Here is a 144,179-nt window from a genome sequence, read left to right as displayed (position 1 = left end):
TCCTCTCAGCTGCTCAGAGAAATACATCTGACTTTCTGTCATGAAGGAATTGCAGAACAGGACATCTAGAAGACTGCTATACAGAAAGCCGACAAAACCAAAAACGTGTTACAAAGGAACTTTGGCAGCCATGAGACAAGCAAGTAGATCAGACATTGATGAAATCACCACAGTCCCTGAGCTGTTCAGATGTGATTTATCTCAGTTGCTTGTTAATTTTTAACAGGCATTTCCCCTGTCCCTTGCCAAGCAGTTGGCAAGCTCACTGCAGAAGAGCTGTGTGTGCTCCAACAACAAACACCCAAGCAGCGTTTCAAAGCAGATGCAGTAAATGGAGTTCTTACTCCAAGTAAGAACTCTTGTTTAAAATCCTGTTTCTCCTGTACCAGAAAATGAACAAACTCTTTTCCCTACATCAAAGAAATTATATGCAACATCTCTCCCTTTCCCACCATATTCTGGTTGGTGCTACAGCTGTTTTTCTTCCTACCTAGGTACAACATGTCATTCTTATCTCCTACGCAGAGCGCTTTACAAGGCTCCAAAGTAGATTCTTTAATTAAACAACAGCTACCGACATTCAAAGTCTTTTACAAAGTGCATTTGCACCAGCACTAAGCCAGGGCAGCATTAGGGCAAGACAAAGGGAGGGCTCTTGCTCCCACTTCAGCACAGTACAGTTTTGGCTGCAGAGCCTTCAGTCAGTCACCAAAAAGCTCTTCAACAGACCTACCAGCCATTTTACAAGTGCTGTACTTGAAATACTGTCACTTACACCTGCAAAACGGCAAACCCTCAAGCTGCCTGCTCTGGTTCCAGCCATTGCAGCCCTCAGGGGTTGTGGAGAGGCTGTGCTCCTCGCAACTAGCCCCAGCTGAGGGCTCTGCTCCCTGGGCAGGGTGCAAAGGCAACGCCTGCTGCCCAGCAGGACCTGAACCAGAGGACCCAGTTCCAAGACAACACCACCCTGGATAGGCCCTAGATGTGCTGTTTTCCCCCCAGTGGGAGCAGAGCTCTCCTGTGGGATAAACCAGCATGGGCACAGATTGTGTTAACGCAGCTGTGCTGCCCCATGCACACGTGCTGGCTCCCTCACAGCATGACGGCAGGCAGCCACGCGCATCACAACGCCCGCACACCCTGTCACAGCGGGGTTTCTAACTCCTGGCAGGACCCAATCCTGCCGCCACTGACCCTGGCTTCAGTTCGGGCTGGAATGAGCTCCTGGTGTGAACAGGTTCAAACCAAGTCTTTCCAAATCAAACTGGAAAAAGCCCCATTTGCCTCTGAGCCTTCATGGTTGGGCAATCCACAAAGAACAACCACCTGAAGTTGTACGGCCTACCACGCCTGCCCTGCCCACCCTACGGTGCGATGGCAGCCCTAGCAGATCCTGACGGGTACCCTCAACCGACAGCAGGAGAGCAGGCACTGGGGTTACTTCTAAGGATAACCAAACCTTCGATGAAGCAGCAAGCGGCTAAAGACTGTGAATTCAGAACCACATATTGTCCACCGTAAGTGCATGTGCTTTGGAGCTGGAAGCGCTCACTGCAGCACACCACATGGGGGTACAGCTCCCCATCCTCTGCACAGGTTGCTTCCTCTCCCCTCCTGCCTTTTCCTCTTTTTCCTCCTCCTCACACAGTTCTCCAAGCTTCCCAATCCGTCTTTTTCTCTTACCCTCTAGCTTGTTCCAGGAGCCCAACTTCTTTCTCTCCATCTTCCAGCTCTGTGTTGCTGCTATGGTCTTGAGCTTTTGATGAAAAACAGGCTATCAAAGTCTTTATCCTCAGCTGCATACTTTTAAGCTTAGGCCCCCATCTACCAGGAAGATTCACATTAGGTATAAAGCATTGCACTTGGCACTGTTTGCCAGATCCTGCCCAAACAATAATAAAGTTTCTTTGCCTCAGGACCTGCTGAACCCAAAGATTGTTTTCTCTGGCATGAGAGGCCAATTTACTCCTCGAGATAAATATTAAACAAACAGGAATTTTTTGACTTTAGGAACTAAGAAGCCAGAAGTTTTTCCTGCAGCCACAGTCACATCCCTTGTGCCTGAAACACTGAGCTATTTAAAAAAATCAATTCCTGTGGTATTTTCCTAATAGCCATAAAGCAGTGGGGCATTCTGTCAGACACACGTTGCTATTATTACTCCATCTACGCCTCATGACTGTGACCTTCCAAATTAAGAAAGATTAGCCAGCTGTCAAAAGAAAAAAAAAAAATTAAATTAAATTCTTCTCTTTGTAACCCTTCCTCTATTGCTTGTTTTCCCAGCTCAGACCTGGCAGGGAACCACCTTTTAGTTCCTGCCCTAAAGACTTCATCATGTCTTGGAAACCTCTCAGTCCTAAGTGTTGCAACTTGGTCCTTCTGCATACTAAAAAAAGAAAAGAAAAACTTGTACCTCTTGCCAATGTCAAGCAAAAACAGTGAACTGAAACCCAAGTGAAGTACTGTTGCCCATTCATGTAATAATGACACTTTCTATGCCTGAAAAAAATAACATTAGTAACTTAAAATGACCAAGGGGCACCAACACCAGCCATTCCAAAAATGATACTGTTCCCTTCATCTCAGGAAATGATGGGTAAATTGATTTTGTGACTTTGCTAGTAATCCTAGTAAAAGCATGAAGTCCACAGCAAATTATGATACAGACCCCTATCAGCTTGGGGACCTCTTGTTAAAATAGCATTCAGAGACACAGAGCAGTTAGCTGTTCTCTCTCCTCTGCGCTTGTTCCCTGGTTTAAAATACAGAACATTTTTTCTAAGACTATGTAAAGATAAATTAAGATTAAAATTTGGGCAAATATCTCCCTCCCTTGATTTCATTGTCTGAACCCTCATTAAACTCCTCACAAGCAGGGTCAGACCCCATCTGTTTTCTATCCATACGCACAATTTATTTCTGCTTGCCCACGGTCCGTGCCTGGGAAGAGCACTCCCAAGCTATCAACCTTTCACTCCCAGCTCCTGACCCCATTTCTTTTCTCCCATCCTTTCACATTTTCCAGCCTTCTGGCCGTCTCCTAATGGTGAAATCAGCTTTATGTTGCCTGAGTCAAGAGAAGAGGCAGTGGCAGAATGCCCTTATGAAGAAATTGCCTCTTGCCATGTTTTCTACCTGCCAGAGCAAGTCTGCAGCCGTCTGTTCTCCTCACCCCAACCTGCTCTGTTGCCACTGCCCTCAGCAACGCTTGTAAGGCCCCAAGACACGGCAAGCTCTGGAGCAACCCCTCATGGCTCTGGTTTGCATCTTGTCATACTTGCCCTGCTACTGGAAATGCAGCCTGAGACAAAAGCCTCTTGCAACTCAAAACCTGACTTACTGACATACAATGAGTCCAGCAACTGGTAACAGGGGATTTTGTAACTTTAAAAATTTCCCTTGCATGTTAATGCTCTTTTCCCTTTTCTTGATGAATCCATCTTCAAACTCTGTCCTAAAGAGGTGTTGAAAATAAGGTACTGTGAGATCCATGCAGTCAGAGCTTCACCCATTGGCACAGCCCATCTGCACCTCCCTCCTGGAGCTCAGCTACTGACTTCAGAAATGGCAAGACTAAGCCTAGTGTTCTTGCTGTGCTAGGAAAGTAAATTTACCTAAATTCAGCTAATAGCAAAGTTATAATACAGGTTTTAGTTCAAAACGTGCCATGCTGTTTTTTCATCAGCTTATTTGCTGGCCCCTGAATTCCAGCATCATTCATTTACTCAGAAAAAAGATTTAATTCTCATGTATGTCAGAATCACAAAATTTACTTTGATTCTTCCACAGTAAACTTAAGGAAAAAAATAGGTGATGGGTTGCAGATGTCTCCAAAGGTGAATACTAATAATTGCTGGATGAGAAAACATCAAGGAAAAAGTCATCAACAACTTCTGGCTAATTTCAGAGGGCAAAAGGGAAGGACTTCATTCAACAAAAACCCCAGCAAAATCCCATGAGAAAAAAAGTAAGCATTTTTTCATCCAGTCAATATTGCTTACAATAATTCCAGTAGTTTATCTACATTTCTAGACTCTTTATTTGTTCTCCCGGACATTGGAAATAAAAAAATAAAATCAACTTTCGCCTCACCTCTGAACAAGCTACAGTGAAGTGCAACAGATGACAAGCTGAACGTGCCTCTAGCAGGCAGCCAATTCCAATATTGCACCTTCATTTATATAGGAGGAACAGCACATATATACATATATATATTTATATATATCACATCTATCTATCTATGCCTATTTATGCATTTAGGTAAAATATGTAACAAGGGTGGCTTGAGAAGTGCTGCCAAGGCTGGTCAGCGCTGGGAAGGCAGGACCCCCCCCCCCGAACCCTTCCCTGGGGCTTGCTGGGGGAGTGGGTGCTACCCAAGAATGAACAACCTCCTCTAGTGCCAGTTTTTCCCCATTTCACAGGTGAAAATCCTCAGCAGTTTGTCAGGCTCTGCTTGTTATAACAAAAGCTTTCAGCCTCCTGACATTTTAAAAGGGTTCAAAGAAACATAACATGAGCTATTTAAAAATACCACATGGAGTGTGTATACACGCCCACTCCACTCTAAGTCAAAAATCACAGAAAGCAAAGTTTGTACAGCCTAATAGCTCATCCTGCCTATCCCCCCCTCTCCTGCAGGACACCTCCAAAACAATACCTGCTCTGTTGCCTTGCCTGGTGTGCTTTGAAAGCCCCAGGTGACCCCCTCTTCACGGCAGGCAATGTACATTGTGTCCCTGTGTACGCCCACACTGTGCCTGGCACAAAGAGGCTCTGAGCCCAGCTGGGCACCTCCAGGCTGTACCTGATGTAAACAGACACCAGAGAGCTCACGCTGCAGTACTCTCCTGACTTTCAGCCAGAATTTTTGCTTCAGCTAATTTGAAACTCCTCCTCTTGGGAGACCACCCAAAACGTCTTTGTACAGTTCAGGTTGTGCCTTCATCACCTGGCCAAACCTAAGTCCTGCAGCTCTCTTAAGTCCTGGTTCATTAAATTTCTTGGTCACTTTGCCATTTTTGATGCTCCTCTCAGGACCCCTCTCCCATACAGTGATCTCCTCCTGTTTCAGACAGCTGCAGAGAGCTGGGCACCATGATAACTGCATTCCCAGAGCTGACACTAGTAAGACCAGAGCAATGCTCAGACAGGGCTCACCAGTGGAGCACAGAGCCTGTGCTGAGCTCCCTCTTGTTATTGCTAAACTGCTTCTGAAATAGCAGTAAGGTAAGGTCTGTCTGTGCTGTGTTGCAGCGTGGTAGCAACATTTTATTATCCAGTCCATTCCCAAACATCAGTTCACAGTCACGTGCCTGCTCTGTTCATGGCACAGACAACGCCCCCCCCGCAACTGCTTTTATGGCAACTTTAAAGGTCAGAGGGCCTAAGCGCACTCAAAGACGGCTGCCAAGCCATTCAGTTACAGCCCTTGCTCCCCTTTCAGTCCATGGTCAATCTATTTCCCATGGCCTGGAGGAATCAGAGGCAGGGACTGCTACACTGAGATGAAAAAATGATCAAGAAGCAAAGGGCAAATAACAACATCCAGGTAGTGCAGGTAATCCATCACCACCAGTATTCTGGCTCTTTGGTGTGCAAATTCCACATGTCCCAAATTTCCCCTAATGCTGAACAGTTACACAGTGGCATTTTATATTAAAAAATAATGTAAACTATATCACTGCATAAAATAACAGGAGGTTACAGACTGTGCAGTGAGCAGGCAGGCAATGAGGCTTCCTGCATGACAGTTTTGCGCTATTTTGACACTGTGCCAAAGCCTGACAGCAGCTCTGGATTACTGCCTCTTAGCAATGCCTCTAGGCTTCTCTTCCTACCTCACAACTCATCACTGTCCTACTGTTAGCATCAGCATGCTCTGAATGCCAAACGCCAAGTTTTGGGTCAGGCTGTGTTTCACGCTGCCTTTGTGTCGAAGCAAAAGTGATACCAAAAGCAGCGGGTGAGGAGGCATTGGGCTCTCAGACTAGAAAAACATCTAAAGAGTTCATGGAGAAAATCCTGTGCCACTGCAATAGAAAGATTGCTTTTGGAAAGCCAATAGTGCCCATACAGGTGATGAGATAACAACTGATAAATTTTATACTGTATCACAGTGATCGATGAGAGATCTTACACCCGATGCTATACAAACAGAGAGAATTCTATTCAAGGGAATCCCAACTCTAATTTGCTTAAACCAACAAAACCCCCAAAACGGTGTTTTCATCTCTTCTTCAGGATATTTTTAATCTGAACAAACTCCCTTCAGAGAAACAGTGTTCTATAAAAAAAAACAGCTTAACCCTTGCAATACCCTCCTGACAGTGGTACCGTGCACTCATCCAACAGAAACTTGCCTCTCAGCATAGCCTGCTGATGGCACTTAAGGCATTGCTCTTTTCATTCAGCATTTTAAAATTGTTTGTCCCCTGAGTGTAAGAGTTTCACTGCAGGTCCTGCCAAGGCTGATATGCAGGATAAATACTCTCCTCACTCACGGCCTAGTGGGAGCTCTCCTAAGCACCTCAAGTTTGCTCTGTAATACCTAGGAAAACATGGCAATCAACATCTTAAAAGCTAAATTATGTCAGACCTCAGAATGCAAGTAGGACTTTACTTCAGCTACTCTGTTCTTAACCTCCTCTGATACTGATCCTCTGTAAATCTGAGATGCTGGAAAAAAGAAATCCATATTTCTTATGGGGATTGCTGTGAGCAGAGCTTTTAGCTGAACGAGAGCTGTCACACCAACCTCCTCTATGAAAAGTTAAGTGCCAGGAACTCAGGAGAAGGAGAACACCACCACTCAAATAAAATACATTTTATTTGTCAAAAAAGGTAGAATCTCCTTCTAGAAATTGTTTATAAATCAGAATTCTACATATTCCTCACAACGTCTTGCTTACTCAATTAAGTTCACAATGAGAGAAGCCATTTATAGAAATAAGCCCAGAGCTGAAAATTCACACCTGAGGACACACACCAACACGTGCACGAAAAGACAACGTGAGTCTAGCTCGGTTGGACCCTATCTGTAGAGCTTGTATCAATCTGCAGAGTTTCACTGTCAGTGCAGCTACTGCTGTCTGCACTACCAAGCTAGAACAGACTAATTAAGTCTAGTTAACTCTGAATCCTGCCCCCAATGTGTCCAACAAACCTCCAGACAGTTAAGGAAAAACTTGCCCATTTTCTTTTTCAGCAACAGTATGTGCTATTGAGACTTGTCAGAATGCTGACATCTAAATATGTTTCATGAACCTCTGAGTTTTGACTGCTTCCCTGTATTTCCTGAATGCATTATGCCTGCAATTTCCCCCCTCTGAATCACCCAGCTCATCCATGTCAAAATAAATTTATCACCTATTAATTTCCATTATTCTGCTCCAACAGTTATTCCACATCTCCAGCAGACAAGGGCAATGCAATGGCAGGGCATCAGGCTGCTAATCGAACATCACCGAGGAGGTTACAGCATTTCCCCCCTCTGCAGTGTGTGCACTTGGCACTCTCTTCTGACTGTAGGTTTGAGGCAAAATATAAACAAGATACCTTTTTTCAGTTTGGAGAGAGCTCTTTTCTGAGTTGACGGACTTGGGTGTCCACTTTACCTCTTTCAATTTAAAGAGAGATGAGGTTTTTCTTGTTCTGCTGTAATTGATGAAGGCTTTTCCCCAAAAAACATTTCACGGGGAAGTTAAACGCTACATAGAAAACATTTCAGAAATGCTGAAGAGCTGTCACCTTTGATAATTCCTTTTTCAAGAGCAAACAACAAAACAGAAAACAAGCATGTTTTAAAGGAGCAAGAGATGATTCTTAAAGGAAACTAAATCCATGGATCTGACACAGCAGTGGTACAGCTGGCTAGAGCTCCACTTCTTGACCATCCACGTAAAAACCAAAAAAAATCAGTCAAGATGTTTTCATGTGTGGGGTAGCTTAATCTCTCACAGGAAAGCTCTCCATTTGATTAAAACCACTGCATCCTGTCTCTCAGCCAAATTAAACTCAGTTTTGCTTTAACAGTAATTCTGCTTTATGATGCCTCCTTGTTATAATCAGAGCAGGTGTATTTTTCCACACGAAAGCAATGGCACAACCACAAAAGAAATGTACTTATCATCACGCTCCCACCCTAATGCCTGATTAAAGCAAAAGCTGAATAAATGAGTGGGTTTCGTGTTTGGGAAATTAGGTGGTCAGCACCAGCTCTCTCCCATTCAAACATCATTTGACAGTGCTGCCGCTTGCCAGAGGCAAGAACGGTTGCTTGCTGAATGCTGCTGTCAGCACAGCACTGCAGTCTCTCATTCAGAAGACGTTAATTTAATTAAGAATATTTAAAACCAGACAAAAGGCAACTAAAAAGCTTGTTGGTCATTGTATACAGTTTCACAGCTTCTGTTCTTTGAATATATGAGCTCATCACAGACCTGTCACTGATATAACATGCGAGCTATCAGTCCTCTTGACGGTACAATGCCTGTTGTGCACAATAAACAAACCTCTCCACCTCAGACATTTACTCAGCTCAGTGGCAGCATCTTCTCATCCCCAAACTACTTTAAAAAGGTGGTTGCTTTTTTGAAAGTACCTTATAATGATCTCAGATTACCAAAACCTGTCGAACAGACTTGAGACATGGTTCTTTTTAAAAATACACCTACAGGATTCCTTCTATAGCATGAAAATGAAAGAGGGTTAAAACCTTGGACACCTGGTAAATGCAATTAAAATCCTCCTCCCAGAAATCCAGGTTAGCAGGGGTTAACACTGTTAAGATGAAGAGCTATGCTTTGTCTACACCTTTCATCCCTGAGCCTTGATGGAAGGCACTCCAAGGGAACCACTGGTGTGGAAGATAATGGTTACCAGTACCAGCAAACCTGCATGTAAACATCTGAGTGTTGAGAACCACTCCTTAAGCCAGATGGGCCAAACGTCACGCCAGAACCAGTGATCTGCAGCAAAGTCTAGTGTCACTTTGGAAGCCCCACCTCAGGAAACTCTCCAGGCTACTGCGTACGAGCCCTTTAGGCTGATGTTAGTCACACACAGAAGATCTAATGCTGTGACCATTACAATGGCAGCTACTGTATTTATATTTTTAAGTATTGTAACAAACAGGTAAATGTTTAGTCCTGGTTCCCTGTACAAACCACAGGATGATTTAATTAGCAATACTCTATTTCTCTGCATATAAACCACAACACTGATGCAGTACTAAGGCAGACAGTCCTCATAGTCTCAATTTGCTAGAGATACTAGGTACAGGTTTATCCCAGAAAAAGTAATTCAATGAAGGCTTTTCAAATACTGGTATTAAATACCTTGAAACTGTAATATATTCATCATTTGAACTACAACAGCATCCAGAAAACCAACTGCAGTTGGACCTCACATAAGAGTATAGGAAAACATATCTGTCTCCCAAATGGCATACGCTCTAAAGAGTCAGTCAAATCAGGCAGACACTGGAAAAAGAAACAAAGTTCTAATGAAGTTAATTGAGCAGCCTCAGTGGCAGAGGCAGGAATAAACTTTCAGTCTCCTCCAACTCATCTTGTATCCACGTGTTCATGTTGTCTTGCTGGTGGTTAAAAGAAATGGCGGTGAAGCACATCATCCCTGGCTCAGCACAGCTTGAGAAATAGGGTTCTTACAGCTCACACAAACATCTGTTCATAGCACATGAGGAAACCAACACTGCCTCAACGCTCAGTCTATTAGTGTTTTATGCTGAGACAGCTCTGCCAAAATCATGGTATCAAACAACAAACGGTCGTACCACCCCATTGACTGACACTGGAATACACTCCCTGAAGCGCATTCAAGAAATGTCATAAATGCACGCACCCAGAAGTTGCAAAAATAATAACTCCAGGAAACAAAAATGGAGGTAACAGTAGCAGAATTCATTGCAGGAGTATCAGCCTATCAGAGCAATGACAGAAGATCAAATCCTAACAATGCACAGAAGTCATGCAGAACAAACATGATGCTATGGTTGTATCAAAAAGCGGGACAGACAGACAAATCAAACACTGGAGCACATAGTCTAGTTTCTTCCTACAGTTCCGTATGGAAGTTTTTGGCCAAACAATGTTATTTACTACCAGCTCCAGTATCTCACCTCAGTGTTCATTCAGGGGCAGATTAGATTCGAATGGTTTTCTTTCTAATTGATGATTTTTTACTCACCATGAATCCTAATAAGAGACACATGGAATGAGACACATCCAGAAAAAAAACCTAGTCTGAATTACTTCATTTTACTTTTCTCCTTCTGGGTCCAAACCTGCATTGCTGCTCTTGGCAGATGTATTTACTGACAGGAGACAGTGACCAGCTTGGTTCCCAGTTGAAAATGCATAATGATCTTCACTGGGTAGGACTATCAGATTTTCTCCACTGTTTGAACAGCAGACTGAGCTACTAGTGTAGAATAGCTACTAGCTGTTCACTGTCAAGCTTACTGTGTTAATGTCAGATGATTTCCTGTGCTCAGTTTTAATCGTAAAGAAATCATCAGGCCTGAGTGATTCACACTCACAGGCTGACTGAGAATAACATTTATGTCCTCAGAGATGGTAAGAGGAAAGAGAAGAGAGACAATAACTGCAATGAAACAGAATCTGTGTCGCAGGGGAAAACTGGAGACTTGCATCCCCCAGGCTTCTAGTTAGCACCCTGCCTTTCACCTCCAAGCTGAATGCACTGACACTGGAAGATACTGAAGTCTTGCTCAGCAGTTGTACACGAATCCCAAAGACAGCAAGGGAAATGGTAGGATATGAAAGCTGGCTAAAACCAAAAACCCTAGGCACAAAATGCACAACACAACGCTGCCATCACTGATACTTCTGATAAACAATAACTGAAGTAACCAATGGCTGCAAAAAGGGGGGCAAAGAAATTGGAAGAGAGCGCCTCCTATATTATATCAAATAAATTGCTCATTTCTCAGGATATCCATATGCCGTGTGTTACAGTACACTTGCCACATGAAATGTCTGTCCACAGGCATAAGTGTATATCTGATAATCTTTTCTTTTGCGTGAAATGTTCTGCACGTTATGTTTTGAATGTCTTCCGAGAAGCTGAGCTTGCTGGCTCCCTGAATGAGAAGTGCACCTCATTCACGCATGACTGTGCCTGAGATTTCACAAAGAGGCCAGACCTACCTGTGGGTCTCTGCAAAGCAAACACCAACTTCGGTCAAGGCAGTAAACACGTGAATACCTCTTAAACAAATAATTACACTAGCGCAATACTGGGAGAACAGATGCATTCCAGACTTGCACTCAGTTGAGAGTTTCTGGATAACAAATTTATTCAGCCACAACTTGACATTAATCCCTTTGTTCTCTGTACATAGTAAGTTGCTCCCATGTATTTTCCATAGTTAACAGACTATGGGGACCTGCCTGTTACCTACAAGTAGTTGAATACTGAAGAAAGAGCATAATTTCTACTTTTTTAATGGTAAAAACCCTTCTGTGCTGACTGTACATTCTGAATGCCTACACAAACATTTTATTTGACTTTGCAGGTCTCCCAGGTTTCCCATAGCCCTTCTTTCCCCTCTGAATGGGTCTGAAGTTCAAATTCTTCCAGTAATACCCATCTGCACTGCCAATATTCTCCAGCCCTACTGATATCTCAAGAGGCCCGCTGGGAGCCTGAAGACTCTGGATCTTTTGGATTAAGATACAGTAAAAATTCCTTTTAATTAAGCATAATTTTGTATAATTAATCTGCACAGAAAGCATTAATTTACCTTGCTATCTCAGATGTCCCCAGAGAAAGTTTACAGTCCAGATGATCCCCACATCTATCGTTACAAATCATCATTCCTTAATAAGGCAGCCTGCACATACAAAGATCTTCCCACACACTCATTCTAATCAAAACAGAAACGCTGCCATGTACAGCATGCAAACGAATTCCAGCCTTCAGCAAAAGCAAATCTTGCCACAAGACGCTCCATGGAGCCAATCTGTCAGCATCACTGAGGCTCTCTCCATTCACAGCTTTGGTGTTTCACATGTGTCAGCAACCCAGGAATCATCAGTATGAGCCAAGTCAACCATAACCCTAGTGACTAGGCAGTCTAGTTTCCCAGACTTGCTCCCATTGGAAAACCATTCCTTAAAGTTCTGTTCTTATCCATTAAAATCAGAGCTGTCTTTCGCTTTTACTAAGACTGTGATCTTAAGTACACAGGATTTTGCCTGGTGTACTTAGAGATGTGCAGCGCAGTGTGTGCAGAGATGCCCACTCGGAGCACCAGCCTTGTTATTTGCCTTGGAGGAAGGAAGAAGTACTCCACCGTGATAGCAACTTGGGGAATCATTTCATGCTGCATCAACAGCCCTTACCAGCTCTCCCAGTCCTGTGCTGTGTTGAGAACAATTGCACCAGACAGAAGCGACCATTCAGAAATACTTAAAATTGAAAGGAAGAAGACATCTCGGGCTTTAAGCCCATGCTGGGCACCACACATTTGTGCATTTTTAGGTTGTCTCTACTCTGCAGTCAAAGCTGGGCACACACGCACACAAGACACGGTCACAGGTTTGCACAGTATCACAAGCAATGTTTCCCCAGCACTAATCTGTATGAGCTGTGGACTGGACAGAACCCTCCAGAAAGACAGTTTGTTTTGGATAAGCGGAAATGAACTTTGGTCTGTGCTAAATTGCTTCTTTGTGCTTGCCTCTTGACTAATCAGTCATGAGTTCTCAGTAACCCTATACCATCTTCCCACAAAATTATTCCATTCTATCTTACAGGGCACAGCAGCATAATGCAATAACTATTCCCTGTAGCAATTTGTGCTCCAAAAAAGCATAGGGATTGCTGACTGTTTGGTCAGTATTTACTCTTACTGGCTGCCATTTGCACAGGTGAGAGCAGCAGGGCTGTGTGTCCTGCCAAAAGATGCTGCTCTCTAAAAGCAGCTCTTTGCTTTCAGAGAAGGGCAACGGCCTGTCACCCACAACTGCGCTGCTGTAACACAGGGGCAGCTGCATTAGGAAAGGTACAGAAATAGTCTTACACATCGTTACCTGGTTCGGCAAGGACACCAGCGTATCAGAGATCAGCAGGTTCACTCTCTTCAGTTCCTCCAGGAAACCGAGTTCCAGCATTGAGGAGACAATCCTGACGAAATGCAGGGAATATAAAGTTTGGATTCTCACCCTCTCCTTCTCCTACATAAGTTTCAAATTGTCCTTTGATTCCAGAGAATTTGCCATTTATAGTTAATTGATATGTCATTACATCTGGAGGTATCAACTTAAAAAAGAATAAATAATATCCAGTTGGAATAACACCACAACGTACTATGCAGACTCTTTAAAAGCACCATCTCTGCTTTCAGGAACATACGTGCATCTTGGAAGTGCGGCAGGGGAAGCAGGCAGGAAAAGACAACCTATATTCATATACAAGGAGGAGACTGGGAGCAAGCACAAGAGGCCTGAGAAGGAGCCAGGGTTAGAGGCTGAGCACTTGGTGAATGAGAATTCTTTCCAAGTCCCAAGATTTTGACAGACCAATTGACAAATCTGGGTAGAACATCTATTATACTCAATATCTCTGTCTTCTGCACATTCATTTGTTTTCACTGACATGAGCTTTCCAAACTTTGAATCACCTTGATGAAAACAACATAATTTCAACTTCTATAATATTTCACTTTTTAAAAAAAGCTTTTGGTCCAAATACTGTTTTCTTCTAGATATTCCAAAATGTGCTGGGGTAATTGCTACTGCTTGACTGCAAGCAAGAACAACCCTATACTGGATGTACCTATGTATGAGAAATCTCACGGTTTCCCAAAAGCTCCAGTTATCATTAAAAAAACCCCAAATAATCCAGCCACTCAACTAGGTGGTAAAAAAAATAAAAGAAAGAGGGAAGGAAAAAGCACTTCTGAAATGAATTAAGTACATGTGGACTCACACACAAAACTTACCTACACTATGATCCTTCAGGAATTTAATTTATAGTTTTGAAGAGGTTACGAACCTCTCTTGCAGCAAGACTTGCCTTGCCTCTGCTGTGGAGCTCACACTGAACTAGAGTGGTGGGGAGGATGATTACTTACTGTTTTGCACTCTAGGTGGGGACTGACAGGCAGGCTTTCAACATCAGCCAAAAAGTAATCAGCAATTACAAATTGTATTGTGTGACAAAGACCATGCTGTGCACATGTGGAGCGTTCTGGCTTCACATCGTCTCCTCGCCAAGAGTTAATGAGATAATTTTTCTCCTTGGAGGGCACGCCACTGCTAAATCCATGAGTAAAGGCAGCCTTTGCACAAGCAGTACCTCCCATAGAGCAGGCCCCTGAAACAAAACATTACCTAATTGTAGCCTGCAACTCAACAGCTACAGCCAAGAAACAGCTCATCCTCTCTCTGACAGCAACTGCTCGCAAGTGGGATGTGTTATTTGAACGTGAGAAGCTCCAGGATCTGTGTGCATACTCTCAAGGATGTTTACATCCCTTCAGCGCATCTTTGGTGGGTGGCCTTTCTCCGTTTTGTTTTTGATTGTTTCTACCCCCTCCTCTTTCTCTCAAAGTACTGTCATTATTATTATTCTAACTACTATTCCTTAGCTTGATTAAGGCTCTCTGGCTATAGGAGGTATTTTTAGTTTTAGTTTAATAAAACAAAACAACATCACAGCAGAGAACCCCCAGGTCTTTGAGCGGATTCAGACAAAGCTTGATGTTTTGATCATCCCTGCTAATTGTTTCTAGCCAGATGAGAATAAAGTATTTAAGGTATTTAAGCCTACGCCTAACTTAAAGCTAGGATTCACAACATTATCTTCACCTTGATGGTGCCTCTGATCATCTGCATAAGCATCTTGCTGAATCAGTAAAACTGCAGGAAAACAGCCCTCATGTCTGCTAATACTTGAACTTCCCATTAAAAAGCACTCTCCTGAAAATGAAAGCTGAAACACGGTCAGCAGAGACTTTAAGAGGATTTTATAGTCAGCCTAATATTTCATGAGGAACACAGATGCAGGAAACAAATTTTATTTATTTAATTTTTTTTAAATCAACTAAATGAAATCAGTAAGGACGAATCTTGGCAACGAATGTCCCATTGAGGCTTGTTCTATTGCACAGGCAAAATAGGTGGTCTGCAAACCAGGTTAACAACTAACACTAGAGGGATGGCTCTGCCAGGATTTCCCACTGAAACCATTTACAGAGTGTATGTAAATCCTGACCCTTATGAGGACAAATTTTCCAAGCCCAAACTTTTAAGTGTTTCGCAGCAAGTGCGGAGGTCAGATTTTCGGGAACTTGGGTCCCATTTAGACATTTAACAAAGGTTTCAGATTTTTGCAGGACCTTTGTGTAAGCAACTGAAGACTATGTGTCAGAGCAAGCAGTTTCTGATGCACAAAATAATCTTTACATAACCTGGTTCATACCTAGTAGCACAGACAGTCTGATAAGTTTCTGCACAAAACTGCAAGAGTTCAAATGCTGTAAAATTCTATCAAGATGTTACACATCATGAACAAGTGAGGCTTTGCAACAGGACAACGCAACATTACAGTAAGTGAACAGGCATACAGTGGAGATTACCATAACCCTTAATGTAGCGGAACAATGAAGTAAACACACAATCATGCCCACCAACTGGCTGGGGCAAGCATTCAGTCCTTTTCATCTGCTCCCTGCCTCAGCCAGCTATGCAAAAATTTACAGTAAGGCGAAGTCCTCCATGCACCTCAAGCAAATATAGGCTTAAACCTAGCTCAGCGTAAGAGCCTGGGAATCGTTACTTTCTGATCCCTGGGACAGTCTGCTTGACTCAAGTTTTAGATGTGAATTTACACAGAGAATAAAACACACCTTGAACTTCCTCACACCAAGTCAAAACTCCCAGTCCTTCCTGCCCAGCTTCACATTCAAATTGGTGACCCATCCACTGCTGCACTTCCATCTAAGTTGCTTGCTATGGATGACCAACCACCCTAGAAAGCTGTATAGGATATAATATTTAGGGGCTTCTCCAGCATAATTTTGTTTTCACAATACATGTTTGCCCATGCTAAAAAGCCCAAATCCTGAAAACACCAAAGCCAAAATCTGAGAAAAATTGCTGGGCACCTTCTTTTATGATTTGTAACTCAGAACTATTAAATGCTTTTACTACTTCAACTACAGTAGTAGATGAAGGTCATAGAAAGAAATTAGGACCCCATGTGCTAGCGGCAAAGGGTCAGGGAGGGTGTATGTTAGCAGCGTTATTTGTAGGTAAGAGCTTCTTAGCAGTCTATCATCCCCCCATTGTGGTTTAGCAGCAACCTTTCTAAGCTCCTGACTGAAGTTAACAATAGTTCTGAGAAGTTCAGAAACTCTTACCTCTTACAGCATGTTTAACAATGGATTTAAGCTCCAGTTCCTGCATTTATTCTGGTTTCAGCCATCAGTTCCTTATAAACACTTAAAACAAAACAAACAAATGGTTAAAGGGCTGCAGTCTAAAGGACTAATGCCTCTTCCCATGTTCTCAGACTGACCTCACCTCATTTTTAGGGACTTCCCTTTGACTACGTGCATACACATAATATTATTTATAGAGAAAGAGATAGATACATGCACTGCAGTACATGTACCAGCTAAAGGTTTCTCAGTGCTCTTGGCAAGTTTCAGCCTGTCACCTCAGAGGATGAAAAGCCTGGTTGGGAGCCTCTTGTCATGGAAATTGGAGAAGAAGGGTTGGAGCTGCAATGGCAAGCTGGCTTCACAAAGGCTTCGGGATAGCCAGGCCTGCCCTCCCCACCTCCTCAGGGGACCAGAGATACCCAGTGCTGCTTCTAGGACCACCTCTCCATCCCTGGGAGAAAGGGAGGTCCTGGCTTTCCAAGACTGGCAGAGGGGATGTGGTGAGTTTTCCTGGACAGTTCCATCTCCTTCTGCACTTCAGCAAGCCCTCTCCCTCCTTGGACACACACGCATATATGCAGGTAAGGTATAAAAATGAGGAGTACTCAGTTTGCATACCTATTCGTATTTGCACAAGACCCAAAGGCAAAAACTTTTAGGGCTCTGTAACTGACAAAATTTCCATTTGTCAAAATGCTAAAATTCCATTTTGTAACATGGCATCATGGTGACCAGTCTGTCACAGCCAGGGTATGGTACTTATTGAGCTTTAAGTACTTCGAATTCTCAGCAAGTTTGCTGAGCATACAAGGTCTGTCCTGCTGCAAGCTTAAGAGCATTCATCCAGATCTGGATTCATATGGAGGGACAGAGAAGAGATAAGACAAAATAAGAAGAATCATAGAATGGTTTAGGTTGGAAGTGGCCTCAAAGGTCATCTAGTTCCAACACACCCGCCATGGGCAGGGACACACTAGACAAGGTTGCTCAAAGCCCCATCCAATCTAGCCTTTGAACACTGCCAGGGAGGGGGCAGCCACAGCTTCTCTGGGCAACCTGTTCCAGTGCCTCACCACCCTCACAGTGAAGAATTGCTTCCTTATATCTAATCTAACTCTACTCTCTTTCAGATTAAAGCCATGACCCCTTGACCTATCACTAGCTGCCCTGGTAAAAAGTCCCTCCCCACCTTTCCTGCAGGCCCCCTTTAAGTACTGGAAGGTCGCTAGAAGGTCTCCCCAGAGCCTTCTTCAGGCTGAACAACCCCAACTCTCTCAGCCTGTCGTCATAGGGGAGGTGCTCCAGCCCCCTGATCATCTTTGTGGCCCTCCTCTGGACCTGCTCGAGCAGGTCCATGTCTTTCTTACGCTAGGGCCCCAGCGCTGGACACAGCACTGCAGGTGGGGTCTCACCAGAATGGAGCAGAGGGGCAGAATCCTCTCCCTCGACCTGCTGGCCACACTTCCTTTGGTGCAGACCAGGTTGCGACTGGCTTTCCGGGCTACCAAGTGCACATTGCTGGGTCATATTCAGAAGAAGCAGCTTGCATAAAGGGGAAAGGGAAGGAAGGCTGAGGTTCTTTTTTTCTTTTGGCATTCACTAGATGACTACCAGAAACACAGGATATCTTCAAGTTCAGAGTAATAAATTCCTAATACTCATATGTTTAGATTACTTGCTACTGTGACTGTTTATTGCACAACTTTAATGTGCAGCACACGCAGTAGGGCTGCTTGACTTTTTTCACTGCCTGTTTCTTTCCCCGCTACTTTACAAAAAAAAAAAAAAAAAGAAGAAGAAAAAAAAAAAAAAAAGGCAGCCACCTTGTCTTTACCACAACGGGAGGTGACAGTTCATGCCACTCTCTCAGTATGTGATAACCCAAGAACAGCCCCAGTCCATGAGGGATGTTGGTGCTCCTGTAACATGCATTAAGCAAGAGGCAGGAGTTTGAAGCACAGCCCTAGGTGTCAGTTACTCTACCTAGTCAGGAAAGAGTAATTAGAGAATAACTCCTTGTTGCCTTCAACTCTCTCCTGCCACTCCCACTGGTCCTTATCCATCATCATGAAGACTTCTCTTGCTGATTCATTATGAGAGGGCTGCCTTTCCAAGAGAGGCACTGAGAGGAATTTTCCACTTCTCCCTCCCCCCTCTCTGCACGGCAGCAATCCCATTTCATTACAAGCCCGGGATCCTAATGTCAGTGGCTTCGGGCATCTGCTAATAAGGAACAAGCAGTTTCCAGGAACAGGAGACACGAGTGTATTAAAAAGCTCTTGTGAGAAAGAAAACCCATGATGTGTTTCTGTTAGGGAAGGTGAGCAAAAGGTAAGGGCCTGTGAAAAGCTGAATGAAATCCTGGAGGGAAGTAGGGCCTGTAAAATACACAGTAAAAGCACTATCTATCGGGCAGGATGAAAGACAGCAAAGAACCCTGGCAAATACTGGTTTACCTACATGACTTTAAGAAGAAACACAGGGCAAATATATATTTGTACATATAGTACCAAGAGGCACAAAGCATTTCAAAAGCAGTGAGAATGTTTGGAACAACTGAGCTTAGATACATTGCAACGGCACTGGGTTCTAACTCTGCCCATTTTGCTGCTTTCTCCTTCAAAAGTAATTGCGAAATTTCTCTCTGCATGAAATGGCAGGACTTCTTACCTGTTTTAGTAAAGCACTCAGATTCATGTGTATGTGCACGCACTACACATCTACACAAATATTACAAAGGAGGAATTTTCATTACTCCAGTTCCTTTCAGCTATTCTAGCTAGGTTCAGAGGATCCTCCAAAAGGAGCTGGAAGTTTTTACCAGCCTTGTCAGTTTAAAGAAAGCTCTTTGCTAACTATATTGTTATAGATATACATATGTTATGCATATATATAGCATATAGTTACATGGTAAACTACACGTTCATTCTTCCAGAAATGTATGTAAATGGCGATTCTTTCCAGACCTGTGGTAGGAGTGTCCCAGTTACAGAAGAGCTGCCATCAGCGAGCACTAAACTGGTCCTACACGAAGGATATATGATACTTGAGACAGCCATTAAGGCTCTTGAGGACATCATCCTACATCTGATGTCACCTATTTCTTTGAGGCTGGGAAACAACACCACTTGAGAAAACAGCTTTACTTGAAATAAATCTTTAAAATCTGAGATATCAGCTCATTCAAGTTTTGAAGGGTTTGAGAAAAATTGCACTTAGGGTAGGAACTAAAACGAGGCAAATGAAATTAATTGATGTAATGGCAAGAAAGTTAACCCTTTTATGGAAGCTGAATGTTGAGTGCTCACTAAAAGTATGTTTCTAAAACTCCAATTTGTACAATACTTTTAAAGTATTAATTATAAGTACACAGCAGAAGACAGACTGCACTACTTTTGGGCTCACTGGTGCCAGAATTATGCACTAAGCTCCCAAACAAGATAAAGTTCTCTCTATGGATGCGATTGAGAAAAAAAGTACAGCTCTGACTTGTTCTGAGTCAGCTTGCTGTAAGAATGCCAAGTGAGAAAAGACTAAGGCTAAAAACCTGTCTTTCAACAGCTGTTAGAACACGTCAGGAATACCCAGAGGATAAACGTTTTCCATTTGTGTAAGAACACTGACAGTCTGAAACTATGGAAAACTGTGTAATAGCAGGATATCACATGCCAATTTATCCAATACAATGACTACTTGCAAAGGCTAAATATCACATGATAGATTCCATGAGATTTAGTTCCAAAATTCTGGCCTAGATTTATCTCTGTTAACACAAATGATCTGTTCCTTATTGAGTCCTTTAATAGAGATCTGAAGGGGAGAAAAGGTGGATTGGATAAGAAGAGAGACATGCATCCAAAAAGTATGCCATTTCCTAGCTTGTGGTATTCTAGTGGACCATATAAACACATCAGTGAGATTAAACCTCCCTGTTATCCCTCCATGTAGGCCTCAGTGCCTGCATTTCCTTGTTGAGAAGCTGTGAGAAAACTGTTAGCAAAAAGAATTTGGCGTTTTACTACTGCTGAAACAGGTGGAGTTTTTATGCCTTAACAAGTCACAGCAGGACTAAAAAGTGCTATGCAAACGGATCTGCTTCTCTTCTACATATAACTTCTGTGCACACAACACAAACTCACTTGAGTCGCTAAAAGAGAAAAAAGAACTGAAAATCAAAACCAAAAATACTTTCTTACTATGCTCTGAACTCTGCTTTGCAAGGGAGGCTATCATTTTATTTCCAGTATTCTGGAGTTGCAAACCCTGGTATTTGGTTAATTTTACAGAAGGTGTCAATCTTGATCAACATTAAATAAAACTCTAAGTATTGCAGTCATCAAAAAGACATCGTATTTTATTATGGCCTAACTGCACAAGAGTGTTTATTATACACTAGTAACATGTTTGCTGGATGTAGCTAACTAAAATATATAACAAGCTTTGTAATTCGAGGGCTTCCTCATCACTAATACTATATTCTTAATAGATGCTGTGAATTGTTTGTGGGAATGCTAAAATTAATTTATTAACAGTACTTACTGACTGTTTACAAAATTAGTGATGGTGAACTCGTATTGTCATTTATCTTTGACTTCCCAAGGAATATGCTTGTTCCTAGGAAAGAAGTATTGAGTCTTTCTTGTCTGCATTGTCCCCATACTCACACATTTTAAGTCACACTACTCATTGTATTTCTTTTTTCTACACTGATTAAAATTAGGAAGAGTTATTAGGCTCATTTTAGTGAGGGGAACTGAGCCACCCTGATTATGCAAGACATACCAAAAAGTTTGCAGCAAGGCAGGCACTAATAGCCCAATAACTCAAGCTACTGCCATAATCACTGGATCTCTTAAAACCCCGCAATTATTCCATGTACCTGTTCTGTACTCACAGGACTTTTACTCCTTTGGCCAGTTCAGCTGGCAAGAGCTGATACCATCAGAAGCTATGACTCTCTAAAATGATGTAACGCCAGACAACCCTACACAGACAAAGAGACAAATTTAATGCTGCTTCAATTAGGAAATACTAATCAAAACAATGATCTACAACTCTGGATTGCTCACACTGAATATAAAGATCATACTGATCTCTGAGTCGCTCTAATGTATCTGTTCTTTACACAGATAACTGTGTCTGGAAACCCATTTGGTGTCTGTGCATTATAGTTTATAGCTCCTAAAGCACATAAGGACCTATCACTGGGGAAGTAAAATATGCAAATTACAACACTGGGGTCACTCTACCATCATGTGCAAGATTACGACCAGAGGTTAATCTGAACATGGGTTTGCATTACAGTTAAACGTGTTTTGGGAAAAAGCTTTACAAGAAATACTTACAAATTGATTCAGTGGTAATAATACCTTACTGATCCTATTTTTGGAACAGTTTCTTTAAACTCTGCGTAACGTTGGTTTATTAAACACTGATAAGACAGCCACACTGCAATATTGAATTATGTTCAACCACATGCTTATGGTAGTGCATGATGAGTTTGTCAACCTAAATTGATAGAATATAGACTCTGTTGTCTCAGAACACACACTGTTGTCCAACAGGTATTTTAGTGTTACTATTTAAAAGGCACCACCAGCAACAAACTCAAAGCCTCACGGTTACTTGAAAGGCAAACGAAACGCTATTTCTGAAACAGAATGCAGTTTTTGGCATCAGCTCTCTACTAAGTGTGGAAATCTAAAAGAATGACAGTAATGGCATTATAGCTTGGGATTCAAAGAAAAAGGAAAATCCCTAGTTTTGCTTATCAAATATACAAATCTGATGTTAGCTCAGTCAGCACAGATCAAATTTCACTACTTGCACTGGAAAGAAACACTCTTTGGGGAGGAATAATAATTCTTTCAAGCAATGTTCACAAGTTGGGCCCAGAAGAAGGATTAAAAATAGCAAGATAAAACTGATGACAGTAGTTAAGTTTCTCACATAACAGTGGGAGAGGCCAGTCTGACTCATCAGCAAAGAAAAGATAACTGGAAACTGGAGATTAAAAGGCCACACTCTTTCCCACACAATTCCCAGACCTCCTAGTAACTCATTCTGAACAGCATGGAAGTTAAATAAAGATATAGCTATTTTTTATCTTAAGAGAAGAAGCTGAATAAGCTACCCAAACTGAAAATGTAAATTAAAACTCTGGAATAGATATTCTGGACAACATTCACGCCCTGCAAATGGGAACACTGAATATGTTTCAGGCCACAAAACTAACAGGCTCTCACAGTACCTCTCTGAATAACAACATGAGTGATGCAGCTGCTGAAACTCATGTGATTTTGGGTTTTTTTTTGTTTTGTTGAGTTGCGTGTGATGCAGCTCCAAAGTCCAGATAAGAGATACTCCAATGAGCATCTTCCTTAGCTGGCTAGAATAGCAAGGGAGGTCTAGATACTGATATCCAGAGGTCACAGAAATAACAGTGCACCACCGTATTATACCTATGGAAATTATGTGTACACAAAGGGCTGGCAAAAAATTGAAGTATAGTGGTCTTGTCAGTTAGCCTAAGGATAGGTCAAATCCTAGAAAAAGAAATAAGGAAAGGATGGTATTGAAATTTAATCCCTTACCCACTCTGACAAATTACTTAGCCCTTCATACTTCTGGATATTATTCGGGAGATCAGAAAAACAAATCACCCAAGTAAAAGAATACACACCTGTCTCTGCTGAGCTACTATAGTTACTGTTTCTACTTCAGAAATATCAGAAAGACTGTCTACCAAATACTCTAGACTAACAGTGAGGAGAACATAAACCTAAAAGGAAAACTCACACTAAATTTAAAAAAAAACCAACAAAACAGAAGTACCTGAAGTGAACCAGATTAATGAAAGCTAAAGTGAAGTAAAGACCACAACTTCCCTACTTTCTGCTACATAAGCTGAGATGTTCCCATTGTGAACTGGGAAGTACCATGACCTAGACTTAGAGAAACCAGGATGTCAAAGGGAGACAAGATGGGTCCAGGAAGGGAGGTTCCTAGAGTAAGCACAGAATGGTGGGGGTTGGAAGGGACCTCTGGAGATCATCCAGTCCAACCCCCCTGCTGAAGCAGGTTCACCTACAGCAGGTCACACAGGATTGCGTCCAGGCAGGTTTTGAGTATCTCCAGAGAAGGAGACTCCACAGCCTCCCTGGGCAGCCTGTTCCAGTGCTCTGTTGCCTTTAAAGTAAAGAAGTTTTTCCTCATATTCAGATGGAACTATTTGTGTCCCCATTTGTACCTGTTGCCCCTTGTCCTGTTGTTGAGCACCACTGAAAAGAGTCTGGCCCTATCCTCTTGACACCTGCCCTTTAGATACGTTCCCCTCTTAGTCTTCTCTTCTGCAGGCTAAACAAGTCTCTCGGCCTTCCTTCACAAGAGAGATGCTTCAGTCCCTTAATCATCTTCATAGCCCTCTGCTGGACTCTCTCCAGTAGTTCCTTATCTCTCTTGAACTGGGGGCCCCAGAACTGGACACAGTACTCCAGATGTGGACTCACCAGGGCAAAGTAGAGGGGGAGGAGAACCACTCTCAACCTGCTGGTCACACTCTTCTTAATGCACCCCAGGATACCATTGGCCTTATTGGCCACAAGGGCACGTTGCTGGCTCATGGATAACTTGCTGTGCACCAGGACTCTCAGGTCCTTCTCCGCAGAGCTGTTCTCCAGCAGGTCGACCCCCAGCCTGTACTGGTGCATGGGGTTATTCCTCCCCAGGTGCAGGCCCCTACACTTGCCCTTGTTAAACCTCATTAGGTTCCTCTCTGCCCAGCTCTCCAGCCTGTCCAGATCTCGCTGAATGGCAGCACAGCCTTCTGGTGTGTCAGCTACTCCTCCCAGTTTTGTGTCATCAGCAAACTTGCTGAGGGTGCACTCTGTCCCTTCATCCAGGTCGTTGATGAATATGTTGAACAAGACCGGACCCAGTACTGACCCCTGGGGAACACCACTAGCTACAGGCCTCCAACTGGACACAGCACCACTGATCACAACCCTCTGAGCTCTGTCCTTCAGCCAGTTCTCAATCCACCTCACTGTCCCCTCATCTATCCCACATTTCCTAAGCTTACCTATGAGGACATGATGGGAGAGTCTTGCTGAAGTCAAGGTAGACAACATCCACTGCTCTCTCCTCATCTACTTAGCCAGTCATGCCATCATAGAAGGTTCGTCAAGCATGATTTCCCCTTGGTGAATCCATGTTGATTACTCCTGATAGTCATCTTTTCCTCCACACGCTTAGAGATGACATCCAGAATGAGCTGCTCCATCACCTTTCCAGGGATGGAGGTGAGGCTGATTGGCCTGTAGTTTCCTGGGTCCCCCTTCTTGCCCTTTCTGAAGACTAGAGTGACATTAGATTTCTTCCAGTCCTCAGGCACCTTGCCTGTTCTCCATGACCTTTCAAAGATGATGGAGAGTGGCTTAGCATATGCCAGCTCCTTCAGCACTTGTGGGTGCATCCCATCGGGGCCCATGGATTTGTGGGTGTCCAGTTTGCCTAAACGATCTCTAACCCGATTCTCCCCAACCAAGGGAGTCTTCCTTTCTTCAGACTTTCTCTGTAACTTCCAGGGTCTGGGATTCCTGAGGACCAGCCTTAGCAGTAAAGACTGAGGCAAAGGTGGCATTCAGTGACTTTGCCTTCTCTGTATCCTCTGTCACCAGGGCACCTGCCTCATTCAGCAGTGGACTCACATTTTCCCTAGTCCTTTCTTTTGCTACCAATGTACTTGGGGAGGTCCTTCTTTTTGTCCTTGACATCCCTTGTCAGCTTTAATTCTCAGTGGGCCTTAGCCTTCCTCATTGCACCCCTGCATACTCTGACAACGTTCCCATATCCCTCCCAAGAGGCCAGTTCCATTTTCCACGTTCTGTAAACTTCCTTCTTCCGTTTCAGTTTTTCCCGAAGCTCCTTGCTCATCCATGCAGGCCTTCTGTCTCCTTTGCTTGATTTTTTCCTTACAGGGATGCACCGATCTTGAGCTTGAAGGAAGTGGGGCTTGAATAGCAACCAGCTCTCTTGGCCCCCCCTACCTTCTAGAGCCCTAAGCCCATGGGATTCCTCCAAGCAGGTCTTTGAAGAGACCAAAGTTAGCTCTCCTGAAGTCCACGGTTGTAATCCTACTTGCTGTCCTGCTTCTTCTATGCAGGATCCTGAACTCCACCATCTCACGGTCACTACAGCCAAGGCTGCCACTGACCTTCACATCACCAGCCAGTCCTTTGTTTGTTAGCACAAGGTCCAGCAGTGCATTGGCTCCTCTACCACCTGTGTCAAAAAATTATCATCAGTACTCTGCAGGAACCTCCTGGACTGTACGTGCCTAGCTGTGCTGCCTTTCCAGCAAATAGGGTGGTTGAAGATCCCCATGAGAACTAGGGCCTGTGAACATGAGGCTACTTTCAGCTGTCTGTAGAAGGCCTCAGTGACAACTTCTTCCTAATCAGGTGGCCTGTAGTAAACACCTACAATAGTGTCACTCATATTAGCCTGCACCTTCATTCTTTACTCTTAAGCTCTTGACTCCTTCTTCATCCCTGCCTAGGAGCTTGATATATTCCAGGTGCTCTCTCACATAAAGAGCAGCTACCTCACCTCGCCTTGCTGGTCTGTCTTTCCTAAAAAGTATGTAGCCATTCACCATAGCATTCCAGTCATGCGAGCTATCCCACCACATCTCTGTAATTGCAATAAGACCGTGGCTCTGTGACCACACACAGATCTCTTGTTCTTCGCATTTATTCCTGATGTTGCGTGCTTTTATGTACAGACACAAGGACAAATAGTCTTAGTCTTTGCTCACAAAAGTAGGCCAAATAGGAAAAATATCTCCTTGTAAAAAACAACCTAATAAACAAACAAAAACCTAGCCAGAAAGTGTAATAAAAATCTCAAAGGACTATGTCTGGTCTAAAGACAGACACTTTATAGTTTAATAGCAATTTTTTCATAGTCTCCAACGATCAATAGGTCTGAGACTGCCAAAAGAGGGTTTAACCCCTTTGCTTTGTTCTCCTTAGATGCCTACCTGGGTACCCTGCAGGAAAATCTGGCTGTCCTAGCAGGAAGCTGTAGGCACAGGTGGCTGGGGCAGATTCCGGATGTTTTTAAAATGGCAGGAAAAAATAGACTGGGAGAGGCTACCTTTTCCAGGCCAAACAGTGGGAAATATTTAGTTGGGACATTTTTCTGCTAGCTGTGGAAGACATCAGCTTGGAAGATTAATAATTTTTTTCTCCTGCTAGATCTTTATGGTATCTAAACCAGAGAATGACCATGGTACAGCTGGACAAAAACCATGGTGCTAGAAACATACATGTTCAGAGAAGCTGGCCTCTAGAAACCTTTCAAGAGCTCTAAGAAAGCTGACAACCACTTGCTCCACCAGAGTAGTGCCAAACTTGGTGGGTAACAGAGCAAATACATCTTGATGCTCTTAAACTGGGCGGACACCACAAACACTAGATAAAATTCTTTAATGAGAAATTACCACAACATGCAAGAATTTTCCCTGTCTATGGAAAAGGAGATAGGAAGTTAATTTTGTGACGGAGCATTTGTCCTATATCACTGAATCAAAATAAGTAGGCATAGTATGCCTATTTATAGCCACAGTTTCAAAAATGTTGACTAAAGCAGTAAGTGCAGGTACATCAGCACCTAGCAGCCATAACCAGCTGTTAGCCACAGAATTTTCCAGGTAGTTCTATTTACATGGGAAAAAAAATTCAATACTGTTTAGCAGTTCTTGACATTTCCTGCTTTTACACACATCCTCTCTCATGACATCTCCTGGAAAACACATGTAAACCTTACTTTATAATGTAAACTTTTACTTAATGGCAGCATTTTAAGTTTTCTGTCACAAACATATCCATACACAAATGGAATACATAGGCTTTGAATCTTACTCAGCTAAACTGAAAGTGAAGACTGAACTGCTTTATAGCTGAAATATATAGATAATCAACATTTAAATACTAAAACCAGTTGTACTCATCAAAAACTATTTGTTGAAGCCATCAAATATTAAGTATTTTTCACTTGAAAGATAACTTGGCTTCTCTAAGAGTGAAATTATCTGTAGGAAATACAGAATACTTCGTATTCTTCCCACCAAAGGAACAAGTAGCTGGGTACACATTAAATCCTATTTTCTTAAAGGCATTCTATCCTTTCCGCTTGCAGTCTTTTTCTAAGTACCTGTATAAAGGAGAAGAAAATATCAAGCTGGGATTAAATATATAATATTACCTGAACTGCTGTATTTGGCATAGGGCAATATACACTTATGAAAGGCAAATGCTTGAAAATGGAGTGCAATAAACAGGGTGCAATCTTCTTCTGGTATATTCTCCCACCCTCTCTGAATCAACAGATCATGAGAACCCCAAGTTGAATACTGTTTCTCAACCATTGTGGTTAAGAGTCAGTCAGAAATAAAGCTCTTTCACAAAGCTGTCTAATCCTTCTTTGTCAGTCTTTTTATAAACTGTTGGCCTCTTCTGGTGAGAAATTTCACGTTATAAGGATGTACTTTCGGCAAAAGGTGGGATGCTCTATTTTGGTTGCCTCTTTTTTTCAAACTGGAGTTTCAGCCAACATAACTAACATCATCTTATTCTGACTCTGTTTTATATCCATTCTAATCCTGTGTATCTTTTTTTTTTTTGTATTATAAAGCATCTGTGCTGCATTCAAAATATACCACATGGGTTAATTCTCTGATGGCATAACTGTTTTGTTCATTTCCTTCCTTACAATCACCAATATCGTGTGGATTTCTGGCTGCTGTTACGCATTTGCAATGATGTCTTATCTGTCAACGAATTCACTGTTGAATATGGTTAAAACTGCTCTTCTCCAGGACCCACGAGTACCCTTTCATAGTGAATTTCTCTGACGCTAAGTATCACAAAGTCTTTCTCATTCTCCATGCAGCCAGACAAAACTTTGATTATGGTGGATGATTTTGTACTATCAGGAAGTTTGTTATTAACCTCACTGCTCCCCTCTGTTTCCAGGTAATTTTTAAAGTCATCTGAGCACCAAGGGCCTCACCAGATTGTTGTAGAAACCCTCTGCTAACAAAGGAACCTGATAATCTGTCCCTGTGTTTCATTTCTAATTCCTTACTCAGTCACTCTGCCAGGCATTTTGGATTTTTAAAGTAAAAAACTTGTTGAAAGCTTCAGTATATTATGCTGACTTTAGACCAAAGAAAGCCCATCTATATCTATATCTATATCTCTCAGCGTGTTGTAATTCCATAGGTTTTTTTCAAGACAAATCAAAGCTGAGATAAAGTGCCTTTCTTCCCCCATATTATTTTCACCTGTCATACTTTTCCAATAGGGTTCTCAAAACCACAGGTGTGGCAAGAGTAAATCTCCCTGCAGACAGCACATAGTGCTAGAGACGAGCTTCTGAAGATTCAGGGTAAAAGATTCTGGTCATCACACAGGCGAGAATGAACGCTTCCCCTTTCAGCACCTTCCACAAGGTCTCATTGTCCTGGTTTTGGCTAAACCAGAACTAATTCTGTTTTAGTGCTTTAACTTTTCAGTTAAGTCTCTTCTAACTAACTGCACTTTCTGAAATCAACAGCATGTTTTTCCAGTGACTGCTTCTAGCAGTGACAAGGCCTGATGTTTATATTTCTTACCAAGGAATGGCATGTAGAGAGGCCCTTGCTTAGACTTGTTCTTATAGCGACCAAGGTCACTGCTAAATCTTGTACTCCGTGTTGGGGTGCCGTAAGTGAAAAGGGTTGCAAGCACGTAAAAGGTCGCACCTGCAGGGAGGAGCCAACCAGACAGGTGACCCAAACCCGACCAACAGAGTATTCCATCCCATATACATCATATTCAGTATAAAGCTGGGGGATCATGAGGGTGTCTCTCTCTTCTTTGATGGCTGACATCTGAGGAGGACTCTGTCTGTTCTTCTGTCGTCGATCCCGATCCGTGCATCCCTGAATCCAGTGCCTGAGTCCAGCTCCTGCATCCTGTCCCTGTCTGCTGCCGAGTCCAGCCTGGGACTGCCCCAGTGCCAGCCCTGCATTGTGGTGGGGACGTATTGTCACCAGGGTGGGGGGAGTTGGGTCCGGTATTGGTTTTCTATCTATTTGTATATATTTGTACATATTGTATATATTGTATTATTTCCTTATTCTTATTATTATCTTTTCTTCTATAGTTATTGTTTCTTTAAAGCTGTTTTAGTTTTCTTTTCCAAACTGTAAAGTCTCTCTCTCTTGTTCTCTCTCCTTTTCCCTTTTGGGAGGGGAGAGGGGTTCATAGAGAGCCTCTGTCATTTGTTAGTGGCCAGCCCAGGCTCAACCCTTGACACTCATCTTCATGGTTTCAGTTCAAACAAACATCCCAAAACAACAAAACCCAAAACCACCACTAAAAAAACACCCACTAAAAAGTGATCATTTTGGCTGTGATTTATAGACTATTTACAGCCTTCTCACAGACCCCCTCTCTCCTTTCACAACTGTCTCAGTTTTGGAAATCTCTTGTAACAGAAGAAAAATGAAATAAAGTTAGCTGCTGCAACTTTCTGTTTACCAAACTAAAACCTTTTCATGATATAAAATCTTCAACTAAGGCATATGATAACTGTATCCAGAGCAAGTCCTTGTCACCCTCGCCATCAGCTAGGTCTGAAACTGCCGTGTCCCAGACGATGGTTTAATAAGAGCATGATGTCAAATTTACAATGCAAACTAATAAGCTATTGTAACAGATCTTAAAGTTTCTTGTCTTCTAAAATAAATTCTTCCAAATTCCCATTTAATTTCAGAGCCATACTGTCAGTCTTACATTATCACAATTAGTTTTCCTGGACTAAAGGTACTATTTTCAAGTAGCATTCTTGAAGACAGACTCTTTTCTTTTCCTAGCCTTTTTCCCCCCTGCATTATTTTTAGAATATGGACCTGACACACTAGCAAAGCTAAGCTGGGATTTTGAGGGGGAGAAATTAGGGTGGGGGCTTTTTCATATGTCCTAAAAGGGGGTACTTGTCTGAATCATATTTATTTTTAGCTTCTTGGTAACAGGGAGATGCCAATTCCTGTTTCTGTTGGTGCTTTCAATACTTTTGGCTTCTTCTTGCAAAGTAACTTCCACATCTCTAGTGCACAGTCACCTTATGCTCTTTGTGGAAGCCTGCTTTTACTCATCTACAGCACTTGCATCCAGTTTAGTTTATAAACAGGTTTGCTGTCTTGATCTGTCAGTTTTACAGTTCATGTTTAAGAAATAGGACTTCAAAAACAAATCAACACCACTAGCTGAAAAAGTAGAGAACCAAAGAGAACTGTGCACCTCCAACTTATACATGAGTGATTACTGTTGAATGTTTTCATAGAAAATTAAAATTGCTCTGTTTCTTTTTAAGGCATAAGCTTCTCTAATGGAAAAGCACTATTATTTGTGGAATAATTGATCTATAGCAGTGTTGTCAAAAGCCTACCTTTCTCATAAATGCAATTATTTCAGAAGTTGTTGCATTTGCTGTGTTAAGGGAAATGGAATGTGAAATTCTCCACAGAGGAGTAGGCGTTCTGCGTTCCTGCAGGACATGGTAGTTTGGATTGATTCAGGAGCAGCTCTTACAGTGACTTCCAGTCTGGGACACATCTTTATTTCCAATCCAGATGGAAAAAATGCTTTCTCAAATAGAAAGTAGGTCACAGGACACAGCAATTACTCTTTAAAATATTAGAGAACACACTTTTTCACAGGATACACACAGGGTACAGTTTCAGCTTGTTACTTTCAATATTCACAGTAAAATACATTTGAAAAATAATCTATTTAAGTGCAGCTTAGAGCCATCAAGCACCAGTTTAGTTTGTTCTGCAGAAATATTTGTAAGATACCAAATGCCAGCTGTGTTACTCTTTTTGTGTTCAGACTGGTTCAAGAAGTTGTGCACTACATCAATGCTGAAAGAGGTTTCTTGGAATGCTTGAAGCTTCACAGTTTTTATCTGTTTCAACTGAAGCTCTATATCAAAGAATAAATGCAAAGCTCCTGTGCTCTAGATCTGCAGGAATAAGCTACTGATCATCAGGATAGCTTGTATAGTGAAGATGCTGTAATGCCCTTTGGGTTCAGGATATTCCTGTTGTATGTAAAACTTCCCTATTCAGACAGATTGTCCTGAATGTTTACAGTCACTTAAATTTGTGGAGAAGGAACAGTGAGGAGACCAGTTGGCTTGATCTTGTTGATTCCTCCATCCAGGATGCAGACCCTTGGGTACTTGTTTTTCACTAGATGAGCTGCAAACTGAAACAGAGAGATCATTAGCACGCTACATATCATAGTTCTTAAATAAAAAAACCCACTGTGTTAAGTAAGGAAAGTTAAACAAAAGAAAAAATCATTGTACCCTAGAGAAGTTCGTTCTTTGCACCAACTAGTCCAACACCCAGGTCTGTCCGTTGAAACAGCTGGGATGAATTTCATGGTCATGGAAATGTCACACTGATAACACCGAGCTTTATTTATCTCTTCTTAGGCAGGATTTTACCTAATTCTAACAGGATTATTTAATCTCAGAGTAATCACTGGAACCCCTCTCAAAGCATGAAATAACAGATATTTTTCTCTGCATTAATCTAACTCCCAGCTGTTTTATGCAGGTTCCCAAGTGTTACCAACTGCATAACAGTTTGATGGTATAGTCATTTGCTTCCTTGTCAAACTTGTTCAACATTACTTGATTTCACAGATGTCAGATATGAATTTGGGGTCTAGTAGTTGTACTCTGCCCACCCCCCGCACCAATCTGCCCATAAGCAGGTTACATAGTGCAAGCACACTCCCACCTCCAGTCCTTGAAAGCCCCTCTCACCAATTAATTAATTCCATAAACTAAACACAGTGATTGCCAGTTCTGATGTAGCAACTTCATGAAAAGTTGCTGAAGAAGGAACAATATTTTGTATATCAACATAACAATAATGATAAAAAATAAAAATAACAAAAAATATGTATCAAAATATCAAAATCCAAAACCAAAGGAACAATATTTTGTGTATTACATATCAAACTTGCCTTCTAAATACTGACTGCAATACATTAAAAAGCAAGCCACCAAAACGGATTAATCTGAGAGAAACTATAATAGTTTTACCTTATTTCCAACAGCTGTGAGAAAGATACCTTGCCATCCTAGTCTAAGATTGTTGCTTCATACTTGGTTGACAAATTCGTACCACTTGTAAAAATCACTCAGTGCTTCCAAATGGGCTATGTAAAACATTTGTAATTCGCTTTTTGACTCTTGAAAATGATCTGTGATGCTATTCCAGAACCCCAGCATGATGTCCAAATAACTAACTTTGCACAAACAACTAAATTACCAAGACAAGAACAGTGGTAGGCACCCCATCCAAACTTAGGACACGGGATTTCTTTTTACATTTACATTCCTTCTAGTTCCCTGTGACAGCATAACACACACTAAGGCAGAACAAGATGTATACTACATGATTACCTGATCAAGCATAAGAAATAATCTCTTTCACAGGTAAAAGTTCATAGTAGCAAAGTTTTAAACTCTTTCCATAGCCAGAACTTTTCCTTCACACTGAAGGTATTTTATGTATGCAAGGAATTGATTTCTGTCCACTTATGTGTGAAACATAGCTACTGCATTCCTTTCTCTGTGTTTCAGGATAGACTTAACCAGGGAGTGAGAAACTAGTAGATTATCTGTAACCACTGAAGACTTGTTGAGGAAGACTAAGAGGTCACAGTGGATCAGTCAGGACATTCTGGCTGTTGTGTTTGTTCAGCTATTTCCCTAAGGAATAGCAAAAGGCAGTTCAATCATCTCTTCCCTCATTAGTTTGGTTCAGTCAGTACAGGATTCAAAGGATCAAATGAAAAAATCCTCACAATCAAATAATCAAAACAGCTAATGGTAAAGTTAAACCATGCAGATGCCAGTTTTTATGAGAAAAGTAAATGCCATGCTTTTAGAGAGGCTCTCTGATGCAGAGGTGGTACAACATGCACAGAGATAGCACTAGGAGAGTCCAACTACCTCCTGCTATAATCACAGTCCATAAAGATGCAGTGCATAGTAAAGCAAAGATATTTCTCTTTGTCAAAAATAGTGCTCAGCTGTGCATACCAGGAGCTACAAAAATAGTATATATTCCTAGTGAAATACTCCTACCAGACAACTCTGCTCTGTATGTACATGTCTGTCACCTCACAGTGCACTCCACCTGTAACTAATAGATAATGCTCTGTCTTGGACACCAATGCTGCTCATAGCTGGCAGAAATGAAAAATGGCAACAAGTGTTCAGACTGACAGGAAGCAGCATGTTATTTGCTGAGTACAACGTCCCATGTGTCAGCAGAGAGGTTCCACTCCCTGTCTACTGATAATTTTATACTTCCAATAATAAACTGTAAACTCTGCTCCAAGTTTTTGGATGTCTGAACCATAATATAACTACCATTCCACAAAATCTGAAAAGAAAATATGCAAACAAATGCTTTGCATTTAGGGTTTGAGCATTAAGGCCTGTAGCCTGCTGTATTTTAGAACTGCTTTAGTAACCAAGGTATGGCTGGAAATAAATTTTCTTCACTGCAAATGACAAGAGGTTCATTTATAACTTTATGGTGAGGAATCTCTTGCTTCTGGCAGGGCCTCTGTGAGGCAAGCACTGCAGAATCTGTGGCTGTTAGCAAATGACAGGCAGAAAGCACAAGAGCACGTCAAGATGATATGCCACAAGATGAACTGCATTTTTTTTTTTTTTTTTTTTAAGTTGTCACAGAACTGTCTGCAGTTGTCTACACAGCTTCAGTGAGAAAGGCTGCGAATATAGTTCAAAATATTGCTTCTAAACACCCAGCCAGGGAAAATCCAGTGAGCAGGCCATGTTGGTATATTTCTTGGTATATATACCTACTATTGGTATCTCACTACTCTAGGAATTAGCCGCAAGTCAGGGGCCCAGAGGCATACACATTGCTCTAAGCTGAGAACCGCCATCAAACTCCAAATATCAGCCTCCGAGAGCTTTGCACATACACCTGTCTCGACACTGCAAAGAAGGAAAAAAAATCAAGGTTTAACTCATAGGATAATAGGATTTGGTTCAGTTAAAGACATTCCTAGTTTTACTTTCTGCCTTCCCACATGGTGTCACCGAAAGTAGAAACAGCAGCTTTTGGTAAAGGGTAGATTTAGTAGTCATTGTCTTACTAGCATTGCAGTCTTCCTAATTAAAGCTTTGACTTTTTATAGTTCTGTTCCTTAGTACATGTTTGTGCCTTCCTCTCCCAGACAGCAGACTCTGCCTGTTACAGACAAGAACAGGAACTTGTTCACCATGTTTCTGAAATATTCCAACACCACCTGGTATCTTTCCCTGCCAAAATATACTGTATGAATTTAGGATTTTCAAAACACATGAAAGTGTTATTTCTGGCATATGTACTGATGGAGGGGCATGAGAGGAAGGACTATTTGAAATAGCTACATAGACTTCCTCCCCAACAGGACCTTCATCTACGTTCAAACACGAGTAACTTAAATCCAAGAAATTAAGAAAGATAAAAAACAAATTAATGTTTCCTAAAAAGTTGAAAAAAATCAGTGATCCCAAAAGAGCAAAATTCCATGTGTCAATAAAAGCCCAAGGTGCTCTTCTGAATTAATGCCACAGACTTTCTACAGCAGAAACTGCCACCTCAGAATTCACATATGGGCTCTACTTCCTTTATAAATGCTATCATAAAATGTCAACTAGAAGTTTAATAACAGGCACCTGAATATGTAGCTTGTAGTCCACTAAATAAGAGCATCTCTGTAAATCAGGTTAAGACAGAAGATAACATGATGGGGAGACAAGCAAATGGGTTACATCATCCTCAGTAACCTGTAAACCATCTACATTTTGAGAGATATTCACTGAAACATATAAAGGCAGTGCACAATTAAATTTCTATTACACAGGTTGATTTTACAAAGAAATGAGCCTCTGTAACTTATAAGGTGATAATACTTTCTCAAATTTATCAAATGCTTGTCTTGACAATACTTCTGAGACACATCTGTTTCCCCATACCACCTATGGATCACAGTCCTCTGTAATGCTTCTGTTTTCATTCAGACAACACCACTCCTGGGGGAAATGGAGTTATGCTTATCTGAGGTAGAGGATTAACAGGATGCTACGAGACTTTGAGCTTTTTCCTTTCTGCCTCAGGTGGCCTTTCCTCAAAATGTACTTCTCAAGCAAGTTCATCTACTGTCTTTTCACTAGCTGCATCTAGCATTCAAATTGAACTTCCTCTTCCTACTTTCACAGCAAATATTATATATGAAAGGTTGAACACGTGAGCAACTTGTTTAATGACTACTATGTGATGGCTTTGGTGAAGACTTTGGAAACACTGTTCCTCTATTAAGTAATGCATCAATCAATTCCACATAAAACACCCTTCCTGGTGAATATAACTCAGCCAGAAAACTGTAATTAGCATTTGAAAGCAGTCAGCTAAGACTCTCTCATGCAGATATAAGAAGTCAGTCTTTCGAAGACAGACAAGATCACAGCAAATTTGTATCAAAATTCAGGCAAATATTCAACTTTTTACCCAGTATTGGTGTTGCTCTCGATACAAACAGCATAACAGGACTGCTCCTTTAAGTACCATCAAGAACTTTAATAATCTGCACACTGAAGCATTTATCAAAACATTTCTACTACCCTGCCTGTTCCAAGCAGTAAAATCACAGCTTTCAAGTGCGCTGAATGTATTACACCAGGCACATCACATTTTCAAACTGTCTACAGCAGAGTCTAATAACACAACACAGTTTGAGCAGCATCGTTCCCAGCACCCTTGGGGCGAGCCATCAGGGTTGCTATGCACACATTATTCACTTTCACAGACATTCTTGTGACAGGTTGTAATTAAAGGGCCAGTTGGGAGGAAAGGAGGAGTAACAGACTGTACCAGAATACAAAAAAAGACTGTTGTGACAAATGTTACCAGGGTACAAATGCTAATACCATACTCTGAAAAAGTCAGAAGAAAAAGAGATACTTTAGATGCTGGAGGAGAAATATTAACAAGATTTTGTAGTACTCATCCATTGCCACAAGATTATTAGTTCATTATCTGTAAACACATGCTATCCAAACCTCTCAGGGACTGAAGTCTGTTTTGCTGTATGATTTCAGAGTTTACCACTCTGAAAGCACACCACAGTCAAGGTGATCAGTCTAGAGCTTTTTAAACAATGCTTTCCGTATGCCACAAAGCAGATCCAGCACACAAGGTTATTTTTAGTTAGCTACTTCTTATATCAAAGAGTTCCAGATAAATTAAATGGCACTTTAACACCAAGGGAAAGAGAGGCACCTAAAGCCTCCCATATGAACAAAACAGTACCTAGTTAATGGTTATGGTATTAGTGTAAACTAAATAGAAGTACAAAACACAAGAAGCAAAATATTGTGCAAACACAAACTATGTAAAAAAAGAAAAAAGGCAAAAAAGAGAGAGCATAAAAAACAGCGCACAAAAAAGAGAGTGCATGAAAAGGATGGAAAAGAGAAAGGAAAAGAGGGAAAAGAGAGAAAGAAAAAAAGCAGCACTTACTCCTCTAACAAGACCCAGAAAAAATTCTTCACATACAGACCTGGCTAAAAAGGAGCACTTTCCATTCCATCAGCACAAAAATATAGCAGTAAGTTAAAGGACTTACACGCAAAGATTTGAAAATAAGCCTACACAAACAGGTATTTAATAGTTGGTTTCAGAATAAATTCTACTGAGAATGAAAGTAAGAGTAAACACTCAAATTTCTCCAAGTAATAACTTCTAAACACCTGCATTTTTCATTTTCACGTAGAAATCATATATTAAAAAAATAAATACCCAGCTGAGAGTAAGCATTTGAAAATGAAAACTCAATTGTAGAGATTTAGCTGTTGTAACACAGATAATTCACACTGACCAAAATATATCCAGTGCACCCAACACAGCTGAATGGATTGTAAAATTAAAATGCAGAAAGCAAACTTATTCTATTTTTGATTCAACAGAAAATAAAAAAGCTGTTAGTGAACAGAAACATGTATTTTTAAAAAGACACCTAACATTTGGCTCGAATATAAAAAAAAAAGCACGAGTCTTTCTGAAAGATTCTAACCCCCTCCAAGTCTTAAGATTGTCCTCGATATTGAAAAAAAGTTCAAAGAAATACCTGGTAGTGAAAAATCTTTCCTTGTGATTTGTAATACGTTTTACTACCCAAACCAGAGTCTTTTTTCTTAACCACAAAGACAGCTGATTAGGAAGCCTCTGGCAGTTCCACGTAGAAACGACCAGCTCCTAGATATTACTAAGGGTATGCCTACATCGCCAGTTTTGTCCCGTTTCTTCTTAAACTCCAGGACAAAAGCCCTTGGACATCCCACACAATGGACGGACTCCCTCCTGTCAGTCAGTCCTCTCTAAAAGCTGATTCAGGTACAGTTTACAGGAGAACAAAACAACATCTGCGCCAGACAAGCAGTATGGATACTAGAATCACCAAATTCACCACTACCATTCTAGCTGGCAACATCCTTACACATCCTTGACCTGTAACACACATCTATTAGTTCATTATCATCTCTATTAATGTTACCACTACTTCAGGTTCTCTGAATTGGAATAGCAGGAAATAAAAAACAGTCTCAGAACTGAAAAACAGCCCCAGACAGTGGTAATTCTATGTTATAATGCAGTAGCCCTGAGTGATATGGATACAGCCTGATCCATGCAAGCTCATGAAAGGTCAAGGGTGCTCTTTCAGACGTGCAGCCGACACAGGATAACCACAGCCAAGACTGACATGCCTGAAAATCTCTGGAACCTAACAGCACCACTCCAGGATTCAGATTCACCATCTCTCATCTTTTCTGTCCTTACAGATCTCCCAAAGGGCTGAGAAAAGTTGAGATCCTGCTTCCAGCACCTTCCAGAAGTCAGACATATTTTGATGGGTAAAGCTGATGACCCCACAATCCTTAATTTCAAAAGCATCCAGACCTCTGTGTAGTAAGACACACAGATGGGACAATGTCTGCATCAAACCACCAACCAAAATTTCCAGTAACTCTAACAATTTGTCTCAATAAAGATTAAAGAATGGAACCTATCTGGAGTTTGAAATAGCCTGCTTTCCATGGCACCTACTTCAGAACAGGAAAAGGAATACTCAAATTCTGCTCCTGAGCCTCCATCTTTCATTTACCCATTTTCCTCTTTCATACCTAGCTAGAAAGGGGGAATATTTATGTCATCTCTGCTGTACCTGAGGTATTCAGTGCTGTCATGCTTTAAACCCAGCCAGCAACTAAGCACCACACAGCCACTTGCTCACTCCTTCCCTTTCCCAGTGGGATGTGGAGGAGAATCAAAAAATAAGTAAAACTCATGGGTTGAGATAAGTATGGTTTAGCAACTAAACTAAAATAAAAAATTATTATTAACAATAATAGTAATGAAAAGGAATATAATGAACAAAAGAGAGAGAAATAAAACCCAAGAAAAGACAAGTGATGCACAGTGCAATTGCACACCACCTACTGACCAATGCCTGAGCAGTGATCTGCCCCTCATGGCCAACCTCCCCAGTTTATATACTGAGCATGATGTCCTATGGTATGGAATATCACAAAACACGGCACTGTACCAGCTATCAGGAAGAAAATTAACTCTATCCCAGCTGAAACAAAGCGCAAACTAACCAAGGCCTCTGACAATGGCAGAATTACAACAGCATAACACAACTCCTGGCTGACAGCCCAAGTGTCTGTCTTGGTCCGTGTGAAAAGCAATGTACTAGCAGCTGGGCTATCTTTCTGTCAGTGAAGGAAAACATGCACACATGTTACAATAATAAGTACTAAATAAAATAATACAGACTTTACAGAATAAAATAGTGAAGACTTTACCATGTATTGGGTAGAGATACAACCAGCAGGATTGCTGCCAATTAACTAAGCCTTTCAATTTCTTCAAATACAAGCTTAATCTCTTCCTCTTTAAAGACAACAAAGAGGCACCTGATGATCCCAGTAGGCTCTGAGTCTGAATGCAGAAGGGAGGGCGATGCCTTAACAAAACAAATACGAAAAAAAGCCATTCTGGGAATCATAAGGAGACCCTCCATCCCTACAAAGAGAAAGTATCTTCAGTTTTCAATCACTTTTCTGCAGAGAATATTTATGAGGAAATGTAGAATCTAAAAGATGGATAGTGGAAGCATCTCAAGAATTTTTCCCAATTTCTATTTACTTTCGCTCCGGAAGTTTCGTTAGGCCCTTCTAACTAAATGTATCTGTCTTTAGAAGCACGAATGCATCTGCCCTTTAGTATTCTATGCAACACCTAATCCTCAGATCACCCTATGAAGTTTCACGGGTATCCGTTTGTGTTTTTAAGACAAGTTTATTAACAAGAAACCAGCTTCAGCATGCAGGGACTTGCTTTCTCTGGCAAGGCCTTTTTAAAAGGCCTGAGGAAGATGACGGCAAAAATCACACAAATTCAGTGGTAACTGGACACTTTTACCTATCTCAGCCTTCATACAAGAAGAAATGCATCTTTAATAGTATGCTGAGAGAGAGAAAATGCTACTTCTATACATAGAAAATTTTTTGGTTTTCAGGCTAGGAATATGTTACGCAAAAAGAATCTTGAACTTGACCCTCTCCCTCTTGCCTTGAAAAGGGTCAGAATATTTTGGAGATAATTCATGTATTTTGTCTATTAGCTACTGTGATGCAGTAAGAATGACTGCTTTGCTTCAGTAACTTGTAGAAGTTGTCTAGACAATGTATTTAGCAGCATAACTCATCTAGATAAAAAATAATCAATTCAACGATCAGAAGTTACAATTTAGAATTTATTTCCCTGCTACAATGGCACATATTTTTTAAGCTTTGACTTACAGCTTACCTAACTGTCTTTTTCCAAGGTAAGAAATGAGTTGCTAATTATTAGACAGATTAAAGTGTCCTCTATACATTATTCTGTTATAGCATTTAACTGACAATAAAACACATATATTAAATCACCAGGGAAACAGATATATTAAACCACCACACCACACAAGTAGAATGTGTCACTGTCAATTCTGAGTTGCTGGAACATGATTTAATATCAGGTAAGGTATTTCTCCTGTTCTCTTTCCAGTCAACGTTGTGGTAATAGACAAAAAGTTAGAAACGGAAACAGATAATGGCTTAGCACCTCAAAGCTGACTGAAGGAGAGGAGATGAACTAATGTCATCCTTCCAAAAAAGGGCCCAAACCAATCCCCTTTCTACATATGCATAACTATGATCCACCTTTGCACTGTATGTCAGACTTTGAAAGTGACAAAAATCAGGAGACATGCCATTTGCCATGCACCAAAAAAAGAAGCTATAGTTGAGCGCATTTTGCCTATTTAAAGTATTACACTCGCAAGTGTAATGATCCCATGCCCATACTGGAACTTACAAGGTACCTATCTATCAATGGATGTGGGAAAGGGGAATTTAATTCACTTAAGAGATGCTGCCACTTAACATATTTAAAAGTTAAAAATCAAAATAGAATGTGGTTTATTAACTGCAGCACAATACTTTTAATGTATATCTAACAGTAGATGTTTCCTGCTGTTTTCAGAGACAAACAAGTGTCTGCTCTGCTAACAAAGTGCTCAGAATCTCCTAGGAGAAGAAAGGTGGGTGCAAAGCACCACCACACGATGCCCAGAACAAGCTCCTCTTCACAATATCATTATGCTGCTAATGGCACATTCAGTAAAGCTCTTGTACATCAGCCAATCTACTCATTTAACTTTTAGGGTGAGTAAATTAAACAGCTTAACAAGCAGGATTACCCTGTTTTAATTCTGTCCTAAGGAAGTGTTCAACTAGAACCAGGGCTATGCTGAAGTCCATGGCACTGCTGGCTTCCTTTGCCTTCTGTTGGAACAGTGCTGTGGTGAAGTTTTCAGTTTTCCCTCTCGCCTATCAAGTTCTAGACAGCATTTTCTTTCAATTTAAATGTTTTATCATCTGGCATTGAATCAAATACAAAAGATAGAATCAGAAAAGACGTGTGAAAACAGGAAAAAGCCTTTTTCTACATGTCTGTATAGTACACTCAACTTAGCTTTTTTTTTTTGTTTAAATTTATTTAAATAATGCCAAGTAGGCTACTAATACGAAACACAACTGAAAGATTCAAGCTTCTAATTACAAATAGCCCCATAAATAACCATGTTTTTTCACACTTACCGCCACCTCTCTCAGGCCTGCATAAATTTAAAGCAAACATCTAACAGTGCCAATCTCCATATTTTTAATGGAATAAATATCAGTGAACACTTCTGAAAAAGTCTCCTTTATGGTAGAGGCTACAATTTGTGGCTCATTCCTTTTCAGCTCGAAATACAAAATGTATTTTTTCTAAACAGTTATAAGCTGAACATGTTATAACATTTATTTGGAAAAAAAAATGGTTTTGTTTCCATGCATTCACTTTTGCAATTTTTTATATGATTGGTTTACTTTGTGAAATTTAAAAGGTAAAAGCTACCGTTCTTGTCAAGCCTCAAGCTACATAGTTTTGGATTGGTTAAGTTAATGAATAGTGGCAGACAGTTCTATGTGCCATCCAGAATAAAACTGAAGTTTGCCTTAAAAAACAATCCACAAAAGAAAAGCGTTCTAAGTTTTATCAACATGGGCAAATTGAGGGTGGTTTTATATGTACTCTAAGGGTACGAGAGAGGTGGTGATTCCCTACCAGTATTTAGGCTCCAGTATTTAATTAATTTGTAGTCAAACTGGTCAATCCAGTATTTTGTTCCTATTTAAAACTCTACACTCTTTAGTTAGACTTCTGAGAACTCTAAAAGCAAATCAAGAGATGAAGCAGCATTTCTCTTTTGTGGAAAGCTACAATATTGACAATTCCAGGTAAACTGGGTAAACACTGTCTCAGCTGCAGAAAGCCTGGGTTTGAGGATAAGGCAGCACCCTCTCAAGTGACTGAAGTACTCACACTTACTAAGCACACTGCAAGTTTTCTTTAGCTGCACCACAAAGGAAACATTCAATTTTCATTTAACAAAACACTTCAAAGCCAAAACGAATCTAAGTTTGTATAAGAAGTGTCACTACATTACAGAAGAAAGTCGTATCTTCTTAGCTATGGTGTAATGCACAACGAGTACTGTAAAGCCTCTGTCCTTTCTCTCCTTCAAACACTTGTTTCAGGTTGTTTCTTCATTCTGTTTTAGACAGAATACTTACAGTGTTCCTTTGTTTCAGATAAAACATTTCTGACTGGTCCTGGAAAACAACTCCCAGAAAATTACTTGGTAGTATGTGGGATACCTCCTATAAAGATACTCAATTAGTGAATACCAAAGCACTTGCTTTTTCCTGTTCCCGTTCTTCAGGACATTAGGGAACAGTTAGGCTCTTACTGAGATAAATTAGGATGTTCAGTGATTTAAAACATAATTGTTGAAAGAAGCTGCATAACCCACCATCAAACATGTAAAGCATCATTTAAATCATCTCCATCTGGCTCTTAGCATTTTATGCATTTTGCATTTGTTCCTTTGAGCGGGGATTTATGCATTCAGCATTTAGTGAGCTATTGTGATTATTCAAGTTGACCGATTTCATGTTGAAATATTTATCATGGATTTACCCAGATCTCATACACAAACCTAGATATTCACTGCCTGAAACTACTTGAGATATGCTGTATAGTCTCTTTCATGTCACCTCTGTTACTATTTAAGAGACACGATACATATCACAAGCTAATTTACTAAATGATGAAACACAGGTTAATGAAAGGGATTTTTCATGCTATTTACAACTCCCTATAAGTATAAAAAACTCCAACATGCTTCTGCTGTCCATCACATGAAGACCTTTTAATGGTCTACAGCCTTCCTTGTCATATCAGGGTTACACTTCATGTCCTTTGAGTGAGCACGTCTTAGAAAAAAAGAAAAAGAAAGCAAAAAAAAGAAAGAAAAAAAAAAAAAAAAAGAAGACACTTTCCTTCACCTGACAGGAAGAATGGCAAAAGAAATACTTCTACTTGTTATTCTGCTGTTCACAACACCACCAAATGTTTAGTTATAAAAAGGAATAGGCAAGTCTGAATTTTCTCCCTGTCTAGTTAAAGGTACTGGCAATAAAAATATCATGGAAGTTACCATTCTCAATAGGAACCATTCTCCTCTTCACTGAGCACAATTGCATGAGCTAAATGATTCTAAAAAAACCCAATCAATACATTGTTTTTTATTAGCAGAAACATGAATTGTATCTTATTTCCCTTCAACTTCATAACATACCTGTCCCTACCCTACTTAACTTGTGTGTGCTTCCTAACACCACAGAAAGTAAACACAAGTCAGTTTTGAAAACTAGATCTTACTAATGCATATTAGAAGTGCTGATGTCACGTCTATAACATGCCAAATAAAGATTTTAAAACTGAAATTATTTAACATGACCTTTTTCAGTTCAAAACATCAACTTTTTCAGTTGTTGATCACTTGAAGTGAAATATGTTTTTGTCTAGAAGCAGAAATGAACAACAAAAAAATCCTCCATTTCCCATCATCATACCCAAAGTTACTAATCTGAATTATCCAGACTCTAGCATTTATTTACTATTGTCTGTATTCACACTATTGATGTATTTCTAAGTATAAACATGTATGTTATATCAATATACTTACAGCAGCTGTGTTCTTCACTGCATTTCCTACAATCACCACAACTCTTCCTTTAAAGCTCTGGAGTGTGGCAGTTGCTGGGCACTGGACAAGATCCCCTTCTGCAGTAAATGCTGATGCAAATGGTACATTGATGCTGCCAGATATGTGGCCACGGCTAAAGCTTAGGAAGATCAGTTAAGGACATCTGAAAGGCAGAGAAATCTGTGGTACCTGCACAGCTATAGGATGAACCTGATCTTCATTCTGTCTGTTGTGATACAACAGTGTTGGTCTCCTGTACTAGTGTATTTTGACAAACCTCATTTACTATTTACTCTTGTGGAGAAAACAACGTCTGACACTACACAGAACAAAAGAACAGAATGAAGAGTTGTTTGATTCATAAAGGACATAGCACAGTACTACAGAAACTGATCTGCTAAATGAAACACTTGGTGCAAAAGACCAAATATCCACAGCCTACCTGTTTTTGTGGATTTTACTTCAAACCAGCTCTAGTTTGATAAAAGCAGCCAAATACCAATAAGCAGCTAGAGCACCTCTTCCAGAGGAGTTTTATGCAAAAGGAATGAAGTACTTACAATACGAAACAACAGTAAATCGAAATCATTGGAAATTTTCCTTAAACATCCCGCCAACCTCCACAAGCTCCCTACAATTTTGATCTAAATTGAAATTCTAATGTACTTGCACGCAGATTCCCAGACAACGAGCATTATGCATATGATCTGCAGTCCTACTAACAGCAAGTCTATATTGGGTATTGAAAAGCAAACAACGTACAACTGCCAGCCACTCTGAGATACAGCTAGTTGTATTTCACTTTCAAAGGATGATCATTCAATGAGATTTTATGAACAAAATTGAATGTGAAAGTCTCTTCAATAAAAATTAAGTTGGACCACTACTACCTAGCTTTTTAGAAATCTGAAAACACATCGTGACCTTGACAAACCTCTGAATTACTTTCATAAACTGTACACACGTGCCTGGAACACTCCCCTTCCCCCAAAATAAATAGGAACAGCTTTGAAGAGATGGGAAACAGCAAATTTCTGTAAAAATACACACAATACCAAATATCCAGATTAGTCACTCTTTATAAATTGTACTTGCAGAGAGCTAGTTTAATTTATAATTAAACCTCAGAATCCTTTTCAATAAAGGAGCTGCCTTAAATGGAGGTTAGATTTAATTGACTTAGGTTAATATCAGCATTCATTTCTCATTTATGTGACAGTTTCAGCTTTACAATCTTCATCATTATAGTGTGGGAAAAATGTGGCTATATAGAAACATTTGAAAAAATGGAAGATGATCACGTACCGCTCATTAATGTTGTCAGTTTGTTTCTATTTTGAAGGGGAAAACGACAACACCCCTCTTTCACTAATCTGTGCCTACTCCCTTTCCCCAATCCCATTTATAACCACATCACTCTCATTGCTACTAACCAGGGTAAAGGTTCTGAAACGATCATCATTTAGACAGAAAATTACTTTGGACAGATTTAGTTGCTCTAAATGCCATTCAGCATGCTTACCTGCTCAGAGAAACTTGACCCAGCCTTTTAAAAAAGAAAATACATTTGATATCAACATTAGTACCAAACTATAAAGATCCAAACTGCATTTGCTGTCATTCACATTCTCCCTAATCTTAAGTGACCATCTTAAGCATTCCAGTACTAAGACAACTAACAAAAAGGCCAAGATTTTGTGCTACAGACTGAGAGACCCTAAGTATACAGCTATAACTTTTGTAACAGAGATGGAAGGCTGCCAGTATTTCTGCTAACATGCTTAATGAAATGAGCCTTAGACAAATTGCTGGCCAACAGAGACACTGCTTGGAGTATATTACCTTTTCATTAGAAAGGCTTCTATTACAAAGCTGTCTATTGGAGAAAAGGGCCAGTAGCTCTTGGCCTTGCAACTTGAGCTTCCTTACGAAACAACGTCTTAGCTTTCAAGTGCATCCTAGCATGAAATACGAAGCATGTTTGATACTTGTTGAAAGTCCTCTCACGCTTTTTTCAAATCACACTGAAAACAAAGTGAGAGTGAAGTTTAGCCTGACAGGCGTAGACAATGAGGAAGACCAACAACAAAACATTAGAAATGATGATATTTTTGAAACGCATCAGAGTGGTCTGTCACTTTTTAAAACACACGCCACAGTAACACACAGACTGCCTGGTCCTACTTATAGTTTGTTGAAATCTTGTGACAAACACAAAATTTCCTTACCGAGGAATGAACAGGACACTGCATTCCCATGCTTTCCCACGTATATTCAGAATTGCTGACAGTTTAATAGCTTTCTATATACCACATGTTTTCTTCTACAACTGACAAACAAACCAACTCACTCATGGGGTAATTTTACTACCTACCAGGCTGCCTTTTGAATAATTACATTCCCTACCACCTAGTACCAGATGGGTACTAGGATTTCAGTCCACCCTTTATTTAAAGGGCAGGACATCTTAGTCTACCATGAACTCCAACCAGACTGAAACAGCAGCAGTGATTTCAGTGCACTGTTCTGAATTTCTCTCTCCAGTATGTCGCCTCATTCAAGAAATACAAATGGAAAGCCTGATTAAAATTTTGAAATATGAAAGACAGCCTCATAAAACCACTTCATAGCACTCACATGATTTTAAAATAATTGAAATTTTGAATCCACTCCGCTAGAGTAGAATGGGATTAGTATGACAGTAGAGTAGAACCTATCATCAAGCTATTAGGAAAGCTATAGAAACATTTAAGCAAACATCTTGCCTTTGATTCCGATTAGAATATAAATAAACGCATTCCTGTACACAGATAATAGCCTTTCAGTGCAATGACTGTAGCCTAAGCATTTTCTATTACTTGGTCTCCTTCTGCATCATCCTTGATAACTTCTAGAAAGTAGCTTAAATAATTAGTAACAGAATGATGCATGTAGAAATAGAAACATTATTTAACTCTGTGATATCAAACTTTTCTGTGCAGTAACAATAATCTTTTACAGTTTTTAAATCCAGGGACTTCTCTTTTAAACTGGAGAATGAAACCTATTGTTTCTTGATGAAGAAATTATCTCTCAGGAAATAGCCTGAATTTTTACTGTTTTCTGAATAAAGAGGACCACATTTTCAATAATCTAGAGTGAAGAAGCTGCTGGAGTCCAGAAAATAAAGAGTCAAACTACTCAGGCCCATGAATCTCTATTTAATTGGAATCCTTAACTGATGCATGAAATCAATACATGCGAGCAGAAGAAAAATTACTTTTTTGTGCTCCTTTGACCATTGTGTTTTATCTACACAGCAGATCATATTACAGGTTGAAGTTTGGTACACAATAAAACTATTATTCCTTGAAAATAACAGTTTTGATTTAGAATAGTCCAATTATACTATTCTGTTTACTATGTTTATTATGTAAACTTTTACTACAGAGTAAAAGTAGTATTTATTTTCCTATTTCATCATACCTTGCCATAAATATCGCTAAATATTTAATAGAGAAAAATGTTAGTGGCAGTGTTTTTCTGCATATACAATTACCTTTAAAGAGGTATTTTAACAAACTAGGTGAAAAAAATGGGGTTGAAACATTATTTATTTAAATTTTTACTACATATTTTAGCCTAAATATTGGCATTGATCCACCATTCAGTTCATTGTCTAGAATTTACGCCTTTCTAATACACATGCAGCATTTGTTAGACACTGGGAGATCTTGTCTAACGGTGAAGGTGTTGGGAGCCTGTTGAATCTCTATCATTGGAGATCCTTAAGAACAAGCCAAACATATGTAAAAGGAATGATCCTCCTTTCTCAAAGTAGAAGGTAGACTAAACCTCATGATTATTTTGTTATTTTTCTGTTGAGAACTGTTTGACCATCAAGAATTATAGGTTGTGACACGGCAAGCTAAGAGTACTTCTACTGCAAAAACAACTATCTACACCACCTTCGCTATTATGAAAGGACCAATACTTAAATAAATTATATAAACCAACAACAAATGTATTTCCAAATATTCAGTATAACATTAAGAGTTACCTCTAATAAAATCATCCTGTTATTCCCACTTTTAGATGAATGTTGATGAAGATGTGTGTTCCTGGCAAAGCACATCTGTAATAAGGACTCCTTCCAAAACCCAAACAAACCCAGCCCCGTAACTACACTGCTTCAGAAAAACAATAAAAAAATTACTCCACATGCAAAGAACTATGTATTTGAAAAAGAACAAATGGGTAAGGTGTAGACAGGGCAGCAACCCTGACAAAACTATAGCTTCAAGATACCTTTAAGACTTTTCTGATTATAAGCTAACTAAAGGACATAAGTTAGGGCAGCCATATGGCTGCATTACTTGACAGTAGAAAGACGGCACTCAATAAGGATTGATTTTCCATCGAGAGACTGCCAAAGCACATGATCTATAAACTCTTCCCTATCTCCCTTCCATTTAACTGGAAAGCCTCACAACCTTCCAAAATACTGGTCATATTAAATGGGGAACGTCTGCTGACAACATCTGTTACTAAAAAAAAAAGTAGCATTAAAGCACTTGTGCTACTGGTACAAAGTGGTTTCACTAGACCTACAGCTTAAAATGGGAAGGCAAAAATCCATTTGTCCTCTTCCTTGCAAACCAGGCCTCTCCATGACAAAAAAATCTGCCTTCGGTCCTTCCACTGTACCTCTACCATATCCTTTTCCATTATTTACCAACATACCACTGCCTGCAGACAATGAGGAAGTAATTGATACAAGCATGATTTGGCAAGGCTAGCGCTCAGATTTGAAGGATACTCTTCACAGTTACGAATGTCCACCACCAGCAGCTTTGGCTTGCTAGACTTTGTTTTCTTTACAGGTGTTTTGGAATGACTAGGTCCTGTCAACTCACACAAATCAATCAGATCTTCTGCTGAAATTCGTGGTGACACCTCTGCCTTCAGGTCATCCAACTTGATGGAATCCCTAGACTTTAAAAGAAGAAAATTAATATTAGAGGTGACAGAATTAGAGATATAATTAGAGAAACTTCTGTTTATTTGACAACCTCAAAGTATAGCAACCCAGTTAGACAGAAACTGATCTTTTCCTTATAACTCTGAACTAGTCTGAGTTAAACTATCCATACAGAAAACCTCCAGAGCAGTGCCAAATGGCTACTGGCCACTTACAGCCCCATTTTCTGTTGAAGTTGTTAAAAAATAAAATTGCTTGACAATCTGTGCAAACTATTTTAGTTTTTGATTTGCTAATGAATTATTCACTGTGGCTGAGGAGGTCACAAAACTCACAGAATGTTTCTCAGCATCAGAAATTAAGTAAATTGGCTAGAAAACACTCTCTGAAAGGAGACACTGAAAAGCCTCATGCTTGGAGTAGGAAAGAAGGGCAGTAATTGGAGATGTGGCACAAAAACTGCAGGGATGCCTCTAAGATACAGAGCTATCCAAACACCAGGTATTACCCTAGCCCAAAGACTAGGCACAAATCAGGGAACCAGAAATGCAAGAAATAGTCCTGTATTATAAGCCAGAAGATTGTTCCTTAGTTTTGGAGGACAGGGAAACTGGGGAATGGGACAGATGATGACACAATACACACCACCACACACCTGGTAGCACTCAAGCAACTAGCTTGATAATACTTAAATTGTATTTCATAACAGGGAATGCAGAAATCCTTTATTTTCATTAATTACCAACATATACAAATCTCTGAACTGCAGCATTAAAAATAAAATCTGTTCACCCTAAGACCTTTTTGAAACGTTTCGAAGCTTTGTCTCCACCTTCCTTCAGAGGCTGTTTTACACTGCTGAAACTTTTAAGTGCCTTTACAACTACACTCTCACCCAAAAGAATTAGCTTGACTCACGCAAAATAAAGCATGAGGGAAACCTCCAGTTTGTTCCAGAGGGTCAGACTTGGATTCTTTATAAACAAGAGGCAAAAAGACCTGCAGCACACCCTAGGCTTTTGTTCTTGGGACCACTGGGTTTGCAAAACCTATTTGAAGATCTAAAAGTTAAAGGAACGCTACAGCCACTTTTCTTATTACTAATATGCAAACATGAGACTTTTTGTCTTTAATCTCTCAGCTACCCTGGCGGGACTTCTGGAACCATAGCTGCACTAAGAAGTCCTCATATCACTTCAATTAAATGTTGAAAGCGCTTATTTTTTAAAACTTTCATACACTATGTAATTTAAAATACAGTAGCATGTACCATCGTGTTAAGGAGTTAATAAATTACGCTTATGTATAGTCTTTTGCAGCAAGAACTTTTTTTTCTGTTGGTGCCATTGCCTCAATCTGAAAAACCATGGGTAAATTTTAAAGCAGCTGGTTTTCATTATGGTTTAATCCAGCAGATACAGAGTTAACAGGTTGGTTACATATGCAAAAAACCTCCAACCATTATGGAACTCAACTTACTCCAAGAGTTACCTACATCAAAGATACACTTATGGAGCTTAGTCATCTTACAACAGAACTGATTCGTCTTGTGCAACCATTGTGCTCCTGTTAAGTAGGAGGTCAAACAGAGGCAAAAGTTGTTTATAACTAAGGCCACAGCTGTTTCTAGTGAGTTATTCTGGCTTGTTGGGAGACAGGAACAAACAGAATAACCAGGATTCATTACAGGGAGTATCTTCTGAAAGATCTTCAGACTATTTGGATGTCTTAGTCTTGAGGAAGAAGACCTATTATTAATGAAATAGCCAACCATTTAATCACGAAGATTTGCTTGCACACTCTGCAGTTGTTCAGAACATGAGCACAGGCATACAGAGATGGACTAAAGAAAGTGGAAAAATAAAAACAAAGAACAAGTAGAACATTATCATATACTACCTTTGAGACTGAGTCTACACAGTGTAATCAAAATATAGATCTTTCTAAGAGTGTCACAATAACAATTTTTTTGTTTTGAAAAAAAAAATTCTATTTCTGCCATCCTGTTTTAGATTGCAGTGATCACACCAACTCAAGAAACTATATGCTTATAGCCCATGAAAAAAAAAAAATCAAGAGAACAGGAGTAACACACTGAAGGAAACTGAGGCATTACTAATTAGAATTAGCCCAACTGACTGTTGTTAGCTCTACCTTTTGTTTCAGTTTCTAAACGTACTAGTTTCTCATTTATTCTGAGGACTATTCCAAGTTTAGAGAACATGCCAGAGAGAACACAGAGGCGCACAAGTTTTCCTGAGTTATGTCCCAGAAAAAAAGACTTAGTCCTTCTGTAGTTAGAATTACCTTTGCTGTAAAGCAGGTGATCAAAAAGCACTCAAAATTACAAGCAAAATTGGTAATTGTACTTCAGGGAATATATTAGTCCACCAAACTGCCTTTTCCATTGTATATGATAGTATTCAAAACAAAAGAACTTACAAATTGCTAGTCTCAGCACATAATTTCCTCCCAAGTTCAGAATAATAGAGATCACAATACTTTATAATCAGAAAAATGTTTGATGTTCTGGATAACAGAAGAACCAATATTCAAGGGAGATCTGTTTCCATAAAAACGTGACAGAGCACACAGCCTACTCCCAGTTGCTGTCTAAAGGCACCTCCCAGTTGAGTAGCTGGATTTCCCCAAGAGGAGTCCAAGGAAATGAACTGCATCAAAGGGAAGGAGGAGGAGAAAGAACAAAGTCAAACTCCTCTCAGAAACTTCAGACTGGCCAAATGAATTCAGTTCGCCATATCTGGGGGATTCACAGCAAACACAAGTTTGCAATATCCAAGAAAGGTAGTAATGTACAGAGTTGTGATTACATAAATACACATTTGGCTGAGACAGCTTAATATGCCCAGTGACTGAAGCTGGCAGGCATCACTACACCCCCTCAGGTAAAGCTTCTCCCTCAGGAGAACATTTGTGGAGCAACACTGAGGAGGGAACGGAAGCAAGTCTGCTGCAAAAGGAGTTCAGTCCTTGAAGCAGGGTCAGACGATTACAGGTAACAATAAACACACAGGTAGCAAAGTCAGGCATTATAAATGGACTATGCCAGTGAAGCTGAGATGACCTGAATTAAGTCTTCCGGAGAAACATTTACATTATGATGGACTCTAATTACACAATCACTTCCTACTTTTATTTGTATAACTCTCATCTAATTCAGCTGATGGGATGAATGACTTGGGAAAGAATAAAAGTTTAAGAGGAAAGAGAAAGAAGTCTACCAGCAGAAAACAAATCAGTCAAAATTCACCTCATTGATATAAAAACATCTTACACTTATCTGAAAGTATAAAGCCAGAAGAAGTGCTCCACAGGTAGACAGTATCTGTCCTCTGAATAGGTTTTAATAACCAGGACAAGCATTTTTTTTCCTTTAACTGGGTTGAAAATAAAGAAAAACACATTCAACTGTGAATTTTACAACAATCTTTGCTCTGACCTAGTATGTCCAGATCCACCTAAATGGTATATTTAGTGATACAATATCTCTATATGGGCTTTGAACAAAGGTGCAGCCTAAAGCTCCTCAACATACTTGCAGGAAACAGAATTGCTGAACCAATTCTTTCTTTTAACAACTGTCTTATTAGGCTAATTTATTTCCTTCAAATTGCAAAGTGAAATATATGCATGCACTTATAAGATCATCTTTCCTAATTACATTTACAATTTTTATTTTATCTACTGTATCTGGTAACATCTGTATTTCATGTCAAGACATTTTCTAATGAACGGTTAGTCAGCACAAGCTAAACACAGCTAACACCAAGCTGTCAATCCTTCTACCCAGTCCTCCTCACACCTCCTCTTGATACCACCATCCTGCTATGGACACCTGTAATTTGGCACTGGACTTGAGTTCAGACAGCTCTTGAGGCTTTCATGGCCCCTGGACACCCAAATCTTGCAGATTCTCCTGAACTTTTAACACCTTTCCTACTCCTCGCCACAACGGTGTTCCAGCAATTGCCTACCACCTCAGTGACTACTCTCTTTGCCTCAGCCCAGCTAACCAAAAGAAGATGCACAAGATGGAGGCTGATATTTTAGACAGCAGGCTTAACATCTGCCCTAAACACTGGCTTCAATTCCCTGTTTAGTCTTTATTATGTCATTGCAAGCATTGGTTTCCAGCTGCAAAGAACCAGAAGGGACAGGGGCCACTTTAAACCAAATCCTTTGAGTAAGGTTAGCTGCTCTCAGAAAAAGTCTATGACACTCACTGCTAATTGCTTAGCAATTATTTACAAATATCTGACAAATTGTGAACAGACAGTAGTATCCAACTGAGATTTTGATTCTGGCTAAATTAAGTTGCAGGTAGTCACATCTCAGGACAGGTGCCTGTAATATCTTGTTGAATTAATCATCTGCAATTTTTTGTTTGTTTTAAACAATGGAGGGAGAGTAAGAATTATCCCACAAACCAAAATTTCCATGCTAGTAATACCTACTACTCTATGGGGGGTGGGGGTGGTGGTACAAACAGGACAATTAAAAAAAAATAGCCAAGATAACCTCTGGGAAAAGCTTAAGTCCAAACAGCATACCACATCTATAAGATGCTTGTTTGTTCCATTCAACTATTCTTCTGCTGTAATGTATTTACTCTTTTCTGAGGCAGGCATGGTACATAATTTCTAAATAAAACCCCTTAATCTTTCTTAAAGATGGCAAAAGCTTTACTTTAAGCACAGTACCAGAGGGTAGTTAAAAGTTCAGTTACACACTTGTGTAGTGCTCCAACAGTTTAGTCAATATACTCACAATTTTAGGGGTAAGGATATTGTATAATGACTACAGCACTGAAATTGAGAACTGTGCTCGTATACAGAGATGAACGGCCTGTCATCACTTAGAAAAGGTATGAATTATCAGAAAGATACACACACATTTTCACACAAGTCTATGCATGGCTAAGATCCTGAGCTTACTAAGTTGCTTCGCCTGTTTTCCTGCAAAGAAAAGAGACTTATTTTAGCATATCCTAACTTCAAGCATGAATCTTGCTTTAGACTAGCCAGCTTCTCACCGGGGAAGACTGCTTAACAGCAGGCTGGTAATAATAGGAAAAAAAGAGTACTTAAGCTGAAGTCTGAGGTCTACTTGCCTCCCAGAAGTTTCTCTGACAACCCCCTAAATTCTTTACTTTCAAAGTACTTATTCTTCTCACCCCATTAATTTTCAAGTAGGCCTGGGAATTGCTAAGCCATATGCATTTACTGCTCTTAATAAGAGGAAACAGGCATTAAGAATTTAATTTTGTTTTTTAATATTAGGAATTAAAGCTGCTTAAGCATTCTCAAATTAGAAGCCAAGCTACAGAAAGATTAAAGCACTCCAGAACATGAGGCTGGCACAATCACAGCTCCTATCTATTCCTCCATTAGCCTGTAATCTCTTACAGGCATTTCATCCTGGCTATTAAATATAGATTTTTTTTTTTTTTTTTGAGAAAGTAAGCAAGAATATTTAGTTCTGCTGAACCTGAATTTAACAGCCCCATCTGATAAACACAGGAGCTACAAAGCAACTTTTTATCCATGGAAAGGATAGCTTTATCTGAGTAGAAGCAGGGTTTCCCCGCTTTTGTCTTTGAAATTGGCAAAACTTATTGCAGCAAATTTGTATACAGAAGGAACTTCAGCCCAAAAGTCAATATAATTAAAATCTGGAGTTCAAGTAAAACAATCTATTCAAAGTATCCAAGTCCTTCATAAAGACACATGTTTCATGGAAGATGCATTGCATATTTTTGGAACTTAATGTTTTGTTTCTGAAATCAATGTAAACTTGTATATCTAGGAATAAGATGACAAAAACATTTTAAAACCAGCTTAGAAGATAACGGTTTTAAAAGATTTCTGAAGAATTGATCAAACAGAGAAAGAGACAAAAGCAGATTCACAGAGAAACCACAAACGGATGAAACTCTGAATCAAGGGTCACGCTAGCTTGTAGCAAAGGCATTGCTGTTTCTGCTCATTTTTACTTGAAATAACCATAATAGAAGAAAGCTAATGTATTTTTTTACAGTTAATTCCACCTAAACATAATAGTGAGTGTCGTGGTGCCATCATACAAGCTTTGGGAGAAATTTATTTCTACAGCATAGCACTATTTTATACCCATTAGAATATAGCAGTCAGATGAAAACAACTGGTAGAACAGAAAGAACAAGCAAGAAGAACAGGACACTTCAGGACAGATTTGTAGACAAAGCCACTGCTATAGCATTTTTATCAAAAAAGCAGTTTTCACCACAGGAAGCAGTCAGTTTTCAGGAAGCATCTGAAAACAAGCACAAATAAGAACACTGGATTTTAGTTGCATCATATAAAAGGATTTTATGACCGAAACCAATCATTACCAGTGTGTTTGCGCTTAGTATTTTCCATGTAAATGTTTTTGTTTATATTCTTCATAATTAAGTGGATGAAGACAGTACTTAATATCGCCTAGGAGCATTGTCCTTTATATGTTTATTTTTGGTGAGGTGTTTTTGTTTGGTTTTAAGCAAACGGAATGATCGCCATTGCTTCCTTGAATTCTGATGGCCTGATAAGCGAAAAGTACTGAACTCCTGTACCAGCTGAGAAAGAATGATGCTTAAATCCATCTACTGACAGAAAGAGGTCTATACAGGCAGCGAAGTACTGTAATGATCATAAATAAATAAAAAGGAACACGTGTCTTGACACACTGCCTAATCCCTCCTCCACCACCCTTTTTTATGACTGTTATTAGCAAAGGGTCATACAAAAAGGTTTACATGTTTTTTGATGTTCAATCAGGTCTACTTATAAAGGAGGAGCAGACAAACTTTCAGATTTTAGGAACTGTTTTCTAAAATTTTTCAAACACTTGAGAGTCACTGTTCTCTACACAAGGTCTCTAGCAAACTCATTCTTACATTTCAGATTCAGTCCTCCCTTGCCATCATATTCTGCTTCTCATATTTCCAAGTCAAGCCATTGGTGCCTAACTTCTCAATGCTCCCTATCTCCCTCTACTTCCCATTTATTGAGTTTGCTCCAATTCATTTTGCAAGTATGTACTCTTCAGTTTTGCAAGCTGTACTCTTCTACCCCCTTCACCACCCGACTCCCCGACAGAGTTCTCTGCTCCACAGCCCACACCTTAAGGAGTACGCAAACAGCAACTTTTAGCCAATTGCCATTCATAAACATCCTCCAAATGTCTTTGTACACCATTGTAGGCAGCCCACAAAAATGTAAGTGAGCTCTGCTTGCCGAAGTAGCTCCTTAATTACGGAAACCTCTCTCTCTTTCTCCCTGGAATAACATAACTGAGTGAATAAGCTGAGTCAGCAGAGCAGAAGACAAATCATTCCCTGCATGCAGCTAGGCAGACATGCTGCAAAGTCTCATTAGTTATTGCCTCTTGTATGACAAAACAGGTAAACACTTCTCACCGCTGCAGGGAACCATTTTAAAATACAAAGCTGAACCATAATCTAGTCATGCCTGAAAATACCCACAAGATGCTTTATCACAAAGTAAAATTTAAAGTAAAAGCAGCAGCAAGAAAGATCTTGCAAGCCTTCCCTGCTTTCCATCAGTGCTTCTTCTTCCCTCTTGATAGATGCTCTCTCCTTGACAAGAAACTGTATCAGTTTGCTTTGAGAAAAAAGTATTACAGAATCTTAAGAGTATGAACTGTCAAGAGGTTTCCTCACCTTCTTTAAAAATAAAACCAACAGGAATTTAATATCACATTCCAAAACAAACTGCAACTGGAAGAGGAATTTCCTTTCCCTCACAGTGTGATCATGTATGTCACTTGGTGTCAGAGACCTTGGATTTAAACAATTCATCTTTTTTCAGGATTCAACCGTAGCTGATATTTATCAGTGATTCCTGTTTTCTGAACTGGCATTAACAGTGGCAGCACAGCTCTGGGACATCTTCAGCTACTTACCACTATGAAGCCTGCCAAAGAGCAAAACGTACTATTAAGGCTCTACTTTAACTGGTGACTATTAAGAGGAGTGCTGAATTTGAGTCATTGTCAAAAGTTTGAAAATACGGTTAGCCAGGCAGTTACCTTGTAAGCTCTATGTGCTTTTCACATCAATCTACTTGGATTTCTGCACCACTCTGCTCATTTTAGAATCCCAGGCCCAAGCTTTGGTAAGATATACCCAAGTAATCATTTTAGCATCAACAGAAACATGCCCATCAAAATAAAACGTGTTCATTTACATTTTCAGGATGGGCTCCGTGACTAGCTTTTGCTGCAGGTTCAACTTTGCAATCAGTATGCACTCTTTCCTCTAGTTATGCTGTCACGTATTGTGGTGGGTTGACCCTGGCCAAAATGCCAGGTGCCCACCAAAGCCACTCTATCACTCCCCCTCCTTAACTGGATAGGAGAGAGGAGAGGAAAAAAAACCACAACAGGCTTGTGGGGCTGAGATAAGGACAGGGAGATCACTCAGCATTTACCGTCACGGGCAAAACAGACTCCATTAAAGAAAAAATGTAATTTATTGCCAATTAACTCAGAGAGGAGTAATAAGAAATAAAACCGAATCTTAAAACACCTTCCCTCCACCCCTCCCTCCTTTCCCGAGCTTAACTTTGATCCCGATTTTTTCTCCCTCCTCCCCCCGCAGCGGCACAGGGGGAAAACAGGGAATGGGAGTTAGGGTCAGTTCATCACACTGTTGTCTTCTGCTGCTCCTTTCTCCTCAGGGGGAGGATTCTTCACACGTTTCCCCTGCTCCAATGTGGGGTCCCCCTCACAGGAGAAAGTCCTCCATGACTTCTCCAGCGTGAGTCTTCCCACGGGTTCAGTCCTTCATGAACTGCTCCAACGTGGGTCTCCTCCATGGGGTGCAGTCCTTCAGGAACCAACTGCTCCAGCATGAGCCCCCCTCATGGGGTCTCTGGCAGCAAACCTGCTCCAGCGTGGGCTTCTCTCTCTCCACGGGCCACAGGTCCTGCCAGGAGCCTGCTCCGGTGCAGGCTTCCCACGGGGTCACAGCTTCCTTCACGTAGCCACCTACTCTGGCGTGGGAGCCCTCCACAGGGTGTAGGCAGCCATCTGCTCCACTGCCCATGGGCTGCAGGGGGACAGCCTGCCTCACCATGGTCTTCACCACAGGCCGCAGGGGAATCGCTGCTCCGGCGCCTGGAGCATCTCCTCCCCCTACTTCTGCACTGACCTTGGTGTCTGCAGAACATTTCTCTCACATATTCTCACTCCTCTCACTCGCTGCAATTACTGCTGCACAACAACTTTTTCACTCTCTTAAATACGTTATCACAGAGGCGAAAAACGCTGTCGCTGATTGGCTCGGCCTTGGCCAGCGGCGGGTCCGTCTTAAAGCCGGCTGGCATTGGCTATATCTGACATAGGGGAAACTTCTAGCAGCTTCGTACAGAAGCCACCCCTGTAACCCCCCCGCTACCACAACCTTGCCATGCAGACTCGTTACATGTATATTTGAAAATCAGATCTTCCACTGGTAACAATGGCAGATGAGAAGACATATATACATAGATCTAACAATTTTACTAGTAGATTAAGATGATGTTGACACAATCACATAGGCCACCAGCCAATTTGTAGTAGGCTATCAACTGCAAGAACACAGCACAGCACCAGGCAAAAGAGATGCATTCAGGAAAGTCTTTTTCATCTCTCACTGCAGTTCCTAATGAAGTTAGATCATAACAACATTGCACCTGACTCAACTGAGAAAACACACAACACTTAGCCTGGCCTTAGGTGCACTAAGAGAGGGATGTGATGGAATCCTGGATACAAGGTTAGCCTAAGGTGGGCTCCTGTAGAGACCTATATGGAGCAAAAGAATAGGATAGGACAGAGGACTGGGGAGTAAAGGGAAAAAGCACCTTAGGCCTTTGATAGAAATAAATATTTCCGACATAATACAACCCCTCCCCACGTCATCAAAATTTATTTTTATTACATTTTCTCAATAGGACGGTTACACAGCACTGTGCTCTAAGACATAGCTTTCACAGCAGCAATATACAACATACACAGGAGCTAGTGCATGCTGGAATTAGAGCTGCTGTGAGCGGCAGGAGGTGGCTATGTCTGTGCACCTAAGCATATTTGTAGGTGAGATAAACTACCAAGATCCTTGAGTTTAATTCTCCTCCAAGACCTGTCTTCAAGAATTTCTCCCACACTCCATTGCCTTTTAATGCTACAAGCACACACACAAAAAATGTAACACCAAGTGGACCATTTCTCTCTGCAGTATTTAACTGTGCTTATCAGAAGCTGAAAAAAGCATTAAGCTTTTCAGATCCATGCTGCTCCTAAAGCATATTCTTAGCACACTTGCTGGGTTATTCTGAGTGTTACTTCTCTCTTAAAAGTAAATTCACATACACACTGCACTGCTTTTTCATCTTCCTTTTTTTTTAGATGCAGGTCACTTTTTTTTTTGATAAAATATAGATAATTTAATAAAGTATGAAATAAAACAGCCACCCAGGAAACCACACCAAGTATTTATATTGGCTGCCAAAAAGACTTATTTCCACTATAGTTCTCCCTCTTAAAGAGGGCTGGAGTCAGTACTAAACCACCTGAAGACAAACAAACTAACAACTGTGTCTTCAGCCAGCCAGTCAACTTGCAATTCAGGATCACTACAGCCCGAAATAGTGCTCTCTTCAGGAGCTCAAGAGCTGATCTCCTTTTGCCTTTCTTAGGGGAAAATTCTAAAGCATCCCTTGCAAAATGTAAACTTTACATCATATTGTCAGCAAACCAATAAATAATTACCAGTGAAATTATTAAAACACTGAGGTGTGTAACTGTTTCCTAACATTCTCCATGCATTGGATGTGCATAAAATAAAAAAACGAAGTGTTTGAAAACCAGCTTACTGCTACTACTCTTTAGCGAAACTGAGCAAATTCCTCCTTGCTAAAACTTACTTATAACATAAGGCTTTGCTCCAGCTGTACTTGGGGAAAGAAACATTTGCACAACACCAAGTTTTCAAGAATGGAACTGTACCAGCTCATGTATCACAGAGATCACCCACCAATAATCAGCAAGGAGAACTGGTATCAATGTATGCAGATGGAAAAAGCACTGGTAAAAGCCACAGTGTCACTTTGCAGAGCTCAGATTCTGATTGCCAGCTACAGCTGGGTATTGAGTATGGCTGGGCAGATATAACACTGGTCAGAGAGACTTTGGAAATTCTGGGTTTCCTCCATTTTTCCTTTCAATATTCCAATAATTTACTTTGGCAAACATTGACCACAGACTACGTTACCAGTGCTACCATATGCATTTCAGACAATGTCTTCTCACAGAGGCTAAGATTGAGCACAGAAGGGAAAACCAGAGTTGGTTCAAATCCAAACATGAACGCACTGTTCTCTTGTGTTTACTGCTTTATTATGGGCCCAGTCCCTTATCTTGTAAACAGCTCATTTGTCAATAATTCCACACATAAAAGGGTGGTGATGATAGCTGCCATATTACTTATCCTGCCATACAGCGGCAACCGCTTACTATTTAAATAATTTTCTTTTCACCAGTACTATGGCAAAACTGGAGGAAAAAAAAAAGAAAAAAAAAAGAAAAAAAAAGAAACTCCTAATGTTTAATTGATCAAAGGCTATCAAACCCAGAATCTGATTTTAAAATGACTTCCAAATCAGAAAAAAACCACACACAAACCCACACACAAACAAAAAGAACATTCCCACAAGATGCAGAAAGTCAGAACTGTAGAGATTTTTTTCTTTTTAATTTAATTAATTTTACAGGCATAATTACGCCCTCTCCCCCCAGCGCATTTTCTTAATCAATCATGGAATCCCAATTGTGGAAGGTCAAAAAGGTCACATACACCCAGCTTTCAACTTCAAAGTGGGTATAATTGCAAAGGCTCGTGAGGAAGGACTACACGAACAATCAGTGAATCCAGAACCTGAGCCTAAAGCTGCAGCAGAGAGTCCTCTGGCTGCTCTGACTGCCCATTTACAGTCATAGCACACAAACACACCCCAGGGAGACACTGAAACCAAGTCTGCACAAAATATGTTTACAATCCTTAAATATAATCTAAGTGAGTTTCTAACAAACTATTAAAGTCTCATATAAATAATATTTAGGTTATTATAAACATACTCCTTTAATTTTGCCCCAACTAAGAAAAAACACAGTACATTTGCTCCAATGAGTTTACACTCAATTAAAATAATTGCTATTTACATTACAACTTAAAAACCAACCACAACATTCATTAGAGACTCTTAAATTAAGATTTAACATCAGTTATTTCCCAAGCTATCTATTTCTCGGTTTATCCACTCTAGTAATTGATTTAATGCCTTATCTTCTATCGGGAAAAAGTCCTAAAACATAAGAAAATACCTTCATATTTTTAAAACCAAGCAGAGTAAAGGAAGTGCTAAAAAAGGCTTCCTTCAGCTAATTTAATCTGCAGAACCAAGGCACTGGAAGCAGAAGTTTCCTTACACTCCCCACTTTTTGCTTGCTGGCTGCCTGGCTTATGAATATCAAAAAACTTTGAAAATCTAACAAATACACAGAGAAAGTTTTGAAGCTTTCAACAATTCCTAAAAATATTTGCCAGAATGTGATGAGCTTATGACATGCCTAATTAAACAGTGAATTGTTTATTCACTCACAGGATAGCAACATAAAAAAGTCTATTTTAAGCAACTTATCTCAACAATGACAAACTCAACTTCTCATTCAAGCACTTGGCAGCTACAATCAGAAAAACAGAAGCATCAAAGCTACATGCAGAATAAATTAGAAACTAACTCAGATCCTGATCAGTTAATGCTTTGCATAACATGAACTAAAGACAAATTTGAGGAACAGCTTTCTGTTGAGTAGCAGAACAATGAAATAAGAAAACAAAACCAAGTTCCCTACCAAAGCAGAATGCAAACCAAACCTGAAATGGATCAAGGCAGTCAGAAGACCCTTGAGGGAGAATATGTATAACAGCTGTTAGGAACAGCATGAACATTGCACTTGGATATTTCCTAGATGATACACTGAAACAGAAATGTTGGTATACACTACTCATCATGCTTCTTTTAGAAGAATAGATGGACTTTACACACCAGTTATTCAAGGGCTTAATACAAACCAATACATTTTATAAGGACAGAAAGATCCCAGGTGCATACAGGAAATGAAAAGCAACTGAGCACTGGAGTATTTATTACAAATAGGCCGGAACTCCCATCTGTAAGAAGTCTGTCATGCAAGCTCTCCTTGATTACCTGCAAAGAAAAGTTACCATCTGGAAATTTTGCTTATACTGTTTTTGATAAAAACAACCCTTTTTCAAGTTTGTACTGTTTCATCAAGCCTTAAGTCACTTTCCCGTGTAGGTATTTCTGCTACTTCACCAATAAAGAAAAATGGAACTGGACCAGTGGCACTTAAATCAGTGCACAGACCAATAATCTACCATGGAGTTTTCTCCATTTGAATGCTTTAATTCCCCAACATTCATCAGGAACTCCCACCCTTGAAAAGAGGATTGGTGGGAAAAGACAAAAACAAAGGCATAATTGTATCAGCCTCGGGATTTCTGGGAGTCCACCTGCCACACCTGACGAGACATTCATAAAGATAAAGAAACTGCATCATTCTCTTGCTTTTATTCAGAAGTATACAGGTAGCTGGAGAGAGTGTACATCTACTATGTCTATAAGGGAGATAGAGGCATAGCAGAAAATTGTTACATGACAACTGTTATTTGTCTCTGTGACTCTGGACATTCAAGTAAAAAACTTTATGAGTTTTCAGGGTACGAAGGTAAGTTTCGGGAAAAGTAAGGAAAAAAAATCATCAGTGTACTGGTCAAGAAAAAATTACAGAGACAAATTTGAGTAGACTGCTACTAAAACTCAGTAGTGAATTCAAAGGACTTATTCTGTTCTTATTTTTGACATTTTACCTTTCTCAAAGCAAACATGCAAAGCCACTTAAGATGTACATTCATTCTCTCTGAAACTATTTCCTCCTTGAGATTTTATCTCACTAGGAATATGCTCACTGGCTGAAAGAGTAAAACATTAAGCAACACACAAGTCCAGGAAGGAAGAAAGCACCCAAGCCTACTTATGAAGTTGCAAATAGATGCCACTAAAACGAAAACTAAGCAAGGCTAGTGATAAAAAGAGTCAAAACAGTTTTGTTTTACTGGCTGCTGATTTAGGGAGAAAAGCCCTCACCCAGGGTCAAATACTTCTTGTGTTATCATTAACCAAAGCACTGTAACATGCAGATACACACAAATATTTGAGTAGCCAATAAAAAGCACTTAAGAAACAAACTGAAGCAGCTTAGAAGGAAAACACAAATATATGAGTAGGAAACAGCTGGTGTTTAGAAGTAAAGGCATTAAAGACTTAATGTTTCAAGAAGCCATAAATTATCTTCAGAAGAAACCCACAGCTTTGTTTACAAAGAAATTGTTTCCTGCCCTCCCCACCCTCAAATACAGAGGTGACCCACAAATACAAAACTGGAGATACAATAGTAGTGCAAAGTGCTTGTCCAAATGATGACCAACTAAATAGGTGGGGAAACAGCAAAGTAATTTTTTAAGAGCTAGACTGACCAGCAAGGACACACTGTTTTACAAAATCCATCAAAGGCTACTGTATGTACTAAAGATTGAACGCAGATTTCACTGCTTTCAAGTAGAAAACAGTTACCCCATGGCAGCAAACATGAGTACATCTCTGAAGAAAGAGAGAGATAGTTCCAGGATTAAGGCTAAAAAAACCAAACACACAACACTTTTGGGTGTAAAAGTGCATTTCACCAGTAATTTCAGATTTTTTTTAACAATGTTGCTCAAACCTCTGAGAAGTGTTATTTTATAAAAACAAACATACAGAAGAGCAGAACTGGTCATAAGTGAGAGGTAGCTCAATAGTGGCTCAAGTTACACAAGATTTTCGAAGTCTGAATTATGGTTCCTGACAGAAATGTAACATACTTGGCTTGTACATATGTCTCAAAATCTGACACACAAAACCACAGCACCTAAGAATAATCACATTTGTAGACTACAACTTAACATATGAATCTGCTTCCTTGTCTCTCAGGTGTCCATGAGATTAGTCTCCTCTTTGCTACAGAAAAAGCCTAAGTATGTTCACATATTGTGTATAAACCACATAGTGCTGCTCCATATGATGAGCTAAAAAGAACTACAGCAGTATGCAAAACATCCAATACACTTGGAGCTTCAAAAGAAGTTAAACCATCCGTCACGCTGCAGTAAAAGTGCTTTGCTGTTAAGTAGAAAGAAGCAGAAATGAAAGAGAAGGCAACAGAACTTATGGTATTTATTTTTCTTCTCCGTAACATAGCAAAAACATTAGCTTAATTTCTTGGAAATTGTAGGATGGATGAGCCTAGTTACTGGCATTATAAACAAACACAACTTCTGGTATGAAAACAAAATTACTCTCAGTAAAAAAAAGGGCCTCAAAAATTTCTCAGGAAATGGAAGAACACTGAAAGAAACTTTGCTTGACCCAAAATAAAGGATTTATATCACTGCTACAAACATAAATCTTTGTTCTATTTACCAGTTCAGTAGACCATTGCTGCTTTCTCCTGTCTCCCTCCTTGCTATTTCCAAATCCCTACGCTCTTGCTTGGACCCAGAAAGACACAAGGACATCCTTAGGACTGAGGAGACTTGTCTTTTTAAGCTCTTGTCGTTGCAACATTAAGAAAAGAGCACATACCCAAAAACGTTTTCACTATTAGCACTGTCAGGCTGCCAAGAGAGACTGAGCAATCTCTTTCCATGGAAGTTTTCACGACCTGATGGAACAAAGCCCTGGGCAACCCCACCTGAATTCAGCATTGGGCCTGTTTTCTGCAGGAAGTTGTACGAGATACTTCCTAAGGTCCTATCTGAACTATTCTATGAATGCGCAGCTTTCAGAAAGTCTCTACATCTCTAGACAGCACAGCAGCAGGTGTGTTGGCTACAATTCCTGTATGACAACAGCCACTATTCTGTCATTTCATTCTTCGTCCCAATTGCCTTTCTACATCCACCTATTATTTCTTAAATTCTGTAAGCTCTTTGGAGTTTCCTTTTGTACTGCATTTGCATGTCTAGCACTTGGAAAGCCTGGATTTGTGGCTAAGGCTTCCAGAAAATACAGCCATAGAAATAAAATGAAAACTAAAGTTAAAAACAAGAAAATAACCGAATATCAGACTCAAGTTTAAGTAAGAAAGACACACTTCAGTGACAATACACTTCTTAGTTTCTTAGTAGTTAGGAAAAACAGATGGAAAGACTAAAACCTAATGCAACGGACCAAATAGATATGGCAGTTCTATATATCCTTCCCCTGTTATTGTAATGTACTCATGAATTCTAATTGTAGGAGAATGTGGAACGAAAAGAAATACAACTGTTTAATTTTTAAGAGACTGCCTAGATTTATTCTGCTGAGAGGAAGGAAAGGAGTATTTTCAAGCTACCATTCTTCAGATGGTATAGTTGACAAGAGAAACAACCATCAGGTTTTACTGGAGAGAGAAGGGAAAAATATTTTTGCTAAACTGAGTATCTATTTAATGCAGATACACTCTTAGCCACTAGTTACTCTTTGCCAAGACAAACACAGACATAACTCACTACCTCTTAAAATAACTTGAGCCATACCTTTAACCTGACATGCCAAGACAGAAAAAGCAGCCAAAGCTGCCTGCACCATTTCTCAGGTACCTATTTCTCACTGGCAAACTGTTCTTTTTACTGTTTTTCTCCTAAGATAATGTGTGCTTGTAGTTCTGCAGGTGAGTCATGGACATTGGCCTGTTGTGGTAACAAACACCACAGAACCGAAGGAGCAGGAGTTGGGAGAGGCAGAAATCCAGCACAAGAAGAAATAATTTTATTGGCATATACATCAAAGAAGCTGAAGTTCAAAGCAGTAAAAGTTAAAAAAAAAAACCAAACCCAACCACCTTTCAGTTAATTCTCATTCACTGCATTGGTTCATCATGGTTCATCAAAATTAATAATACAGCACAGGCTCTAACACTGTACACCCTGGCCTTAGAAGTGACAACATAAATGCCAGTAACTGAGGTTTGGTGCATATTTAATTCCTCTCTACATTTTAAAGAGAAAAAAAACACCTGGAGCAGGAGAAACATGCAGTCAGAACAATTGTCCCCTCTCCAGTTCCCAGGTCACTTACCAGGTCACTTCGAGGTGCTTCCTGATAGTCTGCTGAAAAGCAGGACGTTGAACTCCTTGTGCTGTTGCTCTCACTGGCTTGCCGTGGAGGCTGTGCATATTGCCTGTATGTAGCACTCTTTGGGGTCCAGCGAAACAGGTTGATTGACTCACGAACACAACGCTCAATGTCAATCTCTGATCAGGGATTTAAAGAATAAAAAAAGAAATGCAATCGTGAAAAATCAGTAAAGCAAATGAACTGATCTATGACATTGCTAAATATGCATATATCCATCTATACTTCTGTCTGTCTCTCCCCCCCTTAAAAGGCACATAGTTTTTAAACACATTTCCCCATTAAGCAAAAACACTTCAGAAATTTTTTGCAAAAAACTAGCAAAGATGTTTTGAGCATTACTGTTATCCCTAGTTATGTATGGAAATACAGCAAGCTGTTTAAGAGAAGTGTAACAGAGCTTTAACTACTGCAGAGACAGCAATATAATTGAAGCCTAGTCATTGTAAGGCATCTTCATTGAATGTCTTTCAGACTATTGACTCTTAAACATAAGATCAAAAGTACACTCCACGCAGTGTATGGACATCAGGATTTTTGGATCAACTGAGTGCCTTATTTGTCACCTAAATAATGCTGTAAGCCAGACTGAAAACTTCCCGTTGTTGAACTTTGCGTGGCCTGCCATTTTGACAAAGCTACATGTTACCTGTCTGGTGGAAAACAGTTCTCAACACCAATTTGTGCTTGATGGCAAGCAGAGTGGGTTTGGTTTAGAGCTCCCCCCCTCCTTTTTTTTTTTTTTTTTTAAAAAAAAAAAAAAAAAAAGAGAGTCCAAAACCCAACCAGACATTCACAGCGAAACATTCTGTCTGAAGGAGACAAGTGCCATGTGTGACAAAATACCACTCAACTTGGGAGGAAAGCAGACAGCCGTCAAATGAGAAGCATCCTAAAATAAGCTGTGGACAAACAAAAAGTACCAAAGCATAATGAAAAATATATGCGAAAAAAAAAAAGTAAACCTATCACAAACATTGGTTTTGCAACATCAAGCATCCGTCATGTATCTGTCTTCTAACAAGATGTAACATAAAAGTAACTTATTTTTCTATCAAGATAAAAAGTCTGGTTAGTTTTGCATCTTCTGTCTGCAGTCTCATGGAGAGAAAAATTATTCTAGCTTGCATTTTCTGACAAACCTAGTGTGCATCGGACAAACAATGGGTTTATATTAGCAGTTCCTTCTTGTGTCTGTCCCAAGCATCTTAGATGACTGAACACAGCACTCACAATTTACAGGACTGAAGCATCAGCTTCTGTGAAGAAAATAGAGGCACTGTAGCCAAGCTTCATCTGTGTATCTCCAACAGAGTTGATGCATTGCCATCAATCATTCATTGTCATCAACAGAGTTGATGCACTGCCATCAGTCAGGGATTTACTCCAGAAACCTCAGTCATTTAGCAGGGTGGTGAGCAAAAGAAGCTGAAACTGAAGACTGGGTTTAAAATCTGAATGAATGATGTGATCTATTAATCTCCTCTCCCATTCAAAAAGCTGTCCCTATTCAGGCAGGATACAACCTGTAGCATATGCTTTATTTCCACTGAAGACAAGATGCTTATGTGCTATCCTGCTTCTGAAAAATCTGGAACTAAAGCTGTGGTTTACCTAATTTTAATTCTACCTCTAAAACCTTTTTTCTGGATGTCAAAGTAAATCACAATTTTCCTTAACTGCACCATGTTCCCTAGCTACCTGGGATAATACTTGCCAATGACAATGCGGTATCTCAACAGTAACTAACAAGGTTCCATTTTGTGATAAAAACATACTAAATTTTTCATTTTGAATATATTGTAATGGAAGGCTGTTACTGAGTATCATTCCCAAGGAAAATCCATGCAACTGGAAAATTTTACACCAATTCTAAATTCAGGTAAAGACAGCAGATGCCTTTCACTGGTTATTATTGCTAGAGCTCAGAACAGACCGCAGTCATTACAGTCACACTTTCTCTACATTTCTGAAGACTTATTTTATTTATAAAAAGTTGAGAATTTAATTTCAAAGCTGTAGTACATTTATGGTTTCCTTTTTTTTTTTTTTTCTTTTTTCTGCAAAGAGACTGCTATAACGGTGAGTTATAGGCCTGTCTCCTGAGATTCCTAGCTAAGGAAACATTAGCAGTACTTTTTAATAAGTGAGATGAAAGTAGAATTTAGCCAGTAAAAAACCCCAAATAATCTGAACAGCAATAATTAATAATATGAGAAACTTTCGTTTCTAGAGGGCATAATAGCCTACAAATACCTGAAATTGAAAACAGAGAACTGGGGGAATGGACTAGGAACACTATGTGCAGCAGAAAGTTATGAAAAATTTAAAAGCAGAAATTGAGATAGACAGAGTTCAGACCACAAAAATATTTTTCCTAGAAACAAGCTCTGTAATTCCAAAAGGAATCCATTTAGAGAACTGAAAAATGCAGCAATGAGTTTCCCTAGAAATGATAACCAGTTCTCTCACATAAGGGTGTAGGTAAAAGAATTAGGAGTCTGCTGTTCTGTGATTCTTTGCTGTTTGGTTTCCTGTTTCTTCTAAGCAGCATTTCAGGAGGACAGTGGCCATGCCTGAAAATGAAATTCCATGGAACAAGAAGGAATTTTAAATGGTTTGGAAGGGAGGTTGTCAAAAGCCTAACACCAGTTTACAGTCTACTGATTAACTAATCTACTTCTAAGTAATACAAAATAAAATAAAAAAAACAAGTAGATTGGGGTTTCTACAAGCAATAATAAAAAAATGCACGCGTATAGGTACATGTATACATAGGTACATGTATATTTACATGCAAATGGTCAAGAAGGGAGACAAGACTATTGGTAGTGAAAGAATTTACTTTTTTTAAAACATTCTTTTTTTAAAAACCATTAGTTTCAGGATACTGGAATTTAAGACAACATTAAACTCGTGTAAATATTTACAGAATATTTATTAGTCACACTGCACAAATAAGCTTCACACTTGAGTAACCGTCAAGCCTGTCTTCATCCTCTGTTCGAAATTTTGGTTTAAGAAAAATCGCTTCCCTTCAGTAACTGAAATGCAACGCAATCTTTGGCAGCCTTGCTGGATAAGATCTTTTCTCTTCCTTTTGGCTAAAAAGTAAGGGTCTGCTGTGCTACTTGAATTCTGATTTCCTCCCATGCCCTTTCAAATATATGACAAATGAGTCAGTCTCCAATTAAATGCCCATCTTTTGTTATCGCACCAAGACTTTGCATTCACACGGTACTAATCCTGCTTGTACTCTTCCTGCTCTCAAGTAACTGTGTTACAAGCCAGAAAACACGAAAGCTTACACATTGTTAAAAACACACTGTTGGTATATCAGAAGGGTAAATATATCAAGCCAGTGCCTAGATTATTGAGCAGGGCTATGAACAAACGAACAGAGAGTACCTCACCAGGACGCCAGACTACTTGTCACATGCAAACAACTTTGAAGAACATCCTTCTGGGAGCAGGCTCTGCACAAATCTCAAGGCACCAGCAAGAAGCAAACAGAAACATTTCGAAAGGACAGGGAGGGCCTGCTCACTCATGGACAGGAACGTATAGAATCTCTCTGCTCTCCAAGGTCCCAGCATGGGGGTGTTTTGTAGTTTAAAAAGCATGTGACTTGCATTCTTATTCATACAAATTATCTTAATGGAAAAATCCATAATGAAAATGTGCTGACATAACATGGTGTCACTAACTGAAGTATGCACCGAAAAAATTTAAGCCTAGCTTTAAACATAATATAAATACTATAAAAATAAGTTCTCATTTCAAGATTTAGTACGTCTTCAGGCACTCTGGTTTTCAAAAAGTGCAGAGCACCTGCATTTCAAAAAGCCAGAGTTGGCACCCAAGTACCCAGGAACTAAAAATCACAAGTTTAATTTTAAAGCACAGGTTTTAGGAGTCCTGGCTCAACTGAGCTCAAGTATTTCACAGTCAAGAAGCAATTAAGTCTTACAGGAAACAACTCTATGGCATCAGCTGATTACTCCATTACTTGGCACCAAAAGACTTTTCCTGAGACTTTTAAATATGCAAATAATACGGGAATTGAAAAAGGAGGGGGTGGGGAAGCAAACAGAAAGTGATCTAATAGTAATATCCTGGTTTAGCCATGGCCCCATCCCAATATTAAGCCTATTGAAATATTTTGCTCTTTTTCTGAACTAAACTTCCTGGTTGCTCTAAGATGTTAATTCATTTTGCTCTGTTCATGCTAAATTATCACTCCCTACCAAGCTGCTGCCTCCCTCTGTCAACAGCCTCAACTGAAAAGCACGGCCCAGCCTGACATAGCTGCTTTTTAAGCTACATAGTGTTTATTAATATAGACACAGGAGAGAAGTAGAGCGCATTTGAAATAGATGTTAAAAAGAAAGCATCTGTTTAAAGGCAGTACACCTGTAACAAAAGCACATAGAATTCTTTATTTCTGCAGCAAAAACGGATGTGAATACGTTGTTCACAGCAAGTGAAAGCAAATAATGGAGAAAAACATAACATGAATGGTTCTTTCTTAATGAAAATGTACACAGACCGAGTCTTTGTGTGCAGCTAATCAATTCCAGAGCCTTTGCTTAGGTAACAGGACATCAGTTAAGAAATCAGCGCAAAATAAACAAATAAACTACTTCTGCATTTTGGAAACAGCCCAGAATTATGGGCTTGGTTTGACATCTCCATCACAAATACTTTATTACTACCCTGCCAGGCAACATCAGCTTTCACCACATAGCCACATAAATAGACCAGAAAACTTCCGTGCTACAAAAGCAGGGAAGCTGAATAGGTCAGTCAGTTCAATCTCACGATTCCTGCTCTCAGAAGATATAGAAGTGAAAGCCCATAAAACTTCTATTTTCTGATGACATACAAAAAGATACAGTAAGCCTAGATATTTAGAAGGGCAAATCTAGGAAGAGAAGTGACTTTTCTATCTAGCATCTCTGATCTATTACTGCTAGAAGGTTACTAGAAACAAAAAGGTCAATGCAAAATTATTCTTTTTATGTATTTAATATAGGATAATTGTATTATTTCATTGTTTTGTGGCTAGCAATTTGCTCTTACACACATCAGCATCCCTTTCAGTGCATCTTGCAACAAAATTTCAAAGGCAACATAAATATCACCAATTAATTTAAAAACTCTTCAGCTAATAATATTGAAGTCTGTTCTTTCTGCATGGATGCAAGGTGTGCATCTTTCAAAAGCTACTGGGAGGACAAGTGCTGTCAACCAAGGAGCCATCACATATCTCATGTAACACAGCAGGTGTACAGAAGTTGCACTCTGCTAGAAAAATGACTGGATGCAGAAGCAAAGGAACAAGCTATAGTACTATGTCTTCAGACAGGTTGTATGTTGCACAGCTGTAACAAGGATCAATAATTTCAATGTTGCATTGACAGACTACCTTGTCTGAGAGCACATTACTCTACAATTCTTTCAGTCTCTTGGAATAGAAACATTGTCTAGACAGTTCTCCACAGTCAATATTGTTTACTATCTCTGGATGATATTGCTGTTTTCAGTGACATGTGACAGCTGTCTTACTATTGGAAAGGAAAGACAACAATTTAAACTATTCTTGAGCCTGAATGCCCACAATCAGTGGTTAGTGTATCAAAAATGAAATGGTCCACGCCCTTGCTTAGTCAAAGAACATCAACCATCTGCATCAGGGTTCCGAAACACTGGGAAGAGAAGGACTTTTATGTAATGAAATCGCATGCAATGTCCAAAGAGCAGAAAAAGAACTTGTTGGTCTCTTGTCTTAATCCATAAAGGAGATGTTCGAGGACTGGGAAATGCAGAATGTACCCAGATAAAGAGATCTGTAGCAGAGGGTATTATGAAGACAATAATTCAAGTAGAAATGGCGTATCTATGTGAGATACCGACACTTCCACTGAGACCAACAGCAGGTGTGTTTGCAGGCTGTTTATAAAACAGGAGAAGCTGAGAGGAGACTTATGGAAAGCACAATTATGATGGCACCTGCAGCTATGCAGTCCTCTGGACCAGTTCATGCAACACTTACCAAAGTAGTGAGCAATAGAGAGAAGCAGCAGTAACTGCAAGTTATTTCCTGAGGTATTATACTGCATAAAGGACAAACGTGAATCCTTTTCTTAGTAGTGATTGTAAAATTGCTCTGACTCAGCAGTTTAGTTAAAAGGTTTCATAAAGAATGCCTTCCAGTACAGAAACGCGATGTTGTCCTGCACTGATAAAGAGCAGGGAAGACACAGAATGATGAATGACTATATGAAGAATAAAGGTTTACAGTAAGCGAACCCCTAAATGCCACATACTATGTCTTACTGAGAAAGATTACCAAAATAGATTACGTAAAGACTGTAATGTTGGCTAAGCTCTGACAGGAAAGTGTGCTTTAAACAGTTTTATGAGGCATGCCATGGCTGTTTAACAGCAGACATTTCTACAAGCTAACAAAATGTTGAAGACATCTAGTCCAGCCCTAACATCAGATTAGGACACTGGCCAACAACAGAAGGACATGAATTCACACTATATAATGGAAATAGTCAGATGCAAAACCCGAGATACACACAAGGGGAAATAAAGCAGATCAGCACAAGAATGAACATGATTTCACAGCTAGATGTTAACCATCTACAGAAGATGCAAAGAACGACAGGCTTACAAAACTGCAAGGATCACCTCAGCAGAGATACTTGTTAGAAATACATTGGAGATGAGGAACGTGTACCATCAACACAACATTCACCAACATTCGATTTTTGAAGGAAAAACGTTGTTTTGGCTTTTCCATGTTGTATGGTTCCTTAAAATTTGTCTAAAACTGGCTCAACAGACATTTAGCAATCTCAAACACTTGTGAAACTTACCTCCTCTGCCCTAAATCTGTGTTTCACAAAAGTAGTATGCAAATACTGATGCTCAGTATGCATCAGTAAAGATGATGCTGTCTAAGTTTCTAGCTGGGTGGGTAGAGCCACTTCAGCTGTTTCCCCGACATAAAAGGTATAAAATTGTAAAAAACTACAATTAGAAACTTTGACCAGAGCAAATGCTTATAAAACTGATCAATCTCTAAAGAGCCATAAGTAGAAGACCTTCGATTTAGTAGAGCTCTCTTCTTGTTAGCCTTCAGGGTATTTTTAAGGAAATAATATGAAGTGACTTAGAATTTCTGTTTTTGAAAACTTGACAAAAGTTCAAGTAACCTTGAAAAGGAGTACCTGTTGCCATAAGAAAAGGATCAAAGCCTCTAATTTCACCTGCTGGTTCCTAGACCAATAATTGATAAACTGTGGGTAAAGATTAATATAGGTATCTAGATCTGCCTAAAAAGTACCCTGAACCACATAACACCCACAAACTACCACAGACCAAGAAACATATTATTCAAGACTGAAATGTTATTAATTTCACACAAATACAGCAACTGTAAACAGGAAGGATAATAACCATCTTCCTTATGTACTTATGCTTAAAACTGCTTTCATTTCTAAAAAAAAAAAAAATGCTCTTGTCATTTGGTACTACAGTAGATAACTTACTGATATGCAAAACTTGCAGTGTTTACCATTCATCAAGTCTATGTCAGTGCTTCATAGTGCAAAACTAGTAGCTTGAAGTATCTAATGTCAGGCCAACCTTGTCAATATAAATTTCTAAATGATTTAAAGTTTGCTGTATAATTAACCTACTCAGAAGTCAAGGAAAAAAGTTCCCCTATTCTGTGAAAAAGTTTTCTAACACACCCCCCGCCGCATTTGAATTTACACATGAAAGTATTTAAGAAATACATTCCTAAATATCATATTTTTATTAGGAAAAAACCCACAACAACAAACCCCAAACCAACAAACAGACCATCTTCAAGACATTTTTAAGTTTGTGTAATTTCAGAGTTTCATTCCTAGTAGACAAGTTTGTGGCTTATACTTTATCAGCTTACATGATTGCTGAATTTGTTTCCTTTGGACTATGCTATGCTGGTGAGCAAAAAAGAAAAAAAAAAAAATTAAAAAATGGGGGGAGTTAGGTTTTGAGGTTTTTTTAATGCATAAGGATTGAAGAACCAGCAAGTCATTGTCCAGCTCTTCGTCTTGCACTGAAGCCAAATGATATGTGACTACCCTATCCCCTCCAGATGCTTGTCTAGACTTTCAAATTTTTTGCAGTGACAGAGGTTTCACCTGACACATCCCTTAGCCCATTTATCACCATTTTCAGAACACAGACAACATTCTTCACATACAATGCAAGCTTTTCCCAGTTGGGAAACCTGTCCTTCCTAAACAAGTTTTGCCCTTCAATGCTAACAACCCAGTTCTGAAATTTATTCTAAGCTTGCAATATCAACAAGGTCTTAGCTTTAGGTACAAACCCTGCTCCAGTTCTCACGTTTAGTTTTGGTCTTTCTGTTGATTTCTACTAGCTCATAGTATAGTAAGAGCAAAGAAGTTTGGATAGACAGAATCAAATGCCTCACATAGATTTATAAAAGCAAGTGTCTAAGTTCTTTGAATATGGGAAAGTAGACCAAAGGGAATTAATTGACAGCTATCCCAAAGTCTGAGACCGCTGAGAATTCGCTTAAACAGACCTTGTTTCTCAGTCCTTATTTTGGTGGAGCAATTTTTCTAGCACTTAGCCTACACTGCCATTCCAATTCTGTATTGAAGTAGTTATGTGTATCTCTATTAACAATACTGGATACACCCCCCCCCCACCCCCACCCCCCAAATATACCTACAGAGATGTGCTGCTAACATACATTTTAATCGAGGAATTTTAACACTGCAGTATTTGTGCAGCTCATTTTAAATTCCTCCTCAATTAACAACTAGAGAACTGAAGATTATCGGGAAGACCATTTATACCTGTATAGGCGAACACACACATTTAGCATAACGCAGATATAGACAGATACCTTATTAGACACCCTGCTCTGTCAGCAAAGTTTTCCGTAATTGTAAAAGGAAAAAAAAAAAAAAGGTCTAATGCACACCCTTGCTTTCGAAACACTAATCAAATCCTGAACCAATTGTGCTCATCATTTTAACGAAACAAAAAAATAGAGAGAAATATTTTCCCGAGAAACCTCTATAAAGGGAAAAAATAATAATTCGCCACATCTAGAAGCAAAGCTCAGTCAAGAGTAGCATGAATTTTGTCCTTCCATGCCTAAAAACGCTAGTATGTTTCATGGTCTACCTTCATGTACTTGGATTTTATTTCAGGGTAAAGGTGTACAAAAATCCTACTTGCTTAACAGGTGGATTATTCTACTCTCTGAACTCTTCTTTTCATATGAAAAGTACATACAGGTTCTATCAAGGAACAGGAGGCATAAGTTGCACCTCAGACTGATTTTAGATATGTAAAGTTCTACTGATGAACTCACTTTTCACCATCTTTATGAAATATCATCTCTTGAGACAGACAGTCCCTTGCTAAAGGATATATATTTGATTTTCTTCTGCCAGCGACAACTACAGACTAGCAAGAACACTAATATGAATAAAATAAAGGATTTTGGTAATTTTTTCCTTAGTGTGTCACCCACTGCAGCATTTCTCTTTGGTCTCAAAAGGTAAAATCTATAAATAGAACTGCATTTTGTTCATGTCACTACAAGTGGAAAACATGAATAATTAAAGAATTCACAGCTTCAGGTAAAATGATGTCAATCTTACAGTCTGACACTACCAAACAGCCTTGCTGAGGAGATGTGCCCTAACAAATTGCTCTGCTTCTGTACCAAAGCCAGCTCCCAACCCACAAACAAAAACCTACTTACTAGCAGCTATGCACAGTTTCTGCTTCATAAATGCCATTATTCAGCAACAATAGTCTTCAGGAATTACATTATAAAATACACCTGCCGCTTGCATCTAAAAAAGCCATCTAATACAGCAAAGATGAGGAATATGTTCAGAAAAAGATGTTTCCATAAATACCAGTTGGACCTACATCTTTCAAGAAAAGAAAACTAGAAACATCATTTCCTTTGTTTCTGATGTCTTTTGATACTTCCAATCCAATTTTTTAATTTTATAGTTATAGTACCATTATCACGCACATCACGTGACAGAGACCAAATTGCCGTTTTTCTTCAGATATACTGTAATTTGAAAAAGCAATCCAGCTTCACTAAGTCCATGATAAATCACCTTGCGGTGCCATCTTCCATGAGGGACAACAGTTTTGAACTCGAGCAAGCTACAACAAAGCCACATGTCAAAATTTTCCAGCTGAAGTTATGAAAAAGGTTTCCTTTTAAAAGAGCAATTACAGCATCTATTCCTCAAAGCCTGAATCTGAGCAATAGGAAATTTTCGAAAACGAATGACAAAAAGTCAAACCGCGTATTACCTTTGTTTTTCTACTGCTCACTGGCACATAGAAGACTGCACTGTATCTCTCTCAGTCTCTTCAAAGTTGGTGTTTTGATCTCAGAGTTTACATTTTTATTCAAGAAGTAGTGAAACAAATGGGAACAGGCACCAAACACCCACAAACTCAGCGTGGGCTTGGTGGCCAGCTGCCATTTCTTTCTCCTACCAAATTTTAATTAACTAAATGCTGAACCACCAGAAATTCTGGCATAATAAAAGCATTTGAAAAACAGATGTGGGCGGACAAAGGATTTTCAGGAAGAAAAACAACGGAAAGTAAAATGGTAGCTACCTCGGTTCAGATACATATCTAAACTAGAGTTCTCTGATGTGTGTCTAATTCTGCTGGCTGTCAGCAGAAATACATCGTTCAAAACTGCAGCATACAATCTTAATGTAGAATTTCCACTATTTTTTAATCTTTAGTCCATTTCTGAGATGGATGTAATCCTTCTAAGCATTTCTATGGCTTTCATCATCATGGGATCCAGCATTTTGGCACGTCACTATAGTGGCAAGAGATATAATTGTTTCTCCCACATTAGAGAAAATGTGTTCCTTGGAGAATCATTTTTGTAGTTTGATGATAGCTAGACTACATGTTGCATCTTAAAGCTACATGCCTGGGTCTCAAAGTAGAACACACTAAATTTTCCAATTCAACAGTTTTACTGTAGATCCTCATTGCACTGGATTGCTTTTCCACAGCCAGTCTTTCTGGACTTCCTATCTGAGGCTGAGGTTTTTCCTTTGGAAGCACCGACTAGCCTGGAGTCAGCAAAAAGACACCTTCCTACAGTACACAGCATTAAAAGAATGAACCCTTCTCTCGCTCCAAAATTGCAAAAGAGGTTATTGTGTGAACTAACCTAGAAGGCTTATTGAAAGTATGTTTTATCTCATGTCTAGGCTTAGTGTTTACCTATTCTCTAACAGCATCTGTCCCCATCTTTTTGTTAGTTGTCCTATCCCCTTTAAAGGCTATAACGAAACTCTGTATGTCATCGTCCTGTATGACGATATTAGCATGGATCTTTGGAGAAAGATCTGTTTGCCAGGCCCTATACTGCATCCATTCTGGGTGGGAGTGAATTGGTCTATGGGATCCTTCAGCTGTTTGCAAAGAGCTGTACATATCTGGATGCTTCCTTCCTAGGTTTGTTTCCTAACAAAAGGTGCTAGTGACTTTGTACTACTTGCACATTGGGTAGCACACTTATTACTAAGTCAAGCTACAATAATCATAACATCTGAGTTGCATAATGCACGTCACATTATCACATAAACTTACAGCAAGATATTAAAGACTAAACTATAAGCAAAACTGCAAGTTTTAAAATAAAGTTACTTATAAAGTTGGCCTTCAACACGAGAGCCTTCCAGGTTGTAAATTTGCTGATACATACAATGCAGACATATCCAAACTGGCTTAGTACAAGACAGAACTTGTCTGAAAGCAGAGTCCTGCCTCTGTTGTTGTTACCTCAGGAATCACATCATAGTAGTACCACCCTTATCACCCTCATTTTCCTGCCACATTCTCCTGCTATGTGACAGACTTCAATAAAGGGAAAACAAGGGTAATGCATACTGGGTTTGCTCTTCCTGCATCACCCAAATAGGATGAAATTTACTAAATCTCAAAACGACACATAAAGTATTGGCAATGATTCAGGGTTGGTTTTGCTTGTCTGTCTCAAATAGTGCCTCCTAAATCTTTTCTGGTATTTTTATTGTTCAAATAAAGTTCACACTTAACGGAGCTCCTCAAACACAAGGGAAAAAAATATGGAAGTCAAATGAAGGAAAATAAAAAAACTCCACCTTGGGGTAGCAACTCCCTAAACAATCTAATTTAAGTTTTAGCAGCTGATTATATGTCCCCTTTATACAGCCCCACAAGGAATGAACTAGGACATCTGTTGCTACAGCGAAAGGATTTTCCAGGATTCTTAATTAACCAATTATTTTGTCAAATACTTCAAATAGATTTCCTAATAGGCTAGAACATTGTTAAAACTTTATAAAAACAAATTAAAATTTCCAAGAGAGCTCCTGAAAACAGCACATAATGCCCAATTGTATTTGTTTTATAGAAAAAATGTGGCCAAAGCTTTGAGACAAGTATTGGTAAGTCTCTTCCGAATGAAGTAATCAATAATGGCACTGTGACCCTTCTTTTTCCTCACATCATTAACTTTTTTAAACAGTAACTGAAACTGTGTTATACTCAGTGACCTGGAAATAAAGCAGCGTTGTTTTTTTTTTTTTAACTTTAAATATACATTTAAAAAAACTTAATTTTTTTTTAACTTAAAATATACACTTTTAGAAATAGCTGCTGCAAAAACAAGAAGTCTTAAAAAGTTGCAAGACTGTAGTAAAATAGCTTTATCAGTCTGGAAAGCAAGTCGTTTTCACTGGCAGCCTGAGATAAGCCATTTCAGCACACAGAAAGCTTAAAAGCCATGGGAGTTTCAGGCTGTTGAGCAACAATTGATTTTAAATTGAAATTATTGCAGATGTCTTGAACAACATAATCTCCTCCTCTGGGTGACCCAGTTTCAGGTGAAGGTTGTTTGTAAATTACTTTCAGAAAATTCTCAGGTATGGCACACAATTTATTTTAACCAAAATAACAGAAGTCCTGTTTGGAAGACAGAGGTGACAAAACCCATAGTCAGTCAATACTTCTTAATCAGAAAAAGAAGGCACAAGGCTATGATAATTATATGTTCAAAGAAGTTACTGGTTACAGAACTCTCAGCTAGACCAATAACATTAAAACTTTTAAATCACATTAGGACTGTCTTCCGTCCTCATTCTTTTTTTCCCCTTAGTCATCAGTTTATAATATGCTTCGGATTAATCTTAAAATATTCAAATTGCGCCACTGTTGACATCCAAAATATTTCAGACATCACCAACATTAAAAAAAAGTAATAAATCTTTTCAGAAATCGGTGTTTCTTTGCAGAAACATCATTCTACCAAAACATTTCCTATGCGTATCAACAAAGTTTTCATAAACTATAATCAGCAGAAAGCAGGTACATTATAACACAAGATATTTTAGTGATTTAATATTATTAAACAGATCTGTATTATGAGAACTAATGTGTTCTTACACATGACCTCAGCATAAAGTACTTCAACTGTCAGTAAATCAGCTGGGTTCAAGATAAATTAGAATATATAATTTAGAACCACTCAAGGAAAAAAAAACAGGGAGAAATGACCTTAGGCAAGAAAATCAGTTAAATATTAATGAATCTATATTTAACTAAGACATACAGCTAATAGATTGGGGAGGAGGGAAGGGGAAGAGAGACAATCTTTTAGTTTAGCACTCACCTTTCAGACCATCTAAAGATATCCAGCAAAAGTTAATAAAGGCATTTGAAATGACTAAGCATATAGACTGAAAATGAAAAAAACTCCACACCATAAGGAATGGTCTAATTAAATTTCTTAAAAATGGAAAAATACAGTAGCAATTTCATTGTACATACTAAACTGCACAGTAGCAGAAAAGCAAAGTTTTGAAATCTGGACACATGTTCAAGGGTATACAGAGAGAGAATTTGTGACAATAATATTTAGAGAAATCACCAGGCTTCATCTATGAGAACTCACTAGACTTCTGAGAGACTGATTTACACAACTATGAACTTGGTCTCAGCCTGCTTGCTGCCATATCCTAGACTACTGCTAACCTCTGTAAACTCTGCAGTTGTGGAGACTGTCACACTTAACAAGAGCTTTTAAGCTTAAATGCTCTTCCAATTTTGATTCTCTCATTCAGGTCTTCTGAAAAAGAATTACTTCTGTTTAAATGAATTGTGAATTATTGAATTGCACACATGGTGTTCAAATAGAGCCCACTAAATCCATAATTATTATGAAATCATAGAATGATAGAATGGTTTGGGTTGGAAAGGACCTCAAAGACCATCTAGTTCCAACTCCCTGCCATGGGCAGGGACACCTTTCACTAGACCAGGTTTCTCAAAGCCCCATCCAGCCTGGCCTTGAACACTGCCAGGGAGGGGGCAGGCACAGCTTCTCTGGGTAATCTCTTCCAGTGCCTCACCATCCTCACAGGAAAGAGTTTCTTCCTCATAGCTAATCTAAACCTACCCTCTATTCAGTTTGAAACCATCACCTCACTACACCCCCTGGTAGAGTCCCTCCTCATCTTGTGTGGAAAAAGCCACACAATTAAGACAGTGTCACCTCTTAACCAACAGCTAGATTATGTTAGTAAGATCCTGTGTCGGAGAGAGGGAATTAATACAAGAATATAAGTAAGTTCTGGGTGCAGTAGCCTTCCAATTCATGTGTTATGTAAATATTAGTCCCTCACAAACGGAAACACATGTTTCAATTAACAAGGCTTACTCAGTTCAAATGCATTCTATGCATAAGACCCAAACTTTATAGTTAACTGCACTTTTTTTTTTTTAGAAGATGCAACACTTGCTTGTATGAATAGGTCAACAGCCTCCCACCAAAGAAGAACACAGAACTTCTGCATAAGAGTCATGCAGCCTCTGATCCAATATTGAGGCTTCTTTTGAAAGCTTCACATTTCAAATGGAAACTGATTTAACACAGAGCAATTCCAAGGGCTTCTATACTGCTTTCCTTAATTCTTTGACATTAATTGCTTCCATAGCAAAAGTTATTTTTGAAAGGAAAACAGGCTAGCACCAGCATCAAAGAGGAAAAGCACCGTTCAGAACATCACAACATTTTTTTCACTAAGAAGTCCCTATCAACTGCATTGTATCTATACGTGGCATGTCTACACACAGTTGCTTATGAATTATTTAAAATCGTTCTAAATTTCACAAGAAAGTACTCTAGCCTTCACCTGGAAATAATAACAAGCTCACATACTTCTTGCTGATGACAGTAAAAAGACTTCTACTAACTTCATCAAGCTGTAGTTAAGATCTACATGCTCTGACAGTGAGTTTGCCTAAACCTACCATGATTTCAAAATGTATATAAGATTTGAGTATATATTCACATGCAAGCACATACTTTCTTCAGCAACACACTGGGGAAGACACAGAAAGAGGGAAGAAATAGTTTTTTTTCTGTACCTGGCAAGTCTGAAAAAAGGAGAATGCATTCATTGAATCCATTAGCCAGAAGACGATCCCTCAGTTGTTGAAGTATTGCAACTCCAATACAGAACGGAAAGGAGGAATTTCCAAGTAGTAACGTATCCCACAAGTGAAAAATTTTGTGCAAAGGAAAGACATCTGCATAATGAACAAGCACAATTAAAAAAAAGCTAGAAGCATACAATCAGAGAAATCAGAGAAATAATTCAGCAACTTTTTCATCTATTTTTTTTTTAATTCAAAGTCTGCCACTGTTGACTTGAAATGAAAAAAATCAGAGATCTTTGAGAAGATTTTGAATTGCTTTCTAGACTTGCTTTATTAGCTTTGTCCTCTTTCACTAAAAGCTCACCAAATTATAAAGCTCTTTTTGTTCCTAACATACATGCACAAATATGATAGCAAACCAGTGCTAGCAGAGTAACAATGTGTCAAACTGCAATAAAAACCCCTTGTTTTGTTGGTCTTCAAAAACAAAGCTACTCTCTTTCTTACATTATTTGGGTGAGGACAGGGGAAGGTGGTGAAGGGGTTGGTTTGGTTTTTGTTTTTGTTTTTTTGTTTTTTTTTTGTTTTTTTTTTTAAAAAAGCTCTTTTAAACTATTGTTCTATCTTTTCCCAGTAGACAACAGCTCCCTTTGCACACTCCTGAAATACTGCATGTGTAAAATTATCCAGTTTAAATTTAATATACTTAAAAAAAAAGAAAACGCTAATTATTGTCAAATACAGGCAGAAAGAATGCGACAGGCACTGTTGAGACTCAAACCACAACACGCTTCCTTGCAAATTACAAGCGACCTACTAAATGATAGACACATCACACCAATGAGGATGGCTTTAGCTGAAAAAGTGGGGAAAATTATGCTTGAGAAATACAAGGACATTTAATCAGAGAAAAAGAATGCATACTCACGTGTAAACATTGTAAGAAACCAAGGAATAGCGTAAAGCTGCAAAAGGTGGCAATGGGGGAAGAGAACAAAAAAAAATTTTAAGAGCTGAAGTTATTTGTGACAATTGTCTACCACATTAAATGTTGCCTAGCTTGACATGAATGTATTTAAAATGGGAAATAACTGCAATGGTAGAACCACTATCACACAACTTTTAGTCCCTTAGAGAAGCTTTTCCATTCTCCCCTCTTTCAAATTACTAGTTTGTGATACTGTATTGAAAACAATAACAAAACCAACCACAACCCTCACGAGGTTTATGTTTGCAAAAAATAACCCCGAAAGTCTTAAGGAACTCAAAAACTGCTCTATTAAACTGTCACAGTTCTCACCTTACATATATATACTGCTAAGTGAAAATTAGTGAAGGATGCCTGAACAAGCATAAAACAGCTTCATTCAATAGATCTTTTTGACTATGAAAAAAGCTCTGGTTCTGTGTAAATAACTAAAAGTGCAAATCACAATTTCTAACAGAAAAATTAACCATATCTACCTTTTTCTCCTATGTGGGTATTTATTAAAAAGTATATACTTGTTAGCAAAAGGAAAGAAGAACAGTTTAATTCTCAAAAGCACATAGTGTCAGTTACTAACACCTTAAGCATTTATGTTTTTCTACTGAGACCTTTAAAGGCAGGAGTCATCTAAAGAATTTGAAGCTGCTTCAGCACTTACACTACTACTAGACTGTCTAAGACCTTGTGCTGTTGCAATGGCTACAGAAAACCTTCAATTTCTCCAAATTTTCATACTCACGACATCATACAGACAAAATTCAGTATGTATTAGAACAGCTAAGTGTTAATGACACCTTAAAAGTTTCTTAATTTTCAATTAAGTATTTAGCATGTTGAAGGCAAAAGAATTTATTTTCTTGAAAACTGAACTGCATGGAAAGTCCTGACAAATTAGGAATGCAAGAGCGAGATGATCCTTGTTAAATTTTAGTCAGTTGTATAGCTCATGTGCTCTGTTTTCCACTTCTGAAGATTTACAGTTAGACATAAAGCTTAATATATTACTTTTTAGCTCATAAAAAGTGCAAATTAGTCCTCCTATTAAGCTTTCCCTGGAAGTAAGCAAACGAGAAGAAGAAAGCATAATTGATATTATGTTAATAAATAACTACTTATTCCATAAACTCTTAACCGGGTTAGGGCACTAACTAAATGATGCACTCATTTGCTGAAAACCTCTTTAGAACAGCCCTCTCTAAATTTTATTCCTAAGTCTTCATCTGAGCATCTGATAGTACCTGAACCATATTGTCTATAAAACTAAAAAAGCTGCAATGACCAGACTATTCACCAATTTCCATATTCAGGAGGCTTTATAAAGCTTGGCTTTCAGCCCACCAATTGATTTTAAAGGTTCAAAAACCAAAACAAATCCATTTACATCACTATTTTCATCTTATAATACATTTATACTGTTTCCCCAAGTATATCTTTGTCATGCCTTCAATAGATGGCCCCCTACTGAATAACAACATACCCTGTTCCATGAAATATCCCCTGCAGTGGTTGTGATCAGCTAACACCTGTTTACCTGCTTGCTTGTATGCAATATCTTGCTTCCCATGCAGTAGGAAAAGAAGTATTCCTAACAGCCTGAGGCTCCTCTTTGCTTGGAGGTACATATTATGTGGATGTTGTTTTGAACAAAGTTAATTCCTTGGTATTTAAAAGTAATTATTCCCTCCTTTTCATACATTTGATCAAAATGTTTTACTAAAGCAGATCCACATTTTCTCCTAATTTCACAAACACCTCTGTCTTGTATGCATCTACGTGGACATGTACAAGAAAATATACAATATTTGAAACACGAAACAGATTATGAAAAGGCAACCACAAGTCAAGGCACCGCTTTGCTCCACACTATCCTCATCAAACCTATCAACAGGGACATGAAAAGTAGGCCAAACTATTTAAGTAGAAGGTATCAGGCAAGTTTTTATTGAAGGGTTTTTTCCCTCTGATTTTCATAAATACATTTTAAGACAAGGAGGTCTTAGTAAACCTGAAGAGATAACGATTACTATTAGTAAGCAAGCAAAGAAAAGTCACAGTGCTGGTGGTATTATTCCACCATGCAAGTTAAAGTGAAAAACACAGACAAAAGGAACTGCACTGACTCGAAGCCCTCAAATAAGCTATCAAATTCTTTTATTTAAATGACTGCACTTTTAGCGTATTATTAGTAAATGCTGCCCTCTAGCAACCGCCGGCTGGAACAGCATTGTGCCACGCTTCGGCACTAACGAGCTGCTGTTAATGGTTTTCAACTCTTCACTAGTGAACTCTGAAACATAATGAATGGAGTTGTGCTTTTTATTGACACTTAACTCTCCGTAGCTGGGAAGCATACCGAATGTTTAAAAAAGAGTAGTGTTTGAACTGCTGAAACAGCCTGAGAATAAGTCACACTAAAATAAGAGCCTGTAAAACTAATACCTCATTTTTTTGACTGAGCTTGAGATCAGCAATGCCATAATTATCACTTTGCTTCACTAGTAAAACACAAGCTCTTTTGTGCTTTTAAGTGAGGACTTGGGCACTACTTATGCATATGAAGAACATAGCAGACCCCTAACATCAGTTCCTGTTCAAACAATTTGAATAAATCCACAGGTTTTTGTAGTTACAATTTAAATCTCTTGTCTATAGGCTTGGTTTCATTCTCCATCTTTCTACTATCCTTAGCTAAAGTTTCCTTTCCACTAGTGCTCTGCTATGACAAATTCTGCTCAGTACCTGAGTTTGGAGATGCAGTTCATTGTTTTTCAACAGGGTGAAGATATTTACTTGACCATAGTTAGATGGGCATATTTTGAGAAGACTGCATCTTCCATTAGACATTCAAAGCTCTTACGAGATATTGGCTCAAATCTTGATGAAAGCCTTTCCTGTGAAGATTTTGTTATTGCCTGTTATTACTGCTCGGATTGCTTCATTATTCGAATTATCTTCCTCCAGAAGATGAAAGCTTTACACATTCGTGCATATGGAAGATTGAGATTTCAGTTGTAAAGACAATTAGAAATTTAGGCTCAGGGGATTTTGATTCTGAAGATATTTTAGAAGGAATAGCAAGGTGAAAATGAGTGTTAATGTTTGTTCTGTGGATGGTAGAGAGTATTAAAAGTCATACACAAGCTTCTTTCGCTGTGAAAAGTCTGTAAGAATAAAGTGGCTGTCTTGTATGATCCAGGTGCACCTCATGAACATAAGGCAGCTACAGTGAAGCTATGCACCTCGTTGCAGAATAATGAAAATGAATAATTTAAAACAGAAGGTCTGAGTTTTCAAAACATCAAAAATGCCAACATATTTCACAAGTTCTTGTTTGTTATGCATGTATGTAACACAAGTTTAGCCAAAAACTCTTAAGAAAATTCAAAAATCTTTAATAGTTCACCCTCCACACCTCATAGAATTACCGAGCTGAGATCAAGGTTAAATACCCACAGTTTTAAAGATGACAAATGCAATAGGAGTAATCATTAGTCTTGCAATCTTTTATAGAAGAATCCTCACCTGACCATCTGTCATTCAACATAGCGTGTAATTTTAAACTGGTAAACTGTCATATCTTCAGCATTATAGAAATAATTTATAGATGGACAAACAAAAATTTTTTATTATATAAAAATATATAAAATATATAAAAAAATATAGAACAAAACCCCCTATACTATAGCATGTATTTCACGCTGTTTTCAGTGTTTGAGACTTTTTATGTCGGAGCCCTTCCTTCTCAAAGCTGAAGTCACACTTAGAGGAATACAGGAACTACCACCATCAATGGCAACGTGGGCAAGTATTCTACCTCCAACAGCAAGTAGCTCATTTGCTTAAGGCAAACATGCTAAAAATCCTGCATCAGACAGTTGTAAGATAGTTTGTCTGCCACGCTAACCTGCTTTCTACACACTTTAGGCAGGCACTAGCTTAAATGACAACAGAAGGAATTCAGAAAAGTTACCATATTTCTTTTCTTACTGAATTGTCTGGTAACAATCCCAGATAGTGAAGGTCTGTTAAGCAATCCAGTCTTTCCTTCCAAGCTTACTAAACTAAAAGACCATTTGATGTGGCTACATAGAAAAGTGGTCAAACAAAGAATGAAAGAATGATCGTCAGCTAAAAGGAACCCTTTTCACCCTCAGGACCACCCTCCCCCCTCCTCCTCCCTCCACCACAGTCATCCTCACCAAGTAGAGTGAACACCCGCCCCAGCCCCTCTGCACTGCCACTCAATGAACACACAAAAGAATTCACCCTTTAGCAGGGAGAGACACCCCCCCCCCCATTCCACCAAGAACTTCAAGGCCCTGTTTTCTTTCTAAAATCTACCTTATAGGAGAATTTGTTTGCATTTTTTATTTAAATCGTATATTTTTGTACATATTGTTAGGAGGTCCACCATTTCTAAGTGATGTCAGATTGACCAAAAGGGGGGCTCTGAAGTGTATCTCTCGTTACCCGTCTCTGACTTTACTTGTAGAATTTTCAGGCCTAAACCCATTCCAGTAACTTTTTTTCTTTATGTATTTTAGTTGTACCATAGATCAAGGTTTGTATGAGATAGCAAGGCCAAAGATGAAAAGGTTGGATTTTTTTTGTTGTCGTTTTTTAGGTTTGGTTTGGGTTTTTTTCTGTCTATGAAGTTGCTGTTTATTTTTTCTTTTTTTTTGTCCTGTTTGAAACTATGTTGTCCAGCAATAAACCAGAATTTTATTTTGTTGAGTTCACATAACAAGGCTGCCTCCCAACTGCTGCATTTGTTTTAATTTTCATTTGTTAAGAAAAATTTCTTTTTATTCTCCGCAGCACCCTGAGGGAGAGGGAGGTACTGATCTCTTCTCCCTGGTATCCAGCTGTAGGACGCATGAGAATGGCTCAAAGCTGCATTGGGGAGGTTCAGACTCATCGGGGAGGTTCAGACTGCACATTAGGAAGCATTTCTTTAACGAGAGGGTGGTCAAACACTGGAACAGGCTTCCTAGAGAGGTGGTCAATGCCCCAAGCCTGTCAGCGTTTGAGGCATTTGGACAATGCCCTTAACAACATGCTTTAACTTGGTCAGCCCTGAATTGGCCAGGCAGTTGGACTAGATGATCATTGTAGGTCGCTTCCAAACTAAATAGTCTATTCTATAAAACCCTGATCTTCATGTTCTATCTTTGTACTTTACTTCAAGCTTATATGGTGCCTAGACAATTAATCATATATTTAAATGCTACAGAGAAAGGTGCAAAAATGTTTTCATGACTGTGGATGCAAAGAGAATGCAGACTGAGTCCAATTTTTAATATTAGATTCTACCAACCTATATGAGCCTACTAAACAAAATTTGAAAAATGATAACCTTCCTCACAGGATAAAAATACCAGCAAGAAACTTCTCCTCCAGATTCACCACTAGGTAATCGCGTAACAGAACAAACAGAGACAAAGTACTTCAATCGCAGGATTTTTAATTCTCAGTTAGATGCCCTACTACCTAGACCTCCTGCATATCGCCAAAACCAAGCTACAGTATCTACCTATGACAGCAGCTCCAGCACAATGACATTAAGTAACTGCAGCCAGCTTTGTCATCTCTGTTAATGGCTAGCTGACAACTGTGTCTAGCTTCCATAATTTGCAGCTGAAAGCTCTTTAGAATAATTTATGGCTATAGTTACCTTTTTAGTAATGTAGCACACTTCCTTGTTTTTTTTCAGTTCTAAATTGTCTGTGGTTGATGTCAGAATTATTCAGTAAAATATAGAATGCGTTTCAAAGCATTATACAGGGCGGGGGTGACTATAAACTTTGGGAAAGTGAGCAAAGGACTGTAAAATTCACCATATATATCCCTCTATTTACATGTAAATCACATATCCACAGCAATGTGCTTAATCCAGGCACATCAGCTAACAATATTCACAACTACTCAAGCTTCAGCAATGTTCAATATTCCGAGAGCTACGTGACCCGAAGCAAATGAGAAGGGTGCCAGGAAACACAATCTTTCCTGCAGTGGAGCCTGCGTTTCAATGATGAAAGATTAATCAGGGTTTACTTTGACAGGATTAGTACTCAAGCACGAAACTCCTGTTCAGATCTCATTACTACAGGGCATATCCTTCACCTTGACGGATCCTGTGCTGTCTTGTTACAGGTATAAAAATCACCTCTCTCACTAATCTAAAAAAGCAGAACAACTTATATTTTTATATATATTTAGTAAAAAAAATAAAATGAGACAGACGATTTAGAAAGTACAGCCTCACTTCAGAGGTTAGTGTTAATTTCAGAACTATCATTTGTATGCAATGCAAGGGTTTTTTCTAAAAAAAAAAAAAAAACCACCTCCAAGTTGTAATTATTTACTACATTACCTCATCATCCCTAGACTGTAACACTTAGAGACAAGGCTCACATTCGACTATGTGCTGTCCAACAAAGCAGGTGATTTTAAACTATTACATCTGACTTGCACCTTGAATGTTTTCAATGGAGAATTATAACCATATAAGCAGGCACTAGGAGCTGCTGAAAGATCAGCCAACACCCAAGATGGTTTGCTACAGACCTCTCATACAGGTTAGTAGCAGAAATGGGGACCTGTAAGATGATCAGAGAAATTACATCTCTACCTCTTCGGTGGGAACTAGTGTCCTGGATAAATACACAGAGGAATTGCTTTGGTCATCCACAGCCTTTAACAAATAAATATCAAGTGCGCTTACATAGTGACGCTACAAAATTGATTCTCCCTCAGGAATTTCAACGTTGCTGTTACCCATGCTCTTCATCCCCCCAGATATTTAGGCTTTCTACAAATGAATGTTGTCCCTTCTCCCTGTCTTCCCTTCATCTTCCTCCTACCTGCCCTCTTCAGATGTGGGTCATCAGCAATATACGTGGCCTTCTCAAACATCTCTCTCTATAAAGTGATAAACTGGCTTTCTCTCTGCTCATTTTAACGCCACAGTATCTTTTAAACTGTATCACTCATAAACAAAATTATTAAATTAAAAACACTACTACAAATGACAACATATATTTGCTTTTCCATTACAATCTTTGTAAACAGTGATGATGACTATCTGCCAGTCCCAAAGACATATAAATTCACCCAGGAATTGTGTACAACAAATGACTTTCAGAGGCTTGGCCTTGTTGCTTCAATTTAAAGCATTTCCTAATAAGCATAAGGCTTTTCTGATAAAATAAACTTTATATTGTTTACAGTAGAAATACATATAAACTTCTTATGTAACATATTTCTCAAACAATGGCTCCTCCTGACTTCAGCTTCGTTCTTCCATTTTGACCTCTCAGTCGTCATCTCTTCTTACAAAAGACTTGTAATTACCAAATTTCTAAGTGTCAAATATATCATCATACAGACCGCATCAATTAACAATGTTCTCTCTACAGCCTTGCCTAAATCTGCTTTTCAGAAACATCAGCCATAAACTTCAATAATGCTATAATAGGGAGAAAACATTTTCATAGCTTATTATCTTGGCTTTCTGGACTATACATGCCTCTCTAAACAAAGGAGGAGTTTCACTATTTACAATGACAGCTAAAAGTGAGGCCCTAAAGAAAGCCTTGTTTTGCTTCTTCCAACATAGCCATCCATCTCTATGTTTTGGCTGCATGCTCAGTTTTCATGTTCCTCTATCTTACAGACTTCTTCCAATGAAAGCATTAAACTTAGACACAAGTTACGCACTTGTCTAACGTTTCTGATAGACTCCAACAAATCACTGTTAAGCAAGCATCGTCCAAGGTCTGACATATCTACAGATCAACCATCACTTGTGCATATTTTTTGTATTTCTTGCAAAGACGACGTGTTTTGTGTTAACCAACAGCATTTAAGTAGTTTGCAAAAACTTTGCTATTATTCATTTATGGCCACATTAATTTTTGTATATTAATCCACATTCTAAAAATAAAATTATATACATCTTTTAAAATAAATCTCTAAGTTGTAATAACTGACTAGTAGTATTTTTATTGTAGTTACCATGCCAACAGAATGGGAAGGACTGAGGTATGTAAAACAACAACCAAAAATTTACTGTTTTATCAGCATACTCAGAAAGGTCCATTAATATGAAAGTTTCGCTTATGTCAAACTGCTACTGAAACAGTCTGGAAAGGCATCTCATCCTAGTGCCATCATTTTCCATTTTTTACTTCCTTTGAAAAATACTTATAGGAAGTCTTAGCACTTACATCTGGAATAAACCCAATTTCATTAAGGTGGTTACTCAGCTCTGGATCATGGAACGCAATCATCTGGGAAAACACCGTCAGGTATTCTGAAATGACAAGCAAATTCAAGGTAGTCATCAAGAACACAAGCCATTACATGCTGCTAGGTCACAACAGAAATGTAGAAAAGGAAGAACAGTAATTTAAAAAAAAAAAAATAATTTTTTTAAACCTACAATAAACCAGTAAGTGAATACCTTGTCACCATTATATTCAATACAGAGAAAGAAACATTTAATTTCTCTTCCTTAGTACTTATCAATTGGATTTTCAACAATGGTTTACACTTAGGTTGTGATGTATGTTTGACACGCAAAGTTAAAGACTTTTCACTATGGCTATCAGCCACAAGATACTGATGGAAGCAAATTAGAACAAAACTGTTCAAAGGATTTTTAAGACCCAACCTGTTTTAGTGATACGCAAAGTTTATACTCATTAAATTATATCCTGTATAGCTTCTTTACTACAAAGTTAAATTTTGTAATCTGGAAGTTGAGGTTTTAAGGCAATGGGGCTTCAAGATTACTATTTCCATGATCACTAATGTATTTTTTTTGTGGTTTTTTTGGAACATATAAGGAGAAATACTTACTGTAAAAGATAATTTTTTTCACATCTTCAGCATGGCACATTAGGCTGACAGGTACAATTTCATTAAGTTGTATCAGTAACACTTGCTTTTAATTGGAAGAGAAGCAGACAGCAGACCACAGACACTGACAGATTTCTCTCTCTCTGTTCTGCCCCTCTCCCAATTTTGCCCACACTGTCATAGGCTTTGTTAGAAGGAAGATGAAGAGGCAAGAACATTGTAATTTTGTAACAGATGGCAAATGCTTTTCCTCCATGCTCCCAGGAAGAGAGTAATTAGGGCCCAGACAGCTCTTGAAGGGAGGAAGAGAGACACAGAATGCGAACCCTGCTCCCAGATCAGATGCTGACATCTCGATGTTCCACGCACTACCACCCCCAGATATAAGTCCCCAAACACCAAGTCCACACAGCTCCACAAATGAGCCATCCAGAGTTGCCTCCTTTAAAGTCTATTATAAGGACTAGATGCCTGCTATCGTCTCCCCTGGGGAAAGCAAATAATTCCCTATTACTCAGTTTGTCTTCATTCCTGAAGTGGCAAAATTAAATTCCAATTCCACTGCTAAGAAGCACAGAAATGGCTCTGCTGGGATAGTTCCAAGCACAGACACCTTTATTTAAGAACATAAGTGGGTCTAAACACTCAGTTGTTTGTAGACTCCTATCTTACTTAAATCTTGATTACCTGCACCCAAGTTAGCTCCTCTCAGTTTAAGCCAGCATGTTAAGAACAATCACTCTGTAAAAGAATTCTATTTGGACTTGAAATTTTAAAAGCCGATTATGCCTCAGGAGGACTGATAACCAATGCTCTCACTGTAAGGACACAAAGAAAACAAGCCACAGTCCTACTGCAAACTATACTTGAAAGGATGCCTAATTCTCCAAGGTAAGTTGCAACAGAAATTAAGACCTCTTGAGCCTACTTGAGAATTTCACAACTTTTTATTCAAGTTGCAAAGACAAAGCCACAGCACACTAAACATCTTAAGGAGCTTTCTGGCAGTGCCAGTCTCTCCCCTGTCATCTCTTATTATGTCAGATGCCCTGGCAGCACTCAGCTGGGGAGTTAAGTGGTTAAAAAGACCCACGCTGAGTTTTGTGTCACCAAGGCCAGAGTGCTTTGGAGTTACTCACATCTCTCCACGTTTCCCAGACTCAAGCCAAAGTTATTCCTATTCACATGCATACAAGTTAGGGAGAAAACAGATTCCATGCCTTAAATTCATACCACACCACCTGATAATAATTTTTAAAAGGTGCATCTTACCTCAGTTTCATTTCATGGAACAGCCAGTAATCACAAATCAGGTATGGCAAACCAGTAATCCTACATAATCCTACACATTCAGTTGTATGCTAATGAAAATTTCACAATTAGCTTCCCTGAAGTACATTTATTTTAAAAATGAAGATTCGTGCCCATGGTGGTTCTCTACAGATATACTACAGGTTGCTAAACACCATCTTTATTTGACTAGCCAGTCTCATGAAACGTAATTACTGCATGGGATTACATGGCTAATTAAGGGTCTATTGAAAACACATAAACCTTCACAAAACCACATCGTTTAGGTCCAGCCAATTGCTGTTGGTTGGAATTTTACTATTACATGAACTTTTGTTTTACATAATTGGGCATTCCACACCCAAACCCCTTTAACTGCTCTTGCTTTCTATTTCATGTAAGGAAATATATCTACCTTCATTGTATAGGACAAGCTCAGACCTGCGCTATGTTGAACTCTACAGTTTGAAAGATTCCTCCCATTCACCCCTACATGGAAGACACAAGGAAGCTAAGAAGCTAAAATTGCAGAAGGCAGTTAAATGACACATTCTTAACACTTTCTTCCAACCAATAAAGCAGGGAAATTACACAGAATTTTCCTTTAAAACTGGTTTTCCACATTGATGTTTGACATATGACCCTAGAAAGGATTAAATCAGAATACTGAAAGACTCCTAAAAGGTCCGGTCTCCCCAGGTCCTCGATGATGCCAGATGTTGCACAGCAATTCAGGAATGCCTACAATATTTTGGTTCACAGAATCCTACTGACCTATATTTCTAACTTTGGCTGATACATATTTTTGTAAAGCCCCTTAGGAATAACATCAGGGAACACTAGAGGGCAGAAGTTTATACTTTATGGAAGAGTATACCCCCTTGACAAAAGTCTTTACCAAGCTATTAGCCTTGAAGTCTAAAGTAGTTGTCTCCACAGGAACATCTGATATAAGATACTTACTCTTTTCATCTTCAGACCTTTACTGCCTCTTTTTTTTTCCAGCAAGCACTCTTTCTTTACAGACAAAAGGATGCAAACAAGGTCTTTTGAATAGTTCTTCCCATATATCATTTTACATATTCAGTTCATAATACCTCTTTTCCATTGTCTTTCATATGTAAACTCGCCTAATGACTGTGTTCTCTTCTTATTTTAGCTCTCCCTGTTATCCAACACATAACTGCTTTTATGTATAATTATTTTTTGTTGATCAGCTCTTAATTTCCTTTTGTTTTTTGAAGACAAAAAAATGACAGACAAAATTTCTAAGCTGAGGAGTTTCACAAGTTGTACACAAAAATTTCTTTAAAAGAAACACACGGTCAGCAAGCTACGCTGAAACCCAGCATTCAGTAAACACTCATAACTTCTTGCAATTAAAAACATTGATTATCACCTGCTTTTTTAAACTACTGATGGCTTTTCAAATAGCTTCTTTCGTTTTTTAGAAACTGTCTTCAAGACAAATTATCTAACACACTGTGCCAAGGTGGCTTTCTAGGTCTAGACAATTCCTCTTATGTGTTTCCATGAAATTTACAATTAATTTTCAAGTAGAACAGAAATTTACCTCCTAGATATTGTTTTAATTTCTCTGAGTTGCCTGTATAGTTGCTGAAGATTGAACTATGGAACATTATTCCTCAGGGTTTTCCAGCTCCTGTTCTGTATTGAATGACACGGTCTTCTGTCCAGTAAGAAATTCCCCTCAAATCCCTAACTCTCCAAATACCATAACTTCCATTTTCTGAGGACTCCTTAGTTTTTATGGTTCCTCTTCAGTTTCCCTCATTCTCAAAATAGCTCCTGTAACAGTATGATTTTGAATACCTAAAGGGCAGGTCTTTACAATCTAACACTGGAAAGACTACTTCCTCATTTTACAACTTTGCATTATCAACTGACTCTTACCTCGGATATTTCAAAGAATTTTATTTTGTGTGTGTCTGTGGGTGCAGTTGGGTTTTTTTTTCTCCTGCCTGAATCTTTATCCACTTATTTTGTTCCTATTTTTCTTGCACAGCTGTTGTCCTTATTTATCTAAAACAAAGCTTTTGAAAGAAATAGGTGGTTACTTCTACAGTGTGATCTAATTGTGTTCCAATTTTACAACCACTTGAAAAAGTGTATTTATATATCCAGAAATAATTCTACTTCTCTTAGAACTAAATAAATAAATAAAGGGACCTACTTACCTTGAATAACATGAGAGTTATCCTTCAGAAAGAAGTTATACAAATACTTGGGAATAAAGGCAGACATGCAGGCATACGCCAGAGCTGAAAGAATTAGAAAAATGGATGCAACTACAGATGTAGAAATGTAAGGACACCTAAAGAAGCTCATTATTAAGCAGATAAGCATAAATACTGAAATCAATCTAGACACAAAAGTGATATAAAAAGGGCACATTCCTCATGAAAGAATTTTAAAAGCTCCTAAAAAAGTCTCCTCCTGTCACTGAGTAATCAATATAAAGTTGGCTGGACCTGATCTGCTCCCAGTTTATTTCCATACTTCTCAGTGACAAAGTAATGAGATGATGTTTGGAAAGCCATGGTGACGATTGTATGAAAAAGTGAAGGTCCCTGGATGAACAAAGTTTTAGAAGACAGTTTCAGACAACTGCGTTGTTGCAGTCTTCTGGGTTTTCTCCTACAGAATTTACACCCAGTCTATGCCCCATCAGACTTGCATCTCCTCTCTTACTTCAGCTGAGAGACTAAAGGTGATAGAATTCAGAAGAAAAAACAGAGTGCAATATAATTAAAAACATTGCCAAAAAGATGGACAAGAACCAATTTCTCAATGGCTCCTCATATACATAGCAAATAGACATTAAAGGGTAAAAACTTCAGTGTTTATCCCTTTGATTAATTCCTGGGAACCTGGCTGAAGGACAATCTATTGTAACACAATTCTTAGCCATGGTGCTAAAGAAATACAGGTTTGCCATAAACTGACAATAAACATAATTTTGGAAGTTTCTAAGCAAAACATCAGATTTATAGCAAATATGACATAGGATCACGTTATAAACGAATTCAGTGTTACAACTTTCCTATCATTGAAAACACTTTTTATATATCTGAGCCAAATGTGTACGATTATGTTTGTAAAACCAGAACACAAAACTCTATATAATTCACTACTATTGTATTTTGCTTCAATGGGAAGGAAACCAGGTTCTACAATCCAACTGTATAGGAACATGTCCAAGAGCAAGATCTGTTGAACTATTTAAATTAGTATGCACGGTAAGCATAAGAGGAATCATTGTCCTAAGAGACTAGTTTTCCCACCCGCAGACTTCATATAAAGAAAGCCAGGTGCAAGAGAACAGAAGATTGGACTACATCTATTCTGAACAAATCACATTCTAAAAAGATACAGGCCACTTATCCAAAGCTGGTCTGATCAGCTTTTAGTCATTTAAAACCATCATCAGCTTTTCTGAAAAAGCTAGTCTGGCAGGTTAACAGGTAGGTTAACAAATAATGCATTCACATTAAACAAGGCTGAACTACAGCTTCACTGAAAGACAAGTACTAGAGCAGCAGTTCTTGCTTTTCTGTAATCAAGGTTACTTGCACTTTTTATTATATATTCATAATGGTACTTGGCAACAAACACAGCAATAAAATGTGACCCCCGCTTGAAGTGCAGTATACCACATACACCTTTCAGGAACCATTTCTGTTGACCTGTGGCAACAAGCGCTTTAAAATTCCTTTGTAGCTACAGAAAGTTTCCATCTATAACCGGGTGCATACACCTTTGTCTACAACTATAGATATAGATAACAGACTATGTTTCCCCTTCACCCCCAGCAGAACAAGGTACTCACCTTCATTGTTAAAATTCAAGTACAGAAATGGTGCACAAAGAGAGTCAAGGCCTAAAGAGAAAAGAGCCATGAGGAAATGGCATAGAGTGCTCATTTGTTGCAACGTGCAAGATAAATTCATTAACTTATCATGAGAACTTGCATACTTGAAACTGATTATAATTCTGCAATGTCAGGCTTCACATGTAATGCTGAGAACAACTGTGAAATTAATGTATGAAAACAGAGAGGATTCCAAATTGTTGAACTATAATGCTGAAATTGTTATTCTGCCAGGGCTTCCAAGAAATGCAGCTTACCATCCCAAGAACTTGCACAGTAACTTCTGCAGTTTTACCTTGGAACAGAACAGTAAGCAGACTTTTTTTCTTTTATTTATTTAAATAAAGTGACTGAAACTTAAGGAAGAATAAATATAAAGAGTGGGGCAATTTTGCATTACAAATTAACTATAAATTATTAGGATCTAAATTTGCAATAACCCACTGCTTCATTTAAAAAAACCAAACAAACAGAAAGGCAAGCACTCAAAAGAAGCTTACATTGTGGGAGGTACTTTTAAGTCAGCCATAGCTTTCCAGTTAATTATCTGATCTTGCCAACTAGTCAAACTCACCTTGCCAGTACACCAAATCAGGATGGGAAACAACCCAGGCCTTCAAAACACGTCTAAACTTTGCATGACCCTCTGGTGATGACAGCAATTCATCATACTGATGGCAACGAGGAATATCAACTTCAATCTGCACCATAGCCAAATGTATAATATAAAGAGAAATCAGGATAAATGAGGTAGTACTACAGCAATCTATCAACACTAGAGGTGGAAGTCAGCCAAAGAATGCAGGTCAGACCACCACCATAAACACAATCTGCTTCCTCCACCACTCTCAAAACCCAAACTAAAAGGGGACAGGAGACTAACAGCCTTGTCAAAGATTAAAACCAGAGGTTTTTCTTCTTTTTCCAGATTCACATTTTTGAAAGGGTTCTAACCCTTGAAAAAGGCAGAAAGCAGATTAGAGTTATATTTTTTTCTACTACCCCAACTTTTGGACTCACTTCAGGTGCTAATATTACTTTGCTCTAAAGGATAGTCAAATCAGAGTTCTCAGAACACTGTACCCAATTTGATGGAAAATACTATTTCACCCAGCTGAAAGGAACAGCTGTTGCTTGTGATGTCTTTTTATGTCTGGCAAGAACATTTCTTGGAGAACCAAATTGCTCAAGAACCCGTTTCTGTGAAGCACAGCTCACCTTACAGGCTTTCAGGGTACTCAGCACTCTGGTACAAGGTCCAACAGGCACAACAAACGTTCGATAAAAAACAGGACTTACAACAACACATCAGTAATACTGTTCACTATACTTTGCTGCTGCTAAAGAAAATACAGTGATTCTGAAGTAAAAGACGATTTAACTTTCCACGTTATAACATAATTTGAGTTAAACTATTTGTTCCTATCTGTTTTGCAAGGTTCTTGCTACAGCTTGATTAAGATTAGGGGACAGGGGGAACCCTTTCAGTATTATCAGCCACATCTGCTGTAATAGGCAAATGACTGCAACTGATGGAAAAGATCTTTGCATTACTTCAAGTGACAATATTTGGTAACACTGGAAGTCTTACTTGTCTGTCTGTAGGAATCGGTGTGTCTTTATCAATGGCATCATACTTCGCTTGTATGGCACCCTAAATGTGGAAGAAGAATACTTCAATTTAGAAAGCCCTTACTAACTAAATGCATATTACAACGTACACACTGACATACAGAAGCTGACTGGTTTTGTTAGGTGCTATAGTTAGCAATTTTTTTTCCTGAAAAAATTTCTCCAAGTACAGAAAATTGTGACAGCTGAATTTTAACAAAACCATCTTTATTCTGTTATCATTCAGGACATATAGACCTTTCTGTGACATCCTCAGTGTGATCTTCAGTAATTTTCAGTTGTTTATGTAAAAAGCTACGTACAAAACAGTTTTGCATTTTCAAGTTAAGAGATGTTCCCAATTTAAATCCAGTGCGTATCTCAGCAACTGGCAAGTGGCTTTAAGTACCATCTCTGTAAAGGCACTAAATCCGTCTGCCTGTTAATTAATATTGATATTACCAATATACACTACTCTTAGATAGCCTGTCCCTGCATGAATCCCAAGACAGGCATGCTACCAAGTCCATCTTAATATTATGGGACAGGGAAACACTACCCGCATTGTACAGATGCTGATGAAGCATGGGAACTGACTCATCTCCCAAGAAGCAGGCTACAACCCTGACCAGCAGTTGTTCTTTACAGCTTTTTTTGGTCATATTATATAGCACTCAACAGATCACATCCTAAACTAATCCTCAAAAACCTGGGATGTGTTATCTATAAGAACCTCTTTGCTGCACTACTGCAGGTGGCAAGCAGGGTAGATTCAAAAGCTACGTAGTCAAGCAATCTTTGTGAGGAGCCCTCATTTCTGGGACATTACTTTCTAGTCCTTTGTCCAAAAGTTTAATTTATTTCTCCTCCAGTCTTTAGAGAAAGTGCATTGATTGGTAGGCGAGAAAAATACGTGTGATATGCTGCATTCTGCTTTGCCCAACTATTGCTGACTGGAGCAGAAGGATTCTAACTGCATTTGTCAAAAATACTAAAAATCAAACAAAAAAACCTGTTAACTACCAATTGTACTTAAACAATCTAGCAAATTTGGCTGTATGGGTAGTATTTTTCCATCCCATAATCAAAATTAAAGGTAGTCAAGTTTGCACACATTCTCTGAAATCAAATAATATTAGAGACAAGATGCAACTTTATCTGAACATTGTCTTTGTTCACACAATTTCATGGCTCATTTTGTTTGAAATTCCAGTAATTCTACCTGCTAAATCTTCAAATCCATTCCATCTTCCCTGTCAATCCCATTCCTATCCCATTCCCTCCCCAGTCAGTACTGGAACTTCTGCAAATGCCCCTCCCATTGCCCTTACCTCAACACCCAGCAGGGCAGCCCAGGTTAAGCCTCTCAGAAGAGGGGGAATGTCAACCCTGGCTTCTTTCCAAATTTGGTTTTTCTTATATGGGTAGGCCTTCAAGAGAAGAAATTAACAGCAAAAAATGTTACCATAAAACAATTCAAAACCCAAACCTGGGACGGTCTTTCCCCCAAAGGACAAATGCCGCCAGCCTGAACAGTGAATACAAGTATATACTACAAGCAAATTTTACGCCTAACTGCAAGGCCTGGATGGAGGACTACTGTTTGATGTTAAAATACCCACTCCTTCTCGTAAATGTATTCATCCGCTTTGGTATATACCGGGCATATAAATTTACTAGTCTAAATTTTATTAAAAGTTTTTCCTTCATTATACATTTCTTTTCATACTATGTATCCAAGCTTGTTTTATTAAACGTTTCTAGTTCATACCTTCCTAAGTACTGCACTTGACGTGCATCAGCTTGCTTTCATTCTTAAGCAAGAATCCATCTCTCTGCATATATGTAAATTAGCGACTGGTATTTTCCCTCCCTCAGTATAAAATCAGTATTTCTAACATGGCACTGCTACAGTAAAGACTGGTATTGTTTCCAAGTACCTTACTGCTTGGAAATGCAGAAAGGTTATAGGCACATTTATAACTATAATAGCCTTGCCTGATATGAAATAAAGGATGCAGAAGTGTTTTCATCAGTAAATAACAAGCAGTAGCAGCAGCTCTATTTTCACGTGCATACTTTAAAATCTACTTTTATATTCATCACTACTGAAAAGACCTATTTCTGATATTTTTATTCTCAATCTTCTTATACTTCTGTAGGATTTTCTTCCCTCTTTCCCAGTGTGGTCTCTTGTACCTCTGCTTCCTTTTTCAATTACTTTGTCCTTTCAAAATCCCCTAATTAACAGACCAAATCCAATTATCCAGCATCAGAAAGATTCCATACCTTCAACAGCCTGTCAAACAGGACAATTCTATTTAGCTGGTATTCTGTGTCCCTCTCCCGGATGATCAGAGGAAGACTAGCAGCTGCAGACAGCTCATTACTACTATTTGAATGAGGTAAAGTTGACTGGCTGGAAAAAGTTAGAATAATAGTAGTAAACAACAAGAAATACAAATCACTGTGAAAAAAATTAATATCCTGTGATGCGCTTCTGAGTCAGAAACAAGTATAAATGGATAATTTTGAATATTCAGCACAGTTGATTTTCAGTTTGGTATCACAGCCCTAAGTCCACCAGTGCAGAATGGTTATCAGTTGTCGTTGACTTAAGAGCCAAACAAGGACATGTTACATTTGCTTTTGGAAGACAGTTGTGTCTAGCTGTGCAGTGTGCCACTGAAATGAAACTAATAACTTAAAATTCAGTCCATTATATATGTACAGACTTACACACACACTTACTCATCTTCAAGCAATGGATAAAATGCTTCCCCACCAACATCTTTCAGCCTCTGAAACAAAGAACAAAAATAATTCCTTATCAGAATGCTCCTCAGAATTCAAGTGGAAATACTTAGTGGAATATGAAAACTATTGATTAGCAATTCATTTGCCAAACTTAGTAGCTTTCCTCAAGACTTAAGCATTAGCTCAGTACTCCATCAGCAAAGAAACATACAGACTTCAATGGCAAAAACTTTTGCTAATACAGGCTTTTTGAGTTGACAGAAGTTCTTCTGCCTGAAGATAATACTCATCTTACTCATAGACCTATTTCCACACAAAAAAACCCAGCAGTATTACACAGTTCTTTTGCTTGTCCTTATTTTTCTACATGGACTTCCTACCCAAGTAGCTGCAAAGCAACTGCAGAACTTGGTTTCATGTTTTTAATCAGCTCAAGAGTTATGTAAATTTGAGTTCCTTTTAGTAGCAGCATCTGAAAGCTGCACAGAAATACAGATGCTCTCTGGAAAGGTGATGGACAAGCATGCCTGGACTTTTGCCTGAAGTTTTCAGACATCTTTGGTGCATCGTGATTAATGTTTAATACCATCCTCCCTGCAGTGCTCTGTTTTGCAGTTCAATTCCTAACTTAAAGGCATACGGCACACAGCCTGTTCCTCCTGGGATTGACAGAACAGTTCATTCTCAGTTCATTCAGTACGGATCTTCTTTTGATTATAAGCACCATGCTCTGCTCTATAAAAGGTGTTTCAGGAATTGCATAAGTTCAAAAACTGATTTCAAGTAACACTGCAAGGTAGAGGCTTGTATCTTCCCCAATATGAAACTTCAGTATATATTTATTTGCTGCTGTATTTATAGAAGTAGGCAGCAGTATCCAAAATTACAGATTAAAAAGTTTTTAAAAAGCCTTGAAAGCTGCTCTTTTGTAGGAACAACAGTAGGAGCTGCAGTGCTAATTACCTTTAAAATAGCTTTGCATATTCTTAACCTCCCCCCCTCCCCCCCAAACCCCACCAACCAAGCAAACAAAATAACTCAGTTCCTTGGTCTGTTTTCACGCGTTTATGTGAAGTGATGCAAAGTTCTACTGAAAAAATATGTTTCACAGTATCTGCCACATTGCCCCAAAATTAAGGTAATAGTGGCAGATATCAAGACTTCAGAAGTCGCCTTCCTTTCTGTATTAACCCCTGTAATCATATGGAAAGGTTTTTTTATAAAGACTGTGACAGAACTGCATTCGCTACTATGAAAAGCAAGTCGCAAGATAAATTTCTAATTCTGCAGCAATAAAGCTCTACATGTGCAAAGACACGTGAACAATTAAAACATTTCAGTGATATACGCAGTAAATCTTGTCACTGATCATTACATCAGGCAAAATTATGAGTTATCGTATGTTGATTTTTCCACTGAAGATGGAAGAAAACAGCATTACTCCATTTGGGCAAAATGCTTTGAAGCGATCTTTTGAACTAGTTGTTTAATAGCTATATATTCCAAAGATTAGTAATTAACTACTGGAAACTTGGTATACAAATTTAAGTTTAAAGCCTTTAAGGACCTGCAAGTGAATTTATCTCTCTCTTTAACATTGTGAGCCACCTACAGACAGGAATTAAAGAATGCAAGACACTCACTGTCCAATTAGTTTAGCAATCGTGAAGAATATCAGGTACTACAGAACTATTTGGGCTACAGCAGAACAAAGCAGTTAACTAAAAGAAGGTAAGGACATAGGAAGGGGATGGAGGGACAGAAGATAAATAAAAATTAGTAAGCTTTTGCAGACAAAGCGATTTAATAGCATAAATCAGAATCTGACTTGGATGCCAAGAAGCGTTCTCTTGGAATCAGTAACACTGTCACTTGTAGGAAAAGCAGCAGGAGCTGCTGTTCCATATTCCCTTCAAAGAAATGTTTCTGTAGTAAAGACATAAGAACAAGTGCACAATATTCTTACATTTCGGAGCTGGCACAGAGATAAAGTCACAGTTGTGTCATCTAGGAGGCAACTTCTGTCTCGTCCTTGCCCAAAGCTCTCACCATCTTCTAACAAAAAGCTTCAAAAGTGAGGAAGAAAATAAAAAATTAGGTCATTTTATAACATAAGACTTCAGTTACAAAAAAATAGAAAAAAATTAACTATCAGCTTCCTCTTTCAAACATAATACTAGCTCTTAGAAGTATACTGTATTGACTCTGCATGGCATGAAACCTGCTATCAGGGGAATGTACAATCACCTTAAATTATTTAAACAGTTTTTGCTGTAAAAACGTACATTTCAGGTCTTCCGTAACTTTGTTTTGCACACATAGGAAGAGTAATGAGATACGAGATTAATATTCCCTTTTATTCCTTGACCTGGCCAGGACTGCCATTTATTGTGAAAAGCAAAAATAAAACATTATAGTCATATGAAAGCCGTTTTCCAAAATGACTAAACCCAAGCAAAAGTCTGATCCAGAACTTTTCTGTTGCAGTCCATCTAAGGATACAAATGCACCCAAGAAAGCATATTTTTAAAGCAGACAACATGAAATTAATTTCCAGAAATTAAGCTAATATTCTCAGTTACTGCTTAGAAGATGGAGTTAGATTGCATTTTTGAAATTAACACCTCATCTTCAAAACATATAGTATGATGAATTATGAGGGAAAAACTTTTTTCAAAAGCACATGCATTACCTATGGTTACAGAAATAGTCAATCCCTCAAAATCTCACACTAATTTTGCCACCAAAATATCACTTAAAATCTAGCTCGACTTTTTTTTTTTTTTTTTCAAGCTACTGCATTTTGTCTGTACATGGACTTCATGTGTTTTGAAAACCCAGAGTCAGCAAAATGATCTAAATAAGCACAATTAAGCGTGCATAAAGATCTGATCGTAGGATTCAAACATGAATATACTACATAAAACTGCAACGTATGCAGCTGTAAGATAAAAGTAGTAATGAGTAAAATGCTGTTACAGAATTATACGTCATAAAACTAAGCATTTCAAAAAAAGTAATCAGCTGATCTGGTTGACCATTCAGCACTGCTGCTTCGTGAAAGGGAACTCAGAATGTGAGAAATTGCTACAGAACATATTGAATTAAATTACAACTACAAATATGCTGTTGAAGTATGGGAGACATTTTTACTAAAACTCGATGCTATTGGAAAGTGTGTTAAATTTAAGGACTTCCAGTTCAGTATTTTGCACTTCACCTACATTTCCTCAAAATTCAGAAAGCAATATGAAGTGCCGGTAGGCAGCAGATATAAGGCATTCAAATAATGCCTTAAATTGGGTAAAAGGGGAAGTGATACGATTTCCTGCTGTTCAAGAACGCTATTTTCAATATTTGTCACACATACAGGTTTTGAAACTAAAAATCAAACAAAAATGTTCTCTCAGGATCACTGGCCTTCTCCATCTATCCTCCTGTCCCTTAAAGTGCTTCTTCCTTACTTCGGAAGCGTGCAGACAGGTGGCTTTGATCGAATTATTTCCTTGTTGACAAGTTCTTTCTCCAAGTCTCCTCCAGCCAAACACCAGAGATAATAAACCTCTTCAATTGATCTTTCTGCTAGGTAATCACTGTCTTCATCTATCAGGAGAAACCACACAAAAATGAGTTACAACTTTTTAGGCGGCTTGCATTTCTTCTTACCACTCTAAACACATATTTTGAAAACAAAAAAATAAAATTATGCTTGAAAAGTCCTAGACCTTAACATGAAGTTGGGGAAAAAGTGATCTTCCTTTTGCAAGTGCCCTTTAGGAAGATTTAAGGAAAGGGCAGATGGGCAGAAGTCAGAAAAAAAGCAAATATTTCTGCAGTTTGCCTTGGTGCCAGAAAATAAAACCAGGAAGATAAATACACTGAAGTGTGGACTTTTGCTTTCCTGTGTCTTTAAAAAAAAAAACCAAACCAAACACTATTTTGTACACAACACAGCACTAAGAGGAAAAATAAGAAACTAAGATTCGTACTGAGTAGTTATAATCTATCTTCCCTTCACATACCATACCCATACTAACATGGTATAAAGTCTTAGTCTCCAAAAATTGTATAACGAGATTTTCTAAACATGTAGAAATCTCCCAGTTCATCAGAAAAAGTTAATGAGGACTTAAGAGTGGGAACACTTTCGGCATACTTCAGTTCTAGACTTAGAAGTGTTGTCTTTTATTCTAGAATGTGACTTCTTTCACAAGGATTTACTTTTCCAATTCTTCCAAAACTCATCTCATGCTATGATCCAGCTGAATCCAAATACAATTTCACAACACAATTCAGTGAAAAAACACTACCTTACACATGCACATGTACAAATTCTAAAGGCAAAAGATGATACTGATATTTCAAGATGGATTTGAATGCTAATGATAACTATTTATTCCCTGAGGTTGAAGGACAAAATCAAGCTGCCCTCCTTTGACTTGCACACATCCCTTAAAACATATTTGCCCGTATCTCTGCCCATTAAAGAACTTGTTACAAGAATGTGGTATTTTAACATTTAATAATTCCTCTCCAACATAGTATTCAAAGAAAATACAAAAACATTTAATTTCCTTCCCCCTCCAATGAAATTTATCCCAATACCTGCTTTTACCTTTACATAATTGACTTATGTCTTCAGGAAGCGTTAAATTAGCACACTTTGGAGAAGATGAGAACAGACCAGCAGGTTTGTGGAAGAGAGGATATATTGAGGATACTTCTCTGAACAAACTGTCATGCAGCAATTCCTCTGGAGTTGGCCTTGAATTAAGAAGGGAGAATAAAACACTAAAATTAAAGCACTTCCAAAAATGTTATATTTCAGTAAGAAATGTCCCCAGTAACAAACATTAGCAAGTTACTTTAAATTATTTTATCCAATAAATTTGATTTCAGAAATTTTAAGAGCAAAAATGTCTACCAATTTCCTTCAATTATGGGCACAACACACCACGCAGTCTGTTTACAGCCCAAGTTCAGATTTCACTTTCATTTAATGTACAGAGCAACTAAAATGCAAATGAGAAACTTTGATTAAAGAACAAAAGCATACTTCAGTTTTCAGAAGAAAGTTATGGTGGAGTGACATAATGAAAAAGTACTTTGAATGAAGAGATTTGAAGAAAGCAGTCCTAATTCTGGCTACAACAGGGCTACAGTAACCATCACCAACCTCCAGACATGGAATCAGTAAAAGCTGTGAACTTAGAACTACAAATACATTAATACTTTTCCTCCAAAACACTTTGATTCAATCGCAAGGTTTTGCACACTTGATTTCCACACACGCCCACCCCCACCCACCCAGCTCCAATTCTTTTCCCTTAAACACTGAAAAGCAACAAAACCAAGAACTTCTTATAGGCAGCACAAGATGTCAGTATTTCAAAAAAAGGTTCAGCAACAGGTCTTTTGATTTCATAGTATTGCAGCAGTGTTTACTAGCTGTTTTGACTGAACACTTGCCTCTTAGAGGGCTGGAATGTAAGGCATTTCTTCAGCAGAGATATGATATTTTCAGAAAGGCCCTGGAACATAAGAAAAATATCGAGGTCTGTTTATTACTATCTTAAGTATGAGTTAAGCAGCTTGCGGAATTAACTTTTAACATACTGGGTATTCCTTTAGGGCAATAAAATGTCACACCTACATATATGAGGTTAGCTGTGTCAGACCAAAATGCTGGGCAAGTAATTCTTCTCACCCCCCAACCCTGCATTTGCTTTGGGGGCGGGGTAGAGTGGGGAAGGAATATCTGAAAAATTTGCAATATATGCAGCTTTTCTTAAATTTAGATATTCTGTACCCAGCTTGAAACAATGCAGTACCTGTGAACTCCCTTCTGCTAATTGTCAGAATACTTTTACATTATGTCTTAAAATATACAAACACTAAAATTCAGTGATTAATTTTGGGAGTAGGGAGGAGTTGAACTGTATAAACCTACACTATCAGAATGTGTAAAAGTGGATGAGATAGAAGACAAAATGCCTAGAAGAAAAATACTTAACCCCCAACACTTTAAAGAATATGTGTAATTTAAGCTATCCAGAAAGCATTAACACCCACTGAAATTGACAGTAATTTTAGGAAAGAATATTACCAACCAGTCTTGGCTATCTGAAAGAATCTTAGGTATGTAGTTCAGACTGCAGAATTTTTACTCATACTGCAATATATCAAGTGACTGAATAGGTCAAAAAAACCATATATATATGTGAAATACTATGCAACAATAATAAAATGTTTTTGATAAGACAGCATGGAAGAGCAAACTAGTTCCACAAACCTTAATAATATCAAGGCAGCCATGTTCTTCAGCCAATACAGTTATAACATCATCTACACAGCCTATGAAAAACAAACACAACAATAAGAAGTAAAAGACTATGAAAATTGATACCAATTAGACAGGATATCAGATAAAATCCCACCCCAATAAAAAGCACTTAGCTTCAGCTTTTTATTGACTGGCCATATCCCCCAAAGTGAATTCTTGAAATAAGAAATGAAAATTATTATCTCCACCTATGCAGACAGAAAACTGAAGCCTAAGAAAATTAACTATTACATCTAATTTAACAGTGAAAATCTTTTTGCAGGCTTAGTAGAGTCCTTATCTCTCTTGGTAGAGACCTGCACGTAGAAGGCTAAAGTAATCTTCATTTTGTTGCTACTTGCAGATAATACCAGTAGTATTTTACAACTTGTTTTCAACACATGATTAAGAAAATAATTCCCAAGTCAGGACACGAATTTTTTTTAGTGGGTAAAGGCTACCAACAACTTGCATTCAATTTGAAGGAGACTGAAATACTTCAGGAAGCTTTGTTTTGTTAAGTGTTTTGTTAATAGTCAGAATTACAGCACCTGAGCACTAACTTCTGAATGAAAAAGATGCTTGTACTAATAGTAACTAACTTTAACAGCATTACTATTTGCTCTGGATAATAACAACTTACTGATAAAGCTTCAAATTATAAATTCATGCCCTTCCCCTCCCCATGGTTTATCATAAACCCAACAAGAAATCAAGTTTTAAAAGCCACAAAACAGTCCCACTTCCAGACTCGTTTTCCACACCTACAGGAATATTTTATAGTTTGCAGGTGAAGCCAGAAATAAAAGCCTGAATCCAGTAATATGCTTCTCAGCTCTCATTTTCTGTCTTCCTGTTTGAGTCCTGTTTCTCCCTGCTGGGATTTGGTACAAAAGCACTGCTAGTGTGGGGACAGTTTTCTTTAGTGTCATACAATTCCTAACTCATTTCAGAAACCTCCTGCAACACAAAACAACAAATAACCATAAAAATAACCACCTTTCCTGAACATGGGGGTTTTTTGTTTGTTTTGTTTGTTTGTTTTTTATAGTTTACCCTTACTCTAACATACTCATAGTCTTCTGCAAAGTTATTCTTCCTGGCACCCACCTCTGCATCCTCCCTTCAAATGCCTATTTACCTCTGGAGATGAAAGCTGACAAAGGTGAAGTGCTTTTAGGTCTGAGCATCACAAGCTGACCAGTCTGTAAAGCTCTAAGTATAGAACTGCTTGGAAACTTAAAAAAATTATTTTTGAGCTACTTACCTAACATAATTATAAATTTAAATCTTTCTGCTATCTCCAAACTCTGGAATAATTTTCTCCCCTAAGTGAATAACAAAAATCAAATCAACAGGTGAATATTACTATATAAAAACATTTAGATAGCATACACACCCATCTATACACAAAGACAGTGAAATAAGCTTCTACATATGAATTTTAGATTTAGGAAAACTATCTGTTAGAACAGAAAACATTACCTACTGCAATCATAACAGAAACAGTTTCATGCCATCACAAAGAAAAAATGCATTATTTATATTGCCTCTTAACTGGAACAAATACAAAACCAAAAAAACAGGCAAACCAAGCCCCAAGTTGCCTTAGCAAACCTGCAGGTTTATTAATAATTCAGTAACAGGTTTTTAAAAATTTTATTTTCTCCAACGTGAGCATGAACAAAAGTAATTAATTACTAAAAATGGTAATCATCATAGCTTGTACTATCGCACATTGCTTTTGGAAAGTCATCTGAAAATCCCTTGTCATACCTCCCTACAGAATGTTGTTGTCTTTGAATGAAAAATGTCCAGTTTAACACACGCAAATAGTAAAGATTATGCTGTCGTAATTTATTTCAACTTCTAGAGTCAAATAGGCATTTTCCAAAAAAACCCTTAACTCTGTACAGAAGCTCTTTAAACTCTGGTGATAAAGCAGATCCTCCCTTCTCTTTCCCTCCATGAAACTTCATTAGTTTCTCATCCTTTCCAAGGAGAATGAGGGCATGACAGTAACGGTTATTTCATGCTTAAAAGCACAACTACACCAACAAATTATCTAGAGGGACTTCCTGGCTCAGAAGCTATTCCTTGCTAAGAATTCGATCATGCAATCACATCACTGTGGCTTACCAGGCAGCTGCCCTTCATGGTTATCACATGTACTCATACCAAGCCAATATGTATCCTACTACTTGAACCACCACCAATACTGTCCAGGTAAGAATGCTAACATATTCCGGTATTTGGACTCAGGTGACAGGAAAAGTGCCATTAACCCCTTACTCAAGAGCAATCAAGTTGATGTAACTATTCCCCAAGAGTCACAATGATGAGAATTATCCTTACATACCATGCACAGCTCAAACAATATTATACCAAGAGACCACAGATCTGATTTAGGGCCAGAAGGCAGAGGCTTCTCACACTGAGTATGATCACTTGGTTTGACTATTCCCTGTGCAATTACTTCAGGTGCCAGATATGATGGGTACCTAGAAAGATACAGAAACACTAAGTAATATCCTGTCTGTCCAAAAAACTCTACCTTTCAGTTACAGTAATTAAAATAATTTTGCATTCTGAGAAAGTAGAATTCATACCAATGCAGATTGTTCTATTTTATTCAGTCAAAATCTACACACTGCAGCAAAGTTTCACTCCAACTGCAAAATACATGGTGCCTACTACATAAAAGGGAGGAAATAACAGCAGCTTTCAAAATAGTATGTCCACACATCTCAAAGAAAACTTATATTGAGTTTCAGCACTAGTACATTAAATAAATGTATCCTAGGCCCATATTTGGGGGTGGTCGCATATTCCCCTCCATTGACTGTGTTCCCATCAAATAACTTCTGAATTTGTAAAAAAAAAAATGTAACAGAAGGTGTTAAGGACATATTCTACCTGCTGCTAGATCATTTTAAAATAACATTATCACTTTTTCCTGTCAACAACTCATCGTAATACTTAAAACCAAAACAAATTAAAATCACTTTTTGAAGGCAAACATGATCTTCTTTTGGGCATATCTTTAAGAATCAGCTCAGCATTTCAATTGTAAACAACATGACACCACAAAAAAAAAAACAAACACACAAAAAGTGGCAAGGAAACACTGCAACAAAGCATGTTGCTTTGGCTAGACAATAAGATAACTTGAAAATAAATCACAGAATGATGAAGAGACAAGAGGCCTACAGTGGTATGCAACAGCAAAGACCAATTATGCTTTTTCCTAAATTTGAAATTAGATTGTACCTCCAGAATCTGAGTTACAGGGAACTACTAGCATTTGAAGGCAAATCTAGACAATAAGGACTGGTATCACACAGTTACAGTAACATGCCTGCATGGTACCCATTCTCTGTCTTTCATTAATTTCTCCTAATCAGATGCTAACCTCTGCAGTGACATTATCAGAAGCTTCTGTGTAAGGGGTGTGTGCAACAGATGAATTAAAACAGCAACCTATGATCTGTGCATCCAACACATTTTTGAAGATGATTCCTAAAAACATATTTCCTGAAAAAAATATATCCTCAATATATTTGTATTGTGTAGCTACATTCTTACCCTATAGGAAAATCAACATCAACACCTTGAGCAGTCATATGGTAAAGTCCAAATTTAGCCAATTTCACATGTCCCTGAAAAGGAAAAAAATAGATGATCAAGAGCAGCAGAATCCGACATTGGAAGAATCTGGGTTTAAGTTAAAACAACAACAACAAAAAAACATTTCAAGTTGCATTAGCTGTCAGAAGACAGATACTTATAAAAAAAATCACGTTTTTACATTTCTGTCTCATCTGTTATGCAAAAGCCCACTGCAAGTTAATAAGGTGTTTATTTCTAATGCTTTTACTTTCCAAGAACATTAAGTAATCACCTTGTTTGGAACATACAAGAAAACTTGTAAGTTACAGTATATTTTCAGTAAATTAAAAAGGCGTAATACTGTACTGAATATTTTTCGTGTTTGAAAACTGTTCAAAGTCCTGCCTGAATCCTAGAACTCCCTAAGCATCACCACTATTCCCTCATCTTTTCCATTTACCCAGCCTTGGTCCTCCAGTCCTTCCTATCAACTCATTACTATCTTGCTCTCCTTAACTGTACCAACACATACTTCAAACAAACAGGTGCTTGCTTTTATTCTGTGGAGGCAGGAAGTTAACACCAAAACAATAAAAAATAGACACAGAAGTTAAACTGAGGTGTTGTTTCTGCTGGATTTTGAATTATACCCAGCCAGCCTGCAGATGGTGCAACAGTGAATGCTACATCAGCAAGTGATTCAAAGGGCAGGGGAAAGGTTTAGAAGTTTATTGTCTCATGGCCCCCTTTTGTTCTTTTATTGATTTTAGGTGTATCTTAAAATCCTAATGTACTTTTGCTTGTTAGAGCATTATTATGATTTTCATCTATTTACAAGTATATAAAAATAGTGTTCCTTCATTCCTTCTTCCCTCCAAGGGGAGGATCTAGCTATCCCATCTAAACTGAGAAAGAGGGGGAAGAAGAGAGGAGTTAGTTCAGATGAAGCGACTGCTCTGAATGCAACAGCAGCTCTTAAATTCTCTCAGCTTTTATGAGCACAACCTGTATTTCACACATATAGTTGACATCTTCAAAGTAAAAGTCAAGTATCAGATCACACAGGAAATATTATTAACAACTAATTAGCCAGAAAAAAAATATTTTCCTGTTCGAACAGCTAGGAAGGTCTTGTAACTAATTAGAATGACAAGTTGACTTAAGATTAACACCTTAAGAAGAAAAGGATGAAAAAAGTGGCTTGGGATAGAAGAAAATGGGAAAAGAGAGAAATAAAATCTGAAATACATTTAAATTTAGGAAATGGGAGGAAACCATTTAAAAAACGCAAACGCAAAACCAACACCTTTCCAGATATGCATTTTTTTCCCCCATCAGAAAGACTGTGAATGCCCCATCTCCATATATGACATAGCGTGCTAGCTGTTGGCAGCAAGAGGAAAAAACAAACAAAAACATAGATTTGTCCGTAGCTGTACCTTTCGATCCAAAAGAATATTGCAAGGGGAGAGTGCTCGGTGGACCATTCCGTGTTTGTTCATATATTGCAAACCTTGCAAAACCTCATATGCTATGCATAAGATCCTTGAAGAACTGGGGGGGGGGGGGGGGGGGGGGAGACAAAAAAGGTAAAAGAACACGTTATACTGAATGCTTCCTTTCTTCATCCGTAAAAATGTAGAGTGGTCCACAGCTATTCCAAACACCAGTGAGACATTTACAATTCCAGAACAGTTTAAGGGATCAACACTAAATATGGTAGGATATGTTCAGTGCCTCAATAGCCCACAAACAGGTTTCTTCACCCTGAATTGTTCCTTAAAAACAACAGAAAATTGTGGCAGTGTAACATAGTTTGCAACAGAAACTGTAAGCTATACCCCAACTAACCAGAACAAAAAATCCCAATCCTCCTTTCTTTTTATTTGTTCTTCCTAAGTCTGCTATAAATGTTCACAGAAAAGTTCAACTGAATAAAAGTTTTTGAAACTCAGCTATTAACTGGAGCTTATCTAGAGGATAGTGTAGAGGCACAGCTAGATCACACCTATAGTCTTTGGTCATCTCAACATCTAAAACAAGAAACAAAGCAAAGAGTAGAAAACTTAATTTTCAGCACATTTTGTTTTACAGCCTTGGAAGCATCAACTTAACCTTCTTTGGAAAGAAATTATGAAGTTTACCATCCAAACCATTTTGACATAACTACATATTTTGACAAAAGTTACCATTTACCATAAGAACTTATAGCCCTAAAGAGGAGTTTCTGTGAACAACTGAATAGGAATTTGTACAGAGACCACCACTATTAGGCTTCCAAAGTACACCCAAAATAAGAACAAAAGGCACAGATCTTATGCCACCCAGAGAGATTCCTTTTAATTTTACCTTCCTCATTTCCCACCCAAGACCCCTTAGAGCACATTTCAGGTCTGTTTGGCAACTTTATCTCTGAAGACACTAGTTTACAAAGTCTCCAGAAAACAAAGCATATCTACTTGTAAAGGCCTGACTTTACATCCCCATTTTTTTTTTTCTTATTTCATTGTTAAAGAACAACATACAATAGCATTCTGGAGAAGGCTTACCACCTTCTCTTGCTGATTAAAAATTTGTGCAACAGCAAAAGGAGGAGAAGTGTTACAGACTATCGAGAGTGAGTCAGCTCAGTTTAGCTGACTAAACACCAACATTAATTTCTTTATTAAAATTTTATTAGCTACTATTCATACCTGTGTGAATGCCAAAACTTTGTGACAAGAGTGAATAACTAGATTTTGACAAAAGTCACAATTACAACAAAAATCTGAGACTAGGGCAACACAGAAATATTGAAAAGAGCTGTTTTAATAATAGTCTAAAGCCACCATTAAGTTACCTTACATGGAGCTACTCTCTAGACTATGAACTTTTTCCTAGGAGAGCTCTGTACTACCTTACACTTGTTCAGAATATATGCTTTTAAGCTAAATTTTAAGCACAAAGGGAATCTATTCTAACATATGTCCACATTACTGTATCTTAGATTATAGCATTTGGAAGTGATTCTCAAGGTCTTAGCAATTCAACCAAAACCACATGGCTAATAACCACAAAACCAAAACAAAACCCCACAACTATCTTGCTCCTCCCTCACTGGTATTTTTTTCTTCCCCATCCCTCCCACCCCGAGTTATGTAACACACCACAGCATCAGACACCACTAGCTGTGTAGTGTTTCCTCCCACTCATCTTTGGGCAGAGAATTAACTGTGGTAAAAAGTTTACTTCACAAGCCTGCAGCTTCCCTGTATAGTTTTTTGCCTGTAACGGAAACATTAACGATAACGGCTGCAAACAGAATCCCCTCTCTCACTTTTCGCACCGCTTCGCAAAACCAGACATGAAAAATAAATCATGGAAAATTCATGTTTCCAGTAAGGAAAGAATTGCATGTGAGCATTTAGTACATCATGAGGTATTTTAGCCCAAAAAGTGTTTCTCTGCGTTAAAAAATAAAATTAAATCTAAAGCGCAATTTTGCGGTCGTTGTGCCCGAGGGGTGCAGTGTGCCCCGGTGGCACTAGGGGGCCTCAGCCACCCATTTTTCCCCACGTTCTCTTGCAATTCAGCAAAACAGAACCCGGGCTAATGCCTGATAGACAGCTTTTGGAGTCTTTGCTCTTCAAGAAAAATCCTCCATTGAGACAAGCAACGCAGGAATGATAAGCATTATTCATTGCACATAATTCTCAGCGTTCTTAAGCTCTTGATGCCACCCTGCTGGGCAGAAGGGTTCAGCCAAGTACGTCACCTTCAAGCTGGAGTATGTATAGCACCTCCTCAGGAGAGGGGGAACTCTGTATAACAAGCTCTTCATACCGCTGTTGCGTATTATCTAGTTCTTACTTCATTTATTAGGTGAAACACACTTTGTGGTTATTACCCACGAGATTTGCATTTAATTCCAAAGAGCCTGACAACAACGAGCACAAGGTATCCCTCTGCTTTAAACTCCCTAAGGCTAAGTTCAACAGCAGCCCCTTGCCTCACTGGAGATGACCACCAGGGCTATCCCCTCACTTCAGTGGGGCCCAGCTGCCTCCCAGTTTCTACAGCCATTGTCAACACCGCAAGCATTGCAACGGGGTTCTGCAAGTGCAAAAGGTGCACTCACGAAGCTGCTTCCAGGCTTCAGGTTAAGTTGACCTTTTAAAAAAGCACCGTAAATAGAAAAAGAAGACACAGTCCTAAGTAAAGAGGACACTTACAACACCCAATGTTGGTGGTGCTGTCTCAGCAGATTCAGAAACTTTTTCCCTGATTATCTGGAAGCCTGTTTTTCAACAGAGTAGCTTGTGTCAAACGATGACACACCTAGAGGAGTTGTTTAGCCATGGGGGCTTTTGAACTGCAGAGGTTTCAGCACCCTCCTTTAACAGGAAGGGGGCAAAAAAACCCCTCACAGCAGCAAAAGCACAAGAAACAACACAGGAGAAAAGGCAGCAAAATGGAAGTGTGGCAGGTTTGACATGAACCATGCTACACCACCAACCTAACTTGAGCCATAATGACAGTTGCATGGCATGAAATACCCTGTTCATTTCAGCAGCTGATGATCATGGTTGTGACTTCGAACTACCGTGAAGCAAATCATTCCACTACTCAAGGCAGATAAGGTAGCAGGCTGTAAGTAAAAGCTTCAAAGTGTGAGACGCACTTCAACAACTGCAGATCTGAAGGGGCACTAGTCATCTTCAGTTTCCTAGCTCTCCTGACAAGACTTGTTTTAAGGTTCTCTTCCTCTCCACCAACAGGAGAAAGAGAAGCAACAGGAGTTTCTCTGCAAAAGGAACACATCACAGACGGAAAAAAAGGCACGACCTCTTTACAACTACCAGCACATTTTCAAGGAGCAGGCTTCATTTTAATCCTCAGTCTGGATACCAACAAATCAGTGGTAGCCTACTCTGCTAGGCTTTTGAAAAGGGGTTCTCTTCAACTGAAAGGATTGCATACTGATGTAAAATCAAACTGCTTGGATTTAATCAGTGCCTGCTTCTTTCTTGTTCGGAGAAGAAAAAAATGTAGCCATAAAAAGGTGCAATTTTGTGTTCCTTCATTCTAGAAATAAAGAATTAAAAGAACATAAGGATTACAACCAATACAGGATTTAGATCTGTAACTTGGAACGTACAGAACCATAGAAAAGGAAGCACAAAGGATAACTAAACTCCTCCCTCAGAAATTAATCTTCTAGATAAGGACAAAACAAAACAATCTCTGTAAGTTGATACAACCAAGTTCAGCCAAAAACCAGCATGGTTGAGAGGCATATGCGTGGCATTTGTGGGTGGAGACAGAGGGAAAACAACTTAAAAACCCACAAAAATGAGGATGGTTTTATTACCTCTGATATTTGTCAGACCAAAAGCTATACCACACAAATGACTAATTTCCACACTGTAATAGTACACAGGTGGCTGCATTGTGCCTCACAAAAAACATTAACTTTTCCACTTAGCAGTCAGCCTGATCTTTAGCCTGTTGAATTCTTACTGTTAAGGACACAAGCCGTTTTCTGGAAGTTTACTTCAGGAATAATGAACTTAACCTGTCAGGAAACAGATGTTTTAGCAGAGTTTCAATCTCTTGTGGTGCTGCAAACCCACTGATGAAATAATCTGATTGCTTAGGACACTTCTGTCACTTTTTGGATTCAGACAAGGGAGTAACAGATTCTTCTTAGTGCACGCACTACAATCTTCCATCTGACCGAGAACAGCTTCTGGGCCAGGGTGAAAGGGAAAAGTTGTACTAGAAGAAACGGACATACTGAGAGTCTTAGATTTCTTCAAAAGGATTAGATATTAACAAACACAAAGAGGGGGAAAGAGGAATTTATCAGGAACCAAGTAAAGACAACAAGCCCCTAAAATAATTAGTGGAGTGGAGAGCTAAGAGTGACCCAGTAGTGACAGACAGTACCTGGGAACAAACATCTAAGGAGAACTGCCCAAGCCATAGGTCAACATAAACACAAGATCAAACAAAAAAGGCTGGAAACACATTTAGAAATTAGACAGTTTATGACAGAAAGGTGGAATTCTGAATTCTTGCACACGCGCACCCCCCCCCCCCAACAATATTACCTATGTATTATTCAGTCTGAATGGTTATTCATTAAGTTATGATTACTAATGGGAATGATAAGGCAGCTGTTTGTAGAAGCAGGAAGCTGGACTCCAAGATAGGATGCTCTAGAAACAAACAACTTCCTGCAACTGATTATTTCCATTTTGGGTAAAAGTGCTGGTTTTCTTGACCCTACAAATGGTCACATTAGCTCAGACCAAAAACTATTTGAGACCACTATCCTGTTTCCAAAACAGATGACAGGCAGATGCCTAGGAGGGAGGGAACACAGAGCAAGCATATATGAAACGTTCCATGGTATTTTCCTGGCTTTCAACCTCTTTAATTCAAGCTTGCTTCTCGGGGGGCAGGGGTGGGAAGTTTGCCTCCTCAGCATCATATCTGAAAATGTTAAAACAAAGTAACCCCTGCAAGACTCAACAGCTCTCGTAACAGGGTACCCATTATTCCAAGACTTTCATCTATGTTCACAGAATATTGCCCATGAGTTACTGTAGAAATTCACAGATACCAAGTATTCTGTTGGTAAGATCTCCTTGTTGTCTATTTTATCATGATGTTCTCTTCATCTTCTCTGTTGCTCCAACTGCCAGAACGCCAATTTTAAGTTTTAGCTTCAAGCAAAGAAAACAATTACTTAACTCCAGAGTATGAAAAGCGATTTTGGAAAAATGCATTTGACAGCCAGCAGCAGTAGTCCCTACATATACCAGAGATTGCTGAAGAGAAAATAAAAATGACTCGATGCATGACATCTTGAATACTTAATAACAAGAGGACTGTAGATCATACAGTTGGAAATCAGAGATGGGTGGGGTCAGGAGACTTGACCTATTAAACTGCTGGAAAAAAAGAATTCCAACTTGAGAAAAGAAACAACTAAGAGCTAACATTTCAGAATTCATGTCAGCATCATGGAAGTTATATGTTCACATAAGTTTCTTTTTCTCCAGCTTAAAAGAAAATTAATGCAAATCTGCACATGAATTCACTGTATTCATCATCTTCAACAGACATGCATTCACGGCATTAACTGGAAATGCATCTTCTCTATCCTTTTTTGGTGCTGCAATAAAATAGTTTAACATGAAAGAGTAATCGGGCATCTCAAAAGATCTCCCTGCCCAGTCCTACCTTCTCCTAGACAAAGCAATCTCCCCTTTTGACAACCTTGACCCAGGCAGCTGTAGCTATTACAGTGTAGTTAACCAGAACACATAGATGTACCCGGACAGCAGTACAGGAGCAAAGATAACTGAGGCTGGAGGCAAAGCAGAGGCAGCAGCAAAATCTTGGGAAGAGGAGAAACATTTCCGGTTGTTACAAATGCATTTGTGGCATTTTTAACCAGTTATGGCCAGTTGTAAATTTCACTTTCTTTTATGCTATTGTAACAGTCAACGTGAAGTACCCAATCCATTTTGCAGAAGGAAGAAAGCTGTGCCTGGAAAGTACTGACAGTGCAATCAACACTTAATGGACTATTTTGAATAACAGTGTTTCATCTAGTGAAACGAACAGAGGTCCCGCTAGAATTTGAAACAACACAGGGCTGGCAGCAGAAAGCGAGCCTCATCACCTACTTAACTGTAGAAAGCCCTGTAATTTTTGTACCTATTGAAGACATATATGTGGATTAGTGTTAAGTTAAGCTTCTTCAATGCAATAGCAACTCAAGGCAAGAGGAAATCAATAACAAGAACTGGAACCAGAACTATTTTGACTTCCCTCAGGCAGGCAGAGCAAGGCCAGAGAGGACAAGATTATGCTGATGACACCATGTTCCAGAGTTTCTCTTTCCTCTGACTTACAACTTATGAGTATATAAACAGAAATGCATGCTTAAGGAAGTCCTTTATCAAATCTGTGTGTCTTGTTCTAACATTGTATTACTGCTGTAAACAAGTAAACTCTAGAGGAAGAGAATCTCAGCAACCAGGATCTTAAGAAGATTATGGCACTGATACAGGAGCAAAAACACTGGTCCTGTTCCAAAGAGGAGTGTCAGACAGGGTCTGCCCTGAGGAAGCACAGAGCAGCACAAACCAGCAATGTCATCAATCACTACCCCAGAACTTGTGAAACTAACACGCATTTGGAATTCAAGAAGATTCATCACAAAAAAATTTATCTGTTCAAAGTGGAATGGAACCAGGTTGTGAACAGATGTAACGTTCCTGAACTCATAAAAGTGACAATATTTCAATACAAGCAAAACTATAAAACAAAGAAAGTGACATTTGCAGTTAGTTCCATTACTTCTAACAATGTGGATCGGCTGTCAGGAATGGTGTGGCCAAGTGGTTACGGCAAAGGATAAAGTTTGGGTATAATCCCAGCTGAGACAATCACTACACTGACCTCAAGAAAGCCATCTGACCCCCTTATGCCTCAACCAACCAGCTGGAAAACTGGATAAAAAGCAGGACTGGGTTGAAAACCAGATGTGCAGATAAATTGGGTCTTCCTGGGTAAACAAATTATGAAATACCCTACATAGAACACAAAGATTTTGATGCAGGTGGGAATGGTTTATTTAGCACTTTATTATGTGTTTGATTAAAAAATGGCACTAGGGACTGAGATTGTAAACACTGCCAATTTACTTGGAAATGCATTCACATTATCAGAATGAAATGAACTGGAACGGAATGCAACAAGCACAGAATACAAGTCAAAAAACCCCGAATTTTATAGGCAGAGTCCTCAGGAAGTCTCTAACTCATGCACAGAGGTATTTCACACAGGATATCTTTGACAAGTTCATATTGCTCATCTGAGGAAACTAAAAAAGTCCTTTCATTCCTCTTTTAAAGTTCTAAGCTGCAAGCATGACTTTAAAAGCAACACAAATGATGTTATGTTTTTATGAAGGTCTCAACTTGTAATGTATGATAAAAAAGTCCATAAAACAATGGATGAAGGCACAGATAAAGAACAATTTCATATATAGAGCAGATTGCACACAAAGATTTTTTAATAGACAGGTTATTTTTCAGATCATTATCACTCAATGATTTAAGTGTATCTGCTCCTCATAAAGCAAAAATTTTAAACCATCACACCTTGAATTCCTTTAAGACATCCATCAATCATCACATAAATTGGGGTAGCAAATGAACAGAGTCCTTTCGAAAAGTAAGCACAGCTTATAAAGCACCATCTCAATGAAAGCCCTAGTGTCATCTGGTTTAATGCACAGAAGGGGAAAGACACATCCACATTACCAGCTTTTAATCTTGCCACTGATTAACTTCTGAGGAGTAATTTTTTGCATCTTAGACTCAGCTGGCTCATATGTAAAAGCTATAATAATAATACTTTTCATTAGAAGAAATAAATAAAAATTTCAATCACGACATGTAAAGATTAGGTAAAGTAGCCTTAATTTAAAAACAGATGACAGACTCTGCATTCTTATCACAGACTATACAGTCTGAGTTAGCTAACACAATAGAACGAGATGCACAGGTGACCACAAGAGAATAAGAGCTAACGGGATGAAAACCAAGACAATGACCTCAAAATATACAATAAAGAACTTAACTTCAATACCGTCACACACACGTATCATACGTGACATTGCCAACATTTCATTAAAGGAAACAACACATCTCGCATTCTCCTCTCTGTCTCCAAAAGCAGTGAACTGGTAAAACGTAGGAGTAGAATCAAGATCAACTGATGTCAGATCTCCAGAAATCTTTATTCTGTTTTCTTTTGGACTTCATTTGAACAAATACATGCACCTTTGAAAGGCCACACATTTTGTGATCAACAATCCTGGCAAGGTCTATCACAACCTAACAGACTCGGGAAACCAATCAGACAACACATAAAAAGCAAATAAGGGAATTAACTGCAGCTAGGATACTCTTCCTTTACAATAAAAGGCACTAAATCAGATCTCCAGATGCTCAGGGGTGTCTTGTTAAGTTAGTTCCAAATGAGACATCAAATCCCATGCTCTAGGCAAAGACTATCATTCCTTCTTATCTGAATGCACCAGCATCTAAATTTCTAGGCATAGGACATGTTAAGTTTCAGCTCTCTAAAGTACAGAGGCCTTGACATTTGTCTATTAAACATTTACTACACAGTAAGCGGTACAAGTAGCAGTATTACCACAGCCTTAAACCATACAATCATTGAAGTAAAAGTGACTTGTAAAGATGTACGATGAATGGTCACACAGGAGGCAGCGCCTATTTCCTTAACCTCCTCCATATTAAAGTAAAAGATATATCTGAAAAACAATTGCTGTTTGCATGCCAAAGTGCTAACTGGCAACTAAGATGAGCGTCTGGCTCAGACCCTATGCTTGTGAAGACACCCAAGTTCATTAGATGTCTGAAAGTGACTTTTGTAGCAAGTAAAATTTGCTTGCTTCCCAAATCCTGCCCTGTCATAATTCTTACATAGTAACAATCTTTTCAGACTTAAAACACCTAGTATTACACGTTTAAATAGAGAATAGATGACAGAAAAACAGTAACAGACCTAGCAAAGATCACGTCTAAATTATCTCAGTTTGGAGAGTTGAGGGTAAAACAAAATCATGGGTTTGGACTTTTCACCATAACCATTGTTACGAAAACAAAACCAACAACTTCATACCATGAGAACCATTAGAAAAGGTAGATGCCTGATTCAGAATGACTAACAAATAATATTAAGAAAAGAAGCCATCAGGTCCACACATTCATGAGGCTGATTTCAAAAAGAATAGTTCTACTACAACAAGGAAGGGGTGGGAAGGATTACAAAAGCTCACAGTTACAGCTATATAGGCAAGACTCTTCTCTCAAAGATAAATCAAATATTCTGAAGTAATCACATCTAAGAGATCAAACTGTACTAACCCGGCATTTTAAAAAACACAAAACGATAGTTGTAATACAATGGCAAGAGTCGGCAACACTGACTTTGCAGTAACAAATTACAGAAAAAGAATGCTATGCATTTCAAAGTCCATGTGATCCCTGTAACTCAGTAGTCACCCACATCCTTTTCAGCATACATGGCAGTATAAAAGGTGGTTATAGACTTGAGAAAGTAGGTATCAAGCACCAAAGCAAGGTGCTCTACAAAACATTTTTGTTATACCTCAGCCAGCTACTCTTCACTTAGCTCATCACAGCACTGCACTGCCGAGGAATACTGCTGATGCACAACTTGAAAGATTCAGCATTTTTCTAAATGTAAGAGTTGAAGAAATCTGTTTCCCTTTCCTACAAAAAACCCTCTGAGGAGCATAAACAACAAAGATGTTGTACTCTTCTTGTTTTGATATCACTTTTACACCAGAAAAGTTAAGATTCATTTAACATGTTAGCAACTTCCATGCAACCAGCAGGCTGTGGAGATCTGGAATAACTTCATATCTGAGAGAGCATTTATTTTAAGGGTCAAATCCCTGCAAACCCCCTTCAAACCAATATCAAAAGGGGAAGCTCTCCTTCATCTGTAAACTTCATACATGCCGTGAGGACATTGTTTCCAATGGCTGAAGTTGGCACGTTAAGACTATTAAATCCAGGTATTGGTCAACACACTCTCTACACCAAAATCCTACCTTGAGGTGGTGATCTCTACCCAGCATTCACCCAACAGAACATAATTTGACTTATAATTCTTTACTACCACTACAGATATTTTAAGACTATTACTAACATAAAACGATGACTTCAATTAGACTAAATTTACAGAACACCACTCTTCCACATTTTTTCCTCAAAAATATATTCATGATTTAAGAACAAATTATACTTTAAAAAAAAGCTTATATCACATATTGCCAGTTGCATAGTGTAATGCAAGCTTTTTTTTTTAAAGTATAATTTTTAGGTATAAGTATTGACCTAATGTCAATTATGGCAACACTATGTTGACCTCACATGTTTAAAGTGCTCTTTCAAGGGGAAGAACATCGCAAAATCATTTTTTACAGTCACCACAATCATTCACTATAGAGGTTTTAAATAGTATGATTTCCACTCTCCCTGTTTATAGTCAGATGATATGTTTAATGATTGCTGAATCCACACTGTGAAACACAAATAGCATTTAATGCCCAGGCATTATTTTCTAACTGAACAAACAGCATTATCAGAAATTATAGTAATTAACCAAAACTGCCCATCCTGTTTTGTTAGACCATCCAATAAACATCCAACAGTTACTCAAAGCTTTCAACACTACATTTAAAATAGACACTACCATGTGCTTGTTCAAAAGCAATTCTGTAAAGCCAGTGAGTCTCAGTAGTGTTTGCATTAGTCACTCAAAATTGCTGCTTTTCAAAGGTGTGCTGACAGGATACTGCTGATTAATTTCATCACTGCCTTTCTGCCTCCTCCCATTAAGAGGTAATGTTGCACAGTTTGCTAGTGTGGTCTTTGCCAGGAAGAAAAGGAAGTGGGATGGGTGGGAGGATATTACCAGAACTGCCTTACTGAGCCACGGTTAACGTAGTGCGTCTTCCTTCTATACACCAAGGCCAGAAGGAAAACATTTTCTCCATCAAAGGCACAGCCATGTACATATGAAAGAACAGTATCAGTGGGTCACCTTAGATCGTAAGTTTGAAGCACTGTCTTAAAACAAATGTTCATATGCTTGAGGTACATTATTTTCAGATACTAAAGTAGCCTCTTTTCAGCCTGAACTGCTATGCCATTCAGGCTTAGCTCAACAGGATGACAGAAGATTCTTCTCCTGCCACCGCGGTCTTTATCCAGACAGAACTCAAGCCTCATAAACTGGAAACTGTAACCTTATATCCACTTTGTAAAGATAACTGTAATTTTACTAGGGCTGAGGATTCCCTGCTACAAGATCAGTGTCGCAGCAAGATTTCTTCAGAAACAAACACCAAGACATCAATATTTTGAAGTTTTTATTCTGATGGAGATTGGGTCATAATCTACATTTGCTCTTAGGAACAACTCTGCAACCATGTCATTACAAGACTACAGGTCTTGTCATACTTTCAACCACAAGCAGAGGAATTACTTTGAGATATTATTACTAAAAAGAAGCTTTCTAACAAGTTTTTGCTTAGAGTGACATTCACAAGAAGAGAAAGTTAAAGATAATTTACTTGGAAATAATGCTTTTGGTTGAGTCTTTTGGCAGAGGCTTTCATGCCTATATTATACAGTTCTTGGCTTATAGCAAACGTCTGCATCGAAACAAATGAATTGGGGAATATCCACAGAATTCCAAGTCTGCTTTAAGCATGCTCTATAAAAAAAAACCCATAAATTTTTTTCCTTAAGCCAATTTGTTTGCATATTAGCTTCCCTGCTTATAAGAACATGCATATGCACAGCATACAGAGAGGATTGTAACAGTGGTTTTATAGCGTTAAACATTTTTTTTCCCCATAAAGAAAAGCAAAACTAGTGGTTTATTACTTTTGTCAATGCTGCACCAGCAAGACAGCTGATGTTGGCTTGTATCAGTTGCTTATCATCTTTGACAAAATGATAAGAGCAGAAGAAAAACGAGATTTCAGAAATCACTAGAAAATAAAAACAAGATAAGGTTGTCCGTTCAGGATTTGATGGAAATTCTGTACAGAAAGGCAACAAATGGCTAGCCATAGCCAAAGTATAGGAAAGAAAGGTCTCCAATGCTAATCTCACTTTTCATTGTCATCATATCAAGTCTGCAGCTCTCTGAAATCAGTGTCTGAAGAGTCAAAATAAAAAAATAATTTAAAAACCCCAACTCCCCCCCCAATACCTAGATTTCCTTTAGTGAATTTTAAACCTGAATGACTTCTGAAGACTACAAAATATTACTGATACCAGACAGGAAAGAATTCACGTCTGCCTTTATATTTTATGATAAACTTGCACAAACTTCAGTTATGTCTAGAAGCCAAATATAAATTAATCACAGAGCAAGCAGGTACTGCACAATCCACTGTTTTCCTTATCTTTGAACCTCTCCCAGCTTGGATAGATGTTCCACTCTTCACTATGCTGGAATTTAACAGACCAGATGAGCTCCTGGAAATCCAGCTTTCATACTCAAGTGTCCAAAGGAAGGGGCGCCAAATCATTAAAATACTGCCTGAATTCAGAGATCATGTATTATGAATTACTGTGTAACATGGTTAAGAAAGAAAATGTTAGTAACAATGGGATTCTCAACACCGCGTTTTCTTCTGAATAAATCCAAATTTTTTTCCCCTTTGTTTGGGGATTAAAAAAGTCCAAAACCACTTTCCAGTGCAGAAAACCCTAAAAGTATCTCAAAACACTCAGATCATAAAAATACAGAGAAGTCCTCTTCTTCAAAGACCTAAAATCTGAAGAACTGAGCTCCCTTTAAGAATTTAGCTTCTCTGAGTACAACAGTCTTCTTGTGCACATAAATTAGTGCAAGAAGCAGCCAAGGAATAATCTCCCGCAGAGATTAAAGATGATTTTGTGACTACCGTGCAAGAATCCTCAGGTGGGGAGAAGGAAGTCTGCATTGAAAGCAGGCATTATCATTCTGTTAAAAAAAACCAACCCAAACACAGACAAAAAGGTTTTCTACGGTAGCAAATGGTCAAGAAAATAACACAAGAACAAGTGTGCAGAATTTTAAGAACTTGCGTGAGGCTATAAATATTGTGCCATCTCACTATAGTGGCTCAGAACACAAAAGTGAGCTACCTCACCGGTACTGTATTTAAAATTAAGAATGTGTAGAGATTACTGAGGACATATGGGGAAAAGTAATTATTTTTCCCCCAAGAAGTACATACAAACACACACAAATTCTTACAAGAACCAACTATCCTCATCTACTTTCAGCATCTTACCTTTAATTCTATGAATATAAAGTAAAGCAAGAACTATGTCCCACAACTTCTAGCTTCCCTTGTTTCACTCTGCACTGAAACACAGTAAGTATTCAATCTTTGAAAATTAGTTATACCTGTCAGGAATTCCGAGCAACTAAGATGAAAAGGGGAGAGACTTGACTGTATTTACAGGTTACTATGATAATCAGCAAAGGGGATACATAAGCTACTTACGTAGGGCCAGCTCACAGCTTTTCTGTGGCTTACAGAAAAATGAGCTTTATTTAAGTTAAATGAGAACAGCAACCTTCAATTTTGTTTGCAGCAGAGAACTTAGGGCAACTTAGGGAGTTCTACATCAAGACCTGAGTTTGGATCAGAGCATACTTTTAAAGTATACCCTTCTGATCAGCCCCTCCTACCATGCCTGATTCACATAGTTTCAGAGCACACAAACTGGATTTCTTTTAAATGAATCAGAAGGTAGGACCCAGAACCTTGTCTGTTGCCCTGCAGATGCTAGCGGGCATTTGGTCCAAAGCAGACTGGAGCTGTATGGAACCAGCACCCCTAAAGGATGTACAGCATGCTTTGCTTTAGACATCTGTTCCTACTGGATCACATTACTTGCTAATAAAGACAAAGCCTGAGAAAGGTTCCTATTCTTAGTACGTGTCATCCATCTTTTTTTACCTCATCTACAGTAACGTATGCTCCTGGGTTTCACAAAGATGCTGTGGGCCAAGGGGAGTACAGCCAGCCTACAGGCTGTCCCCAGGACTGAGCCAGCTGCCAACCTCAGCCAGTATTTCCAGTACACACTCCTACCCGCAGCACCAGGAGGGCACAAGCAGGGGCAAAAGCCTGAGCTGCAGCTGTCCACAGCTTCTTCCACCCCAGCCAGGGAGTATTCATGGTTAGCCTCTCAGGGTAGAGGCCTCTTGTCCTACTGCAACTGAGGGCCAGGTATCGAGCAGACATTTTAAGATCATACGGGTGCTTTCTTCCATTTAAGGTTACAATGGACAACTGCATCTTTTAGTTTATTTATAAGGAAGACTTATATCTATGGCATGAGAACAGTGTTGCTTTATGTTAGCCATGCTGACTTTCTCCTTCCTGCTGCAACAGAAGTGATGGGTCCCTAATTTCATTATGCAAGGAGATGAATTCTCTCGTCCTTTCTGCAGTGGCCCAGGTGGATCAGAAAAATCTCATCCAGAATCTGACCAATGAAAATTTTTAAAACAAAAGCTGAAAATGAAGTGTAGTTATTAATGCAGTTAACATTACCGCAGCTGTGTGGCAGTATGAACTGAACTGACAGCTCTAGAAATCGTTGACTAGCTAACAATAAATAATGCTGTCCTTGCACCCAGACAGGATTGATTTTTTTTGTTATTAATTTCTGCAGTTCTGTGAAGCACTGCCAGTTAAAAAAAAAAGGGGTGGCGGGGGAGAACAGGGCAGGCCTGTTGGCTACTTCTTCATAGAGTAGCTGCAGAGGTAACACACTCTTATTAACTTTTTAAAAATTAAATTACATTTAAAAAAATTAATTTCCACAAAACAAATATAAATACTAACTCCAGTGAGTACAGATATTAGCAGGAATGATAACTAAGTATACTTTCTGTTTTACGAGTTACTGGATAGCAGGAAAAGCCCTTAGAACTTTGTAAAACCACACTAAAGCATTCTTTTTACAAATTGCTCAGCCTTTGACAGAAAGGCTGCACTTTAGGCATCTCTGCATGAGAAGATTAAGGATTAGCAACAAGCCATATTCCTAATTAACCCCCTGCCCCACCTACCCACATTTTATAAAGGTGCAACAGAATTTTTAAAGCTATGAACAAAAATTGCAAAAGTGCACAGCTCTTCTCTTAGAGCCAGGCATTTCCCATACATGAGTAGACCTCGCAACACTCTTCTTTTAAGAAATGACTTCGCTGTACCATACTTTTTAAAAAAAATTTAAATATCTAAGGTTAAAAGCCATACCTAGGTCCGTTTCAGTGGTTAGCTCAAAAAAAATCCGGATCCCTGTATCAATGCTACAGATGTACTCAAAAGTGAAACAGAACAGAAAGTTCCAAGAGAAGAACCACCTGCAAATGCAGGTGATCAAAGGGACTTTGCAACTAGGCCAATAAGCAATGGTGCTGTTAGGAATTTCATAGCTAACAAGTAATACTCCAAAAAGCATTAGAAGTGCATTACTTTGATCTATATCCCAGTAAGCGTCATCACAACAGGCAGGAGCCACCTATCTAGAGAGGCTAGTAAAGTGTAGCCAAAGCAAATGCCTGTGACTATAAATTTGAAATGTATTAATCAGCATATAATTAATAGTAAATTTCCTTGCAAGTGATAGGAGAAATGTGATCACCAAAGGGCCAAATAGAGATGGATATAGTTGCACGTAGGAGGAATCCACACAACAAAGGTTGCCAGACAAAAGGACAAGAGTAGCACAACAGACTGTAAACATGCAGGACATACTCCCAAATACATAAGAAGGATGACTGGCAAAACATAAAACAAAACAAGCAGTACTGGGAGTACAGGAGACCAGCCCTTGCTGGGGGCTGGAGAATGGTGATAACAAAAATATGAGGCATTAGCTAATAGTAAAAGAAAGATCAGTCCACACTGGTTCTTACTTTACTCAAATAGCTCTCAAGCCTGATCACCTTGACTTCCAAGAACCACCAAGGGCCATAGCTACCACTGTTAACTGTACAGCATCAGCTCTGTGGTACTATATACTCACAGATAATTTACAATACGTGTTAAAGACTAACAGTTTTGTGTACACAGTAATAACATGCATGAGTTAGCAAGATGTGCGCTTTTAATGAATGAAATTAACAGTTTTAAACCTTAAAACTAGCTTGATGTGCCATCCTTCTAAACACGCCCTTCAGAGCACTCTCCAATTCCTTGGTATCTGCCTAGCTATAAACACACTCACAAGTGTATATGTTCAATCCCAATGTTCTGTCCGCACACGTACCTAGCCATCTGAAGGCCCTGTTGGTTCAGGAGCCAAGCAATTTAGTTAACTTAGCGCTGTGCTCATGACACAGCGCCCACAAAATTGCAAGGCAGAGAAAAAAGGGCTATACAATGTTTCCCATAATATTATATTCTGTAAATCTATAGTTTCAAGTCTGGCACAACACTGATGTAGAGACAGTATAGGACTAATGCAGCTTTTAGGCACAAAAGCAGCTAGCTTGGAGTGAAGGCACAAGTCTGGGTCTATTTGCACTGTAAAACAGAGGAGCTTGAACGGAAGGAGAGAACATCCATATGCATAAAAGAAATTATCTCAAACCACAATGACGTTAGAGATGTTTGCAAGCATATCAATGCATCTAAACAAACCAGCTGTCTGAACCATTCTATAATTCTATTCTATTCTCTCTAGTGACAAATGCTCCTCTGAAGACATTGTTCAGTAGTTCAAAAAGCAATAACTTGCACTTTAAAAATATAATCCCTTTCTAGAAGTATGTACTGTATAACAAGTTTAACAAATGTTAGCTCTTCCTTTTTTTCCTTCCTGAAAGGAGGATGAAATGTCAAACGCTGTATTAAGTTAGAATAACGATATACTAACCGTATCTTGTTCTCGCAAGACTACAGGCAATTTTTTTTCTAAACTATCATAAATCAACATTAAGATTAATAATGTGGCTTAAATCCAGTAAGATTTGCACAGTACAAATTTGACATTTGGGTTTTCAGCCATTAGCTCATTAGAAGTAGTTGCTTATTTATGCAGAATGGAATTTTAACACTGACCCTTACACAATTCCTTGCCGAAATATCTCTGCAGGATGAAGCCACCCTCCTGCTGAGGATGGCATTTGCTTCGTTTGAGAGAAACTCAACATCCTCTTTCACTAGATACTGAAGACTCAAAACTCTCTGCCACTTTTGGTCTCAATTAACTCAGCATAACTCATCTTCAGCTCAAGCTCTGCAATAGTGTTTTTAGCACAGAAATCTGTATGAAGTGTCTACAAGCAACTACAGATGCATAGTAGAGCAAAAGGTTGAAATATAGTTACACACTTTTTCCACATCTACAGACTTTACACTGTATACAACCATCGCATCTACTTTTTAATAGCAAGAAGCAGAGACTATCACAATCTCAAACAGTAGGATTCTTCTGTTTTCTTTTTTCCTGGAAGAGAAGAAGATAAGAAATAAGCATGCACTCACTGTTACTTTTCACACATAAGGGAGACACGGATACATGTTCTGGGATGTCTTTGTGCTACCATCAAATGTTGCAACCAACTACACAAACAAAGAATTTGGTTCCATACCTACAAAGGTCAGACATCAAGAGCTGTAATATTCACCTCAACTACCACATGAAAGCCTTTTCCACTCCAAACAATTTTTTTCTCGTTGCAAGGGGAAGGGCAGTCACAGGAGACAACCTATGCCAAAAGGAATGCTACAGGAAGATTTACAGTCAGACTAAAAATTGCTTATAGAAATAAAAAAATACTCCTATATGAAGAAAAGCATCATTGGACAATATATAAACAAGTCTGGACTAATGGCTAATTTTTCATCATAGCTTTGGAAGTGAAGCATTGGCAAGAAACTAAAGAAAAACTACAGACACTAAATGTCCAAACTATAGACTCTCATACATGCTTACAAAAAAAAAAAAAAATTAAGTTTGTTTGTTAATGCTACTTCATTTTACTACTTCATCATTTACCCTTGCTAAATGCAGCCTCATTATGACATATGGATTTCTCATGTGAAATTCCAACACAGACTTGATTCAAAGCAGAATACACTCAGCCCTTGAAGTTCTGCTCATATGCAGCTCTTCAAGTCAAATCATGTAAAACCTTCAGCCATTTGATGACTTGCACCTGTCTCACAGTATTTTTGAAGAACCCCTGGCTATTCAGAAATTGCTTTTTCCCCCATCTAAAAATCTCTTCTGTAAGACAGTTTCACTTCAAGTTTGCCAAAAGCACACTAACAGCAAGGATGGCATAAAGAAATCTAATCCAATCAACAAGCAGACAACTGTTTAATATCACCAAATAAAATGTACTCATCCATATCAGTCAGATCGTGTTTTCTCCAAACTAGTAAACAGCTGCAGACACAGTCTGCTTCCCATCAAATGTTCTGTGTATAACAAACTATACCTTGTATCTCTGATGGTTCACTAGTAATTTTTCAAAACCATGACTTTCAAAACATATGACAACTATATTTTATTGAAGAAAAGAATAGGCTTAGACTGCCCAAGCCACAAATAGAAGACCAATCCAGAAACTCTATTGTAGGTGCCAAAAGTCTGCTGAATGTCAGTATTTGCTGGCATTTTTATTATTATGAATACAAGTGCAGACCAACTTCTTCAAAGAAGAAACACACTTCAAGCATTACAGAAAAAGAAAACCTTACAACTCCTATTATAACAGCACAGCAACAGAGAAAATAACTCCTTTAACAGTGTCTGGAAGAGGTATCCCAAAGGAGTAGTTGCAAATGTGTTTAAAAGACAGAGAACCTTAAAAATAAATGCACATATTACATTCTGGTCTGTGGTATCAACAGTGCTAAAATAACTAGGAACTTTCAATTTCTAATAAAATTTTAACTGTCACAAACATGAAAACTACCCTTACTGAGATTGCTGAAGTACAAAACTTCTACCCACCATCATTTTTTGTGACTTATTTTCAATTCATTCACAAGGAAAAAAAAATCCTTGGAGGCGCGAGAAGACACAGAGGAAGCCAGACAGACTGAGACACACTTCCAAATCTCTGAACAGTAGTAAACTATTATGACCTTAAATCAGGTATTTACTATTTTTGCTTGGCTAGGTACATAAGTTCCTAGCCCTTTAAAAATCTAACTGACTCAACATACTTCAGAGAGCTGATTTTGCACTAATATGACTGTTATAAACTAAAATTAAGTGTATACTTTCTCTGACTCAGAGTAACAACAAACAGGATAATAAATCGGCAATAAAATAAGCAGGAAACAATGACCCAGACTACAACCTCTCAGACAGAGGACAATGCAGACTGGTCTGGTAAAAAAAAACAGGACATCAACAACTAAAATTCTTACCCTACCCTATCCTATCCTAAAATCCTTGTCCATCACTGCAGCCTGACTTGCTTGTGGCACACAACTCCAAAAGACCTCCCCTGCTATTATTGTGATTGGAATTAATGTCACTTTTAGAAACATTAATTGTAGTTATGATGTCCACATGGTTATCCCCTGAACAAAACACTGAAAACACTAAAGAGCCGTATTCAATTCCTTTTCCGCACCTGGTTACCTATGGTAAGAATTGCAAAGAGACAACCGATTTCATCCATTTGAGAGTTCTTGAGAGTTACCTGATGGAGTTTTAACAGCAGCACATGCTCCTTCTAGGATCCCAAACATGCATCACTCAAAAGAGAAAATAATCTGGCCATAAACTACTAAACACTTACTTGCGTTACACTTCAAAAGTGAAGTTGAGCATGTCAACTTTGAGGACAATGAGGACAATGACGAACCATCTTTGTCAGTCCTGGAGACTGCTGTCACAGTATTGTTATGTAATGAATGAATTCTTGAATATATCACAAATCCAAGTTCTAGAAAATGTTTGGTGGTAAGCTCAGTAAAATCACTGCACTGTGACAGAGCAGATAAGGTAAATGCTTAAAGCTCACATTTCCAGTATTCAGCTCCTATGTGCAACCGATTTACTAGAATTAGAAAACTTGACGAAACTCTGAGGTTAACTGAACAAAGAACTCAGCTGCATTTCTTTTTTAAAAAATATAATTCATATATTAAGGAATGTATGCTACACTTGATGCATGACTTCAGGAAAGATTAACTGCAAATAACTACCAAACAGCTGTATGGCTTGTTTTCCAGTATGTATGGAAAGACAGACAGTACATAATGTAATGTCTTGAATTTCGGCACTAACATAACAGAAGATTTCCTGCTGATTTTCTATCAGCTTGTGGTACAGGTGCAAAGGACTTAGGTTACTGGCAAGAGTAAGGAAAATTAATCTAGAAACCAGAAGAGCAACTTCTCACATTCCATAAACAGTTTATAAAATTAATTACAATAGCATACACATCGACTCCGGATGTGTAACCAGCTATGCTATCATTGCCCAATACAATCAGAATACATGGAAAAAGCCAAATACTTCCCTCCAAAGGTAATTGATATAGACAGATCACATAACCAATAACTGGGAATTAGTCCATCCAAGTTATTTCTGGAAATTTATGGGTCTCACAAAAGAATAAAAAATGTCTGTTTTCATTAAAAACCAGAAGTAGAGGGAAAGCATCAGTCTTGCAAGAAACTTCATTTGAAGTGGACATAATTTATCTTTTAGCTACTACTGCAAAAGCTGTAATTTACAGTAGATTAATCACTAATGTCTCTTAAAGCTATGAACATACACACAGGCTGTATTTTAGCCCTATACCTCAGGTGTTACAATTTCCTGAAGAAATCCCAATTGTCTCATCAAAAGGAAGATCAGACAGTAGAATAACTTATTTCAGTAAAACCTCTCTCAAGCCAAGAGGAAAAAACAAAGCCAGGCTTTATGCATCTGCTCTCCACTGAGCCACCGCCCATATAGCTGAGGTAACTGTCACAAAGTAACTCCTCTCAGCGTGTCAAAAACCCAGAGTTGCATACCTTAGGAAACTATACAAAAACGTCTCAAAGATCTTTCTGGATGCCATAAACCACATGCTAGTATAGAGGGGCATAACAGATGTGCATACAGACCACAACTGTTATTTGAGAAAGCTTTGTTTACAGATTTTGATAGAGAAATATATTCTTTCCCCCACCCCGGGAAAAGACATCTTGCCCTTTGCAATTTTAAGGCTGCAGGATTAAATTGCAACAGAAGTTGTCAGAGAATCTACGTAAGTATACTGTATCAAGCAATTCAGAGCAAATTAAAATAGCTACATGCATGCTTTTCCAAAAACCGTCAAGAGGCAGCAGTCTGGGCTGCTTCTCAGCAGACACCAGATACACGTGTTCAAAGAACAGCATGAGGACTGAATGAAAAAGGAAAGAAATGAGCTTCTAATGCTTTCTTACTGGAACTGTGCACACTAGGAACCTGCTGCAAAACTGTATGAAGGGCTATAAAATGTATTACACATGAAAAGCCCTTTACACCTAAATACCTCTCTCTCAAGAAAAAATGGAAGCCGTATTTGCCTGACGTGAGGGTGACAGAGCACTGGCACAGGCTGCCCAGGGAGGTTGTGGAGTCTCCTTCCCTGGAGGTATTCAAAACCCACCTCGATGCGATCCTGTGCAACCTGATGTAGATGAACCTGCTTTAGCAGGGGGTTGGACTGGATGACCTCCAGAGGCTCCTTCTGACCCCTACCGTTCTGGGATTCTATAGTCCTCTGCAACATATACTGTCATACAAGCTTAACTTCACAAAAATCTAACACACAGGCACAGGGTATTCTGCATTTAGATTTATCTCTGTCAGAAAGCACTGCTAGCATCCTATTTAGGGGCTGCAAGGCTCAAAAGGCTACAGATCCACTATTATCTTCCTTACACTCATCTAATTTCAGATGACTCACAGGAAATCTATCTGGATAGTACGTTATCAAACACAGCCCACCTGAGATGCCTAATGTTAACTGGGGAGACACAAGAATTTATCAATTAGTTTACTGAGTAAACATCATCTCTACACTTACATGAATATCAAGAGATTAAAATTAATGCTTGCTATAAACTTTTCAGAAACTGGAATGAAGATACTTCGGATGTCTCTAAATGCATTATATATTTATACATTTGTGTGTTCTGGAAATAACCAGTTAGCCAACAATGCCTTGCTATCCCAAATGGAAATAATATTTACCTTGTTCCACTCCTCACATTCTCTGTGTTACATATTCTTTAGGACAAAAGACCACTTCTTTGCTCCAAAGGTAGTGGTGACAGACTTTAAAATTACAGTTAACACTTTTAGCAACAAGTCTGATGGGGATTTTGTTTGTTTGCTTCTTTAAAGATACAGCTCAACTACTCTATACATCCTAGTACGAAAGCAAATATTCTTGACATCCAGCCTTTGGAACTGATTTTGACCAAAGCCTTGCTGAAGTGATTACATTAATCCAAATTCAAACCACTTATTAGCACCCTGGCATACATATCTGACATCCTGTCCACTTTCTAGTTAATATTTTAATTAATTTCTGCATATGAAAACAACACACACCAAATTCTGTCCCTTCTAATGAAAGCTGTATTTCATTACCTGGCAGACGTATCATCTCCAAAGATACTTATCCTGTCATAGGTCTGATTTTTATTTTTAAAAAGAAACTCCAAAACTACTATTACAAGACAGACAGGATTTTATGAGTTACAAAGCATTTCAGTTGTAAGCAAGTTCCCCATCACTCCTCTAGCTTTTAGACTCATACAGAAATAAGCACTCCCTCTTTCAAGCACAATTTTTAATCTGATAAACAATGTCTTTAGGTTAAATTACAATAGAGTAAAAGTTGAAAAAAGGTCCAGGACCGCCATAGATGATATGTGAAATTACGGTTAGAGGATCTGAGTTTAGCTTGACACCTTACCTGACTGGCTTGCTTTCTCGTAGCAAATCTTCCAGACTCTTTTCACAGTGTTCAGCTGCCACGACCAGTCTCTCTAATTGGAAAAGAAAAAAAAAAAAAAAGAGAGAAGACTAGAATCCAAATGAGACAATGGGAGTACAGACTTCTCAGTCTACCTATCTGGCAGATGTTAAAGTATTCTGACATATTGTATAGAAAATTACAACACTTAAATGTTAAATATGCACAACTTCTGGATATCATCATGATTTTCATTTATGAGATACAGCAGATTATCTTTCCTCTTTCCTCAGGCAAAGCACTGTCAATACATCCACTCAGTATACAAAAAATGTTGAACCCCTCAGCCAATGTCAGTCAGACTTGACTTCTACAAATTTGCAAAAATCTGTGGCTGGGTTGATGACAGAGAGACTCAAAGTAACACCAGCTTTGTGAAAAGGGACTCAGAGCATGCACAGGTGTTTCAGTCCTGATGGGCCAACTAGCACATTGCTAGCTCTAGTGCCTCTTCCCCAACAAATAGCTATAGGACTTGCAGGGGTCCCACATGTTCCGAAAATCGATGAGCTGGCTCTGGATACAGAGGAAAAGACAAAACAATCATTGCACTGAAGACCGCAATTATAAAGTAGGAAAAGACAAAGGTGTAAGATGTTACACGGGGGTGCGAGGTAACGCCTAAAGAAGCTAGGCTTTGCTACTTCCACTACTCATAGAACAGCTAGTAGTAAAAGTACAGACTGAAACCAAACCAAACTAAACTATTTCAAACATTTTTATAAGAAGACTGTTACAGTAGGATAAAGATGGAAAATACTTTGAGGAACACAACTTATCACATTAAAGCTGGAAAGCTTGTTACTCAACTTTTTGTTTCTCCTTTTCGAAATCAAAGGACCACTTAAGCTTTCTTTGGAAGAAGAAATCCTGGGATTGCCTTCTACAATGTTAGCAAATAAGTAGTTTAATTTTACCAAAAAAAAAAAAAAAAAAGAAAAAAAAAAAAGAAAGATTTCAGTTTGAATGTTATCCTATTACTTTTACATTTCCCTTTTGAGTGTCTTTTTGGGGGTAATGCATACATATAATTAATTTTTTGGATTGTTTTCCTAGTCTGCTTTCATATTTCTCTGTAAGAGCAGAACAGATACAAGAAAAATAATATTAAATTACTATGCTTAGGATTGACAAGTGAAAAGTTCTGCCAGTATCAGAAATACAAAATTTGCCATCAAATTTGCCCTATTATTTGAAAGTGATTAACTGCTATTCTAACCACTAGGAACAGAAGAGTGTCCTGACTCCATGGTTAGATATTTTATTTGCTGTCCTTCAAGTTAATCAGCAGCAGATATTTTCTCCTTCATATTTGTACATTCTCATAAACCTTTATGTTATTGACTCTTCATTGTCAAGAAGGCCACGTTTTCCTATTTCATCATATCTTTTTTTTTTTTACTAAATGTTACATTAGCTAATGTTTCTTAACCTTTCATCCCAAATGGTATTGTAAGAAAATCCCAGTTGCTGTTTCAAGAGGTACTAGCAAAACCAAGATGAAAATTAATAAACTGTCTAGATCTCCTGACTGCAGAAAATGAAAAATTTACAAGTTTAAGAGCAAATAAAAACACACAAAAACCACCCCAACCCGCAGAATACTTCAGTGTTTGGAGTTGGCAATATCCTCATTTTCTAAAAATGTGAAATCCTATCACACTGTATTCTAAAGGGGGAAAAATTACTTGCTGGACTTTGAGACCCTGTAGCCAATCAAACAAATACATACAATGCCCTTTCATATGGGAACACTGATAATTTAGAAGTTAAAGGTGGCAACCACTTAAATTGTCACAGGTGTTGCAGCCTTTTTGTGGAAATTGAGTGCTGTACTCCTGCTGAGCTTGCAACAGAATAAGATCATCTGGAGCAGAAAAAAAAAAAACAACTGAAGCCTTATTTGACCTAACAATAAGTGTGATAACAGTTACCAAAAAAAATAAAATCTGTACTAGAATGAAGTCATTGTTAGTGGGAGAGATCTTAAAGACCTTGAATAAAAAAAAATAGTAAGGGAAGCTTGCAGCCAAGACATAAGATAACTGAGACAACAAAACTCACTGCAAATCAAGTACAAGAAACCTAACTATCACATGAAAATGTTCATGAGATTAGAACATAGGTGTAGGAGCTCAGCACCAAAATACAGTTATTTCTGTGTCCCACACAAAGACATGGCACTGCAATTGAGTACAAGAATTTTACAGCGAGATATAAAAAGAAGTTCTTAGTTTTTATAGGTCAGCATAACATATAACAAGAGGACAGACAACTAACCTCTGCCTTGAGTCTGTAGAGAAGAAGCAAAAGCACCAGTACTGCCAGGCATAGCAAAGGCACGCAGTCATTTTAAGACTGAAAACCAGTCACTTTCTGGCGCTATAATGGCAATATTCTGCTCAGTCACCTTTAGATATATTGTCACAAAAACATAACTCTAACCATACACAAAATTTGCTTATTAAACAGATACTCACCGTGTTTACCTCTGGTAATGTCAACGTACTGGCAAAGCCTGGGATGGGTGATTGTTTTAAGGATCTGAAATCTCCCCAAAATTTTGATGGAATTAGGTGTCAGAGGAAGGCCATTACTTCCACAAACATCATGTGGCAGAGCTGAGGCAAAGAAGGTGGAGGCACCCATCTCAGTGTCTTTTAAAGGAAACATCTTTTTCCACACAATCTTAAGACCTTTGGAGCAACTTGCGTACCTTAAAAAGAAAACACAGAATAAAAATTTAGCTGCAAAAGATACAGATTCTTGTGGCTCAGCTTACTAGTTGTTTACTAAATAATGCAATTAAATTTTTTTTTTCCTGTTATGGGGGCATGGGATGTTTTTGTGTGATGAACACTATAATAACAATAGTACAGTGCTGCTGCATCATAAACACTACACTTAAAGATGATAATACAGTGATAGTTTGAAACACATTTAAGAATCAAAAAATATGTATTTTTAGGAGCAGACAGATGCTTTAATACAAGCAATCTCCAGGTGACTACCGCAATATGGTAGGTTATTTGTTCAAAAACCAGTAAAGGCAACGAACAGAAAAAACCTCTTCTAAAATAGCACCTTGTATCAGCAGACCACAAATCCAGATTACCACAGCGTTAGTGATAATCCAGCATCTACATACTATAGCATTCCTAATATTTAAAGCTATGAAGCAACAGTCTTCTGTCCTACCACCATTTCTTTTCTTACCCATAGGTACATTGCTAGCTCACACACTACCTCAACAACAAATTAAGAAAGTAATCTACATTAAATATTTCTGTGACACAGTCAAGAGAAATAAATTAACTTGCAATCTAGTTCTAGGAGCACTTCCTTTCATGACCATTTTTGTCTCCAGCAGGAAGAAGCTCTCTCCTCTGAACTATGCATTCCAATTCAGTGTGAGCTAAATATTTTCTCTGTACCTTTCCATAACCAACCATTATACCATTTGAGAATATGAAAATCCACACTGTGCACAAGTAACAGACACTTCTACAGCCAGCTAGGCCACTAACAAAACTGCCTGACCTCTTCTTACTAGTAAAATAAGAATTTAATCTGAGGCAACAAGTACCAAAATCCAAAAACTGAATCAAGCCTCTGCTCAGCTCATTTCTGGATTGCCCAGATGGGAGCTGGAGACACTACAAGCTGTCATTAGGCAGTATTATCCCTCTCTACATGTTAACTTCCACAGCGCATACGTACTTGTGTATAAGGATACATACACAGAGATAAAAAGACCAAGCTTGTACACTCTCAAGCGACCTCTGGTCTGGAAGTTGTGATGGTGAAGTAGGTGGCACTTCCACCTCACACGGGGCGAGGGGCCACAGAACCAAAAAAATCTTCATTAATGAGCCTACAGGAAAGAGTACCATCCAGCTCACTTCAGCTCCAGAGACATTACAGCGGAGTCTGGAGGCATCTGTGTATATAATCAACAGAAATAGTCCACTGATATGGAAAGCACATCCAGCTCTCGTCAGCTATAAGCTCTAAAGAGTAGAAACAGATACACAGTTCCTCCAGGAAAAAAGGAAGAAGAATCCTTAGGATTTGAAGACCATAACAGAAATAATACGAAAAACTTAAAGTATAAACCCAATATAATTCTTTCAAACAAGATGTGATCATTTTCTATCATCTTGGGGGGCTTCGTGAAACAGAACCAAGGTGGAACAAGATTATGCAGAGCACTAATGAAGCTAAGTGCTACTTTATTACCCTTTCAGCCCACATTGACCTGATGCTTTCAGGAAAAGCTACTCTCTTGTGAGAAAGTCACACAGGAAAAAGAGTTTAATGCTTCAGTGCCTCAAAAATTGTTTTTTTCCTCTAAGAGAACAACTTTGTTCCCAGTACAAATTTCCCAGTAAAAACCTACAAAGTTTCTTTTGTGAATCTTAATTGAGAGAGTGACCCCATAATAGGTTGCACAGAGATCCTCATGTACCAAACATATTTACCAAGTCTATCAAATGGAAATCACAGAACATACCTTCTGTTTAAAGTAATACAGTCCAATTTAAGATACAAAGCAAATATAAGACTGCTGTCATATGTGGGGTTTTTTCCCCTGAAGAAAAAACAGACATGAGATGCACACATTTAAATTCTAACGTATATCATCATACTAAATATGAATGCATGGCATTAAGGAACCAAACTTAAAAGAGAAAGAAAAACCTGAAACAGCACTGAGCAATTAAGCTTTTATAGCAGTATTTTTGTGTTAGAAGTCTTATTTGTAAAAATACAGTGATTTCAGATCTCATCAATATTTACTATTTTTTTTGAAGTGATTTATTTTAGGACGCCAAAAATGCAATTAGAATATTCCAATGCAGTTAGAATATTCCATTGGAAAGACATAAATTGGACTGAATGCAAGCACAAGGGATTTATTGGCATGCAGCAAGTTCCAACTGGAAAGTTTTAACCGTATATTTATAAAAAGACCTGCATTCCTGTCTGCCAAACGAACCACCGAGTTTCAGAAAGAAAATATATATTAACAATGAATTATAAAAAATAAAAATCTTGATTTAGAGCACGAATTATAATCTTGCTTGGCACAACAGTCCTCTAATAATTGCTCTAAAATTAAAAAAAAAGATCAGCATTGAGGGGAGAGTAAAATTGTGCCAAACAGTGAGATGCATTAGGTCTCTGAGAAGTTAAATAACTACTGTACAAGATATTTACTCAGATAAGAAGTGTTTTCATTTCTACTGTAGAAAAATTATGCATTAATTTTATTATTTGGAGGAATGAATCATATCCTGCAGAACTTCCCTGTTACTTTGAAATACAAAGAGGAAGAGAAACAGAAAAGTTTGTTATTTTAAACTGACACCAGAAACAGTTAAGACAAACTCAATTTTGGGATTGAATTCTGGAAACTCAATTCTGATAATCCAAAACAGCGAGGATGGAAGAGGAAGCAAAGACTTGTCTCATTAGTGTCATCTAAAATTACTGAGTCATTGTTTCCAAAGCACTGTTTATTCCATATATGAGAGACAGCCTATCACATCTGCAAAATAGGTCTGGCATAGAGATTAGAAGTCCAGAAGTGGCCTGTTTTGCACCCCACCTCTGAACGACCTTTCCTAGCCCACTACCTCCATCCAAATCTCCCTTAGAAACCTTTACAGTACACAGAACCACTAACCAACATTCTCCACAAAATTCACCACAAAACAAAGACCTTCACAAATTCCCATTTAATATTTAGATTAGCACTATTTTGATAGTCATTCCTTTGATAGCTTTTCTATGCCCAACACTGAGCAATAAAATACAAATGGCAGCCCCTCATCTACTGAGCAACTTAATTGCTCCTCAGAATACCCACTGCTCTCAGAGAATAAATATTTTTTCTTCAGAGTCTAGCATTTTCTAGCTGTAACTCACAACAGTGCTAAGGTAAATGAGTCAATGAACACTAAGAGTTTTGCCCTTAAAAAGGAAAAAAACTCAAAACATACAAATTTGACGCTCAGAAGCAAATATTGCACATACCAACAGACCAACCTGAATGAATCCATCCTGTGAAACACATTTATGGTTTCTAAACTATCCACATGCAGAAATAAAGACAACTAGCCATGTGCTAATACCTGTCAGTAATTCGAAACAGCTGGTTATTCAAATGCCTCCTGAGTATCCAGGTATAAATGTCTCCTGTAAAATAAAGGCAGCTTTTCAGAGCTAAAATATAATTATGATCCATACTGCTACTGAATATTTTTAAAGCAACTGAGAACAATTTCAGGAGAGCAGGTGGCCTGAACATCCGATGCTTACACTGTTTTTCATTAAATCACAATATTTTCAACAAAGTAGGCCACTTCATAAGAAGAAATTCTTCCATGGATTATCTTCTCTTCTACTCTTAAATCTCAAGACATTCCTGTTGCAACTATAGTAATTACCGATTTGATAAAGTAACTGAAATAAAAGATGCAATTTTAGCTACAGTTCTGCTACTTCACAAAAAAAACAAAACTGGGTGATTTGCCCCCAACTGTCCACCATCAGTCAGCTATTCATAAAGTTTATTAAAATGCACAATTGATATTGAAATGCTGAATTCAGACTCCTATGGAAGGGAGCACAGAAAATAAGTAAGAGGACAATCACATTAATGAGCTGGGACATGTTCGCTTCATAATAACAAAATATCAATTTACCAGCTTAATTTTGGCAGGGATGGGGGTGGGATTGTGGATTAAATTTAGTTCACCTCACAAATCTTTTTTTCATCTGCAGTATAAACATCTACTACAAACACCATGTGATTGCTTAAATATCTAAGTGTAAGCAGTATTGTGTTCAAGCAAATGTTTTCCCCTGTGGCATAACATCAAAATATCCTCTTTTACAAAAATTTTCTAACTTCCCTAACATTCGTTGAAGTAAGAAGTACCTATAAAGAAAAAACACGGAGTCATGGCCAGATAACTACAGACTATACACGCATTAGGCATGTTTAAAAAAAAAAAAAAACAACATTGTTATCCTCTCCAAACTAATAAATTCAGCACAGAAAAGAAACACTTCGCTTCAGATTCCAGCTATACCAATTCAGCAAGAGATAAGCAAGTGTGCCAAAATTTTCATTACAATACTGTTACTTGAGATAAAAACTAGATTTTGCCAAGGCTCCAATGCAATTATTTTTTTCTTCAATGAATACACAAATTTGGGGGGAAAAAACTCAGAGAAGCATAATGGGTTTTTTTTGGCACAGGTAACTAACAAATATTTGAAGAGTTTTTTCATGAAAATGCTTAGTAGTAATTCCTTTCCCTACTCTTGGAGGGATATTAAAGCATCACTTCACTCAAGTGAAATACAAGCCATCACTAAAGATTAAAAAATGCTCTAGCTGGAAGTATTTGAAGAATTTTGTCGTACATACATGAAAGCCTCTGTATTCTATGTAGGTATTTGCATAAGAAGAGTTACTGGCGCTGTTTGGAGCATTGACAGTGTTACTACATAGATTAAGATGTTGCTGACAGTGTTACTACATAGATTAAGATGTTGCTGCTTTGAAAGCCAGGCACAGGAGTTAGTGACACTTGCGGGTACCTCAGATTCCCTACCTCCTGCTAGCACATTCAGCTAGTGGGGGAAAAAAGAACACCACCTGGATAACATAAAAAAAAGCATACAACTTAAATTTGACAGATCAGGATAGACTTTTAGTCCCATCTCTCTGTTTCATAAGCCTGTTCTTTCTTTTATCTGTTTATCAGTGCCTTTTGGCTGCTGCCTGTCAGCGTGTTCTGCCACAGCAGCGTCCCCGCGCACATGAAGACGGGGTTTGTTACCATTTGATTTACACATTACACACGGCTCTTCAGGAATTAAGTCTGGCAAAAGAGAAGCCAGTTTCAACCAGGTCGCTAACCGACCGCTAGACATGCCGGTAACCCCGGGCGTCCCGGTAACCCCCAAAGCCCCTAAGCACGCTGTCCACAGCCCTCAGCCGCTACACCCAGGCCGGAGCTCGCAGCCCAAAACGGAGCCCACAAACGCGCGAACGGGCGCTGCCTTTC

The 144,179-nt window shown here is 38.6% G+C and overlaps 1 protein-coding gene across 3 annotated transcripts; it reads right to left on the bottom strand.

Moving 5' to 3' along the window:
• Positions 1-31,086: 31,086 nt before the first annotated feature.
• On the bottom strand, positions 31,087-138,788 carry TBCK (TBC1 domain containing kinase). 3 transcript variants are annotated; one of them, XM_086463742.1, is made up of 25 exons: positions 138,576-138,788; positions 136,036-136,108; positions 112,893-113,007; positions 111,430-111,503; positions 110,204-110,345; positions 109,112-109,172; positions 107,815-107,876; positions 106,992-107,053; positions 106,138-106,286; positions 104,987-105,125; positions 103,489-103,588; positions 101,517-101,566; positions 101,055-101,184; positions 100,097-100,195; positions 98,746-98,808; positions 97,729-97,855; positions 97,113-97,163; positions 95,461-95,544; positions 91,339-91,424; positions 83,051-83,087; positions 82,111-82,272; positions 66,535-66,710; positions 49,091-49,266; positions 44,272-44,431; positions 31,087-31,758 (listed from the first exon to the last, which is right to left on the bottom strand). In XM_086463742.1, the coding sequence occupies exons 1-25, from the start codon at positions 138,766-138,768 to the stop codon at positions 31,648-31,650; spliced, it is 2,682 nt and encodes an 893-aa protein (XP_086319868.1). In that variant the 5' UTR covers positions 138,769-138,788; the 3' UTR covers positions 31,087-31,647. The 3 variants fall into 3 exon arrangements, with proteins under 3 accessions (XP_086319868.1, XP_086319869.1, XP_086319870.1); XM_086463743.1 differs by having other exon boundaries at positions 110,321-110,345; XM_086463744.1 differs by lacking the exons at positions 111,430-111,503; positions 112,893-113,007.
• Positions 138,789-144,179: the final 5,391 nt, after the last annotated feature.

The sequence above is a fragment of the Leptosomus discolor genome, chromosome 4, assembly GCF_034619465.1.
Source record: "Leptosomus discolor isolate bLepDis1 chromosome 4, bLepDis1.hap2, whole genome shotgun sequence".
NCBI classification, from domain to species: domain Eukaryota; kingdom Metazoa; phylum Chordata; class Aves; order Leptosomiformes; family Leptosomidae; genus Leptosomus; species Leptosomus discolor.
The sequence above is the reverse complement of the archived record's forward strand: the minus strand, read 5'-3'. Positions and strand labels throughout refer to the sequence as shown.

What these genes read in the sequence shown, in the direction of transcription:
- TBCK (XM_086463742.1), bottom strand. Translation starts at nt 138,768, where the DNA reads ATGTTTCCTTTAAAAGACACTGAGATGGGTGCCTCCACCTTCTTTGCC. An exon ending in GCTGCCTTGATATTATTAAG is followed by an intron (nt 107,054 to 107,814) that starts GTTTGTGGAACT and finishes CTTATGTTCCAG; the next exon opens with GGCCTTTCTGAAAATATCAT. An exon ending in ACATTCCAGCCCTCTAAGAG is followed by an intron (nt 106,287 to 106,991) that starts GCAAGTGTTCAG and finishes TCTTAATTCAAG; the next exon opens with GCCAACTCCAGAGGAATTGC.